Consider the following 144,179-nt stretch of genomic DNA (forward strand, 5'->3'; position numbering starts at 1 on the left):
TTTGGAGGATAGAGAACTTCTCCTTTTTACTTAGTACATGTTGGTATGTATAACATTGTCAAGAATGACCACATTACTTTAAAAGTGACGATGAAACGTGGTTTTCAAAAAGATGTGTGAGACTCAGACTGTGGAGTGTTGCTAAGTTGTTTCCACCAGCATTTCCTCTTTCTGCTGTTTAGCTGAAAGTTTCTGCTTAAAAACTCACTTCTGCTCAGTGCTCTCACCTAGTGTCTCTGTGGAGTGGACAGAGGTATCGTGACAGTGAAGACCAAGGACTCAACAGAGAAAATATTCTGCCACCAGCTCACACTCAGAGGGAACAAGGAGCGGTTTGCAGTTTTGACAACCAGAAGCCAGGCCATATTGTTAACGACAGAGGACAGACTGAATCCTATAGCTCTGATGCCCCAGTCAAATCTGCAAGGGCCCTGGAAGGACAGTGTGATATATATATATATACACCCCTAAAAAAAAATCTCAGCGGGTTACTTCAAATAAAGTGCAAACCAGAACACTGTGGATATTTAGAATATGGAAGACGAGAGATTTGAGCCAAAAAAATGTTTGCCTACACAATATTCTTCCTTTCATTGTCTGCCAGGAGAGTTACGTAAGCCTCGCCTCAGTCCCACCCAGAGCCCTCGGCATGAATCATGAAAAGACAAAGCTCCACGTGGAAATTCAGTTGTATTTATTTTTATTATACAGAATCAGAGAAGTAAAACCAGTACCAAACTCCAGGCAAAATGGTTTGATCTGATCGACTTGGCTGCGTACTTTCCATACACACAGCTAAGTTAAAAATAAACACATGTAGGTCATATTACAAAATGGAGAAGAAAGTTTTTACAAGTTAAAGTCTGAGCACATAAACGATGTAGTGTGTTAGGGAACCGGTCTCTGTCAATCGCCCATTTTCCCAATTAAATTAATCTACAATTTCCTTTTTTTAACAGCTTATTTTTTTCATGAAAGTTGTACTTTCAGAAGTTCCTTTCTATTACGTCATGAAAACACAGCATGTAACGAGCGACACTTCTACAGAGAGCTCTCCCACCAGGCACGGGTCACCAGCGCCCCAGCACACTCAGTTTTTCACTCTGCTTTATGTGCTTCTCGTATATGGTAGAATCAGTGAAAGCAATGGCCTTTCACAACCTAAAGATCATGGTGAAACACTAACAATTACTTAGATTTAATAGAATTGCAAATAGGTTTTGACAATGTATTTACTTCAAGAAAATGCATTTTATCAGGAAAAAAATAGCTTGAAAGAAAGAGCTCTGAAATTATTTTTCAATTTCAATTTTTCATATGCCTTTGCTGCAGCAAAATTATTGGATGAAATGTTGAAATTGATTCATTTAGGACTAAAAAGATGAGCTATCCTGGCAGTTGTTTTCTAATAAGAAACATAGTATAAATAGCACCTTATCATGACTTCTGGAGGGGTTTTAACACCTACAATAATAGGAAGTATCCTCTAAAGAGTTGTTCTTACTTTAAATTTCTAGCTTTAGTGTTCTTTAACAAAGACCATATTTTATGGCCTTAGAAACAAACAAAAATTATATCTGGTTTTATCTATTAGTAAACACATAGTCAGGGTCCATATTTAATTCTGAAAAAATATCTGTTATATTCATTAATAAATGTTCAAACTAATTTCACTAAAAATTCTAGTATTTTCTAATGCCACAAGCTTACTAGGAAATTACTTCTAAAAATCGATAATACAAATCACCGATGCTTTAACTACTTAAAAAAAAGAGGGGTATCTGTTTCTTTTATGTTTAATAACCTGAAAATGAGTCTATAAAAATATTTTTAAAAAATACAGTAACACTGCTCAGTTTTGTTAGGTCCCTTGTTGTTTCTTTTCTTTTTCCTTAGAAAGAATGTACAACTCTTTTTGCAATTATTGCGAACAAAAGAGAAAAAGAAATAGTGCTCCCTTCAATTTAGTAGCAACATAAACACCTACCCCCATCTCTCTCAGAGCACTTAGAGAGAGAAGGAATCAGAGGAACAGAAACCACGGGTCCTTCAGGAAAAAGAAATCGCTTCATTGTGCTGGAAGCAATGGCAGGTTCATGCTGTTGTCCGCCCGCCTGCTCAGCACCAGCACGGACAGAGCAGCATGTGCCCCGTCTCCCCCTCCCACCCCCTAATGTGCACCAAAGCTGCTTTTCTTCTACAACAGCCTTTCGCTATAAAGGTTGTAGGAGAAAATGGTTGCTTTGTTCTTTGGGGGCACCTCTCATCCTCCTGCTTGTCTTGCTTTTGGGGTTCTCTAACTTGTCTATTTCCATCTCACAACTCGTATCCTTTCCACTAGAGTCCATAACTTCGCTACTTCGCCTCTGACCTTTTCACGTGCCTCCTTTCCAACAAGATAAAATGTATTCTGCCCGTTTATATTCGGGTAGACCAAAAATGATCTTATTTAAGAGTCCGCCCCCCCTCGAAAAATAAGCCCCCTTGGGAATTGAAAGTTTCCTCTCAGAGACCTGAATTATTAATGTCTTTCAAAAAAAGATATTAAATTCATAGATTATAAATAATGTCAGTTTAAAATATTAAACAGTTGAGGACTTCATTGGCAATGCAGGCAGAGTGCGTGCCAGGGGAACCTGACCTCTCTCAGTCCTTAAAAGCTAAGAAAAAACGTTTTTGGTTACATAAGAGGTATTGAGTACATATTTCATGCCTTTTTATACCAACCATAGCAAACAGGGTTAGGATGATACACTTAGGAATCACTTTTACTGAATTCAGAAACATGTCTCCACCATACACCCTCAGAGGGCATTTTTTTACGTCAGTCAGAGATCTGCTTCATCCTTCACACAGTTTCATAGATAAGATTATTTTAAACACTTAAAATCTTGAAAGCGAAACGGACAAGGCTTCAGAATTTAAAAAGCAACAGCTTACTGTGTGTGCCATCTGGGTGAAAGCCATGTTGTCCTGATGTCTTCAGAACAGTTTCAAAAGACAGAAATACAGTTGCCACTGATGTATCAAAAACATTTGGCTGCCCTTTGCCATCAGCTACAAAATTATCGTGCTTTATAAAAGAAACATCAAATTCTAAGCTGCAATTTTTAAAAAATCCAACTTGCAATTTTAAAAAGTTTTGTTTAATAAATGCTCATAATTAATACCAAACTGGTCTCTTTCATAAGATCTGTAGTGTAGGAACTGTGTCTAAGGCTGCTGCCCCTCTCCTGCTGAAGGACTAGTTGTCTAGATGCTATGCAGTAAAACGATGAAGCGGAAACTACGATAGGACCGTGTGCCTTTCTAAACATAAAGTAACAAGAACCATCAGAACCAGCATGGATTCAAAATGACGTATTCCATACAGCAGAATGTTACTATCCATACAATGATTTTTAAAGCTCAAGTTAAATATTTTTTAAAGCATTTGGTACTACTGTCATCAATACAGTTTTTGAAACTGTAAATCAGGTCTAATTTTGTGTACATTTCCTGGACCGAGCCACCTGTCAGAAGCCACTGCCTGTGGTCAGCTTTTTATAGTTTATAATCAATCGATGTATAAATTTCAACACGCACAAAGCTTAGTCATGGGGCAGCAGAGAGAAAAAGGGAGAAGCAATTCTGCATAATCAGTTCTGCAGAAACAAATCTGCATAACCCATCACAGGAATGCAGGATTGCAGAAAATGAAAATAGAACATTTATTTGTGTTTAACTTAAGTTACTGTCAATCAAATCCAGGCAATGATTAAACTGGCCACATGGAAAGGAGGGAGCACGAGTCATGGAGGCAGAAAGTGGTGCATCTGCAACGGGCTCTGCTCGATCGCCTTTTCCAAGAGGCCCAGGAAATGTCAGGTCACGGCTGCATCCAAGTTACAATGGTACTGATTACAGCCAGGTTAGGAAGGGCTCGCTTTTGTTCAGAGCAGATTCTACATCATTGAAGAGGGGGATCAGATCTTCAGATTCCAAAGTTCCCAGGTCAACGTTTGTTCCCGGAAGACAGTCAAGAAAATCAGGGAAGCGGGTCTGCTGAGGGTTGATGTTCATGGGCGTCTGTCCTGCGTTTTCTCCTACAACAGAATGAAAGGAAACCATTTCAGTTCCTTTTTCGAAGCTCTTCAAAGAGGGACAGTTCAAGTGTTAACACAACTCTCATCTTCATTTCCACTTCGCCAGCATTTAAAAAGAAGATTAATATTTCATTTCTGTGCAAAATTTCAGCTACCACATGACTGAGACTGAGTTGGTGATGCTCACCCATAAAGAATGCAGAGATGCTGGGTGAATCTTTAATTGTCTGGGTAGATGTGGTCCAGAATGGACAGGTCCAGGAAGACAGGAAAGGAGCATGTGAAGGCACTGTGGATCTGACCTACAATCTGTGCCTTCCCGTGAAGCGGCAGGAACAGCTGTTTTGGGAAAGAGTGCAGAGGCCCTGCCTGTGATAAACACCTTATCACACAGCTATAATCTAAGGATTTAACTGTGAGCTTAGATTTACCCATATCTGCCCTCTTTATGTTCAAAGGGAGTAGTGAGGAATTTCTTTTAACCATGTTATTAAACAGCTGCCTCCACTGATGGTTCTAGGGATCATCTTCAAAATATTTTGTCAAGTGGCTTCTGCAGGTCATCCCCCTCCCTTCGCACCCCCCCACCCCCCCTACCGCAACAATCGACATTCTAACAATACGTATGAGCCGCAAGGCATGTGAGCACATTAAGGGTCTGAGAAGTCTTGTAGTGAAGGAATCTGTTTTATTTTGTTTAAACCACTATTACCTAAACCTATTTAATCATCTAATCCTATTTTGGCAGAATTTATACCTAAGAGAACTAGAGTCTGCAGAACATAATTGAGAACATGTTGTTCTGGAGGGAAGTCGTGTCTGGGATATGACATGAAGAATACACATTCTCTGTGAGTAACAGTACAGGAGACCATGTACTGACCTTTGTGCCAGGAGATGGAGTTTTTCAGCCGTGTGACCTTAGACACACTTAACTCGTCTGACCCTCAGTTTACCCATCTGAAATTGGGATTAGAGTACCTTCTTCACAAATTGGAGTAAACTGCCATATAACGTCTGCCACACATCCATGGCTCTGGACATCATTGAAACATACAAACTTACACAAATACAAAAATAAAATAAATGTTTGTTGATTGTGCTGAGAGAAAGAAAAGCCTAGGAACTCAATCACTGCAAATTACACGGGATCAGAACCACCTGTTCATTCGAATGGCCCCATCAATTGTCTAAAAGGGTGAAATACACCTCAAGACTGAGGGGCAGTGATAACCAAAGCCAGCTTCCACCACAGAATCATTTTTAAGAAACTTGTTAAATTAGCTTGTGTGTTACAAGTACAGCGGCCTTCCCGAAAAGCGTATGTAGAAATTTCACTATTCTGAGCAAAACTGGGGAAAATTCACTTTAACCATATGCATTTTTCAAGGAGACCATATGCATCTCTCCAAACAAGAGGAAAACATATCAAACTTGCATTTTGGTGACAGCAAAGCTTAGTGGCTTCTCTATAACATAAAATATCAATGACTCGGCAATATTTTATAGGATTTTCATTGCAAAAGGCAGCAATTTGAAAAATTAAACCAAGTTCAACAACATGCCCTCAATAGTGGTATACCAATACTGAAAACCCACATCAAAACACAAAAGAAAATCCAGAATAACTTTTTTCTACCCCCTAGAGTATAACAGATGGAAATGAGGCTTAAAAGAATTGTCTACCCTGAACAATTATCTGACCCTCGCGCTGGATCTTTTTCTTTCATCTCCAGTTAGAATCATTCATTTCTACTGATTTCCCATTTTAACCTTTTAAGAACTCAAGAATACATTTTTTAGCCAAATAAAATCTCTTTGTTTTAGAGAATTCCTCTTTGTCCTGTCTCCTCAGACACGGCAAGTATGAGGAGACTAGTTAAGGTTCTTCCTTAAGGTTAACAGCCTTAAAATATCTCTCTTTGGAGCAACTTTGCAATCTCAAAGTAATCTTTTTGGTTTTTGCAATTTTATCCATTTAAAAAGTGGAAGAGACAAAACCCAGGCAATTCTTAAAAGAGTGTGATTACTGCAGACTATTCCGGGAGGACGGATGACTTCCAGCCTTTGCTCTTGCTATTCCCCTTACTCTGTCCTCACACCACGTCCAGCTGTTGTTTCCACGTGAGTTTGGCAGAGGGAGCGCTCGGCTGGCTTGTTCCCCTTCAGCCTGTGGTCAGCAGGTCAAAGAGGCCTTGTGTGGCCACTCTCCAGCTCTGCCCACCCCAGCTCTTCCTCACCCTGTTACCGAATAAATGACATTTCTCATCTTGAGAGGGTCCACGCCCACTTCCTATAAAGAGTTCACAGACATGGCGCGAAACTCCATGGGCTGACACTCACTTAGCCAGGTTGACTCGGAACCCTAATGTTTATCAAGTCCAATTTGTGCGTTCACTCAGCCTTCTTAGGAGGCGGGAGGGAACCGTGCCCCAAGCTCCGTGATCTCCTGACTCCTCACACTCTGTGGAGTGAGCCTGCTTTGCAGGCGAGAAGTCTGAAGCCCCAGAACATACGTGCCTCCCCAAAGTCAGTACCAGTAAGTGGAGAAGCAAAGAGTCAGCTTAGGTGCCCGTCTGCATAGACTCTGTTCTTTTCAGGAGCCCACTTCATTCCACATTTTGGCTTCAAAACATTCCCTACTTACCCACTCGAGGTCATTTTAAAAAGCCGAAGAACAGAATATACATATTTTTTAAATGTCAGGCTTAGATTTAGATCTCCTGAGTCTCTTCTTATTTAACTTTTTATCTTTACTGGCTTCCCAGTGTTTCAAAGACGAAAGCAAACAATTATTAAACATAGGAAGGAGTCACTTATCAGGTTGTTCCAAAGAGGTCAAGATAAATCTCACACCACAAAAGAGAGAGATGAAGGAGGGAGAGGGAGGGAGGCAGGGAGGGAGGGGGAAATTGAAGCAATAAATTGAAGAAGAACAAAACAAACTTCCCAACTGGCCCTGGGCGACTCCTCCCCAGACAGCCTGTGGGGATCCTCCAGACCCTAGATGGTGGCCTGCAGGGAGCCCCCGGGGTGGCCCTCCACGCATACCTGACCGCACAACCCTGGCCAAGCCTGACTCCCGTCTGACCAATCATCTGGACTCAGAGCACGAAGGGCTCTGGAGCGCAGCAAACACAGGCACTACTGACAGTGGTGTTGGGGAAAGCCATTATTTTCACCACAGAACAATTAATTTTCAATGTCAGTGATGACGGAGGAGGAACTTGCATGAAAAACTCCCAAGAGTGGACACCTCAGCCATCATTTATTTTTGATTCTAGAATATCTTCTGGGAGATTAGGACTTTGATAATTAAGTCTAGATTTGGCAAATAAGGCCAAATTCAGTTTTTGCCATTGGAGGCCTCGCTCCTTGAGAAGAGGAGAAAAGGCGAGGCAGCTGGAAGCCAGCGGAGGCCGCGCCTGAAGGCGAAAGTCCCTCTGACTCGGCGTTCTAATCTGGAGGGAGGACGTTCTAATCTGGAGGGAGGACGTTGCTGCCACGGGGCACTTGGAGCCGACAATGCAGAATCAATCCTCTGAGCTGCCTAACTTTCCAAACGCCCACTGCCAACTGCTTCCTCAGCGCAGCGAATGGCACGAAAAAATCTGCACTTCGGCGGAACTATAACCCAGCACCGATTCTCAAGAGAAAGAGCGGCCTGAACATCATGACCGGAAGCCAGAAGCGTGTCAGCAGTCCACTGCGGAGAAGGGACAAAGTGGACAATGGCTCGTTGACGCAGCTGCGAGGTAGGGGCTCCAGAGCAAGAACAAGCAAAAAAGGGAAAAGAGCAGAATTTAGACTCTTGTGTCGATGGAAAACTATTTCTATAAACTATGGGGAAGGAACTAAAGTTCAGTAACCGTGCCCGGGGTTTGGGTGGCTTTTCAGGTGTCATTGTATGTTATTGTTGAGATTAAGCGTTTCTGGTTGGATTTCACACGGAGATGACTAAAGAGACGATTTAAAACTGCCAACACACCGCACATCCTCGCAGGCCGTGCTCCTACCTGTGTCCATCTCGTCCACGTTGCTGAGAAAGTCCTCCGGAGTCGTCGGCACGCTGTAGCATCCTAAGCCCAGGCCGCTGTCAGTGCTCTGCTCCCTCGAGTGATACGGGCCCCTGGAGAGCAAAGGGCGAACGCGCAGAGTGAGCCCGCGAAGGAGACGTGGGAAGGACAACAGTCACGCAAACCCTGAACCAGGGCCGCTCTCTCATTCTGCCCAACTTGGCAGGTAACGAAGAGGCAGACTTTGCCTCGCCTTTAATTGTGAAACATGCATCCCAATGTCAATGAGATTAATAAACTGTAAGCTAATAAAACTGGCCATTCACAGTAAATTGACATGGATTTCCTTTTCATCTCAAAATAATAATTTGAACACTCTTCTACACATAGAGTATAATACCATTTATGTAAATTTTAAAAACAGAAAACAACGCTGAATATTGCTTCTGGATACACACACTAACAGGCAAGGAGAGGTATAAAACCACATGTGATGGACACACGTCAATTTCTAACTAGTAGCTTCCACTGGGAGGGAAGAAGGGAAAGAAACGGATTTGAGTGGTGGCTGCGATGGGGTTAAATATTATTGTAATGCTTATTTTTTTAAAAAAATAAGATCAATGGAAATATGGCAAATCTGGGTGCTGGGTATATGGGTAAATCTTATGTTATTCTTTATAGTTTTCTGCATATTTGAAATACTTTTAAGTCAACAATTTAAAAACTCCTTTTCTTCATTACTTTGGTTACTGTTTTCATCTATTTTCAATAACTTCCATAATTGTATTTGTTTGTTTGCCAGAAGCCTCTCCAAGGGCAGGAAAGACACAGGAAACAGAGAATTTCCCTTTATTTGGGTTTAAAAGACTACAATGAAGGTTGACCACTTCTACTTATGAAGACGTTTCTGGCTAAATGATCTTTTCCTCTGCTCATGTGTCTCATATTTCAAAACATCATCTCTCTGTTTTAATTAATTTTTTATTATGAAATAATTTTAGACACACATAAAAGATGTCAAAGAGTCGAGTCCCCATGGGCCCTGCACCCAGCTTCCCCAGGGACACGTCACACAACCGCAGGACAATTATCAGCACCAGGAAATCGACACTGAATAACACCATTAACTGAGCTATAAACCTTATTCACATTTCAGCATAAACATCATCTCTTAATTGTCTTGTTCTCTACTTGCCACATGACATGCTTTTATTCCCCCTGTTGGCTACATAAAACCCCAAGGTTCTTTCAAATAATTGCTACATGGGGCCACCCCATTGAAATGATAAGTTCATTCTCATTTTCAAATTATCAACTAGAGGGTCACTCCGTATCACATCCTCAATATTTAAATTTGAGATTAAGAACCAAGAAAGGCAGATGACTTCCTCTGCTTTTCTTTTTTCTGCCACTTTCGTCCTCTTCCTCCCTCTATCCTCACCCCAATCCTCCAAGCTCCCCATCTTTTTCCAACATAAACAAAGACCCATGACACTCTAGACCACATACTAAAGAAAGCCAAAATAAGTGGCCTCCAAATGTTAACTTACCCATTGAGGAAAGGATCTGAGCTATTATTAGTGATGGATCTCATGTCCGGGGTCATGGCAGGCGGGTTGACAGCAGCCTGAACCGAGGCCAGAGTCTCGGCTTCCATGGGGAGCTGCCTACAGAGGGCGGCTTCCTACAGAAATGACAGCAGAGGGAGAGGCAGGAGTTCTTCATTCATTGTCAGACTGGAGCAAAGTATACTTGACATGAAAACTTATACAAAACACGAAACACTTTCCGTTTATTCCCAATAAGTCAAAATCATCAGGAAATCATTAGTGTTCTTTCTCGGAACAAAGTCTTACAGGCATAAGTCACCTTCTCAACATTCACAAAGTTAATGAGAAGCTCAGCTAACGTCCGCCCTCAGGGCAGTGACGCAGCCACTGTCCCACCCATCCAATTGTTTAAATACCCAAATCTGTAAAGGCCTCAAGACGCTTTCTCAGGGACAAGGCTATTTATACCCCAAGTGCTGCAGAGACCAAACCAAAGTCAATCAAAACAACTGGACTCTCCTGGACCAGCAGGTACATTCTGGTCTCTGCCACTTAGAGGCCAGTAAAGCTGTGGGACTACAGAGTTCAAGCCCGAAATTAAACCACATCTGGCAGTTTTATGTCAACAGCCAGGAGAGCAAAACAACCAGTTAAAATGTTTGTTAGTCAATCAGTTTTTCTATTTGACTAACTTTGTTGTTGACTGGAGTAAAATGGCTGAAGGTTGGGGACCACGCAGATAGAGTCCAAACCCACTGACAATAGACTGTTTGATAACATATGGATTTCATTAGCAAAAATTAGAACGCTAGCATTATTTTTTTTAAGCTAGAATTGCTTTGCCAGGAGGAGTCCATCCAAAAAGTTACGAATTTGCCTGCAATTACTTTCTCTAGGTATAGCCTCCAGAGAGCCTCTGCCACTTTGACAAACACAACCCAGCCGTCAAATTTCTTTCAAATTTGCTGTTGTTCCCAGAGAATACTTCTGTATGTTTGTACTTGCATCCCAAACCCACGCGAGGCCCATCCCATATTTATGCCTATCAGTTTCCCACTTTCCAGGCTGAAGTCATTGGTCTCACCATCCCTCAAACCCCAGAACCATGGCTACAATGGCAAACAGAACACTCAGGCCATCTAAGTTACAGTATCTTCGTTAGATCTCTTCCAGCCCTAACATGCTATGATTTTAGCGAGTAAGTGCTGTCTAGACAAGTCTAGTGAAGTCATCAGCCATAAAACTTGGGGTTACTAGAGTTCATTGCCCTGTTACTAGGAGTTATGGCAGCATGACTCTCATAAACAGTGAGAGGTCTGATCGATAAGAAACTACATTGTTAATTAGACTGAAATAAATGCCCTGTCTAGAAAGTGCTCCTGGTTCACTTCTGTTCATTCAGATTGCAAATAATCAGAAGACTTAATTAACATAAATAATTAACATAAATACCTAATTAACATACATTTTATTCAATAATCCATAAAAAGCAAACAAAAAGCTTTTAGTCCATAATCCCAATCTTGGAAGTATCTTCTGAATTAAATCTAGAAAAACTGAATTATTTCCTTATAGTTGTTTTTACATGGCAGGCAGCGAGCATTAGAATCTTATTCTCCGACCAAAGCTGACCTGAGGCCTCATACAGAACAGGAGTGAGCCCGCCACCCCTCGAGCACACACACACACAGGACTCACTAGATGAAAACATGTAGTCAGTGACATAATTTGCAGTTCTTTATCAACTGTCAATGCAAAAGTCCTTTGGGTAATAATCTTCATTATCCAAAAAATCAACTTCAATTAGAATATTCCATTCTCCAACCACTCTAAATAAATGGGGGGTTTACCCCTAAACACATAACCTCTTAAACATACAAGCTGAAGAAATTGCTTCATTTCTTCATACTTCACAAAATTTTACCACCATATGCCTTAAGAATGCTGGCTGAATTTGCAACAGCCAGGTGGCCTGAATTTAAATGTAATAAGAAACATTTCTGGAATTTCATGGGATAAAAAAATATATACATAACGCATATGAATTATTTGTCATCTATAATGACATGTAATATGAAAATAAAATGTTTAAATTATGATAAAAAGTATAAGAAACTAGACATAAAATATACAGTTCTAAACTTTCCTCCTCATTTAAATTATTCCTGGTATATTTCAAATAGATATGATATAAATTTTTAAAGGAATGCTTGTGTGTCACTAAATATATAAATAAAATTCAAAAGGACTACTTACAATAACCAAAGCTGAAACAACCTACACTATATCGGGGAAAACATTTCACTGGGCCATTTCACCTCTGTTCCCTCTATTTTTAATTAAAGATAACTGAAGTTCCCACTCTTCAGCCTCGAAGTCATTTCCCTCACTACTCTGAAGACTTGACCCCACGTCATCCTGGGAGGCGATGCTCTGTTCTGTGGGGCCTCACAGTATCATTTCCCACCTTCAAATGACTAACAAATGAGACAGAATATAGAAAGGGTGTGGGATGTACCTGAATAATAACTTTGAAATATAAATTAGGCTAGTCTGAGTTAGAAAGTTAATATAGGGGCAACACTTTCTCCAAGATTATTCTTGGGTCACAAGTCATTTCTCAAAGCAGCCACACGTTGGTGCCCTGCTCGAAATCCGCCTGCTCCCTCACCCCCTGGATGGAGCCTTGAGTGACAGCCCTTCTTCATCTCTGACATGCTCCCCTGCTCACTCCCTTCCCGCTGTTCCTCCCGTCCAGCCTCTGCACCAGCTGTGCCCTCTGCTTGGAACACGCTCCTCAGATCTTCCCCAAGTTCCCTCCTCATTTCACGTCTGTCGCCTACAAACGCCATCTCTCCAGAGACTAGAGGACATTTTCTTCACAGCAACGTCTGCATTTCTGGTCTGTCGTTCCCATCACGATGGAGCTCCAGGAGGCAAGAGATCCCACCTGTCATGTGCATTCCCAGAGTCCACCCAGCCCCTACGACAGTCTGTAAGTATTTGCTCAACGAATAAGTAAAAAATATGACTGCAGTTCAAATGGAAATATTTTAAATTTTGATTAGTAATAAAAGAAAAAATAAACTAAGAACATTCAATTCTCATCTTCAAGCACAAATGAGTGAAGTAACAGCCTACTGTATACATCCTAACTAGCCAGGTGCAAACTCCAAGCTCATGTAATGATACCACTGCACTCTTCCTGCTCCTGACACAGAAGATGAGCAGGAGGTCAGAGTGGTCAGGAGCAAGGATTTGGGGTGAATGCTTGGATCTGAACCTGGCCCTGCCACCTCCCAGCCAGTTATTTAACCCCTCTGTTCCTCATTTGTAGAGTGAGGATAATAACAGCATCTACCCGACAGAGCTGCTGTGATGATAAAGTGAGGGAATACATTCAAGGTGCTTAGAACAGTGCCTGGCACACAAGATCATTAAACACCTGTTAACTTTTATTATCTCATGTTCTGTATTCCAACCCCACAAAACAAAACCCAAAACAAAAATAAACAATCTTAAAAGTCACACTATCATGTGGAACCGATCCACTTTGAGCTGCGTCACACTTCTTCCCGGTCAACTGTCACCTCGGAAGGAGTAAACCAAAGTGTGAAATTCATCATGAGTCAGCAGGGGTAAGAAAACAAATTCTTTTTTTAACCAGGAGAGGTTTGTAAACCTTCTCATATAACATAAAATTCGTTTTTAACATAAAGGGAGAGTGGTGAGAAGTTTCATCTCAATTATATTTTATCATATAATTTTATAATATAATAGTTTCATATTTAGAATTTTTAAAAGACTAGCCTTTTTTTTTTTGAATGAAAATATTTTCCTATTTCCGCTTAGGAACTGAAAGGAGAAAAAAAGCAATACAAAATCCAAGGTTTGGAAATAAAAGAAGTAACCTCACTAACACATCCCCATGCAAACAAGGGAGGATTTTTTTTAAAAGACTAAATTTAGGTATAAAATTAATCCCCAGCCTCAGCATGATTTTGGCGGCCATGACATCCGCTGTCCTTGTACCGGCAGAAATTAAAGCCAGCACCTGGCCTTCGTCTGACGGAGCAGCAGCGGTGAAGAGTGACTGAGCTAAAACAGCTGGAGCAAAGACAGAAGATGGGGCACCGGACCAGGTAAACCAACCAGAAACAGGGGACAGCTGGCCAGGGCTGGGCCAGGGCAGGACTCAGGCCTCCAATCGGAGAGCTGGTGATGCAGCTGCCCTCGGCCCACACTCCATCCAGCTCCCCAGTCCAGGCAGGACAGCAAACGCCCAGCTGGAGGCACATCCGAGCCCCTTGGTCTGTCTCTCATACCCCAACTCTGCCCCTGTTCAACAGGTCTATTCACAGATCCCTTCCCAGTGTCCCCACCACCACCACCACCCACCCTGTCCTCCCAAACAAGTCTTCGGGTTCCTACACTCATCAGTACTTTGGGTCCCTCTTCATCTAGCCGTATCTCACCCACCCTTGGCAGGTCTGCTACAGCACCTCTTCCAGGATGCCTTCCCTGACCACCACAGCCGCAGCAAGCCACTACCCTTGCCCTCTTCCAGCCCTGAACTCCTAAAGAAATGTGTCCAGCTGGAGTCCGAGACCCCACATGTCACACTGCACTCCTCACCCAGCCCCAAAGCAGCCCTTCCTACTAACTTCAAGCTTTCTCTTACTGCCACCACCACCTCTCCTAGCTCAGAATGCGAGTCAGCTGACTCCCTCAGCCCCCCACAAGAAGTCAGTCATTCTAACCTGTGTGTGTTTTTTTTAAATACTACGGAGACTGCCGGGGGCAGGTACTGTTTTCGGGAGCAGGGATGCAGTGGTGAACAGCACAGTGCTCTGCCCCACGGAGGATGCTATAGGGGGAGGCAGACTGCAACAAATAATGACAGATAAGGGACACGCCTTGTGGGTTCCACCTGCCTGACATCTCCAGGGCTCCTTGCCATCTCAAGGAGCGGAGCAGCCTTGCTTCTCTGGTCATTCTAACCGACCTGCCTACCTCACTCAACCTCCGAGCGCAAGGCTCCAGCCAGGGCTCTGTTCACACTTTGCTGAGGTCTTTACAAAGAGTGACCAGAGGGGAAAAATCAGGATGCGAGGGGTCCGGGCGTCACGTCCTGTGAAGGAGCAGGGGACTGTTTAACCAAAGGGCCTTGAGGGGCATACCTTGGCTCTCAAACTATGAACAGACTATCGCACGGAAGAAGGAAGACCCCTCCTACCCAGGTCTGAGGCAGACACGCTGAAGGGCAGTCTGTTCAGCGGAACAACTGGGTCTTCTCCTTTCTCCAGGCTACTGGCCGCTGGAATTCCCAAGCAGTTGTGATGGTTCCACGCTATTAGACATGCCCAGGGACAGAAAAGGCAGTGTGGCACAGGACACAAAGTGTCCTTGGAAAGACGGCAGTTCAAATCCCCGCTCAGCCACTCCCTCGCTGCAACATCTCGGACTCAGTTCTTAACCTTTCGTGATAGTTTGTTCATCTGAAAAAAGACGGCTCATGAGACTCATCTTGCTGGGCTGTTAGAAGGATTAAAAGCATGTTTGTAAAGAACCTGGCACGGCGGGGCAGTCAGTAGAACGAGCTCCTGACAGTGTGAAATGCTGTAGAAGAGAGATGTTAGCTAATGCTTGCACGTGGCTTACTAGGCGTGAAACACTGTTCTGAGCACTTTCACGTATTATTTCATTTCATCCTCATGGCAACCCAACTGTCTCCATTTTACAGATGAGGAAACTGAGGCATGGAGAAGTTAAGCAACTTTCCCAGCATCAGGCTCCGGAGTCTGTTCCTGCAGCCACCACACAGGCTGTGGCAGAGAGAGGAAACCGAGGGCAGACGCAGGCAGACCTTAGATTTTTGGCCCTTCACCTACTGGCTGTGGGACTTGGGCAAGTTACTTCCCTTCTCTGAGCCTGTTTTCTCAGCGATAAAATGGAAGTACCAACCCCCTTCCTTTAGACGGTTTCGAGGAGAATTTAATGAAACGCCTGTTTAACTGTCCTGAACACAGTTTCCCTCCCGGAATTGGAAAACAGATTGAACTGGAAGCATTCTATGATCCTTTTCAACGTATGCGGGTGGAGCCACTGTCCTGGGAATTCACAACACATCGAGAAAAGTTATAAGTTCAGATTTTAAAGACGAGTTTCAGAAAGATCTGGAAGGCTGCCCCTGGTCACCCCACCCCGCCCCTCCTCCACCACCACTTTATTTTTCCGCTAGATCCAAGCTGGGGTGGAAAGGCTGTTGCAAAATAAGGGCTTGAGAATCTCTTTCCGAGCTTGTGGTCATCCATCCAGCTCCCTGAAACGAATAATTAGTGTGGGTTAAAAAAACACCCTCTCCTAGCAGCTGGGGGAGAGGTGGCGTGTCAAACAGCTGTGAGGGTGAGGGACGTGGAAGACAAATGCTGATCTGTGAGTTGAAGGTGGCCCTGGAAGCAAACCTCAACCCCCATTTCCTTCCAGCCCCCTCGGCCTGCAGCTTGCCCTCGGAATAAATCAACAGGGGAGGTGAGAAAGCAAACAGCAGTTACGAGCATCCTGCAGCCCGGCTGTCGGCCGGCTCCCGCCCTCAGTGGAATGTCCTTCCGAGGGAGACGAGATGAAGGACAGCATCCTCTTCTGAGGGTGCTCTGCTTGATGCAAGTGTGTGTGGCCAGGGCTTCTACCAAAAAATGGAAGATCGGATTGTTCTAATTATAAAGGGTGGGGTGAGTAGAAACAAATGAAAAAAATAAAGACAATATTTTGAAATCCTAACATTAAAACAGTTATTCTGGTACAGAGAGATTGTTCTCTCTGCCAAAACCCTGAGGGACTTTGGAGGCAGAATGCTGACTTATTTACCTTCTTTACAGAAAAAAAAAAACTTGAAAACATTCCCAATGTAAGTTTCTTTTTAACTCCGTGCCAAGGGATTCTAGAAATTCATTGTCCCATTTCCTGGAGCCTCCCCTTTTGAAATACTTCGTCACACAGGCTCAGCTGCCAGACTGTCGTTAAGAAGGAACAGTCAAAACTCTGACACTTCTGGGAAGACATTTGTTGAGTCCATAATTATTATGCATGGCTGCCTGTTGCTCTTTTAAATCAGGATGTACATAACAATCTTGTGTTTTTTCTATAATCTCTGCTGCCCCTTAGAATCACATTAAGGAAAACATCATAATTTAGATATTCTTCCCTCTTCACCTAAGAAAAGAAAATAGCCGAATGGATTTTGAAATGAAATATTTGTTTGTACCTTAGTGATGTTATTAAGAACAGAAATAAAAACCTGCTTTTCCTTTGTGCAGATTGGGTGAACTTCCATTTAAAAAATGTGTTCAATTTATAACACTTTTCCAAAGGGTCCTTGTAAAAAGGCTTGAATTGAAATTGTTCCTCGACAACATGGGAACACCAGGACATTTTAGAAAATGGGTTATTTCTGGGACTTGTAGGTAAATAAACAGTGATGGGGGCTGGAATGGAAGCCCGGTGAAGGCGGGGACCAGGTGGGTCTGCTCAGTGCCAAGAGCGTTTGCTGACCCAACGAGGGAATGAACTCAGAGCCGGCTCCCCCAGGGATTTCTACACCGGCTGGACACACGACGCTGATGTCCTAGTCCACCTGAAAGTGACCGTAATGATGTGCTTTTGTAAAAGCTGGACTGCAGCCCCCTGTTCTGCAGGAAAGACTCTTTATGAGCTGGCCACCATATGGCTTCTCGGGCTGCCGTGACACGACCCTTGCGAACCTCTCTCAGCTGCTCCTCATCGGGCAGGAAGCAGAGCTCTGAGCCTCCCCCGCCCCTCCCCCCACCCCGCCACCAACCCGGTTGTCCCGTCGCCCTGGCAACCAGAGGCCAGGCTTAGTCAGCACTTTCGCCGGACAACTGCGTGCCCCTGTCCCAGGGCAGGTTGGGGGCAACAGCAGTGCCCCAGCCACAGCCGAGCGCCCCACCGCACTTCAGACTGAAACCAGTGACACCCATGAAAAGAAATGCTCTCCTTGGATAAACACACAGGGCTGTTTTCAAGTCAAGGAATTGTTCCTTCCTTCAGATGAGCAAACAGCGCTGTTTGAGAAACAGAGGCCTGTTTCTCAATTTCTTACCAGTCACTAAAACTTTCCATTTCATGGGCAAAGCTGCAAACACGCCCTTTAGGATCCTGAGCAAACACTGTCGGCTTTCAAGCTGTAACAGAACACTCTATGGTCCTTGTGGGCCTGTGTGGCTCATGGTCTTGTAACATTTGCGTCCAGCCCGTCGTAGAAAGGGGTCCAGGCAGCTGGAAGAACCACGGCCAAGGTCAGTGCCGGGCTCCCAGGGCCGACGTGGGGTAGATCACGGACCTCCCAGCACATCAGGAGGGAGGGGCGCGCAACAGGCCGACGTAGGCTCCCAGTTTTGTTTTAAAACCCACAGTACGCACCGTGTCTTGTGAAACACTGGGAAGAAATTTCCCATCTTCAGAGGCACTCCCTTGAGGTAAGAATATGAGTGCTTATTATGTTCTTCTTGGTTTCTGAGTATTTTACACATATCCTACACTGAATGTGTTTTGTTTTTTTGTGCGATCATCTTACCTTATTATTATTTTAATTTACACAGAGAAAAATTCACTCTGTGGGGTACACTTCTGAGTTTTGACACACACACACAGTGCTGAAACAGCCACTCCAACCGACACAGCACAGCACCATCGTCCACCCAATTCCCAGTGCTGCCCCTCCCACCCCCGCCCCTGGCAACCACTTATGTGTTCTCTGTCCCTATAGTTTTGCCTTTTCCAGAATGTCGCATAAATGGAATCATACAGGATATAGCTTTTTGGGGTCTGTCTTCTTTCACTTGGCAAAAAGCTTTCTTTTACCTCAACCAGAAAAAAAAAAATCTAGTCAATTACATTTTTAAAAATTAAAAAGTTAATTCTTCTACTTAGAAAAAAATTATTGAGGCCGGCCCAATGGCGCAGCAGTTAAGTGTACACGTTCCGCTACTGCGGCTCGGGGTTCGCTGGTTTGGATCCGGGTGTGGACATGGCATCGCTCAGCAAGCCATGCTGTGGTAGGCGTCCCACATATAAAGCAGAGGAAGATGGGAACAGATGTTAGCTCAGGGCCAGTCTTCCTCAGCAAAAAGAGGAGGATTGGCAGCAGTTAGCTCAGGGCTAATCTTCCTTGAAAAAACAGAAAAAAATTCCCCAAGCTGAATTCTAATTTCTTTTTTAAAACTATGAAGATACCAGGAAGCACATCTTCAACTGAGGCTGCTCTCTTTTCGAGGGTCATCATTTCCCTTTTGAACCTGAAGCTGCTCCACAGACTTTTGGGAAATTTAGCAAAAATGAAACTCGCTCTCACGAACAGCAGAGAATGTCTTTCACAAACATTCCTTCTCACAAGGTCTGGGACATGTGCCTGTTGAGAGCAGAGAAAGATCCGATTCCCTAAGAAGGCTGTGCACTGCAGAGCCGGCCGCGAGCCCCTCGTGCTCACAGCGACGCCCTCCGCTTGGAGCACCTGCCGCATCCCGAGATAACTCATCCACGATCAGATACAAGCAGGTCAACTCTGCCGCTACAGCAGCCAATGCTAAACGGTAGGGACCAGTGTCAGCGAACCTCCTACTTCAGAAGATTCCTAATCAGAGGAGATACCAAGCCTCACTGGCCTTTTTGATTCTAATTCTGTAGCCGTTCAACTCGTCGGCCTGAAGGGCCACTGAAAAGAAATAAAGCAGCACCCTATGCTCACTTTCACAGATCTCTGAGCTGGGGTGTGTCTGGTCCCCACCTCGATAACGAAAGTTGAAGATGGCAGCACTGGGCCCCAGGACGTAGGGAACAGTTTGAATTTACCCTTCTGGCTACCAATTTGGATTAGATTTCATCATTTTGTCTCCTCTGCTAAAATTTACGTTCTCTGAGGGCAGCCACGTCCCATTTATCTTTTTATCATTTTCCACTATATAAATGTTGGCTGAATAAATGAATGAGGAGATAAAGGACAGAAGAAATGAAAAAAATAATTTTCCATCCTGAAATGAAGGTTCACCTTAGATCTGTAATCAATCCTCAAATCCAAGTGTTCATATCCTGGCATGATTTCAGTGACAATGAGTTGACACTTGAGCCCTTGGCATGGAGGGGCTGGAGGGGAGGTCAGACTGTGCAACAAGGACTGAGGAAGTGTTTTCTCCCCAGCGCAACAGCATCAGACTGCATGCCTGAGAAATAAGGGCATGGAAGAAGGAAGAAGAAATGAAACTGAATATTTCTGTAGTATGTAATTTATAAGGAGCTATCATCATATATCTATGAATGATAAAAAAAAATATACAGAGCAGTGATGAGTTCCCAAGAATCAGGGAATAAATTCATCTACTGACTCCTTCCTACGACAGAGAGAGCATAGGATGGGGCCCCTCCCAGAAATTCTCCCTCGGGCCGACCCAGTGGCACAGCGGTTAAGTTCGCACGTTCCACTTCTCGGAGGCCCGGGGTTCACCGGTTTGGATCCCGGGTGCAGACATGGCACTGCTTGGCACACCATGCTGTGGTAGGTGTCCCACATATAAAGTAGAGGAAGATGGGCACGGATGTTAGCTCAGGGCCAGTCTTCCACAGGAAAAAGAGGAGGATTGGCAGCAGATGTTAGCTCAGGGCTAATCTTCCTCAAAAAAAAGAAAAAGAAATTCTCCCTCGATAGAAGTGCAGGATGATCGAGGCCTGCTGCAAGGCAAGGACCCTGAGGAGACAGGCTGCACGACCAGGACCCTCGTGCAGGTGAGAGGAGAGCCAGGGGAACCACACACTGCCCAGAAAGCAGGGGACAGGCGGGCATCGTGGACTCTGCAGGACGTGGGGGTGGGACCAAACGAACAAACAGAAGTCAACAATCTCCAGACTCAGCAGGACCATCACTTTCTCCATCCATCAGGCGTCCGTACCAGAGGCCGGAAGGCAGCTGAACAGTTGAGCCAAATGTCACTTTTACTGCCAGCCCATTGCCCTGCCCCTGCCCTGGCTTACATGCACATAGTGAGGCAGAAAATCACCAGATGCAAGACGTGAAAACCCACCAAGGTGTACACATAATCCACAGCTGACAATCAGACCTCTTGGCAGACACCCCAGAAAAACATCAAGGAACGTTCCAACACCATTTATCAAATGGCCTTAAATAATCTCTGACACTGAGGAGCAGGCCGCTTCTGGCTAGGGAAAACAATCCTCCATGATTAAAAAGTCTCTTTAGACCTTTTTCCTGTATTCCATATAAAAAAACATCAGAACCATCCATGCTATCCCTTCTCTTCCTCCTAACTACAGACGCACCCGTGTGCACACAGTGTCAGAGCTGAAATGTGACCCTCTGTGAGCAAATCCGGACAGCATTTCTCCCTGTTGTCCTACACGGTGCAATCACACACTGTGAGGCAGCAAAATGCTCCCAGGTCCAGGCTTCTGGGGATCAGCCCCGAAGGAACTTGGTTGGCATTTCTCTAATATGAACCATCTATACTACACTCTGGTTCAAAGGCACCTACTGTTGGGATAAAGGAAACAATTTGGGGCTCTTACCCCCACCCCTTTGCAGAAATACTTTCCGTGGGAAAGAAGGAGGTGGAGCAAGACAAAGAGAAACACAGAAAGAGACAGAAACTAAGAAACAAGTCATTCTTTGCAGAATGGTCACAGCTTTGTGCAAAAAAACCCCCAAAACTCATTAAAGTTCATTAAATAAAAAACTAAGAGAAAACTTATAATGCTACCATAATGCTGTTTAATTTACCCTACATTATAAAATAGAAAAGTTATTCCAAATGGAATTACTAACCAAAGACAGAAAACAATAATACAATTATTTTCTGCTAAGAAACATGATACCGAATATCTAAAAACAGTATAAACAACTGTTACCCTGAAATAACCATGAAAGTTCAGATGCAAATCTTCAGGGTAAAAAGCACAAGTGTAGTTATACGATAAGGTTACAGGCCTCACATTTAGAGGGCAGTTCAACTCAACAAGAAAGCACAATTTACATTCACTTCCCTCATCTTCAAAGGCAACGTCTAAGAAACTACTGCAATTCATCATGTTTTTTAAACCTCACACAGGATAGATACTTTCTACCCTAGAATTTATTTGATGGGAAATACATTATTCATTTACAGAAGTCAACGTATATTTTTGAAAGTATCAGATCTAAGTAAAAGAAAAAAGTGTTTACCGTAACATCCCTAGCCACCTGCAAGGAAGTTCTCCAAAACAGTTAAAACTACTTATTTCCTTAAACTAGTGAAAGGAACCTACCCATGTATCATGCTTCATGTGAGTCATAAAGTCGCAAGAATTAGAACAATAAACCAAAGCTTTCCTCCCCAAAATGTAGCCAGCAAAATTTATGAGGCCTAAAACATGGGCGACGTTGGTTTAGCAACACAGAAGAAAGAGTTCTGCTCTTGCACAGACCAAGCCACTGAAGCAGGGAGAAACTGTGGCTTCCTTCCAGGATTCACCTTTACTCATTTTCTGAAGTGCACGCACCGAGCCTGACCCAGCGGACACATAGCAACATTCTGTCAACTGAACGAACAAATGAACGAATGAATGAATGAATGAATGGAGTATGGCGCAAAGGCCATCAGAGTCCATATGCAAACCATCTTCCTTTCTCTTTCTCCCTGAATTTCCCTCTTTTTCATGCCCCATGGTAGATCAAAGATCGTTGAAGATTCTCTGTAATTCCTTCCACGGACCATCCCCTCTGCTATCTGCTTTAATCTGGGGGGGCTCTGTGACTTCCTACCAAGAGAATATGGCAGAAGTGACTTGGTGACAGTTTCCAGAACCAGACCCTAAGACACTGGCAGCCATTTCCTGTCTCTTGGAACATTCGCTCAGAGAGACCTAAGCTGCTATGTCATATGTGCCACTACTCTGCGATTGCCATGCCAAAAATGCCATATGCAGATGCTCCGGGTTTTCGTCTAAGCTAAACCCAGCTATCCTCACCAAGGCGCCACACACTTGGGTAAAGCCATCCTGGACCCTCCAGACCAGCCCACCCAACAGCTGAATGCCACTAAGTGATCTCAGTCATACCATGTAGTACCGAAGAACAGCCCAGCTGATCTGCCCAAGCTCCTGACCCACAAAGTTGCGTGATATAATAAAACGGCTACTGTTTTCAGCCAGGAAGTTTTGGGATAACTTCTTACACAAACATAGATAATTGGAACATATTCTTCCTCTCCTTCTAAAGACCACCGGTGGAAGCCTAAGGGAGCCGTGCTGACATAGCTAGTCTTTGTTCTCATCAGCTTGGCTCTGAAGACAGTGCACACAGACGCTGGGAGAAGATACTGGATTCTACTCAGGAGGTTTGGAGCAGAACTCTGGGCCTTGAATGGTTCTAGAAAAAGGTTTACCCTGATGGCTAGCAGCTACCTACCCACCAGCCTCAGTACCAAAGGCCATGGAGCCTCCGCCAGCCAGGCCCCATGGAAGGCCATACCTGCCTCATGAGCTCCTCCTGGCGCATTCTAATCCTCTCTCTCTCCATCTGGATCCTCTGAAGCCGAAGTTTCTGCTGCTGCTGCTGCTGCGTGGTCAGTGCATTGGGCATGCTCAGGAGCCCCGCTGGCGGGTTCTGAGGCGGGTGGTTCTGCTGGCTCAGGGCACTGGGTGCCACCTGCTGCTGGTGTGGGTGAGTCATCACTGCAGGAGGGAAGAGCAGAGAGGAGATGCATGAGCAGGGCCCACATCACCTTATCAGAGAGACCATCAGAATGCCTGTGCCGTGGAGTATGGATGCCCAAGATTCCTTCCAGAGCACTTGCCTGTTAATCATTACTGTTGAAGTAATTATTACCTTAATTCAATTCACAGAGCTAGATACCAGCCCCACTCCTGACTCATCTACTCTTGGCTTTTGTGCCCTGTTAAAAATCTTATTTCACACCTTCCCTGTGTCTAGAGTACATTTTAAGCCTCTCAAAGAACACAGTGGCCAAAAGTAAATTCCACAAAGGTTACCACAACGTATAATTCACCAGATAATTCACCAGGACATCTGGGGTGTGTGCATGTTCTCAGACAACCTGTGTGTTCACGGCAGAGCTGGGGAGGGCGTGTGGCCACAGACATGGAGCGGGTACGTGATTTCTAGGGTGGATGTGTGAATGGACAAGCAGCACGTGAAACACAGCCCTGGATCCGGGACCTCCGCACAAGCAGGACCCCATCAACACTTCATCAAAAAGGGCGCCCCAAAGAGCATGAGCTTGGCTCAGGAACAAAGAACTGACTGAGAAAAAATGTGCGAGTTTCTGCAAAGGGAAAAATGAGTGAGGAACAAATTACATAAAAGTGCTGTGTTTGTGATTAAAGGCACCAGAAGTGTTTTAAACTTGTTAAGGATTTTCCTTTTATCTGCATTCACCAACATTTTAAATTTTAGCATATAGTACTTCATTTTAGAAAAAAACTGAAAAATCCTTTAATGAATTCTAAAAAAGTGCATTTTTAAAAGTGCTAATTTTTCTCAAAACGGTTTCCCAGTCAAATTTGCTTAACTTCTGCCTGGGCAATATCTTGTAATAATGAAAACCCTGCTTTTCAATCTATTTGTTCCTAGGTCAGGACCAAAGGCAACAACTTATAATTTTATATACTCACTTCATTTCTGAGAAAAAACTCTCAATTTTAGCTATATTTGGTATCATTACTGATAAAAGATAAAATTATTGTCATATTTTACTTGGTCTAAAAGTTAAATATTTTAGATCTTCAGTTTGCTATGGACATCACATGGCAACATGTTGATAACTAAATTTTCTTAAATGAATTTAAAGTAGCCTAATACCTATTAAATGTATATGTAGACCACACAGACACACACACACACACACTGGAAAGACACTACCAATACTAAAGATTTTCTATAGAAGAATTGGTTTCCTCAAGAAACAACTAATTCCATGGCAGGAACTTCCTCCGGATGGGAGTAGAGGTGGGGTAAAAACATTTTTTTAAATTTATTTATAACTCTCTGAAATCTTTATTGGCGTTCCCCCTGTGCGAGGCACTGGGTTTGTGGTTGGGTAACTGGCTCCTGCCCTCATGGAAACTATGAGGATGTGTGAAGGAATGAGATGGATTGTGCTCTGTGGCTACAATGTTAGGCTCTGTAGGATCCTTGGAGATTATCTAGTCCATGCCTTTCTTTTATGGAAGAGAGACTGGAACCCTGAGGGGGGCAGGGCATGCTCTGGTTATCGGCAGGCGGGACCAGGTCCAGAGTTGGGGCCTCCTGACTCCCGGCACACCTGCCCCTGGCCACCCTGCCATGCCTTCGACTGAAGGACAGGAAGGTGGCTGGGCCTGAGAGCAGCCCTAGAAACATAGTTTGCTTCTGACCACAAGGAAGGACCCACTTAACCAGCAGTCATCAAATCAGGGACCTGGGCCCAAAGGTTTCGAACAGGAAGGTTCAAGAAGGGTCTGCATAGACTGACGACTCGGCTCTGTACCAAGATGCTGAAGGGGAAGGAAGAACTCTGGGAGAATTCTGCCTGAACAATTCAGGCCCCGCTTCCTGAATTAAGACCCCCAAAAGGAACCGGCCCCATCCTGAAACACAGGGAAGCTCAGTGAACGATGAGAAGAATGGAGGAAACCAGCTCGGCGTTTCTGACGTTCTAAGTTTGAGAACGGGGGAAAAAGCACAGTTGTGCTGATGCCGAAACAACCGAAATGAGCGTTTCATTTCTGTGGCTTGTTCGAGCACAATTACAATCTCAATTTGAAGGTCTGGGTGGGAGGTCAGGGGTCGTGCACACGGTGTGACAGGGAAAAAGCTCTTTAAATACAGATTCAAGTAGACAAAGTCCAGATATCCAGAAAGGCTAACTTCATAAGACCTCTTCCAGGCCAGGAGAAGGAAGCTGAGATGGAAGAATAGTGAGTGTTTCCAGGCACAGCCACTTCTGAACCTCCTGAAAAAGTCGGCTCCTATTTTTCTGACGTAAACACTATAGACAAAAAAAGATGCCCAACTGTGTCTATAAGAGAAATGAGGAAATGGAATTTTTCTAATATCAGAAATCCCCACAGCAGGAAAAAGAAGCTTGAAAAGGTTAAATTTGGGGGGGTGGGGGGGGGAAGCAATTAAGAAGCTATTAACTTTATGTTTTTCTAAATCAGATACTTTGAAAAATTTGAAAACTGACTCCGGTCTGGTAACTTATTGACATGACAGAACTGGAGCAGGATGGCCTTCGGTGACTCGGGAGGAGTGTACCGGCCCTGCACTGGGTTTACCCACGGAGGACTCTGTTTCTCAAGCCCACACAGCACCCAGACGCTGCTCGGCGGACTTCCTTACTGTCTGCACCCTTATCTGGGGCAGTCTAAGACTTGGCAAGCTTGTCCCAACCACGCCCTGCTGGTCTTCAAAGCCCCAGCCCTGACAGAGACACCCACAGGGAGGCGTGGTGGGGCAGCTGCTTCCTTCCACTTAAGCTACATGGGACCATTCAGACTAAACATCTCCAGTTATTAACTGTAGAAACTGGAAAAAAGTGGAGCTCAGACAATGTCTTTGTTTTCAAAGTAAAGTACAACACCCCAGCAGAGAAGCCTGTGTGGGAATACATACTGTAGGATCGTCTGGAACAGCCAAAGACTAAAAACGATGCCCACCCGGGGGGAGATTATGATCCATCACTCAGAGGAATTCCATGTGACTACTGCAAAGAATGAGGGAGCTCTGTAGGTACCTACATGCAACAATCTCTAAGAAACACTGTTCAGAGGGAAAAAAATCGAAGGGACAGAATTATATGCATGAACATGTTACTATTTGTAGTCAAAAGTGGGGGGGGGCATGATACACACACAGCAAATCTCTCTAGAAAGATGCCTGAGGAACTGGTAAACAGTGGGTGCCTCTGGAGAGGAAACCAGGTTCAGGCGTGGGAGATGTTCCCTCCCCTCTTCTGCACTGTTTAAAGTTTTCCTACATGCATTTATTGCTTACGTAAAACATAAAAATATTAAAGTAAGAAAACATAAAATAAAACATGGTCATGTATGCATCAAACTCACTATTTTCTTGGTAGAGTGAAAGGAGGTAACCCCTAAATTATATGAAAAACAACATAATTGAGATGGTCCAAGCTGACGGCCCAGCTGGTGCATCCTCCTGTGGAGATGAGAAACCAAGACCCAGAGAGACAGTGCATGTGGTCATCAATGCTCGGGGGCCTAGAAGCCAGGTGTCCTGGTTCAACCCAGGTGCCCACGGTTCACCTACTCTGCTCCGTCTAGTCCTTTCATTTCCAACTGTTCCTGAACCTTCTCTGAGACTGGAGCTCACGAACTTCACTGATGGCTGAGGTTCTTTAAAACCATGGCTTCTGTTAGCCGCTCAGAGACAATGGGGGCAGAGGAGGCCCCAGACAGACATAAAGACAGAGGAAGTCCTCAGGAAAGCAAGGGAAGGCAAAACATCTAAATTTGTGATGAACAAAATACTCCTTGGGATACTATTCCAGAACATGTCAGAGAGAGAACAATAGTTCAGTTAAAAAAAAAAAACAACCAAAGCAGAGTATCCCAAATTCGGTATCTGAGGCCAAACCAGTCCAGGGCAGACTGCCACTAAATGCCTCGGACGGCTAAAGACCTCGTGAGTTCTAGACTTTCGCTCAGCCCCACAGAAAGGGATAACCCAAACAGAAGATTTCTCCGCTGAAGCAGGAATGCATCAAAACTAAAGCAGAGACATCTTCTTTTTTCCCCCTTCTAAGAGAGTTAGAAAACACCAAAAAAGACAAGCCCCCGGCACCTGAGGTCAGAACACCTTTTGGTGCAATGACTGCGTCCTTGGAGAAGGAAAGGGTCAACATGGGAATGGGACAGGGCAGGGTGCCCATCCACAATGGACACGACCCTCTGGTTACTGCTGCCCGGGACAGTGTACACTAAGGCACCTCTGGCACTTTCCAGCAAACGCACTTGGCTGCTCCTTCTGCAAAGCCCCCAGAGCAGGCTCAGGGCCAGGAAGGTTCTAAGCCTGTACACATTTGCTATTGAAGAAGCAAACATGCAAGAGGTAAGGTCTCCCCTCCTGAACGTTGGCCTTTCCCAGCACCAGGGAACAGAGAGCGACAGCTCAAAGGGAAAGGCTTCGGCAGCCTCCCCAAGCCAGGAGCTGCAGACACGAGGGGCCAGGGAACCAGAGGCTGCCCAGCGCGCCGCCTGGAATGTCTGACAAACGTCTTTTTGGCCTTGGAGAGGTTCAGTGGCTTGCTTTTCTGTGTCCTGGGCTTGCTTCCCTCATTTTTAAAATAGACTTTGGTTACTTACACTTACACACACACTCACACACACACACACACTGCCAAGTGAAGAAAACAAAACCGTAGGGTCAGGCTCAACTACAAAGCCATCACGGGCCTGCATGGGGCTGGCTCTGAGTGGATTATGGAAAGGACAACCAGTGCGCCAATGGCTGGAAGCCACACCTCAGCCCTAGAAAGACACAGAAAGTACTTTATTCCCTTCAAATCCTTCTCTCCCATTCACATGTGAATCTGGGGAGGGCAAAGCAGGACACCTGTAGCTGGTTACGAGTTTCTTGTCTCGTTCTCAGCCTCCTCCCTCCTTTGACAACAAACTTCTCAGCTGAGGTATCTCTACATCAGGCACCTTGAGCTGAACTTTTAAAAAGACGTGGTTTTTTTTTTTAACACGTCAGAGGCACAATTCCACGTGAGTGAGTGAGTGAGGCCTCCCCAGGCCCTCCATGGCTTTCCCTGCTCCCGCACCCATCCCCAGCGGTACTTCTGTTCTATCAGTAAGGGGGAAAGTCACGCATGTTGTTGACTAAGGTTCATCAGTTTAGTAAAAATATAACAGCCATGAGTTTTCAGTCATATAAACAAATGATTGAATGAATAAATAAGCGGGGGGAGAAGAGACAAATCTCCCGTACAGAATTCCAAATAATTTAATATCGATTCACTGCCCTCAAGGAAGGGGGGCAAAAACTCCCTCTCCTGAAGCGAGGACTGTGCAGTGACGTCCTCCCTTGAGGACAGCAGCGAATCGGTGAGGGATGGTAACTTTACAGGAGGGGTCTTGCTATCAGCCAGGTGATCAAGGTCAACATCAGCAGGGCTAAGTCATGGCGATAAGATGTGATGAAAACGGCACTTTGCCTCTATGATCTTCCTCCCAAAAACCCACCATCCCAGTCTAAGTGGAGAAAAACATCAAATTCCATTACAGAGGAATCCTACAAAATTCCTAAGCAGCACTCCTCAAAACTATCAAGGTCCTCAAAAACAGGAAAGTCTAAGAAACTGGCACAGCCAAGAAGAGCTGACGAGACGTGGCAGGAAAGGTAACACGGTATTCTGTAGGAGATCCGGGAACAGAAAAAGACATTAGGTCAAAACTAAGGAAATCTGAAGAAAGTACGGATTTTAGTCAACAATGGTGTATCAATATTGGTTCATTAATTATAACAAATGCAGAATACTAATGTAAGATATTAACATTACAGGAAATTGGGTGAGGGGGTATATGGGAACTCTATTCAATTTTTCTTAAAATCTAAAACTGTTCTAAAAAAACTGTGTGTGTGTGTGTGTATGTGTGTGTAACCATGTCTTCAACAAACACCAAGAACTGTGCCGGGTACTGTCTCTTCAACATTCACTATTAATTAGTTTTTATAGGGTATATAAAAAATGGGTAAATATTCAAAGAAAGCATGGTCTAAAATGTATTCCATGGGAGTAAATAGATATTAAGCTAAAACTTAAAAAAAAATAATAATAATAGCTGCTTCCAGAAGTGTTCCATGGTCAAATAAGATTGGGAAATTTGGGGCTAAACAGAGTTACAAGAATTTATTCTATTGCAGTATCTCTCAGAACCTTTAATATACTAACAGAGACTTTCCAAGAGGGAAATATACAATGCAGCACTTCCCAAATTCGGAAGAGGAGTGTTCTCCTGAGTCGGAATACTGGGAAATACTGGTTTACTGTAACTTAGCAGATGCCTTGGCAGTCCTGAATTATGAAGTGAACTGAAAATGAATTGATATTTTTAAGCTCCTACTATGTGCTAAGTAAACTCTTTTTAAAGAAGCAGCATGTAGGACGCAGAGCCAGAGAAGGGAACGTAACCACTCACTGATGTTGAACAAAGTGGTTTCATGTGCCTAGAATTACTCACTGCTGTTCAAGATACAAAGTAACAGAAAAACGCACCAAAACAAAACAGGGAAAGCAAGGCTCATGATAGACATTGCCCGAATAGCTGCTGAAATTCTCCATAAGCAAATGCTGACTGAACAGGAAAATAAATTTCAAAGATGGCTTAACTTGTGTATCAGTTTTGACAGATGGTGAACAGAACCTTGCCAAATTAACTTTCATTCTATGTATTCAGAATAACCTATCTTTTGGTTTAGTCTTGTTTACCTGCTTCTATCATAAAACAACATTAAATGTTCCCAAGTGTCCTAACATCATCCTGGGAGAGTGGGAAGAGCTTGGAAGAGGCTGACTTACTGTTTTGAAAACCTGTGTGCATTCAGACACACACTTGACTTGGGATCTGGGAAACGTCATTCTCCAGGATGGAACAGGTGTCTAACTCAGTTTGATGTTTGGGCTAATAAGTTTATACAAATTGCATCAGAAACACCTTCCAGAAACCTAAACACCCCATGAGATGGGTGCACAAGAGCCCCTGAATTGGGAACGGTCAGAAGTGAAAGCCGAGCGACCACCTTACTGTCTGTCCACTCTACAAAGGCTGAGACTGAGAGGCTGAGGTCCATCACAGAGGGCGACCACTCGTCTTCGTCTCCCGGGGCCTGAGGGGTTCCTGGGACCCTGGACTCCAGGGCTAGATCCGGGACAGCCCCAGGCAAACGGGGTGGTTGGTCCCCTGAGGCCTGTGCCCGTCCCAGGCCCCTGGGGCTAACTCAGGCAGGACCCGTTCCTACATCACCCTCGTGTGTGCCCTCACAAAGAGAAGCAGAGCCAGAATGAAACAATCACGTATATTCAAACCACAGCCGAGCTGCCTGATCAGCTCTTGGCGTGTCCTCCACAATTACAACCACCTGGGGGTCCTTTTGCACCCACAGTACTTGATAAGAGAGAGGGGATATTTCTCCTCCATCGCTCTGCAGCTTTTTGAGGAAGTCAAGCCCTGTTTCTGACACTGCAGCACTCGTAAACATGCATTGGTTTAAGTCTGAAAATCAGCAAGTCGTCCCTGCTGGATTCCTGGCTGAGCCGTCCACGCTCAGGAGCAGCGCTCTGCAGAAACACTGAACTGTCCCTCTCCCATGATTTGAACTCACTCCCCTCTTCCCGAGGGCTGGACTTGTGCTCCTTATAAATAAGATCCGGGAAGGAGCGAAGCCCCATTAACCCCCAGAACCGGCCCAACGATACGGCTCTTCCTCATGAACAGAACAAAAATAATCCAGTGCGTTTCACATCTGACTTGCAGATGCACAGGCTGGGCACTACACATCCCGTAAACTCAGCTTCAGGGTTTGTGGATCAGAAATCAGTAAAATGTCAGCATCATTTATGAGGAGATCATCGCCACAGACATTTTTTAATTTAAAAGAAACATAACAAAAAGGAAAAATCAGAACTGTGTCCCGCCCCCAGACACACAGACACAAGGCTTTCTCTTGAGGCCACATTTTCACCATCACTCCTGTAATTTTCTTTAAAGAGTGGCCCTGAGATAACATCTGTTGCCTATCTTCTTTTATTTTCCTTCTCCCCAAAGTCCCCCAGTACATAGTTGTATATTCTAGCTGCAGGTCCTTCTGGTTGTGCTGTGTGGGACGCTGCCTCAGCATAGCCTGATGAGCGGTGCCATGTCTGCAACCGGGATCCAAACTGGCAAAACCCTCCGCCCAAGCAGAGCGCACAAACTTAACCATTTGGCCATGGGGCTGGCCCCTACTCCCATAATTTTCCAAGTGGCTATTTAACAAATGCTAGATTTCTGGACTTTGCTTCAGCAGTAAGATCTTTCTCCAGAGCCCGACAGACGGCATGAAGCAGAGGCGACCCTCACGAAGCGGTTCATTTGAAGCAGACCTAGGTGTGGTGCCAGCGGGCGAGTGAGCACTTCTATGCGGCCCCTTGGCTGTCTGCTCTAAATTCCCTTGGCCTCGCATTCGCCGTGCTTTCCCCACAGGTGTTTTTCAACTCTTGTGTCAAAATATTAAACAAGTTTTTAAAATTTGTTGAACAGACACAGCTTTTTGAGACTGGATACTAACTGAGCCTAGCTTCAGCTCACATCCCCCTGAAATCCTGGCATGGGACCTTGGGACACAATTTAAAACCAATGATTTAGGCCAATTCTCTCATTTTAGAGATGGAGAAACTTGGAAGGTTATAGGACTCAGCACAAATCACGGGCATGGACTGTGACAAGTCTAGGAAGCCCAGGGAATATGCTAGAACGCCGTGGCTGTGCCAGCTGCACTGATCACCAGTCGCTGCCCTGTCCTGCCCACCCTAGGCCATCAAAATATAGTTACTAAGTTTGGTGACAAGGATAAGAAGTGTTTTGCATCCCCTATTGCATGACAAAGCTTAATGCAGACTAATTTAATTAACTTATTTACTACTATAAAACGATGAAATCCACATAAATCACATGTTATGATGACACCCTGTTTGTGTGATTTGGTTTTACAGAAAATGGCATAAGGCTTTCTTCTTCGGTCCCTAAAGAAAAGGACAAAATCAGATAACTTTGAAAAGTTACATTTCCTAATTCAGGGAGGTTTAAGCAAGAAGAGCTGGTCCTCAGGCCATACCAGACCTTCTGGCTACAGTGGCTTTCGGGCAGTAATGATATGCAACTGGAAGAAGCCAAAACATACAGGTGTAAATCGTTTCTGACATATGTGCAGACCCAGCCACACCGAGCTTCAAAATTACCCCGCGTCAAGAGTGTCTGGTGCAGCTGCGGGTCTCTCTTCCTCTGTTTATGGGCCGTCCATGGCTTAACTCATGTGCACTGGCCAATGTCAGGTGTCACGCAGGCCCGTCTGATGGAAAACACATGTCTAGGAGGTAGAAACAAAAACCCAGGCGCGGTCCAGCCTTGACTCAGTCACGACACAATGGAGGGAAAAAGGGCTGCAGACGCGTCTTCGCCCTTCTGTGTCTCTCTCAGCTCCTGCCAACAATGAGCCGCTTGTTTCTCTTATTTCCCAGAAACAGTATTAGCCGTCCAACAAGGTCAGCAAAAAAAAGCAGCTTTTCACTTCAGGGTGCATTTGGTTCCAAAAATCTGTAAAGTATTAAACCAAGAAGTTGCACTACCCCAACTTCACAGTGAGCCCTTTATTCCAATTCTGGGTGAGAAGAGCTGTAAGGAAATTTCTCAGCCGGTTCTGCTGATAAGGCCCAGGGCCTGGGATATATGTGGTTCAGCCACACTTTGCCGGTTTCACCGTTTCAAGCCTTAAAACCACTTCCAGGTGACCCAAAACCTGACAGGTGGACCTTCAGTTTCCCAGAGGCCCCCGGCTCTTCTGGTTTCAGACTTGTGACCCAAGCTGCATTTACTTCACAGGAAAACCTGAGTTGTTCACATCAGGAAATGCTTTTCCTACTTGCGACGCTGTCTGCCCATCCGAACAGGAACCTAGTAGGCACACCAGCACGCGAGTACCGGACAGCTCGGCTCTGTGTGCGGATGGAAACATCCGGAACACTGCTTCTTACATGTTCCTAGCAAATGCGCTACCTCCAATATGTATTTTATTGGCATTTAAAGGATTTAGACATCAGTTTTCATCATTAAAATATATGCAGAACAAGCTAGAAAAGAAATCACATCTGTCTGGCGTGTTGATTTCTATTGGATCCTTTTGCTGTAAAGAAATCACATTTCTCCCACCTAAAGCAGCACCAGGATGTGCTCCTCAGAGTCCACGTGATTTCTGGGATCTCTCAAGATTTATCAAAAGGGGCCTGTGGCAGGAAGCACATCTATGAAGCTAATGAGTTTAGGCAAATAATGACCTAAGTTGGGAAGAAGAGAAAATTGGCGCTTCACTGTGCTGCTCCACAAAGTTATCTTTGTGTCTTTGAATTTAATTCCATGGCCTGGCAATAGCAGCAAAACCAAACCTGCTTTATTATCTTCAGACAATAGGTAGACTTTCTTCCCAGCAGGAAATGGAAACTCTGATTCACGCATTTATTTTCGTTTCAGGAGAGAGTTTACTGTAGCTTTTTACTGGTTAGCTTTCCCGAGTGATTTTCAAACTCCTCCAGGTGCAAAGAGTGGCAACCCAGCCCTAAACAGAAAACGGGTCGACAGCTGCTCCCCAAGCACTGGAGAAACAGCGGCAGTGTGGGCCGCTGGTTTCTAATCTGTTTTCTTTTTATAATGTGCCATTTTAGTAAACATCTTTATTATTTAAAGAGCTCACACAACAGACACTCCAAGAGATAGTCAAAGGGCTTGAGCGATGTATGAAAGAGAACATCCCATTAGTAATCAACATGGGAAAATTGTCAGCTCCACAAGGAATCATAGAAATGCAAATTAAGAGCTATTTTTCAGCAATCAAATTAGCCAAGATAATAACATGATACAGCGTTTTGCCAGGACTTCTCAGGAAAAAAACGAAACAAGAATTTAACCAGGGCTGGCAGGATTAGGAAATCTGGTAAAAGCATATGTCAAATTTAGGGAATTTGTGTATATACGCATTTTGAGGATCGTTCCCTAGATCTTATAGGATTTCTAGTGCCCCCTAAAGGTTAATTACCTTTGAAATGAAAAAGTACGAAAATACTAATAGTGGTGTCTGGATGGTAGGACTGGATGAACTCTTTCCTGTGTTCAGTTCATTTAATCATTTGCTCATCAAACATCTGCTGAGCCCCATGGAGGCATAGGAGGTGCTGATTCTAGTGCTGGAGAGACTGATGAACAGGATGGAAAGGCCCTGGCCTCCGCGAGGTTACAGTCCAGTGGGGAGACAGACAATAGCAAATACACAGCATAATTCTAGGGACAAGGGCTTTGAACAAACAAATGTGGAATTCAGGCACGTGAGTTAAGGAAGGCCTCCCTGAGGAGGTGATGTGTGATCTAGAAAAATCCAAATGAAGGGCAGAAATCAGAGTGGGGCCACTCTGGGCTGAGAGACAGGAAGTGCGAAGATCCTAAGGTGGGAAGGATGACCTGTGGGTTCGGAGTCCCTGTGCAAACAGGGAGGCCGGCATGGCAGAGGAGCTGAGGTAGGGGGCAGCCTCGCGGCTGCGTGAGCACTGAGCTGGCCTCTAGCCAGGGTGACAGAAGTCTCCGTTCGGTTCACTGCTCATCCTATGTGGGAAACTGCCAGAGTGGTTCACACACTGTGTAAAGTAGAAATCCCGTAGAAATGCAGCGCTGGAGAAGGGCTGGGGTCCAGTCCTGGGCCCAGAGGCTCCGGGCCGTCGTCTCCCAGCCCAGGCTGGGAGGTGGGGACCACTGTGAGGCGGTTCAGGCTCATCTCGGGGAAGAAAAGAGCTCTGGGGAGGGGGTAAGGCGGGGCAGAAACCACAGCAGCTCCACTTTAAACACTTATGAAAGGAGACTCAGGTCCCAAACAAAACAAGGCAAAAACCTATACCTCCCAATTTTATTGGGGATGGTGTGCCAAGGGATTCTGTTCTTAAAAACAAACACAAAAGAAAACAGGCAACCACAACAGCAGCTACCATCTGGACTTTCTCTTTTACCCTGGAATCAGACTGGGTGCATGGTGAGCCCGTGCTCTGGCCCCGGTGATTCCAGGCTGTGCCGAGACGCTACACCCACCTAGCGAGCAGGGGCTGTAGGAAGCTCTCTCGAGCACCCCGGGCGTCACTGCGGGGAGATACTCTGAGGACTGTCCCCTAGATCACAGTGTCTAGATCATTTATGGGGAGTCGGAGGGAAACCCTCTCTTAGGCATCTATGCCTGGAAACACTATGTTTCTCCCCAGCACCAGGCGAGCCTCTGCCTCCGGGACACTCTGACTCCTGGGACTGAACGTGTTGTCCTCTTTGCAGGAGCCTCAAGTCTCAAAGCCAAATCTGCAGCCACCTCGAGCACCACACTGGGCCTGGGGTATGCATTTTTCTCCCTGGCTTTATTATTTTCTCAGCCACAGTCTCCCTTTACTCCAACTTAACTCAATTATTTATATGTCTCCTTTTGAATGATGTGTTTTATAAGACACAAGAGTACAGAATAAATGGAAGGAGGCATCGCAGGTTCATTGCAAAACTATATCTCTGTGTGTATAGCTAGATACGTTATTTGTCAGTTAAATGATGTTCTGTGAAGCCTAACTGAGCATGCTGGAAATGGCATTTGTGCGTCACCCCAAGGAGAAGGGTCTACGTGACCTGAGGACACACCTTGCAGAGACCTGCTGGACCAAAAAGCTTTTCCTCATGTCACATTGTCTTCATGCAACATACTCATTAGAGGAGCCAGCAGACCCAGGCACACTGTGCCCTCCACCCACTGTCCACAGACGCTCCCTCAGCCCTGAGAACAGAGCCACCATCACCCACTGGGACGAGGCGACATCACGAGCCTCCTGATGGGATGTGGTGAGAACACCATACCACTTCCGTGGTGTTGCTGCCAAAAATGTATAAGCCAGATTGAAATCACGAGGAAACCCAGACAAAGCCAAGTTAAACAACAATCTACACCACGACTGGCTGACACTCTTCGAAAACGTCAAGGTCCAGAAACACAGGGCTGAGGAATCGTTCCAGGTAAACAGAGACTAAGTGGACCGAACAACTAAATGCAATGGATGCTCCTCGACGGATCCTGGACCAGAAACCAAAAGAGCCATTGAGGTCATTATGCTGGCAGATGAAGAAATTTCAAATATGGGCTGTGGATTAGACAACAGTATGGTACCAATGTTAAATTTCCTGATTTGGGTACCTATACTGTGCTTATGGAAGAATATGTCCTTCTAGAAAATACAACCTGAAGTATTTAGGAGCAAAAGAGCATGATGTCTCCAACTCAGTCTCAAAGGGTTCAGAAAAAAAGAAAAAAAAATCTCTATACACATGCAAGGAAAGAGAGAGAAGCAGATGTGGTGAGTCAGAAACAATTAAGAAAGGCCAATCTGGGCAAAGGGTGCCTGGGAGGTCCCTGTCCTGTACTTGAAACTCTTCTGTAAGTTTAAGATTATTTCAAAATAAAAAGGGACACACACAAAAAACACAAAGGGAAAACTTGCCTATACACATGCTAAACTCCCTGAAGATTGAAAATTCTCAGTCTGGCAGGGTCCTGAGAAACTGCACCCCGCACGGGCCATTGTCCTGGGGCGTTACCTATCGTTGAGAACCACCCGACTGAACAATGGCTCTGAGAACTGACTGGGGTTTGGGGGCAGCATGATTCTGAGACCTCACACTCACCATTCTTCCCAGCCTCCCCCCTCCACCCCCTACCACAACTGTGATTTAGAAATAATTCTGGGTGAAGGGCGTCAAAAGGCACAAAATTCCAGTTATAAAATAAATAAACCATGGGGATGTAATGTACAGCGTGGTGACTATAGTTAACAATACTGTATTGCATATTTGAAGGTTGCTGAGAGAGTAGATTTTAAAAGTTCTCATCATAAGAAAAGAAAAGCTTTGTAACTATGCGTGGCAATGGAGGTTAGCTAGACTTATTGTGGGTGATCATTTCCCAATATATACAAATATGGAATCACTATGTTGTACACCTGAAACTAACATAAGGTTGTATGTCAATTATATCTCAATGTTTTTTAAAAAAAAAAAGAGAAAAAAACTCATTTTCAATAAATAGAGAGCCTGGGCAGACAGGACAAAGAGGGGCTCTATGAGCCTGGTTGGGGAGGTCTTTCAGAAGAAACAGTCTGGACAACTCATGACAAGACACTAGTCTACAAGAATTACAAGTTTTCTTGGAGGAACCTAGGCTCCAAGACAGTCAGTTGACTGTAAAGCTTGAGCCCCTGTGTCGAAAGGCCCCCACTCCCAGGGTCAGAGCCGCAGAAAGCGATCCACGTGGGCCTTCCTGACAGAAGGGAAAACAGACAGGCTAAGAGGGTAGAGTCAAGGCTGGAGAAGGAACTAGCAAATGCAAACAGAGGGAAGTCTGTTTCCAGAAGGAATGTCTCAGGCCAAAACCATGCAACTGTGATACAGTTTGGACCCTGGGATTCCCCTAAACTGCAGAGAAAAAGCTGCTGTGCTTGAAACACAGAAGACGACACACGAGCAAACGAGACCTGCGGACACGGAGACGTGGGGGCTGCACGGGACTATCCCTCGTTTGCAGTGTCTCAGGCAGCAGCAACAGAAAAACAACATTAACGATGGAGGCCAGCAGCCCAGAAACTTCCGTGTGCAGCTGCCCTGGGCGTTCAGTTTGCTAGACTCGGATGATCCAATTCCATCTGGGGAGGAATTAGAGTTCCATTCTAATTAATTCAAGCATTATGGTAGTTGACAAGGGTAGAAATATAATATTTTTCTTGATATTTAAAGTGTGAGTTTTGAAGCAGCTAAATGAAAGTCTTGAGAGCCAGGACTAAATCAGCCACGTTAAAAATTTTTTTTTTTTACTTTATTTTTTTCCAGCTCTGCAAATATTTATTTCTTGGCAAAAATGGAAACTCACAACTCAGTCTTCCCTCGTGTCTGAGAAATATAACACTGGAAGGGGAAAGGACGAAAATAATATGGAATAAACACATGCCACATACTGAGACGCAAAACAACTTCAAATGAAACTTCCATCCACGGCTTAGTCAAAAACATATGGAGATGCAGCTGAAAAGCAGGGCCAGTGGGAAAGCGCGGAGCCTGGTTAAGGACACTTTCTGTGGCAACGTTAAATCATTTCTTGTAAAGGAAAGTAGCACCCTAAACAAACCCCCCACCAACACACACAGTGGATCCGCAGACAATTACATGTTTAGTTTGATCAAGGCAAACCATGTCAAAATTGTGTTTTTTAAGGAATTCTTACACTTTACTAACAAACATTCCAAAGAACGTGGAAAAAAAGAGAGAATTAAGGAAGGTACAAAACTTTATGCACAAGAATATGTACTGCAACATCACTTATAATGATTTTTAAAAAACTCAACCTACATGTCTTTCAATCGAAGAACTGGTGAAATAAATTATGTTATAGTCACAGAATGGAATACTGTACAGCCATTAACATGGTGTAATGATGTATAAACAGAAATATGCCAAAGTCCATTCAGAACTTCAAAAAGTGTACAGATTAAACAATGAGATTCCAATCTGTATCTATCAGAATTATAAAGACTACAAAGCTTGATAATGGACTTTATTGACCAGAGTAGTAGAAAGAAGCACTTTGATACACTGCTGGTAGGAGTGTAAAGTGGTGTAAATCTTTGACCCAGGAATTCCACCGCTGCAAAATTATCCTGTACATAAACGGCATATGGAACGAGGATTTATGTACAGCTATGCACAACACAGCATCATTTAACAATAGCGAACAATCAGGAAAAAAGCCTAACTATCCAGCCTGGGGGATGGGTTAAATAAATTGTGGCGCATCGATAGAGTGGAACATTACATACTGCTGATGAAGATGAATCCATCTATACATACTAATTTAGAAAGCTCTGTAAGATATGTTAAGTTTAAAAAAGACATAAGCGCCCAAGCATGCATACGTCTGTAGAGTATTTCTGAACACTCAGGAAGGAGGTAGCAGTGGCTTCGCTGGGGAGAAGACAAGGGCCAGGGGTCCTGGTGCAGAGGGGACTGACTTCTCATGAATACTCTTTGGAACTGTGTGACTTTTTTGCCATGTTTGTGCTACTTTTCCAATAAAAGCAGCCAATCCAAAAATATTGTAAAAAAAACCCAAACATTTATTGAAATGGAAAGAGGCTCATGACATATTACATGAAAAAAGAAGGCTACAAAAAAGAATGTGGAGGATTTTTTCAAGCTTTTGTGTTTACGTTTGTATTGAAAGAAGACAAACACATGAGAAAATGTTAGTGTGACTTTGAATGTTCAGATTACAGTGTCTTTTTATTTTCTCATGTTTAGCTGATCAGCATTTTCTGCAAGGACCAAATAGTAATTATATCATATGAGGGAAAAGAACATTCTTGAATCTTGCTGCCTCAAATATGTTTAGGGCCTTATTTTTCCCTGCCTTTTTTTTTTTTTTTTCAACCAGGGAGGGGGTGATCTTTTTCCCTTCAGCATTTAATGAACAAAGACTATGGAGGCTTTTGTTTTCCTGGCTTCTCTGACGGCATTATTTTCCTGACTTCATCACAGAGAATTATTGAGTCAGGCATGGCAGAACAGCTGTCTCTGACCACCAGCAACTGCAGGACACCCAGGGAATAAATTTAGACTTCCAGAAAGGAAGAAGAAATTGATCTTCCAGCTGGTACCGGGCGGGGGAGGTGATGGTCACACAGAGGCCGGGACAACATCACCGGGGGCCCCAAAGAGATCCAAGAAAAGTGTCCAAATGTCACTCGGCACTTAGCAATTTGGAACAAGTGGCTGAATGACAAACCATCCCAGAATCCCTTTGCCTCAAACCTGAACTGGGTGAAATTCTCCCCAGTAAGGAAGTTCCTGACGGCGAACAATTAGGAAGTCAGCCAGGAGATAGGACTAAAACTGTCAAAATTATTTTTAAACTCTCACTAGAAGCCCACAGCTTGGTGAAGAGATTAAACTCCATTAAAAATAAATAAGTAAATGAAGGTAGTGCGCACAAAGAGGGGACTGAGGAAGAGCTTGACCTTGGCTGTGACCTCCTTCCTAAGAGCCTCCCTAAGAGGCTGTGCTCTTGATCAGGGTATGAGGCGCCCCTCTGGAATGTTCCATGGGTTTAGGCGTGCAGAGGCCAGACTCTCTGGCCAACTCTCCACAGGAGAGTTCAGGGTGGGCTCACACAGTGACCCTGTGAATCTAGATAATACAGTTCGACAATCTTGAGCCCAAAGTGCAACGTTTCCCCTCGTTTTTGAAGCTTACTCGGTATGACTTTTTCGCTGGGAAGTGGCTTCACGTACCCAGGGCTCGTGTGTACACTAACACCAAGTGCCAAAAGGACAAATGCCAATGCCACAATAGCTGTCTATTTCGGACAAAGAACCCAGTCAAAAAGTTGGCGAGCACACTCAGAGTTCTTCCCAGGCAACTCAAGTTAAAGACTGGATGTCTGAGTGGGTTTCTGCCGTTTGCCATAATGGCATCCTCCAATCACTGTGCTGAGACACACAAGTCTGTAGTGGCCCCTACACCCGGCAGATGACCAGAGTCACCACTTGAAAATGGTGCCCATTCCCAGGCCCGCCCTACATCACCTCAAGCAGGGTTTCCCAGCCGTGGGGCCTGGGCAGCATCCCTCCCAGCAGCAGCCCGTCACTGCCCTTTGGAGAGCAGCCAGGCTTTGGATTCTGAAGATGGACGCTCAGCAGATGCCCCCAAGGACCTGACTAGTGCTAGACCGGGACCCCCACCTGGAGAAACGCTGATCTTAGAGACTAGGGAACGACTCATTTGTCACACGCAACCTCAGTCAACTGCAGGAGTTGACGATTCATGGTTGTGTCTGTATTACACACAGGGCCTAGAGCCATCTTCCTAATGCCCATCCTCCTCTCCCATCATAAAAAGTTCAAGGCACCAAGCGGTTCTCCTTTCTTTTTCTTTTGGCTATTATAAAAGTGATATAGCCATATTACAGAGCAAAAAAAGGGGATCACCCTAATCCAAAAGCCTTATCATAATCATTATTAACATTTAAAAATACATAACCGATTTACTCAATACATTTACACTACAAAATGGTGCACCTGAGATGCATAATGCACTAGACTAGGGGCTAGAAATACACAGATGGAGAGCAAAGCCTGGTGGAAAAGAGAATCTACACGTCTTTTTGAAAAAACAAAATTATAATCACAGCATAACAATTTGCCTGCTTTATAAAATTAGACTGATAAATAAACAGTTTTCTATGTGCCACATAGTCCTTTTTCTTTTTCTTTTCCCCCCCCGAGGAAGATTCTCCCTGAGCTAACATCTGCTGCCAGTCTTCCTCTTTTTGTACGTGAGCCGCTGCCACAGCATGGCCACTGACAGACGAGAGGTGTAGGTCCACACCCAGGAACCAAACCCGGGCTGCCGAAGCAAAGTGAGCCAAATGCAACCACTAGGCCACTGGGGCTGGCCCCCACATGGTCCCTGTAACTATTATTTTAATGGCTACAAATAAATTTATTTCCACATTGCAGGCATTTAACTGGGGGGAAGCTATATTATAAATAATGCATCTTTGGGTACAAAGTTTTCCAAAGTGTTCATCTAGCATACTACTTAGGAAATTTATCTTGGAGAATATTTTCTTAGGAAAATTGTGGCATAAAACATTTTTTCATGTCTCTTGAGACTTCTTATCAAAGAGATTTTTCTACCTAAATTTCACATACTACAATCTACATCTCATCACCTAATCTTAATACATCCAGATAAATGACCACTGATCTAGATAAGAGATTCATCCACATTAGGATAAATGGGTTCCACTCTTTCTTCACATACTCTCACATCCCACTTTATTGCACAAGAGGAATTGAATCAGTTAATTTAATAATTTATTTTCAGTCCGATTTCACCTATTCTTTAAAGTCTTAAAAGAAATTAACGTAATGCATCTTCCTTTTGGAAAGCCCAAAGAAGAGTAGTCTTCAATAATGTTGATTAAATAAGAGTGAATTTTGACACCTTGCCCAAATCTAAGAAGAAAATAACACTGATTTTCTATGGTGTTTGGAAACTTGTTTCTTCTTTTTCTAATCAAGGAAAAAGAAAAAACAAAACATTTTTCTAATCAGAATCTCTTCCCCTTTCCCATGCCCCCCGGTCTTCCTTCCCTTCCACACACACCCACTGTCCACCACAGCAATCCTCCCAACGCCCCTGCCCTCCGCCCGCCCCATCGAGTGTGGGGATCTTCAGCGTCTCTGGGTTTGTGTGTGGATGTGCTGTCCACATTAGGCTAATTTATGCTGCAGAAACCACAAACTTCAAAAAGTAGTGAGAACATCAGAGTTGGAAAATCACAGTAGCCAGATATATCTGCCATGAACTCACCACATAAATCTGATTAGGGAAAAACCACTGGAAAAAGAAAAAAATAGCCTACGTATAATTCCAACTTTTAGCAAACTTTCAGGATACCTTTCTACATGCATTAAGCCACAGTGGGCTGAGGTGTCCCTTAGCTGTTTTATTTGCTTTTGATAAAATGTTTTTAAGTGTCTTTGTACACTTCCTAGAGGAAGAATGAGCCAATTTAGCAAGTGAGCACAGACAAGACCCTCCCTCTCGTCTTGAAAAGCATGCCTTGCAAAAGAGAACCCACATATGTGTTTATAATTTGAAGTACAGATCAAGACAGACCTGGAGGACTTTGGCCTGGTGGGTGGCACTTCTTCAAAGGGGGAAGTGTGTCTGTGTGAGAGAGATCTTTTAAAAATTCCTATAGCATTAAAAATACACTCTGGCTGCGCTTTACCAAAAGTTTCTGAACTGGCGAGGGCTGGCAGTCTGGTGAAACTGTTACACAGTCTTTATTTTTCCTGTCCTGTCTGGGAGGATGCTGGCAGCCCAGGTGGGGGCCTCCTTCCAACAAAGAGGTCCGTTAATGTGTGACAGGAGCCCGGCACACCATGGTTTACGATTGTCAGGATTCTCCCTAAACAGGCAAAATTGCCTGTCACTTTCTCTTGGCAAAAACATTTCAAAATATGAGGATGTTTCAAGTTGGCGCACGACTCCAGTACTGGTGTGCTGAGAAATGGGGAGTGCGTGATACTGTCACACCTGCAGAGGGAGCGACAGCCTTCATGTGGCACTGCCGGTGTGCCTGCCCCTCACAACCTCCCTCTGCGGAGGACCTGAGGGGGCTGCAGCCACTCAGCAGCTCTCCACCTCTCCCAGCTGCTGTCTGGGAGGGCTCGAGGCTATTTTCGCAGGGTGTAAGCAAAAGTGCCCGAAGGACAGAAGTTGCAGGCACAGCGGCTGGGGTTCTCTGAGGGAGGAGCACACCACGTGCCCTTCCTCCGAGCACAGAGGAGGGGCCAGACAAACGAGGGAAAGCCGAGCCACCAGCCAACAACAACAGTGACAACATTCATTTCTCTGGGGGCTTTGTCTACCAGGCCAGGTACCAAGGCTTGAACTACTGAAACACTCAGAACAACTCTCATGAGGCAGGTCCTACCAGTGTCACCATTTTATAGACATGGCAATGAGACTCAGAGAGGTGACAGACGAACACAACTGCAAGTGCCCAAGAGAAACCCAGCTCTGACGCCGAGTTCTTCCCAGTAACCACGCCTCGCAGAGGGCCCCTGCCCTTCCCCAGCCATCCCCATTCCCATCCTGACACCCTGGCTGATCCCCTGAGCAGGCGCATCTCTCCCCAAGCCCGTTGCTCTATGTGCCATAATAGGGCCTATGCAGAGTCTTTATTTTCTGTTTCACTTTTTTTCTTCCTTCAAAAAAATTTAGTCGGTATAAATAGTAATTAATCATACTAAGGACCCACTTAGAGATCTGAGGTCCTATCCAGGTTGCATTATGAAAAAAATCAACTTTGCCATGTACAGTAACCGTCCCCCTTCACGGCGTGACATAAAAGTGAGGATTCCAAAGAAGGTGTCAGCCCCATGTGATCTGGCTTCCACCAGGGGCAACCTCTCCTCTCTACTGTCTGAAGTCCTCTGCGGTCTCCCTTTCTGCTGTTCCCTGGGGAGTACGTCTGGGGACTCAGCCTCAAAGGTCACCAACCTGCTCAGACAGAGTCAAATTGGATAAAACCTAACAGAACCTCCTGCTTTGGCAACTACGAAAACGAAAATTTCAGTGAAAACTAGACCAACTTGGAAATGGTCATTCGAAATAAGGTACAAAAAAATGTGTTTTGCATTTTTGCCCTTCAGAGTCTATTTCATCTTCCTCGGGCATTTGGAAGTCAGCGAGTTTGGACACACGACACACCTGCCATCCTACAAGAGACGCCTTGTCTCTGGCTACTGATGCAGCTGACGAAAGCAGGCTCCGTGTCTACAAAGCCACTCACTCCAGGACGCCTTGAAGAGACGAGTCTCTTCTCTCCCGAGTAGACTATGGTTTGACTTACAAACCACATCTCGGGAACAGATCTACTGAAGAAACGCGATACACCCACTGATAGGAAGTTTCCTGGAGAAGGGGGAACTGAAACAGTTCCACCAGGGGGCGCTCTCCTCACTGACAGTAATAAGTAAGCACATCAAATTTAAAGCCCTTTGCACTCTAACCAGCCCAAAATGAATCTTTCTTTTTTCCTTTTGAGCTTTTATGATGAATAGAGAAACTACCTTCAAACCTAACATTCCATAATTAAATAAAATATAAAACTTTCCTTTCCACAAAGAGTAATGATGATAATAAGAATAAGCCCTTATTTATAGCTTATTATGCACCAGGAACAGATCTAAGCACTCTATCACATACACTCATATCATCTCCTCAGACTATAAAAATAACCCTCATTTTACATACAGGGAAACTGAGGCACACTGTAACTTAACAGGGTCACCAAGTCAGTAATGGGCAGAGCCAGGATTTAAATTCTGACCGTCTGACTCCCAAGTCCACGCCCCCAACCTTCAGGAAAACACAGCATCCAACAAAAGGAGATTTACTGCGGAATGGATTCAGCCACGTCACTGGTTACATCAGAGCTCTAGAAGCACAGCACATTAGCTTATAAAAGCCGCTGTCTGCAGCAATGCTATGAACTGTGTCTTGACATCATTTTCACGTGTACATGAATACCTCCCACTGAAGGGGACATATCACTGAAGTTCACCTATTTGTCACCTACACTCCACTGAAGGGACCAAAATTCTAGATTTAAAAAGGAGGAGGAGAAGCAGGATCTGTTCCGGTCAAAAGGTAAAAGGAAAAGAAAAAGCAGTTGATGTAAAACAGACATAGAAATTTTGAATGCCATTCAAACTATTGACTTGATATATACACACACATGTGTTTATATCTATGCTAATGTACACGACATTGGTCTAGTATATATAGTATACATAAAAACACTGATGTCTAAAATAATGAAAATAAAACGCCACATTCTGAATCTTTAAAAAGAAGAAGAAACAGGAGGAAGAGAAGGATCACAATAAAGAGCATAAACCACCGCAGAGCTATAGCTTCAAATAAAATATTCTGAGTAACTCATTTATTAGAGCCACAGTGAGACGCTCCACTATCCCCGGTCTTGGGAGCTCACTCTGCATTCCCCGTTCTATTTCCAGCCTTGGGACACATCTGTGATGCTCTATAGGCTAGCAACACACTTTGTAATGGGCACATACTCAAATATTGTTGGAAAAACCCCAGAATGCATGTCTTGAGAAATTTACTGCTCCAATTTGTTAGAAATCTGGAAAGTATTTTATTCAGCTACAGGTAAACTTGTTTCAGATATTCAGATTATAATTCCTTTAGATATACTTTAGCAGCAATTGGTTGTGTGTGTGTGTGTGTATGTACGCACACACACAGGCAGACTTATGTGTGCCTTCAGGATCAAGTTTCAAGCATTCAAGGCCCTTTTAATTTAGTTAGTCCACTTCCTACATGTTGCACAATGTTTAAGAATTAAGGTAAGTACATAAAAGAGCATAAGCAAGGATATTCACTCCAGTATTGTGTGTCCTAGCAACACACCAGTAACACCTGAATATCCATCAGATGGTGCTTGTTAAAGAAACCAATTATAGCACATCCATATGTCAGAGTGTTAGGCCATTTTTTAAAAGGATGAGACTGCTCTGTACATACAGCTATAGAAGTAGAAGAAACAAAGTACAGAACAGTGGGTGTCATACACAGGCACATGTGTGAACAAACACACACGTGTGAGTAGAAACACCGGCTGACTCCAGGCAACAAGCAAGAAGTGGAGGAATGGGGATGAGAGGAAGGCATACCTTGTGAACCCATCTGACAAGGTGACTGCATTTCTTTAACCAGGTCCATGAAAGCTTTCTTCCAATTATAATCGATTAGAAAGTTAATAGCTTAATAATCAGTTTTCAGAATTTTTAACGAAAATTAGATGGTTAAAGAAATCTTGAAACTCGTCTATGCTCCCTAATTTTTGGTTTCTTCACTGCACTAGCCTCTGCTTTCCTACACCGGGGACAGATGACTCATGGGGAGTTCTGGTTTACCACTGCTGCGACAAGCTCGGGTTCCATTTTCCTCCATCTGCCCTTTAGATAAGGAACACAACAGAGGTTATTCCAAATCATTTGCTTTGGGGATATATTTTGCAACTGCAAGCTTTCAAATGGTAGGTCCAGACTTCCTGGAAGGGCGGACAATCCATTTACTTGAAGCTGACTCGGATTTACCGGAGTTCATCCTCACTGAGGCTCAGCCACAGCACCAGGGAAGGGGGCATAGGAAGAACGCTTCCATTTTTATCCTGTTCATTCCTGAAAACCCAACAGGAGATTCTTCTCTCTCTCTAAAATTAACTGTTCTGTGTAGAAGCCGTAGGTGGACCTCTGATCTTAAATGGAAATGTCATCTGAAAACGGCACCATCTTTTATAAAACTTTAAAATTGGACCTCTTATTTTTAGCCTTTGGGGCTGGGGGAGAATGACTCCAACAAAAGCTGATTAGTGTATTAATTCACATCTGATTATCTCTACTGGGCAGAATTTTAGTTCTTTTGAAGTAAAGGCAATTAGCAGAAAACAATCTCAAGTCTAACATTACACTTATTCTAAATTAAGTGAAAAGTGGGCGGTGCCCTCGCGGGGCGGGGCGGGGGAAGCGGCGCCCCAAGGTGTCTCAAATCAGAGCCCCGCGCTCCCCTCCAGCTCCGCCGTCCAACAGCTCGGGACTTCGGGAAAGGTCCCGCATCTATGAAACTGGAATGCTTCATCGATTGTTGTGAGGACTTAATGAGGTAAGACAAGAACACACCTGGTCTGGTGTCAGTCACACATTGAGCCAAAAAATAAAAAAAAGCAGAAGAAGAAGAAGGAAGGGACTGGAGGCCAGAAGTGTACCCTTTGGCAGAGCTCAGGGACCAGTTTCACAGAAAGGGGCTCTGTGCCCGACCTGTCTCAGTCTGGATGAAGACAGGAGGCTAAGGGATCTTTCAAAGAACTTCAAGAAAGGCGGGTGGAGGGGACACCGCACCGCAGCGTGACCCCTAGGCAGCTGTGTGGTGAACTGCGGGCAAAGAGCCCAAGGAAAGAAGAATGTGGCAAAGGCCACGCAGCCTAGAGGGAGGAAAGACACTCCCTGGGTGCGTGAGGCGCCCCGGGGCCACCGGAGCTGCGCTGAGCTCCCGGCCCCTCGGCTGAGCACCGTGCGTTCCGCTCCGTCGGGCTTCGGGCTTACCGAGACTCGGCTGGGACACGGCCATGGACCGGGCGGGCGCAGGCGTGGAAGTGGCGGCAGGGTGGAGCGTCATGTGATTCAGCGGCTGATTCATCGCCTTCCTAGGGTCTTGCCACGTGGTGATTTTTTCTATGTGACTAAAAGAAGGAAAACAATTACCTTGTTAATTGTCAGCACCATCATCATGATCACTATCCCCAGTAATAGCACCACATTAAATGACGCTGGCTCTCCTTCCCCTAGGATCTGCTCGCAAGTGGCTGACACACTGTGTTTGCTCTCATCTCAGGTCAGGGATGCCCACTGACCCTCCACCAAGGTGGGCCACATGGGGGATTCTGCAGGGGGCTCTGTGAACACAAGCCCATGACTTAGCTGTGCCAGCTGCCCCTATGAGCAAAAACCCCCCTAAGGGTATTCTGCCTTACCAGGGACAGACAAGCCCCGGGTACCTCCCCACAGCCCAAAGGGCCCGGGTTCCTCGGCTCCTCAGGTGCGTCCCGCCCTCACCATCCCCGGGATCCCACAGCTCTCCCAGCAGCGGGGCTCCACCGCCCCCAGCCTCCCACACTCTCCCGACTCATGTAATTGACATAATGGGGACACCTCCGCCTGTGCTCTGCCAAAGACAGGGCCCTTGAAACCAGCCTCGTAAACATGACATTCCTGAGCTCTTACAAAGGGTCAGGCACCGTGAGGTCCACACAGGCAATACACAAACCCCCCAAGAAGCCTGTGCTCTACCGTGCAAGGTAACAACGGTGTAGCCGGAGGACAGAGTGGCAGGAAATGAGCGCAGGACGGCAGGCACGTGCCAGACCATGGAGAAACCCAGGTGCCCAGGCAGGAAGGTTTCTGAGGGAGAGGACGTGACTTTCGGTCATCTACAACTCCCAGTATTTGTTATCATGACAATCTCAGAGAAACCAGCACAACACAAGCTTCTGCCCAGAGTCTCCAGCGTGTCCCCAGGAAGATGAACCGGACCTCCAGCTTTGCCTGCCTCCTCCCGCCCCACATCTCAAGTCACTCCTGTGCCTTAGAGATCCTGTGCTGCTCCATAAGCTCTACCTTTTTTGAATTTGTTACATCTTTCTTTTAAAAAGGAGCATATTCATCTGGGGCCACAACTCTCTTTTACAAAGTGTATCTAGAGCTCTTCTACATTATCAAAGACGACAAACTCCGAGAGCAGAAACTGAACGTCAGTCCTTTGTTCTAGGCCTTGCAAGATGGGCTTCTCCCAAACCCACTGGCAATATCAACCCCCACACAGTAAGAACCCTCCTAGCTCCACAGGAAAAGGAGCAGGATTGCTCTTTCTGTTAAACACACCTCAATTTTGAATAACACTGGCCTCCTTTGAATCGTTAGTCTAGGAAACCACTATCACTATCATTAGGTTTGACCCTAAATCATGCAGCCCCTTCCGCTGGAGTCGTGTGTGTCTTGTCTTTTGCTTTTGTTTCCTCTTGTTCGAATGCTGCCACTGCTGCAATTCTTCAGATTTCTTCATCCCGATTGGAAGTTACTGCCATGAGGAACTCATCCATTGCCTTAAGTGAAAACTTGGATATCTTCCCAAGAAGGCCTCTAAAGGAGCGTGATTAAAAAAAAAAAAAAAGTCAGCCTCGGTAAAGGAGGCAAAATTAAATTTAACTGTTGAGTTTCAATACTGTAAGAGCCATCAGCAATCTTAAAAAACCATCAAATCTGAACTGGGAGGAATAAAAATCAAAGAACCAAGCCTGTCTTGTTAAGAAAAATGCAAACAGAGGAGGAAAAGACTGAACTAAGAGCTGAGAATCAATTACCTAAGCATGAAAATGAAAAAGAAAGAGACAATGGTCTTAGTTACACCTCCAGTTTAACAACTGTAATTCCGTTTAAAGCTTTCATGAAATCCTTTCTTCAACCTTCGGTCATGTGGAAACTCATAGCCAGCCTCAGGGGTTTGTCACAGGTCTGCAGAGTGAGGAGCCAATTGATGAGCATGTCAGAGTTACATAAACTCCCTTTAGCAAAGTAATTAGAGCCACGAAACCCTTTGACTAACCATTCCTCCAGGACTCATACTATTAAAACATGTTTCCCAGGGTAGACACATCCTGCATAAATAATTTCCACTAGAGGACCAGAAGCTGAGGAAGCCTGCTTTCTTTCAGGAGCTTTTCTGAGACCTTCTGACACCGTGGGTCTTGATGCTGTCCTAGCATCAGCATGAGCACAGCCCTGGGAGATGGGGTGATAGACATCCTACAGTGGAAGACATTTAAGGACATTGCTGTGGTCAGACACTCAGCCACCAGTCAGTGGTAGGAACAACACGGTAGGAACAAGTGGACTGTGGCAGAAAGCAGGGCAGAAAGGCTCGCAGCATCCGCAGTGGCTGATGAGCCCAGCTTGCCTAAGGACTGCCACCTGGGTGGCCGGCCTCCATCCCCTGGGACAGAGCGCAGAACTTTCTGGGCGACACTCTGGCCTTCATCCCGAGAGGTCTGACTCCGAAGATGTACAACTCAGCCGTGGCTTCAGGTCCCAGAACTGCCCCAGACCGTGGGAGCCTCTGCAGCCCACCCTTCCAACTCCACACCCAGCCACTGCTCTTAAAGGCATTTTGTTCCCAGCGGATTTGTTAATTAAAATGTCACTCACTGCATTCCCCAAAGACTCAAGGACAAGAGGGAGCCTTTCTTAAGTGAGCAGTTCTCATTGCCCTGAAACAACTCCAAGAAGAAAGCCACTCAAATTCCCAGCCTCTGGGGACCAGTGGAGCCAACGTCAGCTTTGCTCCAAGGCTGGGCTGCTGTGACGTCCAGGGTGGCTCCGAGTCTGAATGCCAAAAGCAAGGGCACTGCTCACAGGAACTTAATACATCGCTGGTGACTGGATCTGAAAACTCAATTCTCCTATTGTTGGGACCACTTAGCTCCCCTTCCCCAATCCCAAACTCAGGATAAACCGCCCGCTCTTCATGCTGCTGTCTCACCGTGGCTCCCTCTCAGAGTCCCTGAGTCATTTCCTTTCTCGGATTTCTCGGTGCAACCTTCCTGTCTGCCAGGACCCACAGTTACGCTGGATGAAGGCTCACTCCCTGTCTCCCAGCTCCTTCCTGACCTCACTCCCTTGCTGAGTCCACTTCAAGAAAATGTCTCTCTCCCATTTTTAAAAGCCACATTTCTCTTGAAAATTTATACATATATTTAATCTGCCTATACATGTGTATTCCATGAATTCTGCACAGTTTTTGCATTTGAAAATGGGGAAAAAGTTACCAAACTATTTATGGTGATATGTTCAAGTATAGTGCTTTTTTTTCCCCTTATCTAAACTCTTCTGTACTTTCCAGGTTTTTAATGAGACTATGTATTGTTTTCATAACCAGTAAAAACAAAAACACTCGTGAAAGGACAAAAAGGATAATGATGCGTGGACACGCGGGTCACAGGATACCGAGAAGATACTGAAGACGAACGGCAGATTTGCCTATTATCTTCGTGTAGCCAAAGAAAGAAGGGACATGGACTCAATGGGCCCCGTGTCATTTATAAAGGAATACACAAACCAATACTTAAGGGAAAGGAAAACTTTTCTTGACATCAAAACAATTTTTTTCTTGGACTGAAAAAAAAGGCCTGCAAGGTTTTCCCACGGAAGCCCTGGGTGGGGTGTGGAGGAAGAGGTGCTGTCCCAAAGGTAACCAGGGTGGTCTTTCCCCCTTCCTGTGTGGGTCCTTGCACCACGGCTCCCAGGACTGGCTGCTGCTTCCACCAGCTCCTCACCTCCTGCCCCCCGGGAGTCTGGCTCGGAGACCGCCTGCACCCCAGGACTGCAGTTGGCCCAGGCAAGGAAGGTCAGCACTCCTCTGAGGAGGTATTTGGCTGGAAATGGTAGCTTACGGAAAACTGTGCTGCGGGAAATAATTTTTCCTTCTTGGATTAATATGTTCTTTAACAAAGACGCAAATTTAGAAAACCACTTTATTTATTAAGGAAATTTGTCTTTGGGGTAAAAATGTCATTGAAATGAGGGGGAGGAGCATTACCACCCTCCCAGGCACCCGCCTCTGGGCCTGGCCCCTCCCATGAGCCTCCAGGGGATTGTTAATTTAGCTCCCAGTTCCTCCTCTCAAGCCACCCGCATGACCTTTCACCTTGATGAGCAAATGGCCTCCAGGCTTCCCTTCCTCCATCCCTTCCCCCACCCTCTCTGACAATCCGTCTCTATCCCACCTCCAGACTCTCATCCCAAGGACAGGTGGGATCTAAGTCACCCCGGGGCCCATGTAATAAAAGTACCACTCACAGAGGCATCTTCCAGACAGACAGCCTACTGTACTCGGGGAAAGACCACAGTTTTGGAGTCACACATAGCTGGTGTTAATGCGAGCTCTGACTGCCTGTGACCTAAGTGGACAGACCATTTCACCTTCCTGGTCTCAGACCCGTGTCCATGACAGGAGTAAAGAAGCTGCCAATCGCACCAGTTCCTTGTCGTGAGGGTAAAATAGGTCTGCTCTGGGAAACTGAGGACCACCAAGTCACCTGCAGATTTGGTGACAGGCCACCGGGCTTCCAAGCTCTCGTCCTCAGCAGTGAAGGCATGGAAGGCAGCTCCGGCCAAGGCTGGCAACGTTTGGCTCAAGTTTATTCAACAAGCATGGATTGTACGCCTATTGTGCACGATGCACAAGGTAGGCACAGAAATGAAAAGCATTTAGTAAATATAAAACCCTGCCTAGCAGCAGAACCATTTAAAGGCAAAGATAAAATCTTATCTGTAAAAATAGATTCCACCAGCTTCTGACAGCCCAGGAAAAGGCCTGGTGTTTTTGGATGAATTTACCCTCCAGTTCATGACCTATTACACTAACTTTGTGGAAGGAAGCCACACAACAAAGACTTTCTGAAATAGAGAAGGCCTATGTCATACGTTTTGTATTGCTGGAAGCATACAAAGATATAAAAATAGGAATGATTACAAGTGCTTAATTTTGAAAGAATTTAGAGTTCTTAGCAACGTAAGCTGCTTGCTTATTTCTATGCACAAAGATTTCATCTTCAGATCTAAAGGCTTTGCCTTTTACTCCCCTCTTCTCCGCCCTCGCTTCTTTAGTCTCTTAGAGCTTTCACGTCAGTGTCAGGCACAGCTCAGAGCTCCCTCCCACCAACGGAGCTGCCAGCACAGCCCAGAAGCAGGCTCCAGCCTGCCTCTGCTTTTCCACCAGGAGCTAGCTCGCAGTTAAAGAACCACACCAATGAGAAGGGAATTTAAAGGCAGCCTGGGGCCACAAAACCAAGGCCGACAGGTTCAAAACCCAATTCCCATTCAGGGCTATTTGGCTCCATCCTCCCCACCCCCCATTCAATCTCGGTTTCTCCTTAACCTCGCCCTTCATTCTCTCTTTTCTGAGGAGTGCTAATATTTCTCTTCCAATGAAACATAAACTTTTTTGATGACAGAAATTACCCTATGGGGCATAGCAAAGTGTTCTACACATAGTAGGCATTTAAAAAACAATACTCCTGCAACCTCCATAATATTCATAAGCCCAACTCAAGGCATAAGTAAATTGTCTTATTTTTTAAAATCAGACATTATAAACTTTCTTGATTTGCTAGGCCAATTCATCACCCTCTTAATGTTATAACACATGTATGTACACTGAAGATGATTTGCCTAAAAACTGCTAAATGAAATAGCTTTGCAACCTGCTTGTTGTGAACCCGTTCAATTAAACACATCAGTGCTAAAAATGGAAATTGACGCAGATTTGCATGAGGTTGATAATTTCCCAGGTAGGGCTTGCCAAGTAAATCTGACCCCTTGTCAGCAGACAATAAATGTTACCCAACATTTAATCCTGCACCAGATGGCAAGGAGACTTGCCCAAGACTCACATTAAAGTTTTGAGATTTTCTCCAATTAGGATTAAAATATAAATATGCAAAAGCTGGTTGACTTTTTTGTTGTATTTCAGGGATCAATGTTGCCTGTGTTTCAATTAGATTAAACGTGCTGGCAGTGTGTTCTAGTTTAAATTTCCAGATCTGGGAAATGACGCATGGTATCTTAGTCATATCTTGCATTTGGTGGAGTGGCGCCTTTTTGTTTGTTTTGCTCTGTTTGGTGCCAGTGGTACTTAGCTCTTCCGACTGACAGCAGAGGTGGGTCTTAACCACAAGAACAAAGACAGCTGGCATTCACACTGACTAATTCTCCCAGGCCCAGAAGCACACTCTTTCTCCAGATAGTTCCTCTGCTGTCACCTCGAGCAGAACGTGGTGGGAGCCACCATGGCCACGACAGCTCACAGCCCATCTAAACTGGCAACCCAACCAGATTCGTAGCCCCCCAGTAAATTGCTCCCCTCCGCCTCACCCGCTATGTCCAGCTGGGTAACAGGGAGTCAGCTTGTGAACACTGATTCACTGACAAAGGGAAATAACACCTGGCTGAACGGACACACAGCTAAGGTTTTATTTTATTTCTAAAGCCATCCATCTCCCTCCAAATTGTCATCCTTCCTATTGTCAATCCAATTGATGATTCTTTGTTCCAAAGCAGCTCTCATAACACTATAATTGGTCACAATTCTTTTGCTGTTCTGCCCAAATCCAAAACAGCACATCTCTGGCGAGTCCAATGCATTCGGATAAAGGACACAAAGAGGTCAACGTCAGGCTGCCAGTGTACAGAGCGGACACACCCATCGGCAAAACATTCATATCATTCATGGATTAAACCCCCAAGCTATAAAAACCAATTCTCTCCTGCCATACAATAAAGGTGACTGTTCACACAACAGAAGTGTGCTGGATGAGAAAGCTCACCCTTCTTTGAAACCACAAGGAATTTATAGTTAAAAGGTTCCGGTCAGATTTTCACTCAAATAGCTCATCAAACATAGCTGCAGTCGATGACACAGGGATAATAGCTCCTATATAAATAGGGAATTTTTTTTTAGGATCCTCTAATAAAAGATGATAGGAGACCAGAAGCTTTATTTTGTGCATGCTTCCGGTCTCTCCCATTCACTTGCCAATCCAAAAAATTTCAGAGTTCTCTGGAATTCGGAATGAATGGCAGGGCTTGTATTTTTAACTAGCAGGCTCTAATCCTTGACGTCCATCACAGCGTGCCAAGCAGCTCACTTGTTTAAATTAGCAGCATGAAGGTCAGCCTGCACTTCCGCCCGGCAGGCTGTGGGGCTCGAGCTGCTCCCTCCTTTCCAGCGAGCACCCCCTCTCCTCGGCAGACTCACTCCTGGACCCGCTCCGACAGGACAGGCGAAGCTGAGTCAAGCAGAGCTGCCGTCAGCCCACGTGAGCCTGTAACATCCGCAGCTCCTGCAGCGGGTTATCTGCCAGTGCTTTGTCCCTGGGACAGGAAAGAAGGGGACATTATGAATGGGTCACTTCTGGAGAAAACTGCCTTGGGCAGCTGCTGACTCATCCACACAGCCCCGAGGTGTGACTCACGTCAGAGGGCAAGCCACTGTGTTGTACGCTGGGGTCCCCGACGTCACCCAACACAGGCAAACTGAGCTAAACTCTTGCTTAGCCTCCTTCTTCCTATTCCCTAAGAAAGCAAGAAGAAAAAGGAAAGGACTGGGGTTTAGTTTGCTTGTTTGCCTTGGGCCCAGACCCCCATGAAAGAACTCTAGCTGTGTCACAGTTTGATTATCAACGCTCAGCATTTTTTTCTCTTCTCACGTTAGGATCAATAACGCCAAGAAAAGATTTATAAACCACGTTAAGCTTCCTGGGTTGAAACCAAACAACAATGTAAGAGTTTATTTCACTATGTTTTATTATTTCCAGATATCAAGTATAAAATATGTACTTGGTACATATTTTCCCACTTCCCCCATTTTCCACAAACTGAAACACGGGAAGGGAATGAGGAGAAGCAGAGAGAAGATGGGGCTCTTTATGAATGCCGAATTCTAGAATTATCTATAGGAAGTGGAATGCTATGCCTCCATTTTTTCACTCAACAAGCATTGACAGCGGGGCTGTATCTTCATGGGGATTCAGTCCCAAAATCAGTTTTGGCGAACGTGGAGGGGGGTGAAAATTACCACCGGAAACCCTTTCAGTGGCCCATACTGTACAGTCTAGTAGGCTTTGCGTATATTATCCTGTCTTCCGATGAGTCCAGCACAGCCAGTTCCTTCCAGGGTGAAGACGAGGCACTATTTCTATGGCTGAGACCCAGATGGAGTGACTCCGTCCCCAAGTACTTAGGTTGGGATTTGCCAGGTGAGTAGAGTTGACTTCATGCCACTTAAACAGGTATATGGTCCTGAGTGATTATGGCGTCTTCCTCTCCGGGGTGGACGTAACAGAAGATGACCTGACATGGGCCTGAGGAGATGGCAAACAAATTGGTGGGGAGGTGGTGGCAATGAAATAATGAGTGGTGCGGAAGTGAAAAGAGCACAGATCCTATTTTCATTGTTATATAAATGGTCCAAGCCTGACATTCTCCCTCGATGGCTGCATGTTAGATATGCTCCCCGTATCAGCCGCCTCTGACATCTGGGAAGCAGCTTTAATCTCGCAATGGCTTTTTAGAAGTTTGTTTTTAAGCCACCAAGCTACTCTAAATGCTAAAATACTTTGAAATTTGTTTTTCCAGGCTCTCTGTACCCAACACATGTTTCAGTGTGTTGTTTTCCCAGTTGTTCTTAAATGGGACACTGACACACGGCTTGCCTGCTCGTAAGCCACTCCAATGTGAAATATCTCATAGCTAAAACTGTGGCTGCCCTCTTCTTCCTAACGGGGCCAAATGACTGAAATGTCACTTGACTCAAAAAGGAGGACACAGCCTCCTGAAAACCAAAAATTCTTTTGGGTTAATCTAGCTTCTTTGTTATTCATGTGAAGAGATTCAATTCCTTTTTGTTGGTTTACGGTTTTTTTAAAAATGCTGGGAAGAGGATGAGCCACCCTGGGCTCTGGTCATCAGTCACCTTCTGCACATGTTTGAAAGACATGACACAACTGGAACTAGAGAAAAGGCTGGCACGAACCCCAGCCCCAGCCTGGAGAAAGACCAGAGATGGTTTTCAGAGCCAGGGTCCCGTTTCGCAAGACGTGAGTGATTTAGAGGATCGAAGACAAAAACTGAGGCATTAAAAGGGATGGAGGGCCAGCCCCGGTGGCCTAGTGGTTAAGTTCAGCGTGTTCTGTTTTAGCGGCCTGGGTTCGGTTCCTGGGCGTCAATCTACACCACACTGTTAGCAGCCACACTGTGCTAGCAGCCCATGTACTGAAAAATAGAGGCAGACTGGCATGGATGTTAGCTCAAGGCAAAGCTTCCTCAGCAAAAAAAAAGGTCGGGGGGGAATGGAGTTACAGTTCCGATTCAGGGAGAGGAGCGGGACAGTAGGGACCTTGAAGATAATCTCCAGGCAACACTGCTTATGTTTCGTGTTTTAACTCAGCCCACGTCTCTTTACCGGTATTCCTTGGCACCTTTGGTTGAAAGAATCACCCAAATGAGGCAGAGTGGTGCCGGCCTGGACCTTTGCCTCTGCTAGGAACCAGTTAAGAGACCACAGTAACTTCACTTAGCATCTCCGAGCCTCAGTGTCCTCCACTGTACAACAGGCATAAGAACACTGTTGCAGGAGGCTGTTCTGAATGTTTCCTGCAGCGACAAAAGTAAAGCTCGTGCACAGCAGCAGACACACATGCCTCTACGCAGTGACTCCTTCCTTTCCCCATGAAAATCTCTCCCAACTGTTCGAAAGGATCTGAGGAATCCAAATGCAAAAAGACAGCAAAAACCCTACGGTACAATGAACCCGGGAAAACAACAGTGGACATCAATTCACTGGAAAAACTACAGATGTCTTTGATTTCACACAGTCAGAGTGGCTAAGTAATAATTAATCTGGAGACTAAAACATTCTCAAAACACAAGAGCCAGCTAACCACCGGCCTCAGGTGGCTCCTCCACCCCCTTTTTTTTCATCCTAATAATAATAACTCTCAGATCCAGAGAAGAAAGGGCCGAGGCTGCGATCCCCTTAGTGCCCCTGTCAGCGCCTTTGGTGGCGAGGAGCATCCGTGTCAGCACACGACTCAGCCTCATGTCGAAGCAGAAAGGGATTCCAGCTTGAAGAGAAAAGCAGGGTAAGACTGAATACCAGACAAAGAGCATCTCACGGCTTTCCATTTTTCCTACAGCAGTGCTCAAAAAGTTTAGGCTAATTTAGTTTTTTCATCATTTATGAGGTGACGAGTTCAGCCCCACAGTTCACCCCAAAATGTAGCAGTACAGATCAAGTACCGAAATGCTAGAAGACTCGAAGCTTCTGTGACTCAACGAATGGAAAAACAAATTTAGCCTAAAAAGTACCATAGTTTTATACAAGGTTTTGTGCAAACTCCAAATAGTTAGCTTTGTATCCACAGGTGGATGTTAATAAACAATGTACTACTGCTTTAATCTACTTTATTTAACAAAGAACAGAAATATGTATCTGTTTCAATTTTTTATGACTTATTTCCCCATCCAAACCCCACTGTTCTTCGCTAAAGTGGCTGGTGTTAATTCTCATATAAAAGAAACATCTTACGTGGACGTAACTCTTAATTTTGATATGATTTTAAACTCACAGGAATATACAAGTTACTCCCATCTACTGATTCACCAACTGTCGTATTTTTTTCAAAGTTAGTTCTGACTAAAAAGCGGCACTGGCAGAATCCTTGGTTTTTATGTGATTCCCTGGGTGACAGTCAAACTTGGGCAGATGGCTCTTCAAACTGAAGAGAAGTGCATTTTATCCTATAACATATGCAAGATAAAGAAGGACCAAAAAAAGGGTAAGATAACCCATCTGAATAACCAAACTGAGAAAAACAATGACGCCAAATGTGTTACGGACCAAATAAGCAATAAAAATCCAGGACTAACAATGACCCTTGATATCCTTTCACAGATGAAAACAGGCCCCACCCAAGAGGAGGAAAGCCCAGGCAGCCGATTCCTGTATCTCTGGAGCTGCTGATGGCCACGCCACGGCCTAACAGAAATCAAGCACTTATAGCTAAACACCGCCTCGGGCAGAGCACCGTCTTCACTGTGCCTTTTACTTAAGGAGGGAGCCACCTTAGTTTCCTTAGTTTATTAATTCAACCTCCAAATAAGTTTTCTTGGAAGTGGAGGAAATATGTGTGAATGACATTTAAATTCTCAGGTAAATGTCCTTCCAATATGTGGAATGAACGCTCTTCTGTACAGACATAGATTCTGAAGGAAAAAGTCTAAATGTATCAAAAATCCCCACGTCACCCCTGCAGAATGTTTGATTTAAGCAGAAGAAAAAAGACAGCTTTAAAAATGCCCAAGAAGTGCTCACAAAAGAACCCACAGCCTTACTAAGGGTCACTCACGTGTCACTAGATTTAATTTGGTTAAGTACCATCTTTTTGGAGGGTAGTTTGTCAACACAAAATCCTTGAAAGAGCTTTGATCCAGCACCTCTGCTTCCAGGAAACTTATACCAAGGCAACAATTAGATACACATGGCAGAGATGGCTGGCCGCCTCTGAATCTCTCTCCCCTTCTTCTAGATGTAGGTGTGGCCAAGAGACCAAGTTCTATAGACAATAAACAGAAGACCTATGTGGGATTCTGCGGAGGTTCTTTAAATAGAAAGGATACACAGACTTTTCTGCTTTCCGCCCTTCTTCTTTCCTCTAGGATGGAATGTGGACATGATGGCTAGAGCTACAGCAGCCCTCTTGAATCATGAGGGATGGAAGCCACTCATTGAGAACAACAATGTAGGAAAAAAGTGCATGTGGAGCCATCAAACCAGCCCTTGACTGCCTTACTTCAGATTTCTTTACTGTTAGAGATAATTAAACAATCTCATTTCATGTCTGTTAATCAAAAACATAATTCCAAACCAACACATCAAGTACACAAAACGTATGTGCAGAGATGTCCACTGCAGTTTTGTTTATACCTTAAATGTGTTAAAGGGTTAAATAAATTAGCTCAGTCAGACATGGAGGACGGAACAAACATTATAAACGACACAGATCTGTATTTGTTAAGATGGAGAGATGCTCACAATATATTGCTAAGTGAACATAACCCCATTTTGGTTAATATACATATATATGAATGAGAGGAAAGTAGACTTTATTCATATCTTTAGATTTCTTTGTACTTTCTTCATTTTGTACAATAAGCATTATTTTTCCAATCAGAAAAAAAGAACAAGAAAAGCTATCCTCCCCACAAATGAACTCACTTCCTGCTTAAAAATATAATGCCACATTCCACATTTGAACCTGTACCTGCTAATTACAGCCTCTGAGAATAATCCCACAGCTAGCGTGGAGGGCTGAAAATCTCATCCATCCCCTAACTGTGAGTTGGAAAAGGCGCCGTTGTAATACTCACGAGGGGGCTCAAAACGGGGGGGAAGCAGCAGAAGGAAGGGATGAAGGGGATCAAGGGAAATTCTGCCATTAAGCAGTATCTTGGGGCTGCCTCTGGCAGCTGCTTGAGTGAGGCGGGGACTGAGTGAGGCATCAAGAGACGGGAGCAGCTCTCTCCTCGGGCAGATCAAGAGGGCCCATGGTCCCGCACACTGTCTACACTTCACAGGACAATCGGGGCATCTCAGACCCAGCACCTGTCAGCTCCGGGGGCTCCCAGCTGCAGAGCTGTTATTGCTGTCATCTGCCTAATCCAGAAGGGAGAGGCATTCATTGTATCTAGAAAGGTCGGGAGGAACCTATCTTTGATTGTTCTTATGAAAGAGAATGCATGCCTCGTAGCTGTGTTTGTGTTCTCCTCGTTCCTCCTTTTTTCTTTCTTTATTAAAGAAACCCACCCTTGCAGCTGTATTTTTCATGTTTAACCCCCACGTTAATTATATATTCACTCCAAATAACGGTTTAAATTTAGTCTGATGACCAGCCGCAAGGCTCCTTCTCATCCCACTCTGAGGCACATCCTGCCTTCGGTGCCTTTACGCAATTCCCATTGACTCGGAGAGGAACTCAGTGCAGGAATGAAGCAGGACATAGATCATAATAATTGTCCGAGGAAATGGTATTTTCTTTACAGGATGCATTTAAATTTTTCCTTTCCACGAGACTTTTTAAAGTGGTGTTGAAATTGAAGGAGACTTTAAATAATCTTCAACTTCTCGGGAGAAGGCTCGACATGCAGCAGACATGCAAAATCTACTCATGAAATAAATGATTTAAAAAAGGAACCAATAAATGAATATATTTAATGGGTTTCCTTTAGCAAATAATTTTGCTCCTCAGTGTCTGTGTTAAATGAATCTCATGCATATCCCACATATCTTTATCTATAAAGTACTCAAAAAACTCAGCCAGAAAGATCTGTTATTTACTGGCCCCCAAAGGACATGAATGCAAGAGAACGCAGCAACATCCTCTAAAACACATGAAAACATTATCAGTTCGTTCCTGTTCAATTCAGCAAACTGGTCAACTGAGCCTTTCCCAGGTGCCACCTACCACGGGCCATGAAAGTACCCCACCTCAGACACACAGGAGACACTCAGTAAGTGTTTGTTGAGTGAATGAAGGAACGAATTGGTACTAACATTCATTAATAATATAATAATGATTTATATTAGTCATCATAATATTCACAATAACGATAGTAATAATAATGTCTGATAGTAACAGTCGACATTTATATAGCATTTTATAGCTTCAAAAATTTTCTTAATTTGATCCTCACGTAACAGATTTATTAATCTCCTTTTATAACATCCAGACACTGAGTCGGGAGAAGTTAAAAGACTTAACAGACGGCTTGAAGTTTCATGTGACACAGCAGAGAGGCCGATCTTGTTCTCACTGTCGGGTCTGGGGCTTTTGCCGTGACCTGATGCTGCCTTGTGAACCCAAATGGGCGGACGTGCATGACCAGGACCGTCAGGAAGGAAGGAAAAGAAGGTGTGGACGGTCGGTGCTGCGGACGGCCTGACTGTCCTGGAACAGCATCTCCTGCAGGCTCCGGCGTTCGGATGAAGGGGCCTACGAGAGGAATTCTGCCCCCTCTCGCTTCAATAACACACCAGCATCCCTCCTCATCCCCCCTGCAGCCCTGGAGTCACGTAGCATGTACGCTTTCCTGAGAAGCTGACATTCTAAGCGCCTGGTTTTAATCAGGCTCATCCTGTCAAGAAAAGGGGCGCTCAGGACAGTAAAACAAATCAGCTCCCTGCGGTCCTGTAGCTGATGCTCAGGAGAAAAGAGGGGAGAAATACAAATACTACTTTAAAACAGAAACCAACTACAAAGCAGAAGCCAAACTCTCTGCTATGACCTAAAAGGAAGAGGCACAAGGACTCTGAAGATGCCTGGAGATGCAAAGCTGACGACTGGACGTGCCTGTCCCAGCACTGCTGGAAAGCTGAGCCAGGGCGGCGGGCGTGACTTTGCAGACCCCACCTCCTGGGAAGGCTGCTCCTTCGGAAATGTCCCCAAAATAACAGCTTCAGCCTGACTTGACTTTAGTTTTTATTAATGCTAATTACTGGAAAAAATATTCGAATAGGGTTGATGCTCCATAAAGTAAATGTGTTCATTCTATAATCTGTTAGGTTTCTAGCCTTTATTGTTGACCATAACTACAATTACTTACCTGAAATTCAACATGGACATTAATCTTTCTTAATTTTTTCAAAGAAAAAAAGCATTAAAGTTAATTCCAATTTTCCTAAGCTACCACCTTTTAGCTCTTTATAATAACATTTTACATTTTTAACATTTACACAAAGCACATTTTTGTGATGCACCCTGAAATAAAAAGTTACATTAGAAGAAACAGTTCATTCGGGGTTAGGATTCGCAGTCATTTTGAATGACTTTCTGAGAAAAGGCTCATGTTTGCAATACTCAGACACATAGTAAACACAATGTTAACACAAAAGGGCAGGAAAATGTACAAATGTTAGTTATCATGTTGCCTGATGTGAGAATAGGGTAGAAGCCTATTATTACATTGAAATGAAATCAACAGGAAAATATCAGAAACTTGACTTTAGATGGCTATCTAAATGGACCATCTGTATTTTCTTAGTTTCCTCCAAAATGGTCCTTGAACGTTAAATTTTTGTCAACATGGTTCTATAAAAAAGAGGGCTAAGATAAGCCATGTAATTGTGCTTTAGTCTGGAAAATTCCCGTAATACTAACAACTATTTTGCCAAAAAGATGAAAATGAAAGTGTGCGCTACGGTGAGGGCCTGGGGGGTAATCAATATGATGTCACTGTGGGGTGATCAGTGGGAAGGACACTTCTGAAGCTGACAATCGCATCCCTGCATAGATGGCCCTCATCTGGCGTTTCAACCCCAAATCTACTTCTCAGGTAACAAGGGCTTTTGGACTCAGTCACACTGCCTGCAAGGAGGTACAGCCACAGGTGGGACAACCTCAGGTCTGTTCTACAGGACATCCGTCCAGAAGACAATACCCCCAGCCGCACACCCAAAACAGTTTTGTTATGAAAGAAGTCTGGGAAACACTGAATGTTATATTTCCCTCCTAAAATTGATACAATACGTGTGCATTATTATAAAAGTCTCTGGATTTAAATTAGCTTAGCCCATTATTTCTCTAATTTATTTTGGGTGTGATTGTTTTTTCACTTATGAATATGCCATAGGATACATTTCAGGAGTTAGAACAGACCGTCTGTGGTATTTATTCCAAGCATCGCTTCAGATTCAATTCAGCAGCATCGTCTCAACACACAACATGCTGCAGACGTTACGGCAAGATTTTTACACCCAACGGACCGGAACCAAAAGCTGCAGGCGGCTCCTCTCGAGAGTCACCGGGTGAATGCCGAGTGAGTAAGATTTGTATACTTTTCTACAAAAAGCAGACTTCATTTTTAAAATGTATGTGTTTAACGCATACATTAAACACAAGCTTAACTTCAAGCTTTTTTATGTATATGTGTGTCTATATATTTCCATATATGAAAGGTTGCAATTAAACCTGTGTTTTTAAAAAGTGAACTGGGCTGTCTGCACCCAGAAGCTTTAAACCTTCCTCCTTCCTGGAAAATCGGGAGCTGTGGGCGTCCATTCTTAGTGTGCTCAGTAGCTTCCCTCGGCTCAGGGTCACAGCTGCTGCAAAGCACTCTGGGTGGTTCCTCTCCATCCCCCGGAAACAAGTGGTGGGAACCGCGCACCAGGCCATCAACCCAGCTGTTCAACTGCACTTTCTAACTTTAGCAAGTCACTTTGAAACTCATGTCACCAGGGCATGCCACTTTGAAAACCACACCAGTGACCGTCGATTCCCGTCCCCAATAAGACGCTCCCGGCACACAGGGTGGTCCCACTCAGGTGCCTACTGCAATGTCACCCAGATGCAGAATGCAGGACCCACATGCCCTTACACGAGGAGCGTCCCAGTGATGGAGGACGGCTTCACCAGACACCACAAACCAGCAGGTAGCCGTCTCTCCCCTCAGGTTAGCCTGGCAGAAAGTTACCTATTAGCAGCCGCAGAGCCCAGCAGCCTCATGTCCAGAAGACGGTGAACGCCGCACCTTGGTCCAGAGACTGGCACATGCGGTGCCATCTGGCGGCTTTCTTACTAGGAGGCAGGATGCACGCTCTTCCACACTGTTAATGTGCCATAAAACTGTCACGAGGCCCTCAAGGTAATTACTTGCATTTAATTAGTTGTCCATGCCCCCATGCTAGTTGTCTTTCTTTCTTTTTTTTTTTTTTAACTGCATGCTCATTGTAATTACTTGTCCCAAAGCCAGGAGATTTCAGAATTATTTGACTGTTTATTATCCTTTGAAAGTTACTAATTAAAATAATTTCCCTCAGTGAAAAGAGCTGCTCTTTTCCTGAATTCGCCTCGACACTGCTCCCCACGGAGGGGAACTCTAGGAATGCCTTGCTAAGCTCCCCTATAATTGACTGCCTCCATTGTTAACATATGCGTGGACTTAAAAAACATTAAACGACTTATACAAATGGAAACAAAATGCCCTTTGAGTTCTATTGATAACTTAACCTTTAGCGTTTTGGATGAAATCCCACTTCTCGGGGAAGCAGGAGGAGCCAGTGAATGAAACCATTATGTAAAACATTGTTGTGGGAATGATTTTGTGTGAAAATGTATACAGTATATCATTTAAAATGTCTTTGATTGAAGGTGGGCTTTCGTAATTCGCCCACTAAAATATACATATCTTTTATGGCTTCACTAATTTGTGCTCCCTCTTTTAGGGAAACAGAAGTAATTTTGAGCAGGCAACCGAATCCATGACACCAGCCATCAGGAGAGTGTCGCCTGGGGGGCACGAGGGTCTGAGAAGGGGCAGGCGTGAACTTGGAAGGCTGCTCGTGTGGGTGTGTTCAATTTGCAAAAATTCATCAAGCAGTAACGTAAGATTTGTATACTTTTGTACAAAAATTATACTTCATTTTTAAAAGTAACTAAGAGAACTTATTTCAATTTTTAGAAGTAATTTCTATAAAAGAAAAAGGGATGTAGGTGCCATCTGGCAGAAGCAGAATTAACCTAAAGCGTTTACAAGGAATAGAATTAAGACTGTAGTTTATTTTTCTACTCTTTTTTTTTTTAAATGGTGCACAATATTTGGTTTGAACAAACCAATGTAAAAAAACACATCCAGGACAATTGGGAAAATTTGAATATGTACTGAGTATTCGAGGATATTAAGAAATTATTGTTTGGATCTTTTTTTTTGGTGAGGAGGAATATTGTCACTGAGCTAACACCTGTGCCAATCTTCCTCTATTTTACATAGGATGCTGCACCAGTGTGGCTTGACAAGCAGTGTTAGGTCTGCACCCAGCATCCGAACCTGCAAAAACCCCAGGACACCTAAGCGAAGCACCCAAACAACCACTATGCCAGCGGGCCGGCCCCTATTGTTTGTCTCTCGATGTGGTGCAATCAGAAATTCACAACATGATTTGTTGTATTTTTGTCAAATTTTTAACCTAATTTAATCATAAGGAACCCATGTGGGGTATTGGTCTAAAATCTTAAAAAAAAAAAAAAAGTTAACGTTGTGAAAAAGAAACTAAATACTAAGGGGGAGAAGGGCATTGTTTTGGATCAAAAGGGGGACATAACAACTAAAGACAATATGTGAATCCTGACTGGATCCTGGACACACACACACACACACACACACACTCAGCTACAAACGGTGGTTCAGCATGGAGAGAGTTTGAAGAGCTGCATATTAGGTTCTATGACTTCACTAAGGTTAACCTTCTTGGGTGTGATCACGGCATTTGTTATTGTGCACAAGAATGTCCGTATTCTTAGGAGACGCATGCGCAAGTGTTCAGGGCGAAATCTCATGCTGCCTGTAACTTGTTTTCAAATGGTTTAGTAAAAGAAGAAAAGAATACACACAGAGAGAAATAGGGCAAAATGCTAAGAATTAGTGAATCTAGATGAAGAAAAGTACACTTTTTCAATGCTACTTCAGGTTTTAAAATGTTCAAAATGAAGAGAAAAAATTATTTTTAAAGGTGTCAGGTAAGAAAATGGTAACTTTGTTATGTAGGAAAACATCCTTATGTTTTAGAGAGATCTACTGAAGAAGACATTTAGTGTTAAGATATCAAAGGTACTATTTGCTTGAAATACTTCCTTTAAAAACATATATGAAACAAACACCGCAAATGCTCGCCATCCTTCAGCCCAGCGGAGGGGTACATGGTGGGCCATTACACTGTTTTCTCTGCTTGCATGTTTGAAATTGTGTGTCCTAAAATGTCAAAAATAGCAACTTTTGTGACACTTCTTCTCTCTTTCACAATAAAATCCTTCCCAAGTCTTTTTGGTCTCAAGTTATCAAATGAAATTTCAGCAGAATTCCTTCCCAATTAATTTTCAAAGTTCTCCATAAATCGGTAGGGCACGGGGAGACTCCCTCAGCTTAGCGGACCTAGAATTCGGATTCTGTGTAAACAAAGTCACATGGCACACTTCCCTCTCCGCTTCAGTTGGAACAAGGCTTATCGGAGTGGATGGTGAGAGTCCCAAGAGAAAGACAGGTCTCTTCGGAAACCTGCAACTTGCTAGGATGTTTCCACAGCCATCCCATTCCTGCCCTGCTCGCTCACACGCCGCCACTCTAACAACAGCCTTCAGGAGTTCCTTTTGTTCTTCCGGGTCTTTCTCCACTGGGGAATTGGCTCTGGCACTTCTAATGCCCCTGCTGGACCCCACACAAGCCCTGGCACCACAGGTCTCCAGGAGAAGCATCTGGAACCTGCTGCCAGCTCAGAGCACCGATTAACTTAGAAAAGGAACGCCCACTTCTCTGTGGCTCTCTCACCTCGGGAAGCAAGAAATTGTGGATTTTAAGACACAAGGCAACAGCTCAAGTGCAGTGGGCCTTTGAGGGGGACCTGCCCCTAGCATGCATTTTCTCGGCTGTTATGACAGCAGGGGCAAAAGCCCTCAGCGCAGCCCCTGGTCCCATAGCCTCGGACTCCGGGCCATCTGCACAGCGGGCCAAAGTGCGGGCAGCAGAGTCAGAACGAACCTGGCGTGAAGGCCAGCTCTGCCCATTACGAGCTGGGTGACCCTGCACAAGTCACTCAGCCTCTCTCTTTCTCAGCTTCTTCATCTGTAAAATGGAGACATGGAACAGTGATTAAGAGGCCTGGAGGGGTGAGGGGTGGGGGAAATGGGTGAAGGGGGTCAAAAGGTACAAACTTCCAGTTCAGAGGTACACAAGTCCTGGGATGTCATGCACAGCGTGGTGCCTGTAGTTAACAGTGCTGTCCTGTGTATGTGAAAGCTGCTACGAGAGCAAATCTGAAAAGTTCTCATCACAAGAAAAAACAAGTGTAACTATGTGAGGTGACAACATTAACTAAACTTTTGCAATCACTACGGATATTAAATCATTATATTGTGCACCTTAAACTCATACAATGTTATATAGCAACTATATCTCAATAAAACTGGAAAAAAATTTTAACGAAAAAAGTTTTTTGGGGTGCCAGCCCCATGAATGAGTGGTTAAGTTCACACACTACGTTTCAGCAACCTGGGGTCCAGCAGTTTGGATGCTGGGCGTGGACCTACGCTTCGCTCATCAAGCCATGCTGCAGCAGTGTCCCACAGGAAAACTAGAAGGACTTACAACTAGCATATACAACTATGTACTGGGGCTTTGGGGAAGAAAAAAAAATTTTTTTTAATGTTATTTAAAAAAAAAAAAAAAAGCGGTCTGGAGCCAGACCATGTTCCAAGGCCAGCTCTAGACTTACCACTTGTATTAACTTGGGCAAGTTTCTTAATCTCTCTGTGTCTCAGTTTCCCACCAATACCCACGACATACAAAGCGTGGCGGGCAGAAAGCCATCGATAAGCATTAGCTACCATTATCATTATTAGGACAAAAGTATCGCCCCATAAAGTTATCTTGAAATTACAGTTACTAAGGCCTGTAAAGCTCTTAGCATAGGGCCTGGCACATCATAGCTGTTTATAAGCGTTTGCGATTATTGCTGGGCTTCACAATAACTGTTAGGTAAGCAATGCCAGAAGTAGTATTTTACTGATGAGGAAACAGAAGATCAAAAAGACTCAGGGACTTTCCCTCTGTTTTATGCTGACAATATGACTTCTGTCTCCATGCTGCTTCCTAAAATCATCCACGCCTCCAGGATCCACCACGAAGGAGGGCGCACAACTAAAACAGCACCTGAAGATGAGCTCTGAACATGAGCTTAAGCATTCTGAAGCTCAGTTTAAAATAGCAAATAGTAAGTGATGGGAACGACGGAGGACCGGCTCGAGAAGGCCACATGTAAGGAAAAAGGCCGTCCAGCTCAGACACTGCGCACTGCACTCTGGGCCACTCAAAGTTTATGCTGAAACCCTTTTTCGTTTGGTTTGTTTTCAGCACATTTCAAATACACAGAAAGAGGCCCCTCTGAAGAAAAATTTGGTTGCAAATCTTTTTGAGAAGTGAGTGATTATTTTTCCGAAATAAGCCCCCTCCCTTTATCAATGTTATCGCACATACAGATTTTTTGCATCTGTTTGAAAATAACCAGCATCTGTATTCAAGGGCGTGTGCGCCTTCAGGTGGGTGGAGCTGGTCCATCTCAGGTAGAGTGATGGTCATCCCTGACCACGCGACAGTGCCTGACAAAGCCATAAAGGCAAGTTCTCGCAATGGATGCTTCCTACCATCTCTGTTTCTCAGACGCGGAGCTAACAGCGCAAAATCAGAGCACAATGCCAAAGTCAAGATATAACAGAGGGCGCCTCCCTGAAGCTGTGAGTACTAGCTACCCACCAGCTGCTGGTCTCCAAAGGGATCTCAAGAATTCTACTTGCATCATTATCTCATTTAATACTCACACTAATCCTGCAAAGGGAAATTACTATCTTCATTTTATGAATGAGGAAATGGAGGTTCAAAAAGTTTAAGAGACTTGCCTGAAGCCCCATAGCTTATAAATAGTATAGGAATTCGGACTCCAGTCTGCCTGGCAAGCTAAGCACTCCTGAAATGTTCTTTAATCTTGTTGTTAGTGTCCCTTGGAAGAAAAAAGAAGACAGTACTCAGAATCTTAAGAATCTGAGTCTAAAATTAAAAGAAAATAAATATTTTAAAGAATTAAGCCCAGTCAAGTTCAAGAATTCCCCGTGGGCTCTGTGCAGAGCAAGACATCACTTTCTAAACAGACACAGGCCGCCAGGTCCCTAGCTCCCGTGGCCGGCTTACTGTGCATGTCACCTCCTGCTTGGTTCACAGCGGCCACCACGATGGGGACCACGGGCTCTGATCTCCTACTGGCTGTCCTGGGCCGGCTCACTACCTGGTTCAATCACACCTGGGGAGGTTGAGGAGGTATTAAGACAGAGACAGAGAGAGACAGGGGAGGGGGGAGACATGAGGGCAGCACTCCCCTCTCCCTGAGGAATGAGATTCCACTGCTGAGGTTCAAAGGGGAGAAAAGCAGTTGAAGTGGAGCTTCAGTTCAAGAAAAGCAATCTGTGCTTTTAGCTCGGGTCTCGGTGCTACACAGCTGAATTTCTAAAGCCTGCATTTAGAGAAATTTGCGTTTTCCACATTTTGTTCTCTTTCACCTCCCAACTGGCACGCTTTCTTCCCAGATCTCTTCAAGGAGATAAAACTCAACTGAAATGGGAAAACTGCTAGGAGAAGAATCATCCAGGAATTGTTTTTAGCAAAATAAACAGAAGTGGTGTTTTTAAGCTCCGTGCCCTGCAGGGGCAGGGGAACCTCTCAGTGAGGGGGTGGGAGGGGTGAGGCTTCGTGACACCTTTGCCTGTTCTGTCCCCAGAGTTTCGTACATACAAGAAGCTGGCTCACTAAACAAAAATGAATAAACTGTTAATCAATTTCTCAACATTTTAGTGACACTTATGAGTATCAAAGCTAAGGGTCTTAACCTTTTTATATTTAACTTTTGAGCTCTTGAGGGAAAAAACACATTTAAACAGACTTTTCTATAAGGACTAACAGTTACACTTCTAAATGCAGACCATAGTGTTATCATTTTCAAGAACAGATCAGCCCGCCCCTCCCCCACCAAGCTTTGTGTCACTGAGTAAATATACCGATAATTAAAATATCCATATTCTTTAATACTCACCCAAATATGTCTAGCAATGGTCTAGTCATTGACTACCAAGACCACAAATCCTACAGCATCTACTACAATATGGAGGTAACTTTTCCCAATAGAACTCCTGTGTTCCTGGAGCTGCCGGTGTGACATAAAGCCCTCAGGTAGCCTAGAGAATAGACTAGATTAGCAGGTATCTTCAGGGCAGGCTTGCTCCACTGAATAAATATTTTCATCATCAATAGCATCCAGTAACATTCACTTAACACAAAGGCAGTGCTTCTGAAAAGCTGTTAGCAGACACAACTTCTCAAATCAAAGCACCTTTTTTTTCTTTCACGTGCCTTACAATCAAAGAGCTTATTCCTAGGAGACAAAAATGCATATATCGTCCCATGCACACCTGGGATGGTAAGAAATGGAAAAAACCTTAGACATCATCTAATCTAACTTCCTTGCTAATCTGTCTTCTGCTTCACTGTGCCACATTCCTAAGCGACAGCAAGAAGCACGAGACTCACACCTCACAGACCATCTCAACCCACCCAAGAAGCAGAAAGAAATGACCCGGGCATGGGTACTGTTCTTCTGGGTACCAGCCCAGTGGGTCTCTCCAGTCTTCCATTATTAGAGGGCTTTGTTCCCCCTTTTATTTTTTTTTTTAAGTATCTTCTGTAGATGATCTTTTTTTTTTAGAAAGATTTTTATTTTTTTTTCCTTTTTCTCCCCAAAGCCCCCCAGTGCATAGTTGTATATTCTTCGTTGTGGGTCCTTCTAGTTGTGGCATGTGGGACGCTGCCTCAGCGTGGTTTGATGAGCAGTGCCATGTCCGCGCCCAGGATTCGAACCAACGAAACACTGGGCCGCCTGCAGCGGAGCGCGCGAACTTAACCACTCGGCCACGGGGCCAGCCCCCTTTGTTCCCCTTTTTGAGGACAGCCACCATCAATAGTCAAACAGTGGCAGCCACCAAGTTTGATCTTTTGCTTATTTTTACAGGGTGAAAAATGACCACCTTACTATTGAGAATAAGTCATTAACGTATGGGCTTTAAAAATTATTATCTGTGCATAAGAGCAATTTAATGATATTTGCACTACAAAATTATCTTTAACCAACCAATTTTTAATCCTACTCCCCTATATTTCACTCCTGCCATGTTTGGATTACATCGGTCTATAAGGTAAGGATTCCAAAAGTGCAGTGACAACAGTCTGCCACGGGAACCTGGTTCCGAAATTACCATCACTCTGCACAGTACTGACTTGGAGATTAGTAGCTGGATTGTGGAAGGAAGATTTGATGCGTGCAAGTTAACAGGCTGGGGAAAACAATAGGTCTAACTGGCAAATGGATTATTCTTGGACCCTTTGCTAGTTTCAAAAAGATAAGCTTATTGGTTCCCATGGCAGAAAATGCAGAACAAATAACCAGGTTAATCACTGAAGTTCAAAAAAAAGTTGGCCGGTAATGGTCGTCAAGGGCTCTGTGCCCAGGAAATCCCGCCAGACAGGCACTGTTTGCAAATGGCTGGGAAATATGGTCAACTGCCATCAAAAACAGATGAAAAGCAGGATTTGGTTTAAAAAAGTGAGTCTTTGCCCAAGCAAAACCTTTCCAAAGTAAAGAAACAGTATATGCTGGCTGCCAACTGACCTCGGCTGCAAAGAGGGGACAGCCCCGCTCTGGTGCTCATCATACTCAACCGCAACACTGTTCCACGGTATCGAGTGGAAATGAGACTCGACTGCGGGAAGAGCCCAACTCTGACAGTGCTCATATCCCAAACTAAAACACTCGGATTCTTGTTTAATCAGATTGTCTTTAACTTAAAAGTAAAATACACCAAGATAACATCTACTCTAGTGTTAAGAGAAACTACAATAATATGAGGTATGTGTTCAAAAACATCAAAATTCCAAGAATTTTCAGAATATCTTTAGAATATCTTTAAATAGCAACAAGGTATATTTTCTACAGAGTAATAAAACAGGGCAAGGGATCATTAACAACCATCTCCTCAAAAGGTCAGGTCACTATCAAGACTCAGTATCAGTGCTCTAAGTAAGATTCTACCTGTAACACAGTCTCCTATGGGAAAACAACCGAGCTACTATGTGTCAAGTGCCTGGGACACAGTAAGCGCTAGGTAAGTATCAGCTGGGCTACTAAAGTCACAGGGCCAAGAGGGAAAAGAGAAGCCTGCCAACTTCCTCACCCAACCCTAAGGCACGTGTGCCCTCCTCACCCCTCCAAGAAGCTCAAGCTGGGATCCAGTCCTCGGTCCCTGACACTCCACTCGCCTGAACGGGAAGAGTAACGCTCACCCTATAACAAGCATTGACTATACCTCACGGACTTGGCACCTTCTTTTACTCCTTGGTAAGAATAAGGCCACCTTCCCCAAGACAGGAGCCACCCTGGGGGCACCCATTTGATACATTAAATGAAGTTCAAATAAAGTGTTTCCGTAAGTCATGAAATTGCCTATCTAAAATTCACACTATCAACTGCTTGACCAAGAGAATATGGTGCCAGTTCCCAGGTTCAAAGGTTAAGAAAGTCACAGCTTCCACTTTCCGTCTCTTGGAAAATGGTCATTCTTGAAACCCAGCCACCATGGGATGAGGAAGCTCGAGCAGTCAGCAGGAAGACCCACAAGGAAAGAAGCTGAGGCCCAGCTGACAGCCAACACCAACGCGCTGGCAATGGGAGTGCGCTGCCTTGAAAAGGGCTTCCTAGCCACCCGTCAAGCCACTCCAACTGACACTCAGCAGAGCAAAGGGAAGCTGTCCCTGCCAAGCTCCGTCCAAACTGCAGATATGGGAGCAAAACAAATAATTGATGTTTTAAGCCAAAAAAAAAAAAAATCATATTATTTCAGTAAAACACAGCCATGCTCAGGTTCTAATCAATCAACATTTCTGAACTCCAAAATACATAAATTTTAAGGGGTGGGTGCATATTTCAAAAGAAGCAACCAAAAAAAGTGACCAGGCATGACTATTTCTCCTTTTCTTGAAACTGTAAGGTCAGTCTTCCCCTGAAAACTTTTCCATAGTTTATACCCAATACTTTTCTAGTTAACAACCAGCCAAATACCCCCAAACCCACACATGTCCCAAGTCTTCATCCTATAACGTCACTATAAACAAAGCAGTATGACCTAAGAGATGAAAAAACTTTTTGTAGATTTTTTTTTTTTTTTACAAGATCCTGTTCCCTGCACACCTTTTAAGGATCCTCTAGTCTCCTTGAGAAATAAGATGTGCATGTTTGTAACACCCAGCAAATAGTCCCAAAGGCAGGAGAGCGAGTAAGCAGCCACGATCCACATGGTGTGGAGCGGCCGCCTCCCTACAGAAGGGATTAGATGGAGGCACGACGTCAGACGGGGGGCATTATGCTCGCAATTACATTTATCCACAGAGATTTACACTAGTGGTTGTGGTAGGTCTTATTTCTGTCAGATTTTAAACTCCTTTTGAGCCTGGACCACATCTAATCTTCACATTCACCACTAACAACCACAAACCAGGTCCAACCAGAAAAACTATCAATATGTATTTGGAGGCACTCAAATAGTGCTGGGGGGAGGAGGAGAGATGAGGAAAAAATAAAGTTTTCCCACAGGAGAAAAATGTATCTATGTAAGGTTCAGAAAGGTTCAGAAGGAACGTGAGGAAAAGTCAAAGTAAAGTTCAGTTCGAATTTTTCATCCCCAAAGTCACCCCTAAAAGGATACTTTTAAACCTTTTATACTCTTGAATGAGCATTCGCATATACTTTTGCTCACAACGACTTTGGAAGGAGCTGAGGATCTGGAGCAAAGGATGTGAACAGAGGCAGCCCGACGTGGGAGGACGGCTGGCGGCCGCATTGCTCCCTCCCTCTCTCCCCCTGAGCCCTCAGCAGCTCGGAATCCAGCAGCCACGGGGCCTAGATGCTGAGGACATCCCGACCCAGTCTCAGACCTCCCAGGTATAAAGCACAAGATCACAACAGGAACCCAGACGCCAGTGGCTGATGTCACCAGGACACACTTTTAAATGGTCGCTAAACCGCTTAGATAGCTCACATTTTCATCCTTGTATAAACTGGCCATGCTGATGCTCAAACAACTTATGAGAAAGCCTACTTTTAAAGCCTAGTAATAATTAATAATAATAATAACCAGGCTTCATCCAACTCTAGGCTTCAACTGTAGGAATCTATTTTCAAACTGCAAAAAATACTAACTTTGGGCAAGAATTCTTCAAATCTGACAAGAAGAGACTCTGAGGTAACAATGTGGTTCCTCTCACTTGGAGGAGCCAGTGTCCCTGGTGACCCCCCTCTGGTCCCCACCGCCCCGGCCTCACAAATTGCCCTCATCACCGCCGCGCTCTGGCTTTCCACCAAGTCCTCAAGAAACGATTTACTAAGTTCAGTCAAGTAACCAGATTCTATGAAAAAATGAAAGGAAGATGGAGTTCATGACTGAAGTCGAGCTGGGTGGAGACATAAAGGGTCTTTTGTTAATACCCGCACAAGGGAATGCAAATGAAGACAGGCCTCACAAGGAATTCTGACATCTTAATGAAGATTTATGAAGAATTTTTGGCATATAAACCTCCATGCAAGGGGAAATGGCCACATGAGATACTGTTTCATGATTTCTTTAGCTTAAAAACAATTCAAAGGACAGTTCCTTCATAACAATCCTAATAATTGAATTGTGAAGGGTTTTTTTCCTGTTCTCTACTCTAATTACGTTCCCCATCCCCCATCCCACTGGCCCGGCTGTTCCTCCTGTGGGTCACTCCGAAGTGGTGGGGCTCATCGCCTCCCCAAAGCTGTGAACTGCCCACTGATGAAATCAGGAGAGGGATTAGATTTCTCTCTGCCACACAGAAAGTTTTGTGTTACACAATTTTCTTTGTTCATGTTCTTAGCAATGCCGAAAATCAACTGACATTTTCTCCTAATAATGATTGGATTATGAGATAATGTCACCAGAAAAAAAAAAATGCTGTGACGGTAAAATGCTTTACTGGTGCTATGTAAATGTCACCCCAAAAAACAGCATGCGAACAGCACAGATCTGAGTAAGGAACACATTTCCCGAGTCCGAGGTCAGCGGCGGTGCTTTTCCACAATCGAGGATTTTATGTTGCGTTCATGATACACGGGGAGAATTAGAACGTCTGTGAATTCATGAAATATATGCAAAGGGCAGAAATTCTTTAAACTTCATAAGCAGTAATAGTAATTTCCTACTAGTGATAGTACTATGAACAAGTAGCGCATGCAAAGTGTTTTCACGTTTCATAATATACAAACCCTTTTTGATTTTGATTCTCCTAACATTTATTTCAGGCTCTAGCCCTGGAAGATAAGTATTAGCAGCCCCACTTTATAGGTGAAGAAACAGAGGGTTGGAAGTTTACATGATTTGCCTAAAATCATGCTGCTAGTCAGTGGCTGAGACCCGGCCCTGGGATGGACCCTCATCAGGGCTCCGCATGCAAGGCCAGGGCACCCTGGGGAGGCGCTGGCCCCGGGGCTTTGCAAGAGCACCAGAGTCGGCTTCCATCTCTACTCATCATCCAGAGGAGCTCCTGAGCAAAAAGAGAGGCCAGGCTAGGAAACCGTGCCTGAAGCCTGCTTTACTCCCGGCTTCGGTCTCCTCGACGTTTAGCAGCAATTCAGAAAATGCAGGAAGCGAAGGAAGGAGGCCAGAGAAAGAGCCCTGGGCCTTCCAGGAGGGCCAGGTGCTCCCTGTGTCACAGCTGCTGCCACAAGGGCTGCCTTAATCCCGAAGCTCGAGCCCAGCCCCATTCCTCCCAGCCCACACACTGCCAGCTGCTCGGTGCTTCTGCGCAGGGCGTGCAGGGGGCAGGTGTCAGGCCAGCCCAGGGCGCCCGGCCCTCCATGCGCTGCCTTCCTGCGGAGGCTTTGCTGACCCACCCCCACCCACTCCCCAGTCTCCCAGATCAGATGCACTGGCAGGCCAGAAGGCAGGTGCCAGGACAGGTGCCAGGAGAACCTGGCACTGGGTGAGGCCCACGCAGAAACTGAGGCCCTAAGTTCTACATTCTCACCCACCAAGCAAAGAGGGGGAAACGTTAGAGAAGACTTGAGTTGCGGAGGTTCGAAGTCACCTTATTCCAGGATTTCGGGGTACTGAGGTTCACGGAAAGGCTTCCAGGCCTGTGCATGGGAGGAGGAAAGGATCACTAACTGAAGGGACAAGTAATTCAGACAGAGGGAACAGCACTGCGAAGGTCCAGAGGCTGGACAAAGTACAGTATGTAGGAGGAACTGTAAGAAATCCAACATGGCTGGAAGCAGGGGCTAGGTCACGAGGGCCTGGAAAGCTCAGTCAAGGCATTTAAACTTTACCCTAAAGCCAGATGAGAAGCTTTAGAGCAGATGGCAGGATATCGACATTTGTCTTTTAAGAAAATCACTCTGGCCTCAGCATGACAAGGAATCAGAGGAGAGTAAGGCGGTGGATGCGGAGGGCAACCTGCGAGAAGACGCCTGTAGGAGGTGGAGCAAGAGACAATGGTGACCTGGCCTAAGGGACAGGGAGGGGAAATTCATGTGGTGGGACTGAGGGGACTCGGAGAGGGACTGGATGCAATGGGGGGGGGGGGCAGAAATGACGGGTGAGGTTCCAGGTTGAGCGACATTTCCGAGTTCCAAGACAGTGGAAGAGAAGCACAGTTGGGAGTGAGATAATGAACTCACTCTGGACAGGAAGGCTTTGCAGTGACGGTGGCACACACGAGTGCACATGTCTAGTGGGCAAATGGCTATAAGGGTCTGGAACCAAAAAGAGAGATTTAAGCTGGAGGTTCGGACTGAGGACCTGTCTGCGTACAGTTGCTGAAATCTTTGCTCTAGTTACTACAATGTGGCCAGGCCTCAGAGACCCTCTGAAGTCCCAGCCACTCCACAAAGCTGCTTTCTTATCCCCAGTTCCTGTTCTGAGCTCCTCTCCTGAACTTAACAGCCTGTACAATATCACTGGGATATCAGGGAGAAAAGATGAGACATGCAGACAGGCAGACGGACACTGTCACTGGCTGCACACCAATTATTTCAGGCATATGTATTTTCCTGTCTTGCCCAACTTTAAGCTGCTTAAAGAGAAAGCGGTGCCTGGTATGTGCCCTCGTTTTTCCAAGGCAGTCCTGGTTCCAAATATTCTGGCCCTATGCATTCTTGTGCCATTAAATTTTCTAAAAAATCCAACAATTCCTCACACAGTAATTGAACAAATCTTGTCAGTAAATATTGTAATTAAATATATAAGTCATGAAAGATCAAGGCCCAAAAAAGACACAGAGACGCACGAGAGGAGGAAACATCATGATTTCTCACTAAATCACATGAGTAGCTGACATCGATAATTCTCTAACTGAAGCGCCCAGGCGAGAGGCAGGCTCTGGGGTCTCACAACCCTGGGCTGGCACCCCAGCTCCACCACAGACAGGAGTGGAACCTTGGGCAAGCTACTTAACCACTCTGTGCCTCAAAAGCCTCCTTTGCGACGGGAGGATGGACCCAGATAACTGAGTCCATTCATACGAAGTGCTGAGATAGAGGACAGGCAACACAGACTCCACCTTCATGCAGCTTACCCTGAGATTATGACATAAATCATCAATTACAGCTGCTCTGAAGAAGGGCAGGATGCTACAGGGCGGATGACAAGGGGAGCCTTCTGTCCCCAGGGAGGCCGGGTAATGCTTCAGTGAAGAGGGGACCTTTCAAGGTGAGATTTATCAGGAGTTAACCAGGTGGTTGGGTTGGCAGGGGGAGATCCCAAGGAGCAGTGAATGAAGGCGTGACAGGTCTGAGGCCAGATGTAACTTTATGTTATCGGAAAAGCTGAATGGTGACCACTCTGACCAGAACGGAGCAGAGGCGCGTGGTCTGCAGGGGACAGACGGGGGCACCAGCCCTCACTATCGCTGGGTTACGTATCACTGCCATTGTTAGAACACTATTATTATAAAGTCCAAGCATGCCAGCCTCTTATAATGGGTACTGATGAGGATTTGCAGGGGCTTTTCTTCACCCCTAATTTTGGTTAGTAGTCACTGAATAATGCATGTAGACTATGCACAGGCATTCAACACCAGCATCAATCCGTTATCACTGCTCAGAAGGCTGACGGTCTGGCCTAATGTGAGCGTCGCCTGGGAACCTGACACAGTAATTTTCTAAAGGACCCATGTGGCTGACCGTCCTTAAAGTTTTAAGCTGTTTGAAGAGCTTTCCAAAGTAGCTAATATAACTTTAAAAAGTGAGTCCATTCTCTGTCGGGGAGGAATCAGGGTTATCGTCAGTGATTAACAACTTTGGGAAACTAGGAGAGTCAACAAAGACCTGTGTGACTACAAAATTTCCTCTGATCACTCAAAACCATGACTCAGAGATTTGCCGAGAGATAACTGGAACGAAAAACACGAAAAACAAGTAGTGAGTAAGCAAACCTCTTGTGAAAAGTACAAATAAAACCACCCCCATTACCTTCAACAAAAGATTTCCATTAGAACATAAGCTTGATATTCGAAAAAAAGAAAAAAAAATGTTTTTAAAAGAATGGAAGCTCTCTTTGGTCCTCGATGCCTAGACCAGTACACAGTAGGTGCTGAATAAATGTGTGTTGCCTGAATGAGTAGCTGAGGAACTACAGTAACAGTGCAAATATTGACAGCTGATATTCTTGCTGAATTCTGAATTATTCATATAATTTTATTATTTTTAATAAATATACTTTAAATGTATAATTACCCACTATATTGTTTTTATAACTATAAGAAAGACTATTTCTCTATCCTCACGATATAGAAAAAATTTTCATTTGCAACACTGAAATGCACATTTTTGTATTCTGACTACCTCACCATTCCCCTCCAGACACACACACACCACCACCACCAAGCCTTGCACAGTAAAGAGCATTTTCGTTTCTCAATAAACATCTAAATAACTTTTAGGAAGGTAGATTGCAAGAATTATCATCAGAAAAAGAACTGAAGCAAAGTGGTCAAGGTGTCTAAAGTGTTAGGATCTCCATGAAGCATTCAGAGTTATCTCCTCCGACGCCATCATACAGCAGACGGGTAACCAGGGTCCACATGCCGCTCGACTTTGTATTAACGGGGCAAGGACAAGAACATGAGACTCCTGAGGAGTCATCCACACTCCACTGGGGATTTTCTTCACAAGTTTGCATTAATTAATCTAAATCATGATCTACTAAAACGTACTGAATATGCAATGTGTTCACCGTTACACCCTCCCTCCTCCAAGAAAAATATCATACTAATTTTGCTGGGGGTCAGCAAATCACGGCCTGCAGCCAACTGCCATCCACTATGGTACGTCAGCAAGCTAAGAATGGTTTTTACATTGTTAAATAATTGAAACAGATTAAAAGAATAACATTTTGTGACATATGAAAATTCAAAGTTGTGTCCATAAATAAAGTTTTATTGGAACACGGCCACGCTCATTTGTTTATGGATTGTCTGTGGCTGCTTTCGTGCCCCAACGGCAGAGCTGAGTAGTGACAGGGACTGCACGGCTCGCAAAGTCTAAAACATTTATTATCTAGCCCCTTACAGAAAATGTCCCCGACCCTGCACCAGGAGACACTTACTGTGGTTTTGGTCAATTCCACCTTCCCTGAGAGCCAGGCCTGTGCCTGCCAACCAGCTGCAGTCACCCACATGCTATTTCCTCTTCTTTGATTATTGAAACTCCACAGCAAACTATTGTTTTTACCAGTCACTCAGAAAACAAAGATAAAAGTTTCCACAGAGGAAATAATAACCCTCCTTTTCCAAGGTCCTCATCTGCCTCGCTTCCAGTGAAATTGAAAGCAAGGCTTCACTCACAAGTCTGTCCGTATCATTTTCCCCAACCGAATGCAGAGGACCCCCACAGCCTATTTCTCCCAGGAGGGGCTCGGGCAGACGAAAACCAAATAGCTAGGTTAGCAACTGAATGCGCCCTAAGAAACAGAAAGAACATTATTACCTAAAACTGAAAGCATGCTTCTCTTCCTTTGAGATGCTATTCTTCTAATATCAGAACGTGAAAAACGTCCTTATATACTACACATCTTCTAAAAATTGAAAATCACAACATCCACACTAAAATTTTAACTTGCCGGTTTTCCAGATGAAAACAAAAGTACCAGATTTATATCTGCTCAGTGTTGCAGAATGATCTTCCAGATGTAATGAAGTTTTTTGTTTGATTTTGTTTCATATTACTTTCCTCCACCAGCATATAAAGTACTGCTTTGTAACGCATAACCTAGGAAAAATGCCGTTCCCGGGGCCTCTGGAAATAACTGTAAGGGTGTCTGTGTTCACTTACATCATGACCCCAGCTGTTATGCTCCCGAAGTTACAAATGGCCACTCTTCATTTTAATAGCACATTTAAAGAAACCTAATGTTAGTTCAACACGGGTAAACAGTCTCCAACACTATATAAATAAAGAATTCTTTGAGTTGTAAATAGTAGTTGCTCAAAGTAGTGGAAAGCTGGCTGAGAAAAACAGAGACGAGATGGACATAAAGCTGGGAGAGCCTCTCCCCTCCCTTTCCATCAGACCAGGGAGAGGGGACAGGACACCAGAAGTCTGGAAGGACTAAGCCATCCACAAGGACACTAAGGTTGCCAATGCCTAAAACCAACTGCCAGCCAGTCACTGTTCACTCATGCTGAATGTCGACTGAACACTCTCCCACCCATACAACATCCAGGGCATCCCAAAGAGTGAAAACGCCTGCCTCTGCCCTGAAGAAGGCTACTAACATGCAGGTAAGGAAAAATGTGTGCAGGACTAATAAAGCTACATAGTGGACAATGACATCTGCCAGGGGTGGCTGGCTAGAGCCTGCAGGCCAAATCCAGCTGGCAGCTTGTTTTTTGTAAATAAAGTTTTATTGGAATACAGCCATGCCCACTCATTTATGTATTGTCTATGAATGCTCTCGTGCTACCATGGCAGAGTGAGTAGACGCAACAGAGACCATGTAGCCTGCAAAGCCAAAATATTTACTACCTGACCCTTTCCAGAAAAAGTTTGCCAACCCCCGAATATGCCAGAGATTGCATCCTGCTGGGGTAATGAGAAAAGACGACAAGAAAGAGCTGGTTATTTGGTTTGAACCTTGAGGAATATGGAGAGTTTCAAATAAATGGGAAAAGAACATTGTAAGGGACAAAAATGGGCAAGATGAGAAGAGTCTGAGCAATGAGAGGACCAAGTTTTGTTTTTTTTTAAGACTGGCACCTGAGCTAACATCTGTTGCCAATCTTCTTTTTTCTCTTCTTCTCCCCAAAGCCCCCCCAGTACATAGTTGTATATTCCAGTCGTAGGTCCTTCTGGTTGTGGCATGTGGGATGCCGCCTGAGCATGGCCTGATGAGCGGTGCCATGTCTGCACCCAGGATCCGAACCGGCGAAACCCTGGGCCACCGAAGCAGAGAGCGTGAACTTAACCACTCAGCCACGGGGCCAGCCCCGTGAAAGGACCAAATTTGAATGGGGTGCAGAATACAAGAAAGGGAGTTGTGGCAAAGCAGCCAACAACACTGATTTAGACACTACGGTTTAACTGCTAATAACACAGTCCCACAGTGTTTGCTAACTTACTGGCAAGTTAGTCCTTTTCCTCTAGCTCCCTTGAATTTCTGGCAAACCTCATTGGGACCTAGCAAAAGCCAGGGTGCATTAAGAGAGCTCAAAAAACGTCTGTCTACGACTGATTCGTATGTTCAATCATAAATTTGCATGTGAGTTTAATTTCAAAAACGCTTATTTACATTATTGCCTAGACTTGCACTGAATCCTCAATCATGGCAGATATTATTAATTCCATTTTGCAAAAGAGGAAAACTTGAAGACTTACCCTATGTCCCATAAGGAGTCAGGGTCCATGAGACTGGCCTGGAATGCTGCATTCTCCACCCCACCCGATGACTTACCCTAGGAAGAAACTCAGATTGGAGGGGCTCCCGCATGGACCACCCTGAAGACTAGAAGTTCCGACAATCCAACACCAAATAATCAACCAGAAATGCTTTCTTTGGACACATCTTTGCCAAACCTGAACTGTGGCCTGAGGGCTGCATTAGCTAAAGCTGATGCTCCTCAAACACCAGATCAAAGACCAAGAGCTTGGGGTAAGTGCATTCTGTGCTTCCACGAGTGCGCGTCAATAGACACCAGGGAAATGTTCGCACGGATTAACCTGAATCCACGACAGACGGAAACAGGACCCACCTACCAATACGCATCTTGGCAGTTGGATCCTCCTTACTCTGCACTGGATCCATAAGAGAAAGGCATTTTCAATCACTAATTCCTGTCCCTCTGTACTGGCAGGTACACAGTAAATGTGGTTTGAATGAGTCCCTTAGAAACCCCATGGGCCTGCCAACTGAGTAATATCTTCTTTTCAGGGAAGTGCCATAAAAGAGATTCTGATACCTTGGGTCGCTAAATATTTCCTATGCAAGAGGATATGAGGCTGCAGCACTGAATTCCCCATCAGCAGGATATTCAGAGTGATGAGTAAATTAGCATGGAAAGCAGGAGTTACTCCCACGGTTTGTCATTCCAGAGGTTCCACAATCACCAGGTTTGTACAAATGGCTTCTTGAACCCTGGACGCCGTCTCCTGTCAACCCCTCCCCGTGTGTCTCCACTCACATCCCACCTCCAGGATCCCTCAAAACACCTCTTCCTGCACAATTCTTATCGTTTTATTCCTTTAACTGCTTGCCTTACACAAGCCTGTCTAGAGGTCTCTAATTAAATTATTTCCATTATGGTTAACTTCAGAACAGACATGGTTCCATAGCAGATCTGAAAACTATCTTGAAAAATGTTGTAAGTCTTCCTTCAAAGTAGAGGCGGGGAGGCTGCAGCAGAGCAGAGAGGTCTTGTCAAGCTTTCAGGATGGGAAGAGGGACCAGCTCTGCTCTCTGAGGTCCCTGTCCCAGTCATTCTGCTAACGTCCTGTCTCCCAGCATCTCCCATCTCCTGGCCTTTCCCAATACCCATCTCTTGAAGCCAGGGCAGCCTCAGAAAGCAAATCAGGACATGTAAAGGCAGAGCACAGGACAGAAGCAAGTGTGAGACCTCAGCACAGCTGAGGGGACAGGCCTGGGAAGTATGGTCAGTGGTCCTCTCACGCGGCCTAATGAGATGATGCCTAAAGGGGAGCATCACTCCCCACCACCAGTAAGGAAACACAGGCGAGAGTCAGGGACCAAGGAAAGGGGTGAAGAGAAACAGCAAGACTAAGAGTAGAAACTTTTAGTTAAGTGGCAGTATCTGCTTCCCCTGCCATCCTCACCCCAACACAGCCAGCCTCTCCTCCCTGCATGCCTTCATTTGTTTTGGTAATTTACATTCTTTTAGTCCTTTTTTAACAACCAAATAATCTAGGCTCATGGTGGAAAAAAAACTGTTAAATACAGATACACAAAAATGAGAGAGAAAGACGGATGGATGGAAAAAAAAAAAGAGAAGAAAATCCATAATTTCCCCACCCAGAGAACCATGGCTAACATTTCAGTATTGCCTTCCAAACTTGTTCCTGCTGACACGTTTTTTTGAGGAGGTCTTTCTTAAACTGCTATCAAACATCTGATTTTACTTTTATTCCACCTGGAAAAAATCAGTTCTTCTGAGAGTTATCACTGCCATACTACTCAAAGGCAACAGCATTGATGACTAAGGATTTCTTTCCATTTAGTGTAAATAAATATTTGGTTCTATACCTTTTTCCCAATGTGACCTTTTAAAACAACATGAACATCTTTCAAAAGGAGACATCAGAGTGACAGCCCAGGTGATGGGTCTGGAGTTCACTATGCTATGCTACTCTGCTAGTGTCGAGGCATGTCTAACATCGTCCACTAGAAAAAATGCTTGGCACATGCATCCAAGTGCTGTTTTATGTGCAGACCAACAGGTGCAGAATCCACTGAATGAAACAAACAATACTTTGTACTTTCAAAGTGCCACTCTTCAATAAAATATTTGCAGACATCTCCTGATTTAGTGCAGAAATACCTAGAACTCGGCAATGAAAATTGGGCTTAAGACATTGGTTTCTACCATTTTTAAAGTTTCTTCTTTGGCCCACTGATTTCTCAGACTCTTATAAACTACACACAAAGTTATATGCTATCTGGAATTTGCTTTAAAATAATTTAGCTAGCAATTAATCATTACAAATTTTAAAACATTTTTAAAAGAGGGAGCGGATTGATGAACAAGAAAGACAGAACGCTGGTAACTGCTGAAGCGGGGTGATGAGGACCACACAGGAGTTTATCACACTATTCTCTCTACTTTTACGTATATTTGAACATTTTCATAAAGCAAAGTCTTTTAAAATCCCTGTGAATATATTGCTCCTGTCATGAACAAAGCTTTCATACCCAGGATAAAGATCATGAAGCCTTATTGGAGTGGCTGCTCTGTGCCCAGCACTGTTCCTGGCACTTTATACTCTTCTGTTCCTCATGACACGCCTGCTCGTAGGTGTTCTGGGTCCTGACATGATATCCGAAGAAACTGAGACCCAAAGAAACAAGCAACTTGGCCAAGGACCGAAGGCAGTGGATATGGGGGAGGGAGAAAGCCACACCATGGAGGTGTCAGCTGCTCACACTGTTTGGTCCCTTTGTAAATATTATTGTACGTGAGCATGTCTGTTTCATTGTCACTTGCAGTATTTTAGTGCATCCTGTTTTTCTAGAAAAATGAATCAGCCTCTCTCTGTTTATCCAAGATAACAAAACAAAAAAAAGGCCCGAGAACAATATTGGTCTGATGGAAGCCATCCTGACTGCAAAAGGAAACGCCTCTGAGTCAGTATCCTCACCGAGAGACATCCCTTCATAAAACAAACCAGGAATATTCCAGCAGGGTGCAAGGAAGCACAAAGACCCACCCTGCTCAGTGCAAGCTCCTCTGCGCTCACCAACTACAGTTCTGAGCACTGTGTAGGCTTTTCCTGTCCCATCTCAGATTCATTCCATGAACTCTATTCCCTCAAATGGCTCCAGCTTTATAGCTTCCATAAAGGTCACTTATTTTTCCCCTTAACTGAGATGCCCTCTCCTGGCCCCTCTTTTCTGTCTATCAAAACTCTACCCACAAAAATCCAGCTCAGGGAGCACCCTCCTCTGTGATCCCTGTCCCCTGGCTGGAACAAGTTTCTTCCCCTGTACTTTCCTAATAAAGCAGCTATCACCTCCTTTAATAAATTCCCTTCAATTGCCATGTATTATGATGTCATTCTCATATTTCTCTCTAAAACTCAACATCGATTATTTAGAACAAAGGCCGTGTATTGATCATTATTACATCCCACAGTCCCAGCACACAGTAGAAGCTCAGTGTGGAAGGAGAAGGAGGAAGGGAGGAAACACACAGGCCAGAGAGGAGTCTAATAAAGGGGTTAGGCTCTCAAGCCACCAAGTAAAGGCAAAAGTGATGCAGGAAAGTTGCTCTCAAAAATCTAACTATTAAGTTTTCTGTGCCATTTTTAGACATTCTATCTCTTAATAAAACCAGCACACCCAGTTTTCCCCCCAGTTAGACAGACAGCTGGGAAGATAACTGGCTTGCACTAAGGCACCATATTGTGGTCACCCCCTGAGGGTCTCCTTGGAATGGAGATGAGCAGAAGGAAAAACAGACTCATACCTCATTTCACACTCCCTCCCGGAGTACCCTCCTAGAGCCAGAGTGGAGCATTATGCAAGCCGTCTTCACTTCCTCTCTGGCCCCTCTCTCCAGGCTCATGCAGTTGCATGTGGGAGCATCCAACGCACACAACGCAACTCCACGGTGCTTCCTCAGGGCCACAACGACTAGAGGCCGTGGCTTTCCATGACTTAGCTGTTCTCAGTATTTCTAGCTGGCCTCAGTCTAACACAGGATTTATTTGGAGCCCTTCAAAATTCCATAAATCATATCAAGATTATTCATAAACTTTAAAAACGTCTCCCATGAATACAAAAATAAAATGTAGAATATTCCAGCACTGGATAAAAGAAAATAACTTACTATAGTACATACACACAGAAAAACGTGGAAGGATATAGACCACAGCGGAGAGTGGATATTCAAATGGTAGATTAGGGGAGTTTTTCCCTCCTTATTTAACAAAGAACTATGGTTACTTTCGAAATAATTTTTAAGTTACTTTTTAAAGGCTACTATCAAGTTCTTAGGGATGGACTAAAACAAGAGACTCCAGTCTGTGCCTCTGCAGGCACGTTCTTTCATACGCTGAAGAACGGTATGAGGGGCTCCCCAAGCCAACAGGCTGCCTGCCTGAGTTGGCCACAAGCCTGGGGCTACAATGTCATGCAGCCAAAAGATATGCCTGGGCGTGCTGGTGGGGTCGGCAGACATCGAGGCGCTAGCACTAAGCTGGGGTGGGTGGACCAACATCTCTGAGCATCCATCTGTGCCAGTCTTGGGCCAGAGGCCCCACACATGCTTATCTCTAATCCTCACGACGACACCCAAGGCAGGCAAGCTAGACAACTTGCCCAAGGTCACACACGGCCAGAAAATGGCAGAGCCAGGGTTTGAAGCCAGGTAAATCAGGCTCCAGAAAGTGCTGTGAGCCAATGAAATACAAAGATGTGGTCCCCACACATCTAGAGCTTACACACCAGTGGAGAAAAAAGCGAGAGATCCATAACATCAGGGGTGAGGAATACCAGTGAAGAGTAAGGACGGGAGATTCAGGAACGTAGAGCAGGGAAACCTTATAAAGGACAGAGGTGGGATTTGAACCTAGTTCCATCTGGACCTAAAGTCTTTGTGCTTTGGACCATATTAGGCTGCCTCTCCAAGCTGCAGGAGCCTGGAAAGGCAGAGGCAGCGCCAACTCAGAAGACAGTGACCTGACAAGTGCGAACCTGTCCTGTCCCCTCCGCTCTCCCTTCCCCCCAAGTACCACCTGGGCTCCAATAAGAGGCAATGCAGGAGCCGACCGACACCACCTCCAGCCATGGACATCTGCGTGAACCCAGAGACATCCCACCCAGAGATGTTTAGGCTTCTGGCCAAACAAGGAAATCCAAGATAAACCTGCCATTCTGTCATGACCTCATCCTGCCGGGAGACAGACAGAAACAATGGCCAAGGGGACCAGCCCTGCTGTGTTTTCATGGCACCTTTCAGGAAGAGATGAAATCCACAGTCAGTCACACCTCTCTGGTGGGGAGCAGGGACTCTCCTGAAGGTAACCTATGCGCCCCCTGCAACTTCTCGAAGAATGAAAAATAGCACTGCTTCCCCTCAAACTCTTCACACTGACTGACAGGAGTTCCCATGAGGCGCTGTTTGTCAGTACTATTGTTAAAAAAGAAATCCGGTCTATAGCACTGGCTGATGATTTCTTCTATCCCACACTCTCTTTATTGGAGCACAACAAAGCTACTTTTATTCAAGCTTATTACCTGGGCTTGGAGTGACTGTGAAAGGGAGGCCCCGAGTTTACTGTTACTGCTACAGATGGGATGGTCCAGCAACACCGCCTGCTTGGGTTGCTGGTTAATCCTAAAAACAGGCTGAACCTGAGGATCATATTACACCAAGGGTCTGGCTCTCTCAGGATCTCGGAGCTGATGTCTAAATTTTGTTTTCCAAATTGGTGGCCCTTTGGAAGCATCAAGGATTCCACCATGACACCTTCCTTTAGGTGCCCCATTAGGGACTTGACTCCATTTAACATCTACACACTTTGATTTTTAAAAGTTTTCTGGTCCTGGGCTCCATCATCTGGCACTCTTGAGCACTTACCTAAGTACTTTACATAAACTGGCTCTCTTAATCCTGGAAGCAGCCTTGTTGAATAGGTGCTTTTGTTATCATCTCTGTTTAGAGATGAAGAAACTGAGGGACAGAAGAATTGATGTGCCCAGGGTCACACTGTTCCTGAGGGGCTGAGTCGAGAACTGACCCCACACATTCTGACTCTAGAACCTGTGTTCTCAACCACTGCACTAGACTGCGTCCTCCACAGAGGGTTTAGGGTGACCTGGTTTCTTCCTGCTTTAAATAAGGTACTCACGAATGGAAGCATGGCACGTGCAGCATAAACAGAGGCACGAGGTCATTCATGGACACCCTGACCTCAGTGGTAAGAGTCCCAAGGATATAAGTGAGTCTTCTATGAGCCTCAAATTGAAGCAACAGAATTCACCTTCCAAGATGATAGTAAGTCCAGCCACAGAGCCCAGCTGGACTGACAAGTCTGGATGAAGGAGAGTATTCAGCATCAGCTGCCTTCAGTTCCAAGTGCCTTAAAGAAGACCCTCTGGGCAGGTGGATCTCAAGCAACCACATATCATGTTCTCCTGCATACTTCCTGTCCCACACACACACACGCACACACACACACACCCCGACTCTACCTTTGTCAAAGACTTCTTTTAGACAACACAGAGTAACTTAGCTACTCAACGTGACACAGAACGCTTCTACAGGAACAGAAACAAATGTCCACCTCCTTGTTATCCAGATCTTATCTATCTACACCTCACGTTCCAGCTCAAGTCCCATCTGTCTAATTCGACTAACAGCGTTTCCAATGCGAAATGGTACAACCATGTCTGCCCTGTACACACCCAGAATGCATCGCACCTCCAGGCTGTGGAGACCACACAGTGCCCTTTACACAAGAACCTCAGCTTTTTCCTTCAGTGCCTCCTGATGGTCCCTTTACTCAGAGCGACACAAGCAGAGAGATGCACAGAAACCGCCAGAAACCTGGAGCGTCCTGAAACAGCCCACGTCACCCTCAATAGACACAGTTCTGTCCTGGGACTAATTCTGCTGAATGAACCACAGATCTCTGAAAACTAACTTGCTGCCACACTCACTTAATGGTCCTGAAAATGACGCAGAATGACACGCTTTTCTACCCTGGCTTTCGCCTCGCTTGAACTGTTCTGAGGTATACTAAATATGGCATTTTAAAGGGCAAAAAACACTACCCAAACAGCTTCTAGGCTTCTCTAATGAAGAAACAGTCCTTGTTTTTAAACTTTTCAAGCTTCTTAAATTTGCTTCTTCGCTGTCTTCTTTTAAAAATTCCAGACGGTAATTCCAATCACAGCGGTCTTTGTGAAACTACATTTCCGTGATTTTTTTTTTTTTTTAAATCAAGTAATGTTATTGGAAGGAAGCAGAAAACCACAGCGCCCAAACAGAAGTGACTAATGCTGGTAGCGAGTGCTGGAAGAAAAGGCCCCACAGAGAAAGAGACCGCGGCCCCACAGCAGCCCATTGTATGTGACCAAGGCCAGGATTATCTGGAGACTGGCGACCAGGTTTTCCAGCCCCTGGATGTGTTAACCAAAGTAACCAGGTGCAACTCCTTTCACTGGCAATGTTTTGCTAAGGATGATAGAAAGAAAAAATATAAGAGGAACAAAAACTAAGGAGGAGAGAAAGAAATTCAAATAAACACTCAGTTCAGTAGAAGACAGAAGTCATACCGTACAGCCTATCCCCAGTTACGTTCCAGATTTATTTTTAAAGAACTACATATCTTCTATTGTCTGATGTTATGCACTGCAGGTGTTCCTCAAAAAGTTTTACGTGCAAGATAGACCAGTGACCTAATATTAAACTCACTGAATTCCTCTATTATCATTTCACCATGCTGTTGGCACAGTTGCAAAACTGGTATGAGGTTTTTCTTTGGTGCTGTAAGGATGCGTGCTCTGGGTCCCAAAGAGTCAAAACGTCTTACTCATTTAACTTTCCTTACCTTTATTCTTTCAACTTGCACTCACTCACCTTTATCTAAAAAGCATTTTGGTAGAAAGCACGAACCCACATGCCACACCCTTCCCCTGCAAAAATAATAACCCTATCTGCTACTACTCACTGCCCCCCATGTTATGACATAGTCAGTAATAACTACTTCTTCATGAATGCAAAATCATTCATCTCAAAAACAGCAAGGGGCTTGTTTTAGCCCAGTCTTTCAATGAGATGTCTCCCTGACAACAATGTTTTAGTTACAGCCAGGTTGGTTAAAGCAAATCTGAGATGTTGTTATTATTTTCCCAGAGGCTAGTGTTTCTTCTATCAGGTTATTATTTGAATAACAGATTTACTTTTCAAAAAGCATCAAAATATAACCAATTGTCAATTTATTAGGGACATTAATTAATGAAATTTTACTCATAATGTAATATAAAACATAAATAATATATGATGATAACAGTCTCTTGGTATTTACTACCAAATTCTATTTTTCCACACAGTAAAGGAAAATAAAGAATTAATATACTTGACTCAATAACCAACTAAAACGGTTTTCTTTCCCCTCTATCCCCATTAAAACCCATGGCAATGATAACCTTGGATCCAACAATTGCATTTCTAAGAATTAATTCTAATGAAGCAATCACAGATGTATCTTAAAAATCTATAATGTTTATCACATGGCCCATTTAAAGTGTGAAAACAGGAAACAATCTAAATAAGCAGTAAGAGGGCTAAGTGAATACATGAAAGTACACCCATAAAATGGAAGGTTGCAAAACCACTAAAAGTCATGCTGTGACGCCAATAGTTGTGAAAGGTATCCTAAAATCATTTAAGTTTGCAAAATATGTGGTCTTTCTTTTTTATGAATTAAAGCCTAAATCCATTGAATAACACCACTTTCATGAACTTGCATTCTGACATCTTACTTGAACAGGAGAGAAATAACTTCTACGGGGAAGTGTAGATCTGTATAAATAGAAATGTAATTGCTTTCAGGATTAATCACCAACTACGTGTCCATAGAGAAAAGAGGTGAAAAATTCTGATGAACAAACTGGAGGGCTACATACGGAAAGCAGCACACAATGCTAAAATTTTACAGTTCTCTCTGAAGGACCTCAGTTCACACTGATCACACTTAACTCTGCATCTCCTCATTACCTCTACATAGTTTGGGCAATGCCTCGCTCTCCCCCACGTATGCTTGTTATCTCTCCAGTCGGCCTACATGTTCATCGTAGGTAGGGTCTCCGTCTCCCACAGTACTGAAGGTATGTGATTATGGTCTGCCTGGCATCTCTTCCCCTCTTCTGGCCACAGAACCTCCCACCCCACCACGACCATGACCGCTTCCATTGAGCAGCTGCTCTTTCCCCTTTCCAACTATGTGTTTCTTGGGTGGTGACCAACCCAGTGTCCTGCTTTGGTGGGCTCAGAGGGGGGCAGTTAAGCAGACCTTGGCATACAGTGAAGCTGGAGGTAGAAGGAAGCCCTCTCATCCCTTTGAGGCTGCTCACCTGGGACATGGGAAGCCCAGATCTGCCTGAGGCCACACTCCTGCCACCAGGAGATGTGGCCAAGGGGAAGAGAGATGCCAAGGAAGCAGAGAGGAGTCCAAATGATACTGATGTCGTCCCTGGATCTGGAGTCAACCTTGGCTTTAGTTGGTACATGCCCCAGCTAGGGAGTTGGACACCTGCCACTTGCAGCTGGAACAGTCCTGAAAGGTTCAATCTTACTCACACAAGCCAGAGACAAGACTCTACATTCTGTGCTGTATTCATAGCCAAAAGGACCAACCTCTGCTCTCCCAGCCCTCCAGGTAACTGGGTTATCACCTGGGAGGCGTGGGTCACACAAGATCCAGTTTGTTGCATCCTTCTAAAATACCAGTGCTGGGGCTGGCCCCGCGGCCGAGTGGTTAAGTTCCTGCGCTCTGCTGCAGGCGGCCCAGTGTTTCATTGGTTCGAATCCTGGGCACGGACAAGGCACTGCTCATCAAACCACGCTGAGGCAGCATCCCACATGCCACAACTAGAAGGACCCACAATGAAGAATATACAACTATGTACTTGGGGGCTTTGGGGAGAAAAAGGGGGGGAAAAACGACTAAAATACCAGTGCTTGTGCTACGGAGAAGGAACTGGTTCATTCTGTTTCTTAGGAAATTGAGAAAAATAAATCCTAATCACTCAATCTTCACAGGAGGTCTCTTCTCAGGAAAAGTTGCTGTTAGTGAAATAGACTGCTCTGCCCTTTTTCATCTCTGCCTCCTGTGACAGAGTTACAGTGACTCAGTTTTTCTGTTTGTTTTTAATGAAGCAGAAATTAGGACCACGTGCAAACAAGTGTTTTCTCATAAGGAAGACACGAGTTGTTGTAAGCACAGCACTAAAAGCCCTGACTCAAACCAAACGCCACCTCCTTAACCACTAACACACCTCCATGGAGCACCCTGAGGTTCCCATTTAAGGAACTACCGAGTCCCTCCCTGCCTAGATGCGTGACACCCAGTCAAGCTCAGAGATGAAGGTGACACTCATAAACCATTCCTAGCAATGAATGCACTGCAACCACACAGTGATGACTGCAAAGTAATCGTCACTCATGATAAATGAGTTTTCCTGTCGGGCCCAAGAAATAAAAACATCACAGATGGTGTCCTGAGTCAAACCAAGGTACAAGGACGGTCTTAAACCGAGGAAATCGTGCAGGTAAAGATTTCAGTAGGAAACACTTGTAAACAAATTGTAAACAAATTAATCCCACTCTGTCAATCCTCTACCTTCATTACTGGAATCTACTCATTAACAACAGAGCCTCCAAAAAGGGGGCCCAAAACCACAGCAGACAGTCAGTGATGCCACATCCAGGGGCAGACCAGGCTGGGTAAGCATCCTCTATGCCTCGTGATATTTCCTACAGCTCTTTTTCTCTCCTAAAATCCAACCGGTGGAAATCAGTCACTATGCAAAACAAAGATAATAACTTCCCTTGTTTGAACCAGAATTTAAAGAGAATATTTGTATACAATCATATATGTCCTGTAGTATGTTAAAAAAAAAAAAAAACCACTGACCAGAACCACTGTGATGTTCAGCATACAAATGAAAATAATTTTTACCTTATTTAAATAATTCACATTAAAAAGCCAAAAGCAGACTCAGGATTACCGGTTAGGGATGACATTCTACTCCTCTCTTTCCAAAATTCAAGAGAGGGTACTTGAGGTGTTTGCCCATGAAGACTTCAAAAGGGCATCAGTTGGAAAGCAGCCCACACTGAACGGGTGCGTAGACGGGGTGACGACACATAGACCACAGGGGTGCATCCAAGAATAGTATCAAAAACAAGATGTTGCCCAACTTTGGCATATAGTGAACAGGTAGTTGAACACCTACGCTGTCCTGAGGCCTCCAAGCAGCTGCTTGGGCAATAGTTTATTTATGTCCTGCCCTGCCCTCGCTGAGCTCACACGAGCACAACGCCCTGCCACTGCGCCACTCCCGACGCCTCTCCACAGCACGGAAACCCTAGGCCAGGCAAGCTAGAGGCCAAGAAAAAACGTGCAGTGAGACATGAGAAGTATCTCAGGGACTTAGGTTGCCAGAGGCAGCACATAAAAATGCAAGCTACCCAGTTAAATCTGCATTTTAGATAAACAACAAATCATTTCAGTATAGTACATTTCATGCAGTATTTGGGATATGCTCATACTAAAAATTTATCTGAAATTCAAATTTAACTGGACATTTGCATTTTATCTGTCAGCCCTACTTAGGGTAAACATCGGTTGTTGAACCCGCATCATCTATTCCCAGTTCTTTCCTGACCAAAAGCCAAATTTCCTGGGAAACAGGGGCCCCCATTTTCAGCCAAGTGGGGTGTCATGTAGGGTAGTCATGACAGAAATTTAAGCTGAGCAATGAAATGCAACATGCAGTGCAACACCACGTTTTGATGGGAAGAGACTACACTTTATTGTCTTAGGGGTGAGGAAGCTTGAGAGAAAGGAAGGTATGACAGCTGCCTTCATCCAAGCCCTTCCCTGGCCCCCTTTGAAATGCCGGAGAAGCCACGAAGGAGGGCTGGGCGGTGACAGCTGAGAGAGTGTGCTGTGCCTACAATGGGCATCCCCAAACCAAAGTGGTCAAAATCTGCCCCAAGCCAACCAGAGACATCCACGCCGTACGGTCCACGAAACCCCCAGGTTCTTTACCCATTGATGAGGTGTACACTGCTCTCTAAAGGGTAGGTCTTACCCTTTCTTTATATACTAGTGTGGCCTAAAGCGTCTTTTTTTTGTTTTGTTTTAAGAAAGTATTGTTTTAAAAACAAGTCTAAAGGCATAAAAAGTTCTCATTATTAAGCCAGTTTGGGCACGTTGCTTTGCAACAGGGAAACCCAAACGAACAAACACTATTCTAACAATAGCTCTGCTGAAGTCCACCTGTGGGTCTGGGTACTGTCCACTGCTTTGTATGATGGGCTGACTCCCCCACAGGAGTCTGTTTCCACACGACGGCGCATGCACCCCCGCCGACAGGAACTACAAGGGGCGCTCCGCGAGGTTGGGAAAAACGACCGTCTAGATCCAGTCCAACCATTTCAGACTTTAGCACAACGAAAAACTCGAATCCGACGATAGCAGTTGTACAGATCATTCTTGTAGCATTAATCTGTGCCAAGTATGTTAAGGAAAGATTAAAAGAAAAACATTTTTCCTTAACTGTGCAGCACAGGTTTTAAATGAAAAAACCTCTTCAACTCCCGCAGCACTTTCAAGCCTGAGGCCGGGAGGGCCTTAGCCTCCCTATCTGAAGAAACAACGCCGTCTGTAAAAAACTATTTCACTCCTTTCTCAATCAACCTAAAATATTTGTCTTGGATCTTACAGCAGAGTCCCCCGGGCTCACAAAAGTGCTCATGTTTGTACTTCTTGCCTATTTATTTAGGATATTTATACCCTTATAGAGAAGGATGTCAGAGATCATCTAAGAACCAGTTCAATATTTCTTAGGATAGGGACGCGTTAAGCCAAGCTAAGCCCAACTTCCAAAGACTCCGTCCACTGGACCCTGCGGTCTCCCCAGCATCGCCCCCGTGCTTCCTCGTTTCTGAATCTGAAGAAAACAGTCTCTCTCTTCTATTTTCCAAATACCAGAGCTTGTTGTCCAGCATCTTGGTAAGAGAGGTCTGACACAAAGCCATGAAGACATCTTCTCTACCACAATAATCTTTGATAAATAGCTTTTGTTTTCGACATAACTGACCCTAAATAATGTATTAGAAGTCCCCATGAGTTTTAAATTGGGTAACAGCACATATTAGAGGAATTTTTTTAAAAAAACCTTCCAAGTCAGCCAACCCATCTGCTCTGGAATATTTGATTATGAAAGCATTTAGCAATATGAAAAGCATATATAGAAGCACAGAGGAAAAAAATGTAAAGTTCTTAGGGTGATGAGGATTCTCCACAAGGCTTTCTTTTTAAAAAATTTCTAATTATCATTATAAATTATTTTTGCAATAAGTAATATTTAAGTGAACCATAATTACGAGTGGTGGTCCCATAATAACTTGTATAAAATGAAAGTCTTTAATTTTGCTTCTGCCTCCAGGTCTAACATGAACAAGAAGAGACAGAAAAAAGGTTTTTCACACAAGACACAAGAAAACCAGCAACTTATCTCAAACCAATAGCCAAAGATCTATAAATTTCAGAGGTCCTGTACTGTCTCCACACTCCTTTCTGCCCACCCCAGAGACAGGATGCGCCTCCATTTGGAGACAGATGAGCAGGATTTCTTCTTGCTCATCCTCCAGAAGCTCAGGCCTGCTCAGTGCACTATTTTCCAGGCAGCCATGAGCCAGAAATACAGAGCCAAGGCTCCCGCTTCCTGTGAGGCCCCAGTCACATGCCCACGTCCTTCCGTGCTCCTGGGGCTGGCGAACGGGAGGAGTCTGCACCTAAGTGGGGGAACCTCAGCCCTAGGACCAACATGAAACACAGTCAAACTCCCGAAGGCAATGGAAAAGGCTCATAACGCAGACGTTTAAACTCTCCTCTTCTAGGGTCATGGTGTAGACCACAAGGCTGTGAAGCGACCCCAGAAATGATGTCCATTCTCACCTCATCCATTTGCTTTTGCACAGTTGCATTTGAATGCAGCAAATCAAATTTCCTTTATTTAATCCTTCCTTGTTGCTAAGCTCTACTTAATTCTAAAGAGTCAATCTAATGATGGAAAGGTCAGACTTAATGGGAAAAAAGGCGTGTCAGTCCCCCAAAAACCACCATTCTTTTGTCAGGATCTCCCACACAAGATCTGGCCACTGTGTCCGCCTGGAAATGTTGACCTGCTCACCACTGCTGGGCATGGTTCAGACTCATGGGGAGGATGCCACAAGACCTGTCCCCACTCACCTGGGGCCAGAGCAGAAGATGGGGAGGGAAGATGCATACAGCCCGACCATCGAGTTCCTCCACCCCCAACAAGTTCACAGGGGCAGAAGCCACCGCTGAATGAGGAAAATGACTTACTGTCCATTCTCTCAAAAGACCTGCTGTCGTGAGTGTAAGAGCTGTATGTTTCTAAAATCTACTTACTGTAAATAATAAAAATATTTTTGTTATTCTAGCTGTGGAGGCAGACCTTTCCTAAAATCCAAAGCTGTAGGGTTCCTTGATTCTCACTAACAATGCTAGCCAAATCAGTGTTACTGTTATGAAGACTCCCTCCATATAAAGTTTGGATCATATTAACATTTCACTCTTATTCACCCAGTTACCAAAAAAGGCATTGTCAGTCTTCATACACAACCCTAAATAGAAGGGCCAACGTGTTTAATAACCATTATCACAGCTACACCCTCACAACAATCTTTAGGGAAAGCCTCCACAGGAAGCACGCCACCTTCCTTGCCCATCCCCACAAATTCACTCCTTCTGTAACTTCTTCTCAAAGAGGGAAAAAATATCTCACCCACTGTAGTCATTCTTCTCACATGGCCGGATGGAGTATCGACCAGAGCACAAGTCTACACCCAAGAGCAAGAAAGACCATTAAGATATGCAAGGAGAGGCGTTTAACTGCCCCAGCAAGACTAAGCAGGTCCACCCTGGCAACTGCAACTGGGATGATGGCCCCAGCTCCACGCTTGGCAGGGAGGCTGCGAGACACTGCATGCAGCTACTAGAACTGACAACCGTAAGTACTTATTCTTTGTAACCTTTATTTTTACTTATTTATTTTTGTCACCATAATCAGGTCCCTGTGCACTGGCTGATCTGCCCCGGGCTCCACACCCTTTCTAGCATGACCCTGACTCTAAGGAAGCAGGCAAGGTAGTTCCCATTTAACAAACGAGGAAACCGGGGCTGCTGAAGTTACGCAAGCTCGGTAAGTGGCAGAGACGTGATTCAAACCAGAATGTCTGACTACAGAGTTCACAAGTACTCCCAACGACAGCTTCCTGCCCCGTGACCAAGTCCCAAGCACCCATCCATCCACACTGCACAGACACAGCCATCAGGCCCAGATTCCCACCGCCACAGAGGGAAACTGCTGGTGGCAACTGTAGAAACCACAGCAGGGAAGGCCATTTTCCCCTCAAAAATACATGTAAGTAGCCAAAAGGTGGAAACAAGTCAAAGGTCCACCAACAGATGAATGGATAAATAAAATGTATGTACATGCAATGGAATATTACTCAGGCATAAAAAGGAATAGAGTACTGATATACGCCACAACACGGATGAACCTTGCAAGCACTAAGCCAATTAAAAGAAACCAGCCACAAAGGCCCATACAATATGTGACGCCTTTTATTTGAAATATCCATGGGCCGGCCCCATGGCCAAGTGGTTAAGTTCATGTGCTCCACTTCAGCGGCCCAGGGTTTTGCCAGTTCAGATTCTGGGCACGGACCTCGCACTGCTCATCCAAGCCATGCTGAGGCAGTGTCCCACATGCCACAACTAGAAGGACCCACAACTAAAATATACAACTATGTACTGGGGGGCTTTGGGGAGAAGGAAAAATAAAAAATAAATAAAATCTTTGAAATGTCCAGAATAGGCAAACCTAGAGACATAAAGTGGGTTAGTGCTTGCTGAAGGCTGGGGAGGATGGGGTTATGGGGGAGAGGGGTGATAGCTAACAGCTACCTAGCTAGTAAAGGATTCTCTTTGTGGTGATGAAAATGTTCTAAAATTGTGGTGATGGTTGTACACACCCGTGACTATACTAAAAACCATCGAATCGTACACTTTAAATGGGTGAAATGTACGGTATATAAAATACATCTCAATAAAGCTATTTAGAAAAATAAGTGTCATCAGTTAAGCAAATTAAGAGACCCTGGCTATTATCTCCTTCAAATTCCTCTTTTAAAGGTGAGGAAACCCAGCAACAAGCTCCACATTAGGGTCTAAATCAGTGTCCCAAGGTGCCTACTAGTACCACTCAACATCCCCTGGGTGCAAGCCCCACACCAGGCCACGGATAATGGGGGGCCCTCATCCCGGCCCCAAACGGTGTACAGGTCATTGGGCTTTTTCAGCTTGAAACAATGACGTCCTACCCAACGGCCTGCAGCCCTGGGCTCAGAGCAGTGAAGAGGTAGGAGGTGAGGAGCCAGGCAGGAGGTGAGGCCTGAGATGGGCCCTCAGGGTGGGATGCACTGGGCAGAGGGCCAGGAAGAGTGCTGAGGTCACTCCTGGGAAGGGAGACAGGTGGTGCCAAGTGTGACTTCAGCTTATACAGGTCTTCAGATGAGGTCTCAATAAGAGCAGCCCCGCTCCCAGGAGAACGGGTAGAGAGGCGGGAGGGCGGCCTGCCAGGCCAGGGTCCCGGGGCAGTTCTGACACGGCAAGGACAGGATGAGAGGGGTCCTCACAGAAGACCAGCCTGGCTACGGGGACCAAGGTCAGAGGCCAGCATGTTGTAATCTGCAATGAAGTTTCAAGACACACACTAGGGTCGGGGAGAACAGGGATGGCGAGAAAGGAAGGAAGAGAGATCACGAAGGAGAAAAACCACCAGACCAACCACGTCAAGACCTGTGCGAGGGCACAGAGGGACACCCAGGGCCCAGAGTGCCCAGGCTGAGATCCTCACTAGCCACGTGACTTTGGTCAAGTTACTTAAATGCTCTGTGCCTCAGTTTCCCAAGTAAAGTGGGGATAAAAATAGCATTTCTGTCAAACAGTTGTTGGGAGAATTAAATGTGGAGGGTGCTTAGGACAATGCCCGGCTCTGAGGAAGCGCTTATGCGCTGTTGGTTAAATAGATGTATGTACACGCAACTTCACTGGCTGTGGCCCCACTTCTGAAGACAGGAGCAGTGAGGAGGAAAAGCCCCCTTATCCCCCATCAAGCTCCCTGGTTCACTCTTTCACCATTCATTCACCTCTAGTTCTAGGAAGAGTGGCTCCCTGCCCTTGAGGGTGGGCCTTCCGGGAAAAGAGACAAGAAGAACAACGAATATTCTCACCAAGACCCTTGGTGAGCAGCCAGAGAAGTGAGTGAAAGACCCAGGACCAGACAGGTGTGTCCTGCGGGCAGGCAGCACCTGCGGCGACACCCGGCGGGTCTGTACCCTTCCACCCAACACTGCCCTTTCCAGGCGCTGCCTCAGACTCGGGAACCACTGGGTGTCCTCTCTGCCCTGCTCATCCTCTGGGCCCGTCCCCTCACAACTCAAATCAGAGACTCTGAGGCCCAGCCCTGTATCGACAATGCTGGCCAGAAGGCTCTGGGCAGAGCGTGTAGACCAGAGGAGAGGAGGGATCCCGAGTGGGATGGAGGAACCCACCGTGAGATCTTGACCAAATTGCCCCAGAGCATCAGGAATGAGGAGGGCGGGCTCTGCTCTAGCCTCTCCTTCAGGAGGCTGCGATGCTGTCGGGGTCTCCTCTGCCCCAGCCCAGCATCGTGCATACACACAAGACTGCTGGGGTACAGTGCCCACCTTTAAAAGAAGTTTAGAGGGATGACCCAGAGGCATAGTGGTTAAGTTTGCGCCCTCCGCCTTGGCGGGCCAGGGTTCATGGGTTCGGATCCCAGGCACGGACCTGCACACCGCTCATCAAGCCATGCTGTGGCGGCATCCCACATACAAAATAGAGGAAGACTGGCACGGATGTTAGCTCAGGGCCAATCTTCCTCGCCAAAAAATAAGTAAATAAATAAAGGTTAAGAGGGAAAATGTGGAGGGAAAAAAAAAGTTTAAATTACCACACAGATGCAAGGTATATTTAGTAACTGGACTTGAGTCTCATATCTTTGGATAATTACTAAAAATTTCCCATCAAAATGATGAAAAACTCAAATGGAGAGAGAAGTCAGTTTATACCATGTCTTGATGATGAGGTTTCAATAACGTTACAGTCCCATTATTAGGAGAACGAGAAAATAGACGGTAGCACAGCCAATCGATGGAATAATATATTAACACAGATCTCGAGCTACTGTTATGGAAAAACATGCTTTTAAGAGGAAAAAAAAGACATTAAAGTATAACATGTAAAAAAAAATCTGAACCACAGGTTTCCACATGCACACGTCTGTCTGTCTGAGGGACAGACTGACCTGAGAAGGGGCTCAGCCTCTGGGGAGGAGCAGGATTTGTGGCTCTGAGTCAAGAGACTGTCGCCAGCTGGATTTCTTAAAACAAAATGCATTCATGTGTAACCTGAGCAGTTTTTAAAAATAAAAAAATACTGTTGCATTTAAATATATGACCGACCATCTATGAGTAAAGTAAACCTGGTTTATAACTTTAAATTCTTCTTCCCTTTATTCTGGCCAGAAGGGGGTTCATCTCCACTCTTTGAAGGTCTGAAAAGATGATAACAAGAAATCCTGGTTCTGAGTGACCTTAGCGGACATGTAAAGAATAATAAAAGAGTCCAAACCAAAATTTAAAATAAAGATATAATCATGGATGTAAGATTTAGAATGTGATGTTCCCAGGAGAATCATTTCTCCTGGGTTTATCTGGCTAAACTTCCTTTCAAGTTTGTTTGTGGATGATGGTGACACCACTGAGAATGAACTTGAGGCTGTGTTTAACTACTTGTCACCAACGAGCTCCTGTGACATCTCTGGACTCGCTATTGACACAGTTAATCTCCTTAATTACAGTTTTGTTGATATCTCAAATTCCTCGTACTTACTTTGCATCCTGAAAAGTCCTTTGAAACCCAAACAGTCTACTATCTCTCCAGCTCCATTTGGAAAACTTACAATCTTAAGGCTCACGAGTCGCGGGAGAGTGGGGCTGCTGTATTTCCAGTGGCCTGGAATGTGGAAATAATGTGGGAACAGATGAATATATTAGATTATTCCCACCAACTTTTCCTCTCTTGCATCATTGTTGTTCTGCTTGAGAAAGTGATTTCTTAGAATTTATAGTCAGACTAATAACTAATTACAAATAAGAAAATATATTCTCAAGTGTAATACCCTTCATGGTCCCACTATGCTAAGTGCAGTACCAGTACCTGCACACAGTGTGTGCTCAGTAAGCATCTCCTGGCTTCTCGCACAGGAAAGCAGCACCAGACGATCTTAATAATGGGGAACTAAGAAACCATTTCTATTTCTTTCAGCAAATATTAACTGAACTCCTACCACGAGTGCCAGGCACCAGGTTGGGCACTGAGAGGTACAAGAGGGCTAAGCTTTGGGTTTTGTCCTTCAGAGTTCACAGTATTAAGAGTGAAAATAAAGCACAAGCACTCTCCATCAGAGCAAATAATCAAGGGTTGTCTATTATTTCTAACACTCAACTTCAAATCAAATCTCTTGTACTATTACATCTAATCTAAAAGCATCCTTTTCTGCCTCTGACCACCCGGTGACATTTGGATTAATGCAACAGTGTGTTCAACATCAGCACTGATCTCCACAAATATTCCCTGGCACCCATAGGTATCAGGCATGAAAGACAACACAAACAACACCAGGTCCATATTCTAAGAGCCGACGAGTCAGGAAATGAAATAAACCCATTCATTCAACAACAAGCCTTACACGACATTTTAATGGACAGCAGGAAAGATTCATTGCCAAATTACCCGGACAGATCAAATTACTGTGGGATGTGGAGCAGGAGGAGGTCCCTTCTAGCTGGTTGGTCCAACAAGGCGTTAGAGAGGAGACGGGGTTGGCTGCGAGCTAACAGGCTCAGGAGAGATGGAGGACATTCCAGGACAGTGAGGGAAATGACACGCTCCCCCTAATCAGGAGCCCAAAGCGAGCCACTCTGTACAGAATGTGCAGAGGCCGTGAGCATAACACGGAGAGAAAACTGGAAAGGGAGGCACCTTCACCACCATGACGGGCTCCCTTCAGGCCTGTTTACCAACACGTTCCCAAAAAATGACTGCACTGTTACATATCCACAGGCCTTGAGACCGACTGGAAGAGGATGCAAGCCCCAAAGTCGGCTGGCATCCCCGACATTTGTATTTTTAGAGTTCCTGTGAAGGGGGATGACATGGGCATCACACTGGCTCCGGACTTTGGGTTTCTAACCAAATGTTAAAAATGACTCGTTCTCTCTTGTCTCTGTGTGCTCCCCTCCCTCTCTTGGCCTTTCCCTTCTCTCTCCCTTTATTGTTCCTCTCCACCCATCTCTGTGTAAGTTAAAAAAAAAAAAAAAAAAATCAATGCCACAGCTTCTTATGTTTAAATTCAGCCCACATGACATTTCCTTCGAGTTTAATTGCTTCCATACAATTTATATCCACTAGTCACGCTAGACCCCGGAGTATTACCCAGACGCTCTTACAGAGCAGCTCTTGTCCTACAATAACCCCCACAATCAAAGTGCAGGAACTATGGATAAGGCCCAGCCAGAGGACGGCGAAACAAACAGGTTTTTAAATTCACCCAAAGCAGGCTTCGGGCGGAAGCAAATCAAAGCTGGGCACTCTACCATCAGGCTTGAGAGCAGGGACACTGGAGCGCTAGCTGGGACGGAGATCGGGTCATCTCGGCACACCCAGCAGGGCTGAAGGAGGTCAGATACTTGTCTCTGGGCTGCTGTATAAATCCACCACCCGGTGTCGCTTAAAGGTTACATTCTGCTTTCAAGACAGCCCATTCCAACACGTGCTCGCGGTGGTCTTCAGAGGCTGCGCTTTCAAGTGAACACCTCCCCCTTCTTTGTCATTCCAAGCAGACAGAAGTTACCTCTTCTATCTTCCTCTAAACAACTCAGGGAACACTTCTGGCCTTGTCCTATAGCAAAGGACATCTACAAACATCTCAAGGTCTTTTATAAACCCTTCCCTTTCTGGACACTCATTAAACTTCTCCCATTATCTTCCCTGCCTCCCAACAAACCCCCTCCCCAAAAGCCCACCTTTGAAATCTTGTAACTGCAGGAGGCACTAACCGGACTCCTCGGATCTCCCTTTTGCAGGTTTTGGAACCGCCCGTTTTGCACAAGAACTGTGCCTACCCTTCTTACAAAATCCCTTTATGCAACATTTTTGGTCCTCCCCACTGTATTCAGATAGGTGCTTCTCTACCAGGATCAGAATTTTTAAAAAAGAAAAACAATTTTTAATTCCATGCAAACTCTCCTCCCATTCAAAACCCATTCAGAGCACGAGCAAAACAACCTGAACGACTCATCAGACACCACTCTCACCCCTCGAAGGACCTGGCAAATGTTCCCATGGCTTGCCTCTTGGCCTAGGTTCCCTCGTTGATTTTCACAGACCAACAACTTTGTCTGTGGATCAAGGTTAGAACCCAATGCAGTCTGGATCAGGTACGTTATTCTAGTCTTAGAAACTGACAGATGAAAACGCTTTGCTTATTGCCAATGAGCCACTTCTGACCTATTATAATAAAAAACAATTTCTACACTATCACTAAAACATGTGAGGTTGATTTACCTTTTACATGCTCTGCGGATATGTCATTTATTGCAGTAGTCCAGGTCTGGACACATTCAGAGGCATCATCACTTTATGCGTCACGTCCCTGGACCGACCAATCAAAGCAAAATCAGATTTTTTAAAACATTTATTTAGAAGCTCATATTTACACGTTAGAAAAGAAATCTTATATTTTAATGGTATTAGATATTACTTATCATGCAGTGTCCTTTCATCTTGTTCCATAATATAACTTTTTTTGTTTCACTCTTGGCAGACGACTCCCATGGTACAAAACAGACATTGTTTTAAAAACCCATCTGTAATAGGCGTCAGTAACTATGATCTCTCAGTTCAGCAAAGGCAATTCCAAGGCATCATTTGTGCCTCCACGCTCCCGTGGAAGTCTGTCATACTCTTTTTCAGAGGCTCTCAAAACTGGACTCCAAAGAGATATATCGCAGTCACCAAGACGTGGACCAGGCTCTGCAGGACCTGCCAAGAACTCTTAAAACTTAACTTGTCACTGATGCTCTGCTCTCCGGGGAGTGTGGACAACGCCACTCAATCAGCAAGGCTGTGGGCCCGCCATTCACACACACAAGGCAAGCTGGACATTCCAACGCATGTGCACATGGGAAATCTGAGCCCTTTAATGGTTTTCAATCAATTACCTAGGGCTGGCCAATTATTAGGTTAAATGAAAAGCACTGTGGGAAAACTTGACTCACTTCACGATGGCTAATAATTAAAAAAGGCCGTGCTGGTCCATCTCACGCTCGACTCACCTGCCAGTTTCACGCGAAAGCTTTGACTCGGCTGCATCTAACCTCTAAAAGCATTTCTTTAGTGTTGACACTCCAAATGGTGCCGCATGACCCTGCGCTGACGCTGCTCCTACTGTTCGACACCTGTTAATAATCACCAGCCACTCAATAGTTATTAAAATGTAAGCAACAGACAATACGAAGAAGAACGGCTACCCTGTGCACCAGGTGCGTGACAGCCCTGGACCTGCCCTTGAGAACGCAGCTTCCCAAAGCCCCAAGCCCAGCCCTTGCCGTCTCAGAAATGCAAGATCAATAAACTCGAGTTTAACTTTTTTCAGTCCATAGATAAGATAACTAAACTTTTTTAAAAGCCTGAGGAAAAAAGAGATTATATTTTAAAAACACACTTGGGTACAGTTGATCTTTTCTTCATTCCTGTCTTTCCTTCCTTCAAGGTTTTCTACTATATTTATGTATATTATGGTTGGATTTTATGTTAAAACGTACAAACAGCCAAATAAATGTTGGAGGATATAATCATGTAAGAATCCATGATTGCCAAAAGTTCTATATGCATAGGTTTCTATTTCACATAGTACTTAAGACAAAGAACCATAAAAGTGGGGACAACGGCACTGGAAAGTGCGTCTTGGGGAACATAAGTAATTGCATAAACATCACCGACGTTTACTGCTTCTTTTAGGATTCTTCATCCCTCCTACTAAATTCACATGTTGATACAACCCCAAACCAGGTGCTCTCAAACTAGCAAAATGCAGCAGAAGGGCCTTTGAACTACAATACCAGCTGTAACTACAAAATGGATCCAAACTCAAACCAGTTTGATAGGACCAAGCACATTTTATTTACCTTACATTGTGAAAGGGTGAATTGGCCTGGGGCCTCTACGTGCATTAATTTCTGAATCCCCTTTGCTGGGTGATCAAAATCAGTTCCAGCAAATGGAGAAACACAGGGGCCGGCCCGGTGGTGCAGTGGTTAAGTGCACACGTTCTGCTTCGGCAGCCCAGGATTCACCGGTTCGGATCCCAGGTGCAGACACGGCACTGCTTGGCAAGCCATGCAGTGGTAGGCATCCCACATATAAAGTAGAGGAAGATGGGCACAGATGTTAGCTCGTGCCCAGTCTTCCTCAGCAAAAAAAGAAAGAAAAAAAAAAAGAGGAGGATTGGCAGCAGATGTTAGCTCAGGGCTAATCTTCCTCAAAAAAAAAAAGGAGAAACAGAAAAGATAAATGTTTACCTGAAACTACAGTTACATAATATTCTGAACCATAAATTTTTAACTGATACTCTCCAAACATAATCTGCTATTTTTATGGCTGCAATTAAGTGTGACGCATCCCAGCAATAACAGTCCTGTCAGCTACAAACCGTGACAAGGGTTTTACCACAGCGAGGAATGGAGACTGCAATTTTCCTCACAGCAAGTGACTGTCATATCAATTAGTCATATTTTTACCCAAGTCTTATAACTTGTCTCAGTTATAAGATTTCAGTCCTCATTTTAACAGGATGTTTAAATGAGCAAGTGTGTGGTCCTGTTACAGGGCAATGGGTCCACATAGTGTGAGGCCTGGGCTCCTTGGCAGAAACACCACAGAGTATATGGGAATTCATGGGACATCCCTTATCCAGTTCCGATGCTTATTTTCTTCATTCTCCCTCTTGAAAAGCTAGATTATATGAATGAGTACCCCAGGCCCCTGCCCTTGACCTACCCTGGGGAAAGAAAGTGGGCTCAGTGGAAAAGCCATTCCCTGGACATTTCTCAGTGCTCATCTTCCCTGACCTCTGAGAAACATGCCACAGAAGCAATCACTCGTCCTTCTTGAAAACGCTTCCTGCCCTGGATTTCACGCACTGCTTTCTGGATTTCTTCCTGTATCTCTGGCTGTTTCTTCTCCACCTCCTTTACAGAGTCTATTGGGACTTAACTCCCTTCTCCTCGCTCTGTCTATAACCTCTCTCTAAGGTATGTCATCCACACCTGGATTTGAATAATCATATATTTATGATTATTATAGTTATATAGGGATACATACAGTTAGATATAGATATAGTTGTCTGGAATACATATATATCTCCCTTGGATATCTTTTTTTTTTTTTTTTTTTTGCTGAGGAAGATTTTCCCTAAGCTATCATTGGTAGCCAATCTTCCTCTATTTTTGTTTTCTTTTATGTGAGCTGCTGCCATAGCATGGCTGCTAACAGACGAGTGGCGTAGGTCCAAACTGGGATCTGAACCCCAGGCCACCAAAGCAGAGTGGACCAAACTTAACCACTAGGCCACTGGGGCTGGCCCATCCCTTGGATATCTTTTGAGGATATCGCCTCAAACTCAACATGTTAAAAAAGTTCTCAACCTCTTCTCAGCCGCCCAGTACTGCTTGTTACATTAGAGCCACCACCATTCATGCATTACACAGCCAGCAACCTGCAATCTGCCTTTTCACCTCTTTTCCTCACTGCCCTTTTCTAACCCGTCACAAACTCCTGTCAAATCCACCTCCTTAATACCCCTTCAGTGATTCCACCCCCCTCACTTGATTTCCTCTCTTCCCTTCCCCAGCCCCACCACAGCCACTTCCTGCAGTTAAATCACTCTGACCAGCTTCATTCCAGAAAGGCAGAACAGTCAAGTCACGGCTTGTGCATCTTGCAACTGCAGTTAAACTTTCTACCCTGCCTCGTCCCGTGCGGCCCACATCACACGGTCCTTGAGGCCCAGGTCAGTTTTGGAGCACCAAGGACATCCATTTCCTGAGCCACAGAGCCAAATCCTCGCCTCGGAACCACAGCTACCCCGACAAAGCTTTTCACGCCCAGAGGTCCCCACCAGGTGACATCTAGTTCTCCATAATTTAATCCCTATCTGTGCTCTACTCAGTCCTGAGGCGGTGTGAGCGTCAGCCAGAAACAAGCATCATCTGGGCTGTGGTTCCCACGATGCCAACACAACGCATGACGCCGCCATAAATCAAGTCACAGGGACACAAAACACACGCCAGGGAGACACAAGCAACCGTGAACAGCGGTCACTCTGAGGAGCAGACCGGAGGGTGCAGGACTTGCACTTTTCACTCTATATCCGTCAGTTCTGCTTTAATTTTTTGATAGAGTATGTTAAAAAGTCAGCTTTCAAAAATAAACCCAAAAGTAAAATCAAGTCAGTAAAAGTTAGGTCTGTTCATCTTAATTATGTGTACCATTTGCTGACACTTTCTACTTTTTGATGGATTATCACACGTGCTTCCTCAACCTTTGAAAACCTAGGCCAAAAAACGTTTTTCATAGACAAATTGGGAGCAAGACAATTGTTCAGTATATTACTATTTGCAGAAAAGCCACCACAAAGGACTATATATTTTTAATAAACAATCTAGCATGCATATTTTTCTCCAGGCACCATGTTTTGATTCCTGAGTCTATAGCTGGCAATGCTGGAAGCTGGATTAGCCACAAAAAGCCCCAGAAGCTGGATTTATCTACAGTGTTCAGAACTGAAGGGTGCCAAAGCATACTTTTAAAACAATGAGTTCATGAGGGGCCACAAAGACATAAAATATACTATGTAATGGAAAATAGATTATACACAACCTTTGTGCCACAGAATTTGTTTCCATATTGAAACTTACTATTCAACGTCTTAGACTGATTATTCTAAGTGAATGAGACGCGAATGGCTGACTGATTGGTTGGTTGATACACAAAAGATAGTTACAAGGAAGGATGGAAAAACAAAATGATAGGTAGGTAAATGGATGGATGAATAGGCAGACGGGTAGAGATGACAGACAGAACTAAGAGAGAGAGAAAAATGGACAGGTCAGAGCTTCTCAAACTCTCTGTGGTAAAGGACCAGTGTTCTCATTTTCATCTGTCCAGAGCAGTACCTGGTCCTCCTGTGGATGGCTTGTATGTAGCTCGGGCCACATGTGACTCACCACACGAGTCTGACACACACAAACTGCCCTGTTCCATGAGACAGTCCCACTGATCATGCACTTAGATGTCACAGCAATGCCATTTTGCTCTAAAAGTTTCTAAACCCTCTGATTCCAGGTCCTCGTGGGCCAGTTACACTTGCACGCTGGCGTCAGTCCACAGGCCACACCTTGAGTACCACTAAGATACAGGATCAGCTACTTCACACTGGTATACCACTCATTCTGATAGGCTGAGCATCCATCTACCTGGCCAGCGCAGTTGCCAGACCATGTATCACCCTTGTATAAGAAGGGTGGGAATAGAGATTAATAGGAAGAACAGTAGATGATAGACAAATTAGATAACAGACAAGCTAGACTGACAATAAATTAGATAGGAGCCAGACAGCTGCTCTTTGTGCAAAGAATATCTCTGGATAAAGTATTAACAATGGTTCACTCCAAATAGGCATCCAGGGAGGATCAGAAGATTTTATTTTCCATTTCCCTCTCTCCAGTAGTGTTTGAGCACATATTGTTGTCATAATTACAAAGAGAAAGTCAGAAACAATCTAAATGTCCATCAGTTTGGACAAATTGGAGATGAGTTAAATAATTTTAGAGTCCATCCACACAATGGAATAGTATATTGTCCTTAAAGAAATAAAGCAGATATTTATGTACAGAAGAGGAATGAACACCAAGATACGCTAAGTGAAAACAGGCAGGCGCAGAAGAGCGGGGACCATGTGTACTGTAGTGAAAACGGTCCAGGCGGGCAGACATTTAACTTACATACACAGGCATGCTTGGACACACACAGAGTGTCTCTGGAAAGACAAAAGAGGGGATCAGAGGACCAGGGGAGGGTGAAAGCGAGACTTCTCATAGCATATGCTTTGGTACTATTTGAATTTTTTGTCATCTACATGTACGTATTACTTATTCAAAAAAAAAATTTTTTTTTTAATTAAAGAAGTCTTCTGAAAACATTAACATGTGATTCAACATTGTGACTTAGTGCGAAAAGGCTCTCAATGGGCTTCACTGAAAGTCTAGAAAGTCTGAGAAACTCCCTGAGGAGGGGGCCACCGGCTGCTCGGGCCGGGCATCCTCAGGGGACAGGGCCCAGGTGGGCCCTGGTGGGATAAGTGTGGTCCCAGAATCTCAGTTCCGTCTGTGCCCAGTTGATCAGCCTCAGAGCAACTGAGAAACCATCCGAAACCACAAGAGAGTATTCTGGGAACAACCAGACCCACAAGCTGTTCCTTCACAAGCAGAAATGGCGGGTGCAGTGGGGGTGGGTCTGAGCCAAGGGCAGTCTCGTATCCTACCAACGGAGAAAGTGAAGACCACCCACTCTCGTGGAGCTACATGTGCTAAACTACATGTATAACACATGGGTGGATTGACGGACGGAGGAGTTGCTGTGAGAGGCTCTAACATTTCAGAATCTTAAGTTAGTGTAAAATGCTTACTTCCCTAAACAACTAGCAAGATCTCAACATAGGGGACAATGGTGGGGTCTTATGCTACATGCAGATAAAGCTAAGACTGGTCTGTCTCAAAGTTAAGGGGTGAGGAACATGACGTTTGCTAGCGAAAGGTCAGCATGCCCATCCTAGCTGAGGTTCCGAAACCTCCATGGGACACACACTCATCCACCAACCAACACTCACCTTTTAACCCAAGTCCGGCTGGGTCCTTCTTGGCCTCTAAAACACACCGCCAGCATTTCTGCCTCTGTACTTCTCTTCCTCGCCCCTTTCCTCGAAGCCCTCTTTGCTCACCTCCCCACGTTCTTCCCTTTGTCACAACTCCATTTATGTCCGACCACCTCACAGAGACTTCTTGGAACACCCACCCTTCATCCATCTTCCTGCCCACCGCCTTCAGTCGTGGAGCCAAGATCCTAACTCAGTGTGAGGGGCACAGACATGACGGATTACATTTCCAACCACAGCAGAGTCCCATGAGGAACTCCAGTCCATGAGCTTGTGAGGCAAACAGGTGAAAGGAAAGATGACAGGATTCCTTCCTTATCAGGCACCACTGTGTGCCAGGTAGGACAAGCAAGACCAGCGTCAGTCCTGCCCTCATGGAGGTTACAGTAGAGGGCGAAGGAGAAAACTTCAACAGAAGGAGGCAGCAGTGCTCGCTGGGCCCACAGAGAGGCCAGGGGAGAGCCCAGCAGGGGCATCTGAGCCGGGTCGGGGCTGGGGGTGAGGGAAGCCTTCCTGCGGGGTTGGCATTACCCTGATGCCTGAAGGGACAAAGCAGAGAAATCATGGCACTGCCCTGCAGCCTAGTGGTTAAGTTGGGGGCCCTCCGCTTCGGTGACCCGGTTCCATTCCCAGTGTGGACCTACACTACTCACGGGCTGCCGTGCTGTGGCTGCAACCCACATACAAAGTAGAGGAAGACTGGACAGATGTTAGCTCAGGGCGAATCTCCCTCAAACAAAAAGAGGAAGATTGGCAACAGATGTTAGCTCAGGGCAAATCTTCTTCAGCAAAACAAATAAAAAATAAAAAGTAGAGAAATCATGATTTGGGCCTGGTAACAGCTTGTGCCAAGTTCCCGAGGCCAGAAGGAGCAGAGCCAACAGTTCCAGGTGCCCCCACCCCGTAGACCTCACTGGAGCCTCTGAGCCTGCTGTGCGGTGGGCAGGCTCGCTGGTCCAGCTGCTCTTCTGGTCCCTGGCCACACAGCCACTCAGGGCGGACACCTTCAGCACGCTCCTCCCCCACGCCAGGGCCAGCTCCCCGGAGGAGCCCAGTGCCTCACAGCTGTAAATGTAAGAACAGCTACAGATCCTTTAGGTGGCACGAAGCAGGGCCCTGGGAGCTCTCGGCCCCCTCGCCGTCTCCACCAGGAATAATATCAGCAAACAACAAACACTCCGCGGTGCCCACTGTGCCAGACGCAGCCCTAGCCCTCGGCACACAGCATGCCCTCATTTCACCTCCTCAACCTCGCAGAACAGGGCGCACGATTTTCCCTTTCTTACTTGTCATCCGCTGCGCCCAGACGGAACGTTAAATAAAGCCACAAGCCCAGGAAGGAGCAGGCACATGAAGAACAAGTGGAGGAAATCCCTATGGCCGAAGATTTGCCAGAGCCTGCTTCTCACGCTGAGGCGGCTTGTACGGAGAGCTCTTGGTTAAGGTTTTAGCAATTACTGTGCAGGTCGTTCCTAAAGAAAATAACCCAGAACAAGAAAAGTACGAGCAGCTCCCAAAGGGCATCCCTTTAGTAACGTGAGCTCCAGGCTTCAGTTACGAGCTGCGGCGAAGAGCTGCCCCCCGCCCCCACGCCCACCCAAACCCAGCACCCATCTCCGCTGGCTTCTTTGCCTTCCTTCTCCTGCGGTTTTTACAACTCCCCACCACCACCACATTTTAAAATACATGTATGTTTACTGTAGGACATTTGGAACATACAGAAGGCAGAAAGTAGACAAGAAAAATCATCTATAATCCCAGAAACGACCATGTACCCTCTCTCTCACACACACACACACTTTTTAAAATAAAATCAGGATTATGATAGTACCACCCTGTACTGTAATTGTTGAATTTCTTGTGTTATATCCCACTTGTCTGATATTTAGGGCCATTCCTTCGCTCTAATCATTGGCAAATGACTATTAAATCAAGAAATATAAATGAAAATATAACATATACACAAAGCACACTGAAAAGAAAAACTATAACTCAATGCAAACATGAAACTCTCAACTCTAAGGATAACAGGTCACAAAAAGGTTTCCCAGAGCGTGGTCCACAGAACACTCCTGAGTGGATATTACGTAATACATGATACATGGAATAAAAATGTTCAAAAACCATTTGTGAAATACTGGCTTAAACAAAAATAAACTAGTTTTTTTAATAAGTCATTTTGGAGTGTTTAATGTATATCGTGAAATTCCAAGGAAGACAGAGCGTACAACATAGCCCAAACCTATTGGTCCAGGAACCCTTTGTTCACAAAGCATCTGAATGGACTAGGGTTCCAAAGAATACACTTTGGGAAACACTGCTCTACTGATCTCTCAATGCACTGAAGCACTCTCGGCGCCCACAGACCAGCGGAAGGACCGTCCCCGCAGAACGGGCCCCGACAGGAAGTTAATTATACTTTAGTCCTTGGTCTTCCAAATCACCCTTTAAAAGAAAAACTGGGGGCCAGCCCCGTGGCGCAGCAGTTAAGTTCACATGTTCCGCTTCTCCGCGGCCCGGGGTTCGCCAGTTTGGATCCCGGGTGCGGACACGGCCCCGCTTGGCAAAAAAGCCATGCTGTGGTAGGCATCCCACATATAAAGTAGAGGAAGATGGGCACGGATGTTAGCTCAGGGCCAGGCTTCCTCAGCAAAAAGAGGAGGATTGGCAGATGTTAGCTCAGGGCTAATCTTCCTCAAAAAAAAAAAATAAGAAAAAAGAAAAGAAAAACTGTCCTTTGGATTGGTTGATCCTTTTACTTGCACCATGCTCTCCTGTGGTTAGCTATTTAACTGAGAGAGGGAGGAAAGGAGGGGGTGACATATAAGGCTGTAATTCCTACAAGTCTTAACTGGTCAAAAACAAAAACTGAGACTCAATGCTGTCTTCAACCTCTAAGCAATTTATTTCTAATCAATTTCCACAATTATAAAGGCAACGGGAAGCAACTTGGCTCTTTTCCCTCTAAACTACTTGACTAATGTTATCTAATTAACCCTCTCAACAAGTCCTCAGCAACGTCCCCAATCCTGACATAAACTAGGTCACCCGCCCTCCAGGCCACATCTGTGTGCCCTGTAAAATGGCATGGATTTCTTAACAGTGGGCATCTCCATGAGAGGATCATACACACTAGCAGCCTCCCCACGCCTGTTTGTTTCTCTGTCGCATCCTCTCGCTCTCCAGCACAGAGAGCTCCAAATGTGCTCTCCCAGCCTGAGTTCAGAAGCACACTCTAATGCTCCATCCGCCACTCCAGAGTTATCTGGTCACCAAGGATACCTAATTACAGGGCCTAATTACGGGCACATAATTGGCATGAGGCAGCACGCGCAAGGGCAGGAGCAAAGGTTTCAGAATCACACCATCCTGATCCCATCCCTGCCACTCACCTGCGATGTGACCCTCGGCCATTTACTCAACCTCATGGGGCCTCAGTTTCCTCAACAGGAAAACGAGATAATAACATGTACCTGTTCACAGGGGCACTGTGAGGGTTCTAACAAAGACTCTGTGTGAAAGCATCTAGGTATGGGAGAAGCTTCCGTACACAAGTGTCGGGAGCGTGCTCCCGTGATTCTGGTGCCGTGTCTCCGGGAATCCCGGCCTCAGCTCCCTGCCTCATCTGGCATAGAGCAGCTCATCACGAATGCCGACTACTCACCTCTCCCCATTTCTCAATCCCATCTCCCCTCCAACCCCCACCCCACACACAAAATCAGCCCCACCAGTAGCTACAAGCCAGATTCCAAAAAACGAAAGACAGACCCTCCTCAGAACAGGCTGGGTATCCTCTGCCCAAGACGCTGAAAGGAAAGGGCACCCATGGGGGCATCCTATTTAGGTGTTTTAACAGGAAAATTGACTCTCGGTCCCTATTTTAAATTTTAAAAACTGGCTTTCAACTCAAGATCTAGGTTGTCACTCGGAGCCATACCTATAACGGAGAGTCAAAAGCAGCTTATCCTTCTGCCAGGGTTTCTGTATCTGTTTTCAGCCAGGTAGATGTGTGTGGAGACAGGCAAGGGAAGGCAAGAACAAACTTGTACAGAAAGTCCACATGTGCCAGATACTTCAAATATGTTATCAGATCTAACCTTTCAAAATACCATGAAATAGGTATTACTATCCTCGTTTGACAGACCAGGAAACTGAGGCAGCAAGCACTATTTTTTGAAAGACAAAAGACTCTTCATGAAAACAACTACATTGTATTGTAAACAGAAAAAATAAGCCGGGAAAAATAAAATCTTTAAAAAAATTTTAAAAATAAGTCAGAGTCATTTTTTTAAGAAAATTTATTTGGGGCCAGGCCCATGGCCGAGTGGTTAAGTTCATGTGCTCTGCTTCAGCAGCCCAGGGTTTCACCAGTTCAAATCCTGGGCACAGATATGGCACTGCTCATCAAGCCATGCTGAGGTAGTGTCCCACATACCACAACTAGAAGGACCCACAACTAAAAATACACAACTATGTACCAGGGTGCTTTGGGAGAAAAAGGAAAAATAAAATCTTTAAAAAGAAAAAAGAAAGAAAATATATTTAAAACTTTTAAAATAAATATTTTCAAATTGAAAAGGAATTGAAAAATTTAGCTCCCACAAACATTTCTTAAGAAGTTACTCAAGCATGTATTCCAGCAAAACAAGGGCATAAACGAAAAAAGAGGAAGACATGGGAAAAAGAAACAGCACTTCCAGGTATGGAAAGAAGTAAAGAGAAGTCCCAAGACCACAGCTCTGTTGTAGGCCTAGAGAGCAATCAGAATCCAGAATGGCACAGAAAGATGGAGGGATCTGGGCATAAATGCTCAGGGAAAGGAGACTTGATAGAACCATGGGATTAAGAGCCTAGAAAATTCTGAAATCATAATAAAAGCAAGTAATGTGTAAACATATAAAAAAGCAATTAGAAATACTAGAAGAAAATATTTTAAAAAGTCAAGGTCCAAATATGAAGAAACTAAAAGGTGACACAAATTTCAACAACCGATGAGAGTAAAAAGAATCCGTTTTGACTTCAGTTTAGGACAAGGAGTCCCGACACCAGGCCCAGAGGACAAGTCTAAAATCCAATCTCAATGCACAAGGCAATGAACCATATTTACAGAATTGTAACCAATGTAAATGCTGCCTACAGATTTTCAACTTTAAGAATAATTTATGAATAAAAAGGTCAATTTGGGGGCAAAGCACAAAACCTTTACCGGCTATAGGTTCAGAGCTTTGGAACGTTAAGTTGCCGTTGACAAAAATCAAATTACAGAAGTGGTAGGCCCCAAAGCTCCTGGACTCACGACATGGAGCGTCAAGAGATATTGTCAATGTCGACCAAAAATCACACAGGTGGCCGAACAGACAAAGTAAAAATAACATCAATATCGAATTGGGGAGAGGAAGGAAAAAAACTGTTTAAGGAGTGACATTCTCACTTTCATATGGGGAGGTAAAAAGTTGATAAGTCAAAAAATAGCGGTAAAAGCATATTACATAGGGTCACGGAGGAGCCAATCTAATAATTAAACACAGAAACAGTTAAAAACAATTAAAAGGTTCCCACTGTCAGCCTTGACCAGGTAAAGGAAACCATCGTTTTTCAACAAAAGTCCTTCTGTACTATTGGATTTGTTACCAAGTATATAGATAACTCTGACAAAAATAATTTTCCACCACACATTTCAGAAAAGGCAAAACACTACATTATTACTAAAAATTGGGAGTGGCAGGCAAATGTTATAACCAGAATTGTATTTAAGAGTGGGGATAAAATTTTTTTTCTTATAGAATATGTCAAATAAAATTTGTCTACAAGAAAGGAAAATTCTAATGAAGCCAGATCATTTTCTTCTTTACAGTTCTCTGTTTTCTGGTTTAAGAAACACGTATTCCATTTATAACCAGAAATTCTTTTAAATTTTAACGTGATCCATGTTGAAAGTCAGCATACCAGGTTGCCAAGAGGGCAACAGCGACACAGCCCTGCCCGACCGACGAGCAGCTCTGCAGGCGGGCAGGAACCAGGTCACGGTCCTCAGGGGCCCTGTTTCCCAATCAACCCCATCCTCCATTGTTACACGCTACCCTGAAGGACCGCCAACACCACCGCCAACACCAGCGAAGGTGTGGACGCTCAGGGAAGGTGACCTTCGCGAGGCACCAGAAAGTGATTACCTCATACAGCCAGGAACAATCTTACCCAGGACAATGACAAAAAGCTTTTAAAGCTTCTTAGACGCCCAGGCTTTGTTTCCCATAAAGCTCATTGTTCAGCTGGGGGAGTGACAAGGGGATAAAGGTGGGAGTGGTGACAACGGAAAACTGTTCCTTAAGTAGATGGCGACAGATTCAAGCTGCCATCCAGGGCCCACCCTTAAATAACCACATGACGTTCCCAGAGTCACATCGTCGTCACCCTTCCCTGCCTCAGTCGGCTAGCCAAAAAAAGGAAACAAAAAAACCCTGACACTTGTCAATTCTAAAATACTTTGATTTCCGATTTATAAAACCCCCAACTCCTGACAGAATCAAGAATAGGATTCTACTGCTAGCCCGATTTCACAGATGACGGAGCAAAGCAATGGGCAGATTTTATGAAAATTAATTCAGGGTCAGTTGCCATCATTTTTCAAGCATCTACTTAATCCACCAAAATACAACGCCTTGTGAGGCTTTGTGACACAGTGTGACATACAACAACTGCCTTATCCCAACTTTAAAGGAAGCTCCAAAAGAAACTCAGAGGAGAGAGGCAGATTGTTTATCTTGAAAGACAATAGCCACGATGACTTAATTTCTTAAATTCCCTTAGCTACTTAGTCAAAAAGTTTCCAGAGACAGCATCACATCAGGCTAGCCTAGTACCTACACGTTTTTCCAGCTTCCTCTTCGCTGAGGATCCCACACAAGATGCAGATGCGCTCGCCTTTGGGTTGGGGAGTGTCTGTGGCGGGGGATGCGCAGATGGCTCAGAGCAACGTTCTCGAAACCCCAAGGCTAACTTCCATTTTTGCCCTACTTCCAGGAACTTAGTTCTGAGCTCCTCCAATCATTCAAAACATGGGCATAAAAGGGAATTTTTTTGTTTTGCTTTTGCTTGGGGCTCTTTTCTCCTAGCTTTCCTCGGATGTTAGACAAGTCTAGCTCTTATTTCATACTTTTAATAACCACAGTATCCTGATCAAATACGTATATATTTGTGTGTGTATATTCATAAACACAATTCAAGAATCATTTGGGACCAAAAAAGATCCCCCCCAAATTATTGTAAACTACTGGGTCTTTTTCTATTTGTGTTTATTACTAAGTCCATTTCTATAAAAGCCACAAGAAAATATTCAAAATTGTATTTACCTAAGTAAACAATACAAGATGCTAGCTGTTTTGGACCTTTATGTACTATAGAAACTAATGTCATCCTTTAAAACAATATCATCACATTTAGGAAAATCTCATGTTATTACATCACATACTTGAGTTCCACCAGCCATCTGGAAGTCAAAGCACCGAGTACGCGTCCACACTATCGCTCCATAACCGAGAGAAGACCAGTCGTGGAATAAAATGACCATCGAGTCTGTTTCAGGACACGAGCTTCCCAGCATGGCACCAACCCCAGAAACAAGATACAGAACTCCTTCTTGCACGAGATGTCAACAGCTTTGGGATGGGGAAGGAGTCATTGGTCAGCAGCATGTGTCAAAGAGCTGGCTATCATAAACATCGTCCACCGCTGTGTACTCATCATTAGGGCCCCTCAGAGCAATCAACGTATCAAATACTAGTGCCAAAGAAAGCCTGGATTACGTTTCAAAAATAGCACAGAACTTCTTAACACAACTTCTAAACTAAGGCTACTCCATCCAAGAAATATGGGCTTTAACATAAATTCTAAGGCAGCTGCTGAGGAGAGGAGCTTCCCTGTGTGGCGGCCAACGGTCAGCTCTGGCAATCCTGAACCCTGTGGTCCAGCGGGCACAACTTCCATCTAGGCCATCAACAGCCTGACCCTCGTGACCTCACTGGTCACATTTCAAGTTCCGGCTTGGTTTCTCCTCCGGAATATAATTATCTTAGGGTACCACAACTGAAACAATCTTCTTTATGTCTGTGAAGGTATTTTCCCATACCGTCCAATTCAAATCTAATGTAAAACTCGTTAAATCAAAAAGCCAGAACACACGCAAAGAGAAGAATGACCAGCAGGCTCCTGATCCCACGGAAGTTCAGGTTACCAAGTGAGACATCATAGAACTCCTGACCCAATTTCCACACAATTATTTGTCCAGCCCACAACCTCACCACGCAGTTGCTAATTACATCACTGCTCGTGTGGCCATCGCGTCACCCAGCGGGAGCAGTAAGGCCTACAGGCAGGGTTCAGTTTTCCAGCTTGCTTTTCCCAAGAACAGAGAGGCTGCGGACCACCTACATTACCAAGAGTCACTCTCCTCCCAGGCCTCGGAACTCTGCTTTCATTTGTCTCGGCGTCACATCCCAATGGGCCAGGCTCTGGGGTATCAGGCTTAGAGCGGGCTCGGCAGGGAGAGGGTTTTTTGCCTAGGAACAGGGCAGGGCGAGGATTTTTTGCCCAGGAGTCTGTATCCATACTCCAGACTCAGGGTAAAGTCACCTATGCGTTTCATAAGAATCCTCCAGAAACTTTTTTTTCCTCCTACCTCTAGGAGTTTCCACATCCCCTGCAAGAACCTCCTCAGACTCTCTGCTTCTGATCCCTTACAATTCCAACACCCAGAGACTCACTCCCAGCTCCCAGATCTTTGGGAAAGAACCGAGAAAAGACACACACCATCTCACTCACACACACGCGCACCCACAGGAACCAGCGCGCGCGCCCTGGGCATGGTCACTCTGCGCCCCCCGGGGTCCGGGCTGACTTACTTGAGGAAGTACCTCTGGCCAGTGGCCGTGAAGGTCATCTCCCAGCCCGGGGGCAGCGGCAGCTCGTCGGTCACGTCGTAGGACTGCTGGCGGAGGTGCGCGTGCTGCTGCGCGGGGCTGGCCGCCGCGCCCGCGCCGGTGCCCAACTGCAGGGACGCGGGCGACGAGTGCGAGCGGACGTGCTGGGCGCCGCCGGCCAGCCGGGGTCCCGGGTGGCCCCCGGACGAGTCGGTGCTCGACTGGCGCGAGTGCGAGCCGGAGTCAGGCTCCTTGAAGAAGGACTCGGGCAGGATCTTCTTGCGCCACGAGCTGGGCTTGGGGTTCATGACCGAGTTGAAGAGGGCTTCGAGGTCCGTGTCGAGGTCCTGCGTGACGTGGATCACTTGCTGCCCGGGCGGCGGGAGCGGCGGGGGCGCCGAGGCCGGATTCATCTTCTGCAAGGAGAAAGGAGGTCGGGTCGGCCTTTTACTTAAAGTCGAAGGAGGGGTCCAGGGGGAGACGAGAGAGAAAAGAAAAAGAGGAGACGGATAGGTGTGCGCCTGGGGATCGCAGACGCTCAGCAGTCAGACCAGGCGGATGGGGGAGGGGTCCCTCCTGGCCTCGAGAATTATGCAACTTTCTTGAAGCCAAGGAGTTACGGGGGGGGGGGGGGCGGGGAGGAAGGGAGGAGGGGAGGGGGTAACTGTACTCGCGACGTTGCTGAACTGCTGGTGGCAAAGGACAGGTCGCAACTTTCCACGGCAGGCAGCCCCCCAAAGAAGTCGCCACCCGAGCCCGTCCGCGACCCCTCGCGTCCGGAGGCCCGAGGCCGGGCGCCCGGGGGGGGGGGGAGCGCGCCCCGCCGGCGGGCACTACCTGGGCGCGCAGCGAAGCCGAGTCGGGGCGTGCGGCGGCCGCGTCCCGCCCGAACTCGCCGTCGGGCCTGGGTCGCTCGGGCGCGTGCGAGCGCGCAGGGCTGGAGCCGCGGCCCGGCTGGCAGATCCCGAGCCGACGCGGTGCCAGGCAGCCGAGGGGCTTCGGCTCTCACATCCCCCGGCCCGGCCCCGGGCGTTCGCGCTCCGCGGGAAGGAGGCGGAGGAGAAGCAGACAGCGCGGCCGCCGCGGCTCCCGACTGTCCCATAAACAAAGTTTGGAGCAAACTCCCACTCCCAGGAAAGAGGCGGGCCCGAAAGCCGAGCTGTTGAATTATGCATGACCTCCGAGTCCCGGGCCTGCCCGCCCCCGCTCGCCCCTCCCCTTCACCTCCTCCTGGCGCCCCCCCCCCCCCCGCCCCCGTCTCTCCTGGTCCCCCTGTCCCCGGCCGGGCTGCAGAAGCCCCTCAGCATGCTGGCCACTTGGCGGGGTCGCAGGAGGCAGGAACCCCCACCCTCTCCGGGGCGCGCGGAGCTCTCCCGCGGAGCCCCGGACCCGCATTCCTTTGGGTTTACCACGGACTCGGGGCGGGGTCAAAGGGAAAGTGGCCCGAGCCAGTTTAATCAAGGGCTTGTGGACCGAAACCAAGGCTGGGGGCGGCGGAGGGCGCGCGGCGCGGCCCCGGCGAGGAACGGCCGCTCGTGGGCGCCGCGCCCTCCGTGGGGCCGGGAGCGTCCGGAGCCCCGCGCTGCTCCGCCGTGCTGCCCGAGGGCGGGCCCGGGGCGCCCCGCGCGGGAGACCCCGCCGGGGCCGGCCTTGCCGCGGGAGGCTGCTGAGCGCTTGTGACCATATTTGGTCTGGCGAGGAGGCATCTTGGCTGTTTGGCTTTCAATTGTCTGCTGGAGCGCAGACGGTGCCCAGAAAGTGCCTCTGTCGCCTGCGATGCGGCTTCGCCGCCTGGTGCGCTGTAAACACACTACCTTCAAACCGTTCGTAAATCCTGAGTTTCCTCTCGGGGGTGACTCAGGTCACCAGGGACTGAGCAGAAACCTGGTCAAAGCTGGTGCTGGAAAGGGAGAGCAACCGCGCTCCCCCTCCCCCGCGACATCCGCGCGGGTAGTGGGAGGATTGGAATGTCCCTCACGCCCTCCAGAGAGCCTGGAGCCGGGATGGAGCCCAAGCAGGTGGCTGGGAGTAGAGAGGGTGCGCCAGTGACCCGGAAAAAACCGCCCCCCTCCCACCGACTGGATCTAGGCAGGGGTGGAGACCCCCTGCCCCTAGATGTAGCCTGGAAAGACAGCTGCGGGAAGTAGGAGGCGGCCTTGCCCTCCGGAGCAGCTCGGTTCCTTCTTTCCCTTGTCCCCCAGTGGCGGGGGAACAAGAGATAGTGGCAGCGAGGTAAGTCAGGCTTCAGAAAGCCCCTAGCCCACCCCATTTGATTCAAATAGAAGTTTATGAAGTAAGGCAAATGAGGCCATGTATGCAAAGCACTTGGAACGGCCTACATAGCTGTTTGTTAGATAAAATAGAATTGTAGCAAGTGCAGGTATTATGCCTCAACATTTTTATGAGGGTGAAAGAAAGTCAAAGGTAAAATCTGGAGTTGCCTTGAATGAGAAAAGTTTACAGGAGCGACAAGGCCACCCCATAGTTTTGCCTTGGAAAAGATGGGAGTCTTAGGGGGCGACTCCCTGAATGGCTGCATCCCTGTCACTGCCCAAAATAGAGCAGAGCCCCCCAAAGTGAGACTACCACCCCCACATCGTCTACTTGAGGATGGGCTCTGCCCACAGGAAGCCAGGGCTGCCTTAGAGGAAGACAGCCACACAGACCACCTTCAAAGGTGAGCAGACCGAGCGGGGCTCCTTCCAGATGACTCTGGAGCCGGAGTTTCCCATGCAGCAAGTCCTCTGCCCACAGGACCTGCAGCGGGAGGGGGAAGCTACCACAGGTCACTGCACATGAAATAGCATCTTTGCAAGCTGTCATCAGAAGCCACCACAGTTGCGACAATGGGGAAATTAGCTATGGAACTAGAGGAAGTGACGGGGACCAAATGGTTAGTAATTCAGAAGCCACAAGGCTGACGTGATGATTGAAGGATGGAAACTTGAGGCCAGCCACAGGCCAGGAAGGTCCTCACCCAAGGAGGAAGGTGCTGCTTTGTAAAGAGTACCTCGCTGCTACAAGAGAAGAAAAGGCTGAGGGAACCGTGGTGCTAAGCAGCCAATGAGGGTCAGGGCTGGGATTGGCTGGGCAAGGATGCCATCTTCATTCCTTGTCAAGCTTCAAGAAATGATCGTGGAGGACACAGGAATTGATACCTGAAATGGAAATTGCCCTGATCATGGGATAACTCAAAGGGAAAACCCACAGTTCCCAACCAGCCTGTAAGATGTGGTAGTGGACGATTGAAGAGATTTGCTTCCATCCTTCGAACAATAGCTTCAGATTCAATGACATTCGAGGTGCCTGTGTGGATCGGGTGCTGCTCATAGAGGCAGCATGGTGTAGTGGGCAGGGGATAGTGTCTGGGGCAAAACGCCGGAGTCACCTGAGGCAAGACTTAGACTCTATTCCTGGGTTCCTCTTTTGTAAATTAATAACAGTACAGTAACAGTACCCAGCTCCCAGGATTCTAGGTTAAAACGCTGTACAGATTTTCTCTGTTGACCCATGATTTAGAACGCAGCCTTCAAAGTGCCTAGCTCTACTCTGGACACTGGGCAAGTAACCTGGCCTCCCCAAACCACAGATTATTCATTTACAAACAGGAGACGATATATGGTGGTCTGTGAGACTGCTGCCCTTCGATGGACCACCCTTCCGTTAGTCGAACCCTTATGGAGTCCCTTCCGCTTAAATCTAGACTGGGCAACCGGCTTTCCTTGGCCAGGAGCATGCAGGGGTGGAGCTGTGCCCGTTCCCCCACTTAACTCCTAAGAAAGTGTGGAAGCTTCTGCTTTTGTACTTTTGGGAGATCTGAGCCACTAGGAAAGAAGTCCAACCACAGGGTTGGAGAAACCACATAGAGAGGGACAAGTCTAGTCCCCAGCTGGACTGCCCCCTGGCTGCAGACACATCAGTGGCCACCATAAAGACCAGTAGGACCACAGAGCCTAGTCCGGCCTCCACCGTTTGCACTGTGAGCAACTGAAGTGAATATTGTTTTAAGCCACTAAATTTTGGAACTTTTTAAATGCAGAATGGGCATTCTAATGATTAAATAAGAAAATGCAAATAAAGTTCTTAACACAAATCCCGTTACATACTAAAGTACTCAACAAATAATGGCTGTGGTTGAAGCCTTGTGGAGACTGAAAGAATAGATAATACCTTCTATATTCCCATTTTACAGATAAGGAAACTGGCCCAATGAGTTTTAAAGTATTTTCTCCAGCTATATGCAGTGAATTGGTGAAAAAACCTGGATTCAGCCCAGGGTTTGTAATCCGAAGTCCCAGTGCTTTTTCCACTCTCTCATCCTGTGTGAACCAAGAGTTGCTCCCTGGTCCTGTGCGGTCATTGTGGATCAGTGTGCTACCTCCTGCCTGCCTATCTCATAGAGAAACTCCACGGTTGTCATAAGATAGTCAATTGAGAGTACACTCCTGCCGATAAAGAAATCTTTCCACTCGCGAGGACTTTCCACTGGAAGTTGATGGCCTGCTCCCAAGTCCTCCCCTCAGCACACTTCCTACTGAAGACTTCCCTGAGTCGTCAGCTGCTCCTCCCTCTCTGTCCACATCCAACGAGTGGCAAGTGCTGCCGACTGATTCTTCCGTCGGGTGTCCCTTGCACCCATCCATCCTTTCCACTCCCACAACGGGACCTTATCTCAAAATGCTGGCAGTGGCCTCCTCACTGGTTTCTCCACCCCCAGTCACTTGTTTCTGGTCTCCTCTTTTCATGATGTCATTCGTTGGCTCACAGGCTTTTAACAACTGCCCACGAGACTAAAGGTCAGAGCTGTCAATCTGGCACCCAAGGACTCCCAACCACCCGCCATCTTCATAGCTTTCTGACCTTGAGTCCTGCACAGATGCGTCCTTCATCCACTCCAGCCAGGCTCTGACCCAAGCAGATTTGGCCTGCTCCTTCACTATAGCTCTTTCTTGGATCCTTGCTCCGAACTCCCCTCCATACTCCATTGTCAAGCGTTCATTAATCTCGCCCTCTTTCCGCTTAATTCCGGTTGTTCTTGTCTTTTTTCACTCCTTCGACACATAATCATACATAACACTGTGTTATATTACATTTTGACTTTTCCCTCAGTCTCTCTTGCCTCCCCCGTTGGGTTGCGAACAGCTGCAGGGCAGAAGCCTCTTTCGTTCCGCTATGGAATTGCTCCTCTGCGGCCGTAATTCTCTGTTAAGGGCACAATGACCCTGATAGGATTTTGCCCGTCCCTCTTCCAGCACCCACTGGTGTCCTCTCCACAGTTTATGAGGTATCCTCCCACCATTCACTACAATTTTGGCACCACGTATGGAGTCGAATCCTGAGCAGGACTGCAAGCTCGTTGAGGACAAGTCTAAAAGGACTTCATTTTCTTTTTGTTTTTCCCGTGCCAAACAAGGTGTTCTCCACACAGGAGTGTCTAGTACATGTGGTCACCTAGCCCAGTGGTTGTGGCCCCAACTATGTCATCTGCCATTTTTGCCTCAGGGAAGCCACAAGCTGCTTTTCGCAGCCCTGTCCCTTCGAATTGCTGACTTGGCCTGAGTGACTGATGCAGCTAAGGAGAATGGTTGGAAACTTGGCTGGGCAGGTAAATGGTAGAGGACTGTGGCCCAGAAGCCCCTCGGGCAGAACCTGCCTGGACTTGTTGAACCAGTATGGAGAAAATTCCCAGGGCAGGGTCACCATTAACAACTGAAGAGGAGCAAAACAGACAAGGACCTTGAACAGATAAGGGTTGAATGATAAAGAGTCCAGAAAACTGCTGAGTAACATTCATCTCGATTCCACAGAAGGGTAGGAGCTGACCAGTTCCTTGACCAATCAAACATGATACTTGCGTACTCGGAATTCCCCACATCAAAGCGTCTAGCACGGTGTCCAGCGTGGAGCAGGTTCACAAATGCTTAAAGCAAATCGGAGCTGCCACCCATTTTGGCATTTACTCTCCTCAGGTGCAGGTCTCACTATGAGGCTTCTCTTTGGTGTTCCTAATAAGAGCATCACCGGCATGGTCATAGGAAGGTGACTTTGGTAATGGTGATGGTGGATGGGGCTGTGTCTGCCTGGTGTTTATCTGTTGCTTCAGCAATGTACTTGGACCAGAGGACAAATGAATTTCTGAGATTTGGTGTTTACTGGAGTACTGTGAGCAAGTTGTTTATCCTTTAATATTTTCACTATTTTTTTTTTGACTGTGGAAAATATTTTCAAATGGAAATAGATAATATTTTCTTAGAAAAGTACACTTTTGAAAATGCTTAACAACATAAGTGTGGTCTAGAGGTTAACCATCAGGCTGTATGGCAGAGTTGCCAAGCGCAGCATAATCTGTAATAGGGGAAGGTTACAAATTCCCTAAAATTTAACATGAGATTGGCTACCTATATCTGACCGCTTAATATAGCCAATGGAGTTTTCGGTAGCTAGCTGAAATAGTATTTATGAAGACAGTGTACCAATTTGAAAAATATATTTTTTATAATTGTTGATGAAAAAAATCCAGAAACAAATGTCTATGAGCAGCATAATTACCACTTTGTTCAAAAACATAGCGGAAAAAAGTGAATGAAAAGTAAGACGCTAAAATAATACGAAAAAAGTAAAATACCTACGTAAAAATAAAAAAGGTAAATGTTTCTCTTTACGCACTTAGTTCTATGTAAATCTATAAATGTGTAACATGATGGAGAAATTGACTCTTCACCATCAGAAGCCCAAATTGTATTATTATTATCATTTTGGGTGTGATGAGAGAACTAACCAGCAGTGTTTTTGCGAAAATTTCAAGGTGCTTGGTAGTGTCCATACATTCAAGAACTATATACATAGGGGCCGGCCAGTTGGCGCAGTGGTTAAATTTGTGCACTCCCCTTTGGTGGCCTGGGGTATGCCACCGTGATCCCAGGCATGGACCTACCCACCGCATATCAAGCCATGCCGTGGCAGGTGTCCCACATATAAAGTAGAGGAAGATGGGCACGGATGTTAGCTGAGGGCCGGTCTTCCTCAGCAAGAAGAAAAAAAAGAGGAAGACTGGCAGCAGATGTTAGCTCAGGGTTAATCTTCCTCAAAAAAAAAAAAAAGCCACAGCAATAAAAAGAACATTTAAAAAAAAAAAACAACTATATATATATTTTTTGAGTGGCCCCCGTGTGCAAGGCCAGAAGTTTCAAGCTGAGCTTGGAAGAGGTTGCCACCTGATAGGACATTCACTGGCTGACATGTCATCCAGCTCCTCCCTCTCCCCAAGTAAGTCCCAGATCTGGTTACACCAGCTGTTCAAGCCACTGCTCTTCCCGTCTTATTTGTCACGTTGACAGGAGTCAAGCGTATGCAAGCTCTACTATTCTCGCTCTGTCTCAGCATTGTCCGGGCTCAAGTGAGGCCACTTTTCCTGCCTGGTCAGGAAAGGTCAATTCGTGGTTTGGAGCCCAGGAGAAGAGAAGAGGACCAGCCGAATCTAGAGAGGGTGGAGAGAGAGCCCAGGACTCGAATTCTGCTGCACAGGAGAGCTGACGCTCTGGGCGGGAGTTCAACTTACATGGGCTTAAAAACAACAAAAGTTTCCTTTAAAAGTAGGTATTCGTAGATAATCTCAGATAAGAGGGTGAACGTCTCATGTAGTGTCTGCCTCACAAAAAATCCTAATTGGACCATGTGACTGTAGCCATTTTCACCTAGTCATAGTAATTAAAAGTTGTTAGTATTTCAATTGTCACAGTAATAGTAAATAACATTTACATAATGTTTTACAGACTACAAAACAATGTCACATGTGTAATCACACAGACTCACAGTACGTCTGTGAGAACTCGAGGGCAAGCCTTACCAGAACTCCCATTTCACAGATAAGAAAACAAAGGTTAGGGGAAGTTTGTGCCCGGTCAAAGGTCATCCACTTGTAACAAAAGAACCAGAACTCAAACCCTCTAGTGCCTCCAGGCTTTCAAATTACGTTTTTCTTACAACTTCTTAACTGAGTCAGAGTCTTAATTGCTTCCTCCTTTGTGAGCATACAGAATCCTGTCTCTTCCTCAGAAAAAAAAAAGAGAGAGGAAGGATGCTGGTTATTTTTTCTCCGCTGACTTACAGTAACATTTCACAAATGCTTCGTCATCTAATGGCCATTCAACGCACTGATGCTCCTAAAATTTAAATTGAAGTTTAGTTGTCTCCTCCCTCTCATTAAATACGTGAAAACTCAAATGTGTTGGAGGTACTTAAAATGCAGTGAAACCCTGATTAGTGGAGTACTTGTGTGTATTAAAGAACCCATCTGTGATGGCAATCGCTACTAATTAATATGGAACGGCAATCCCTATTTTTTTTTTAAGGGTTGTCTTCCTAAAGTTATTGGTCATTTGGAACTCAGAATGTGTTTTGTTATAGAAAAAATATATTACAAATAATGGCTGGGCACCCCAGCCTACCCATCTAACTAGGGGCTCTAACAGCCCCAGATCCTTTGGAGCCCCAAAACCTCAGTCTGTCCTGATCCTCAGCTTGAGTCTTTGGAGACCCTCCGAGGACTGGTGTGGGGAAGGAGAGTGCAGAAAGCAGGCAGATTTCTTCCACAATCACAGCAAGAGGAGGTTCCTGCAGGATCAAAGTGTTTGCTGTGAACCTGGGACTACCTGAGTGGGAAATTCACATTTTCTTTCTTTATTCATTTTAATAGGCAAACTTTTTTTTTTTTTTCGGTGAGGAAGATTGGCCCTGAGCTAACATCTGTTGCCAATCTTCCTCTTTTTTTCTTTTTTCTTCTCCCCAAAGCCCCAGTACATAGTTGTATATCCTAGTTTTAGGTCCTTCTAGTTCTTCTACATGGGATGCCACCACAGCATGGCTTGATGAGCAGTGCATTGGTCCACATCCAGGATCCAAACTGGTGAACCCCAGGCTGCCAAAGCAAAGTGTGTGAACTAAACCACTCGGCCATGGGGCTGGCCCTGGGAAATTCACATTTTCTGTATCAGACATTCTTGAGGAGTAGGAGGAAGAGGAGTTAAGACTCCTCTTGGCTGCAAATAAAAAGTTATGTTCACTTAGGCGGGAGGAGCAGTTCCAAGGACACCCCATGGAACCCAAGGAAGTCTCCACTCCTGTCTCTCTCACACTTTTCTCTGCTTCTCTCTGCTATCTACTTCATTCTTCTGTCTGGATCCAGCTTTTTCTGCTCTTCAATCCTCGTGGCACATGGTCGTCTACACCTTACAATCTCACGTATTATATGTAGTTCCTCTTAAAAGAGAAAGGACTTTGCCTCAGGTCTAAATTCCCAGGCAGAGGTCTCCGATTGGTTTAGCTTGACTTGGGCGTTCACCTTTGGACCAACCACCTTTATGATGGGAGAAGAGGGAGAGCCCGGTCCAGGATAAGCTCACTGAGCGGGACCCTGAAGGGAGGGCGGGAAGCTTCGGGAAAGAGGGCCCAGTCAGGGAACCCAGAGATGGAGGAGCTACTGGTGTTCGTGTGCTTGGCGTTTCTTTGCATGGACACAAGTCTTTTAGCCATTTGCCTTTTAGAAATAGATCATTAACAAACTACTTGGAGGCGTCACCTGATGCTGTTGTTGCAATCATAGGACTCCAAGGGCCCTGACTGAGGGGCTGCCCGTCGTTGTTCTCCTACAGCATCAGCTCCTATTTTTAGGGCAAAGATTTCAGGCAAGAGACATTTTATTGTTCATTCTGTGTATTTCCTCCCACCTGACATCATTTTTGTATTTCACAGGAGGGAAAAGAATCTGAAGATATTTGAAAAGAGACTTAAAACTAAAATGCCAAAGGAAAAGTGAATGAGAAGATTCCTGAGATGTAGCTTACCATCTTACTAAAAAATTACTAAAAATACTGTAACTAGTGTCTATGAAAGTGTCGGTCAAGGCTCTTCCTGGTACAGATGGCACGGCCAGGAGTTCAGCGTCGGAGATGATCATATAATTCAGTCTGGCTAGTTGGCATTGCGTCTATAAAAATAAAACTAGTTAATGGTTTCAAGGAAAAACGCTTCTCGAGTTTTAGTCGCTCACTTCTCTTGTAACTGTTGAAAGACTGCCTTATTCAAAAAAAAAAAAAAAACCAGACTGCCTTATTCAATTAAATATGGCGTCTTGTTCCTTTCAGTGAGGAAGGACAGAGTTCTCTGATGCTGATTTAAATACCCCTGGGTGAGAAATCTCTCTTCTCTCTGCCCTGCGGACGGGTGCACTGAAGTGCGCAAGGGCTGGTGCTCGTTGCTTCACGTCACAAGCCTGCGTCTCAGTTAGAAGTGATGGATCCCGTGCTTCGAACAGTTATCACCAACAGAGGGGGAACTGTCTGATGAATTCTCTGACAACTCTGGAGCAATAGTTACATCGATTCCTCCACATAAGTTCTCTTAGACGCTCTGCTCACAAAAAACCTCACATGGGTTTCAAAGCTTTTTGTGTGAGTGTTTGAACACCCCCACAAAGAGACTTCCGAGAAAGAAGCCTCAGTCTGTTTAGCTGGAAGGACCGACGTAATCTGGCGGTAAGTCTCATCCTTGCTAATGGATCCTCCCTTAGACTCTCTGGGCAGCTTGGCCAAAGGCGTTTGGAAGCCGAACTTCACAGCCTCCACCGCAGGCCGCTGGCACGCGAGAGACCCAGCCCGCTCTTCCTCCCGTCAGCGAAGGCCTTTGCACAGTCTCCGGTTTTACCTTCACTCAGCCTTTTCTATTTCCCCACAGCCTGAAGCGGGGGGAGGTTTGTAGGAGAGTCAATAAGAACCCCACATGTCGGTGTTTTCCTACCCAGACTTATTTGCTTGCAAGGGAACCTCCCCAGTGGCCACCACATCCCCCCGAGGAAGATGCCCACTCAGTTTACTCCTGTGCTCCATGAAGCTGCAGCTTGGGCCGCATCATGAGCGGGTCTGGGAACAAGACTGCTCTTTCTGTCCGTTGTCACACATCCGTCTGAACTCAAAAGGGCCTCCCTTAAACCAGGAATTTCTATTCTTCTGGAAACGTCTTTCTTTTGCATTTGCAGTGCTGTGGTTTAAAGGTGACAAACAGAGTGCCTACCACTAAAGTCCAGCTGGCAGGCGGGAGGGACCCAGAGAGGAAGGCCTGGAAAACTTGGAAGGTGAGCCTGTGCTTCTGCAAACACACAGACTGGAGCTCTGTTTCCTTGGTACAAGTTCTAGAAGACACAGACACATCCTGTAACTCCTCTGCAGAGCTGAATTACAGTAAATGGGCCAGCACAGGTACCTGTACTTATGAGGTAGGTGTCTGTTTAACCTTCCGTGTTCAAACTCTCCATCAAGAAAAAGAAAAATTAAGAAAGAAGACGGTTACTTGGAAAAGAACTAGCAAGCATGGTTCGTGGGTCAGTTCAGATCCACCAGGAAGCAGAGGCCACCGAGATGGAATTAGGTGAGCAGGAGATGTACTGAAGGAAATGCCTGTACAGAATAGAGGGCAGAGAGAAGAGGAGGCCGGGAGAGTCTTCGCATTGCAGTGCTGGTGTGAGCCCTGGGCAAGGAGGATGGGGTAGGAAGAGCCTCCGAGAGCGGGGCGGCTCTGAGACAGTCCTGGCCAGCCTGATGGGGAAGTCCACGGCAGTCGCTGACGGACAGAGGTGTCCTGGGAGGGGCGAGGATGGCTCAGCTTTCGCAGCCAGCTCTGCGCCATCCCTGGTGGCCTTCCGTGTGAAGTGTGCAGTAGCTCCCAGACACAGCACCTGCGGCCGCCAGCCCACTGCTCTCCTCACGGTGGGTTCATTCCTGGAGGGAGCCCTAAGCATGAACCCACATGGTTCCCACCGCAGTCTACACAGACTGCAGCACGGAGACTGACTTCTCCATCCCTTTTCAGGGTGTGGTTCTTCCAGGCTTCCAGTGGACTTCTCCTCCTGAGGGGGACCTTAGAAGAGGAAGGTGAGGAACACAAACCACAGCCCCTGTTGCTGCAGTTGGTCTTGAGGCCACAACTTGTGTTTATCTTCTCTCTCCTCCACTATCCACTCTTGAGTCTCCACATGCGATGCTGTCACCGTGCAGGTGTGGACGGCTTGCTTCCCTGGTGGTGCATCTCAGCTTCATTCCAGAGGGGCCCAGGCCCTTGGAATCATACCCTTCAGACTGGGGCTGCTGTGTATGTCCATCCACAGTTAGAACTGGGAGAGAGAATCCCCGGAGGTACGGAGGGGATCGCCTGGACGTGCACATTTCCTCCCTGCCTGCCTGCCCTGCTTGTGCAAGAGCAGCCTTAGCTCCTCCCGCTGCTCAGGGTCGCTGATTCCAGCCAGAACGATGACGACTCGTCTCGCCTGTTGGTCCCTGGACACAGGAGTCTGGAGTGCCTACTCAGCATTCATAGATTATACTTCAGTGGTACTGTTGTATGTCCCCTAGCAAAAGTGCACTCCCTTTGGGCACCTGAACTTCTACCCCTGCAAAGCCCAAAGTTGTAAGGTTGGGAAGCACAAAGATCCCCCATGAGTCACTGCGAGTGATGTTAAGTGGGCCCACTCTTGTTTCCACCCCTTTGTTCTTGGACCCGTGCATTCTTCCTATGAGTGACATAACATCTGAAGGTCTCTGATTTGGTGTATACACTGTACCCTGAAGGATGGCGCCCCATCCCTGCTGAGTATTGCTTACAAGCTGGCGTGTCAGCTGTGCCTTCTCTCTATCAGTTTAGCTAATGTTAGATATTGTAGTACATAGTACAACCAGTGGATCCTATAGCCAAGGGGTCATTTCTGCACCTCCCTCACTGCACAGTGGGTTCGCTGACCGGATGCTGTGTTGTATGGGATTTCATGCCTACAGATCAGGCATTCTGTAAGTTTCCAGATAGTGGGGCTGACTGAGGCTCGGTGGGCAGGAAAGGCAAACCCATATCCAGGATAGGTATCTATTCCTGTGCAGACAAAGTGGACAGAAGGGGCCACTGTGGTCACCTTGCCAAGTGGCTAATTGGACTCTTCTAGGAATAGAGCTGTATTGGAGGCTCAGTTTCTGTTGTTGGCACATTGGACATTTAGAGCAGCAGGAGCTAGATGAGCTTTGATAAATGGGAGTCCATGCTACTGGGCCCACGCATAGCCTCTGCCTCTGTCCCTGTCCCCTTCCATTTGTCCGTTGTGTCAGTTCTCGGGTGGTTGACGGCAAAGACTGGCTAACATAAACTAGCCAAGCCTCTTTTGTCTACTTGGTTTTCTAGTGCCTCCTCAAGGCTGAATGCTTTTGGGTGGGCATTAATATGTAACAAAATCTTCATGCTTCTCGCCCACTCCCGTATATCCATCCACATGCCTCTGCTTCTTACTCCTTTGTCTCCAGTCTTCCAGTCCCTTCCCTTTGAGGGTCACTGCACAGGAAAGTGTATATATTTACCTCTCAAGCAGTCACCTCTCCTTCCACACAAAGTGAATGACCTTGCAAAGCCTGAGGGTCTATGCACTGGGAAGTTTCTGAGCCAGTGTCTGTTTTTGTCTTGCACTCACAAGCTGAGCAAACCTATCCATAAACCACGCTTGGGCTTTTCACTCTCCCTTCAGCTGGTTGGGTCCCTACAGAGAGTGAAGGAAGTGGGTGAATCCGTGGTGGGTCCCATGGGGGTCTGGGGTACCTGCTTGTGCAGCTTATGCCTCTGCTCCTGCTCAGGCTCAATCCAGGATGTACCATTTCCATTTTATGATGGACTGCTCTGGGCTTGTCCAACTTTATGACTTGGAGGATCCAACAGAACCTAGCTCATAATAGGCAATTCTAGAGGTAAGCTCACTTGGTCCCCCATGGCCAAGGGTTCCATCTCCACCAGGGCCTGCTAACGCACCAGGAGCTGTCTCCCAGAGATGTTTAACTCTCTGCCACAGACGGCATGGCCCTGCTCCTGAAGTCCCGGGCCCTGAACTGTGAGCCTCCCGCTGGGGCTTGCTGTAAATCCCATACTGCATCTCTTCCCACCTCCAACACCGTAGGCCGTGCCAGGTAGTGCGCTCAGGTAACAGGGCTGCTTGCGCCACAATCTGTCGTTGCTGTAGAGACCTTTTGTGGTCTAGGCCTCACTCCAAGACAGCAGCCTTCCATGTCACCTGGGATGGTGATGTAACATTCCTGGGTATGGAATATGTTGCCTCCAGTGCCCGAACAGGTCACTAGGCATTGTGTTCCCCTCTTTGTAGCAGGAGATGCAAGCAGCAGCACTTTGTATTTTACTTCGGAGCGGTTGTCCCGGCAAAGCCCTGATTATGGAGGCGGCGATCCCTGAATCTTCAGAGGGTTTGTCTCCCCTCCTCTGGTGTGCATGTCTGCTACCAAGGTTTCCCACACACTAGCCACATCTTGCGCATCCTGCCTGACCGGCACAGGGCCATCGATGTAATGGATCGGTGTGATGTTCTCTGGGACGTTTAGATGGTCCAGATCTATATCTGAACTATATATAACAGAGGACAGGAGAGTTAACACATCCCTGGGGCAAAACTATAAATAAATATTGTCCATTCCACACAAATGCAAACTGCTTCTGATCCTCTCTTCTAGTTGGAATGGAAAATAACTCATTTGCCAAATCAACCACCTCATACCATGTACCTGAGGCCTTATTAATTTTGCTCTAGCAAGAACAACATGGCTGGCACAGAAGCTGCCATCATGGCTACTACTTGGTTGGGCTCCCAGGAGCCCACAGTCACTTTCTTTGTTCCAGGTTGGTGAATTAAACAGGGATAAGTTAGGGGCCACAAATGCCCTGCATCCTTTAGATCTCCAGTGGTGGCACTAATCCCTACCACCCCCACTCACACCCTCCCCCCAGGATGCAATATTGGTTTAGACTTGCTATCTTGCTGGGGGCAGGCAGTTTGGCAGGTTGCCATTTCAGAGGCTTCTACTTGACCTTCCGCACTGTGAGAATTCTTACCCAACAGACCAAGGGCCGATGGAGGGGCTAGGCCAACTGCCAAGTGGGTCAATCCCAATTATATACCCAGAAACTGAGGAAATGGCCACCAGATGGGTCTGCAGACTCAGGGAAGCCACTGCAAGTCAGACTTTAGCCAGAACTCCATTTTATCTGGTCCCCATATCCCCCACTCTAACTGTGGGGAAAGGTGCATGACAATGCTTCAGGTTTCCAGATGTCTGTGTCAACTCAGGAGCTGTATCCAATAGTCCTTGAAATGTCTGCGTATTCTCCTTTCTCCAGCGTACAGTCGCCCAAGAAAATAGCCACAGATTTCTTTGGAAATGACTGAGAATCCCGACAGCATTACTTGCCACGGTGTTCCAGGGTCCCGCTCCTGAGGACCTGGCCACCCCTTCAGTCAAGGGCTTCCTGACTGATAATCGGCTCGGACCCAGGAACTGAGTGAGGGATCGTGACTTTTTGTTGGAGTGACCAGTCTCAGCCCCGCTCCTTCATTCCTGCCTTATTCTGATTGTAGATGTTGACCAGCGCCCTTCCGGTTAGGAAGAACACCGAGAATGGGAAGAAGGCTATGGAGTATTTTAAATGCTATCGTTAAATGTCAAAGCTGACTCACTTAAAAGGCAATCTTACTTAATAGCCCAAAATATTTAAAGCCACGAACTCCCACTTATAGGTACAAACCAAACAGAAATGTTCACACATGTTGACCCGAAGAAACGTGCTAGAATATTCATAGTTTATAGCAGTAAAACCTCCAAATTGCAAGCACCCAAATCCCCTCAGAGTGTAGACTGAATAAATAAACAATGAGGCACCTTACCACACCAGAATGTAGAATGAACAAACGACAACCACAAACACAGTAGGGACAAATCTTACAGGTAGAACATTGAGCAAAAGAAGAGAAACACTCAGGAGTGTACGCTGTATAATCACACTCATAGGAGTTACAAAAACAGGAAAAGCGAAGTCAAGATGGTCCTCACCCTCGGCAGGAGACCAGTGACTGGGAGGGACTCCAGGAAGGGTGCTTCTGGGTCCTGGAGATGTTTTCCTTCTTGATCTGGGTCCTGGTTCCATAAGTGTGCTCAGCCTGCGAAAATTCATCACATTGCACACTCCTGTAGGTTTTCTGTATGTATTTTATGTTTCGACAAAAAGTTCAAAACGCATATTTAAAGCCACTAACTACCCACGGAGAACTTCTGAATGCAACTTTTGGGATTTTTATGTGAATCAGAAGTTCCCAAACTTTTCGAAGCATCACAATCACCCTTCCGCTGAAGGGTCTCGGGGTAGAGACGGTGGTGGAAGCGCGTCAGGAGCACGGGGAGGCCGCCTCGCTGGTTCCTACCTTCATAGCAGAATAGGGTCAGAGAAGCATTCGGGGGTTCCTTAGCCTCCTACACCCTGACCACTTCTGGACGTTTCCCAGACTATGGAGGATACGAAAAGTTCTAGCCACCTGCCCAGTCCTTACTCCCAGGGGGGGCATCTGCCCCTAGTCTCAGTCCCTGTCCAATCCTGGCCAAAGTCGCTGGACAGTTCTAATGGACATTTCATGTTTTAGTTGGTCCTGTACATTTCCCCCCTCTTTATGATCACAGAGCACTTCTGTGCCTACGAGGGACCAATCCCAAGTGGTTTGGGTGAGACCGGTGGTGACCTTCTGCCTGGCCCTCCAGCCTTAGGAGTAGGACTATGACTCAAGCCTGGCCGATCAGAGTCCTGCCTCGGCCTTTTTACCTGCAATGACTAGTGCCTCAGCCTTTTCACACTGAGCTGCAAGCAAGGAGGTACAAGTCTAGCCACTGAGGCCGAAATCATGTTCACCACACGCAAGAAGCCTGAGTGTAGAATAAAGACAATTAGAGACAAGTGGACAGCAAGGACAGAAGAAGAGATAAATCCCCAAAGATATTGTTTGAGCTACTGGATGTAACCATGCCTGAAGTCCACAGCTAAACAGTTACAAGACCAATAAGTTCCTATTATGTGAACTGCTTTGAGTGCATTTATGTTACTTGAAATTGAACTGATGACTAATACCTAGAATAAAACAAAAAAAAACCCATGAATGTCTCTTTTACCCCCTTTACTTGGGCTTAGAAAAAGCTATAAATATACCTGTTTCCCCTATTTTGGGCCCACCATGGTCCTTTAGTCCTTCTGTGACACAGATTGATTCCACTGAGGCCCTGCACACTCAAGCAAGTACTGTTTAATGTAAGAACTCCAAGCACATGGCCACACAGCTGCTATCAGTCCACGGACGGTATCATCCTTGCACTCCACTCCTCCACGATCTAGAAGTCCACACTGAAATAACAGAAGGGAATGATCAAGGCGGACGGCTGTGCCCCAGGTGGCCACTGTCCCCTGTGCTCTGCATGTGTTGTTCTGGCTACAAGTTTTCTTTTTCACCTTCATCCTGTTTGACATTTCAGTGATGGCTCGTTTCCTCCAGCTCTGGATCTTCTCTCCAGTGCTGGTCCTTCAAATTTACAACGTCCCCTACCTGGAGCAAAATGCTCCAAGAACAGAGCACAGTCTAACGAGTCGAAGTCTTGGCCTCTATCTAGAGGCCAGGCTTGGGAAGTGGCGAGAAGCTTCCCCAGCACAGCCAGCGGTAAGAGAGGCCAACAACACCCCCTGAGGGCTCGGCTGCCTTTCACGCCAGAGGAGCTTAGGCCCATCCTCTTAGGACTCTCTCTTGATGGAGAGGGACCTCAGTGGCACTAACCAGGCTCCTGTCATCTTGATATCATTTGAGTGTGTGTGAGGAAGATTAGCCCTGAGCTAACATCTGTGCCAATCTTCCTCCACTTTGTGTGTGGGTCACTTCCACAGCATGGCTCATGAGTGAAGTAGGATCCAAACCGCAAACCTGGGCTGCCGAGTTGGAGTGCCCGGAACTTTAACCACTTGGCACAGGGCCGGCCCCCTTGATATCATCTTGAGAGCTTCATGGGAGTGAGTATCTGGATGTTTCAGGAAATGAAGACCCACTTCTTGGCCTTCTCCTCACCACGCTGAGGGTCCTCAGGGTTGGGCAGCAGCCCTAGGCACAGGAACTATGGAATGCTTATGCTTGCAGGGCTACCACTGTAAAGCACTAGTACATTAGAAGTATTTAAAAGGCCAAGTAGGGGCCAGGCCAGTGGCGCAGCGGTTAAGTTCACACATTCCGCTTCGGCGGCCCTGGGTTTGCCGGCTTGGATCCCGGGTGCAGACACAGCACCCCGTGGCAAGCCGTGCTGTGGTAGGCATCCCACATATAAAGTAGAGGAAGATGGGCATGGATATTAGCTCAGGGCCAATCTTCCTCAGTTAAAAAAAAAAATAGGAGGATTGGCAGCAGATGTTAGCTCAGGGCTAATCTTCCTCAAAAAATAAATTAATTAATTAAATTAAATAAAAGACCAAGTGCAGGGGCTAGCCCCGTGGCCAAGTGGTTAAGTTCCTGTGCTCTGCTTCGGTGGCCCAGGGTTTTACCAGTTCAGATCCTGAGTGGACATGGCACTGCTCATCAGGCCATGCTGAGGTGGCGTCCCACATAGCACGGCCAGAGGCACTCACAACTAGGATATACAACTATATAATGGGGGGCTTTGGGGAGAAGAAGAAGAAAGAAAGGAAAAAAAACAAAGACGACTGGCAACAGATATTAGTTCAGGTGCCAATCTTTAAAAAAATAAAAAGGCCAAGTACATTAAAGTAAGTGTTTCAGACACCTATTGCTGCAAAAGAAGCCTCCCCAAGCTTAGTGGAGTAAAGGACAAAAATAATTTGTTATCGTTATCTCTCAGGGTGCTGGGGCTTGACTGAGCTCAGCAGGTGGTTGTCTCAAGGTGTCTCATGTAGCTGGTGTCAGCTGGCGGCTGGGGCTGGAGTAGCTCAATGCTGCCTCACTCATATGTCTGGTGACTGATTCTGGCCGTTGTCTGAGACCTTAACTGAGACTGTCGACTGGAACACCCACAGGTGGCCTCTCCATGTGACCTGGGTTTCTTCACACTGTGGTAGCAGCGTTCCAGGAGAGCTGTCCTGAGAGAGAGGGCCAGGCAGATGCTTGTCACCCTTTATGATCTAGCCTCTGAAATCACACAGAGTCACTTCCAACACATTCTGCTGGCAGAGAGGCCACAGAAGTCCACCCAGCTTCAATGGGAGGGATATAGATGCCACCTCCTGATGAGAGAGGTGCAAGGTCACATGGTAAAATGAGCATGTGGGACGAGAAATATTGTTACAGCCATCTTTGGACAATATTATCTGCCACAGTAAGCTTCTGTCAATAATGTTGAATAGTTGCTGGCTGAGCAAATACAGGGTATCTTTGTTATCTGGGTATTAATTATCAGGAGCTCCACTGAAACACTGATAGAGGAAAGCAAAAGTCACCATATAGTGAAAATATTCCTCAACATGCACTTAAGCATCTCTACCCACTTAACCCTGAGAGTGTCTCTGATTGTTGCAAGTTGTAAATTTCCATTCACACAAGGCAAAATGAAAAGGTAAGTCTTGCAAAAGATAAAAAATTTCATTAAGTCAATTATTTTTAGAGAATATTTGGAATCTCACGTAATTGGTAGACCAGTTAACAATGGAAGAAGAAAAAAATTAATAAGTATTAATAATCATGTGTTAGTGGAATTATCTGAAAACCCAAAGACTAAGGAAGGCATTAGGGAAAATCACTGAAACCCTTTGAGTATTTCTGCGTGTTAAGTGAAGGGTGTCCTGTGTGTTGTTAAATTTGTTGGAAAAATGATGTGCCCTCCAAAAAAAAAAAGCAATACTTGATTCAGCCTTTGTACATTTCAAAGACCAGCCCATAGTTTCTATAATAACCTAAATTCTGTTACATATAAGATAAAATTATTTTTATAATTTTTAGTTTCAATATTCAGATATCGTTCAAGTCAAATTCTTCCTATGAAATTTTGATCCCTTTTTGAGCGGATTTACTTCAGTGGCCTTTTTTCCACTGCTTTTGAGTAAAGGCCCTTCTGTAATCCGCTCAAGCTTTCATCCTTCTCCAGAGAGTTAAGTGTGAGCAACACCAATTTAAATGACTTCAGTGACAGTATTTTCACAGCTTTCTTAGAAAGCCTGTTATATCAAGTGAAATTAAACCTGAGATCTTTACAAGATCTTTTACAAGAGCGTTAGTTTTGGCCTCTGATATTAGGGCAAGATGCCTCTGTAGTTATCTGCCAGACACCGTTTCATCAAACATTTATCGAGCATCTGCTTTGTGCAAGGTGGTGTGCTGCAGTACCGGGGGAATCAAAAAGAGGAACGGACTCTGTGATGAAGGCATTCATACGTGTGTTTTCATCAAGGTCACTGTGGAGTTTACACCACCAGATCCACCAGCTCCATCACCTCCACCGCCACCATCACCTCCACCACTGCCAGCAGCAGCCACATAGATCCAACAGCTTAAAACACATTGACCATGAAAACTGGAATCAAAGAACTTTACCCTAAAGGTATTTGGCAGACAGCATCTCTCACGCATTTAATTCACTTGTACTTCTCTTGGTGTGTATTGCAGATTACCAAATTACATACATCAATATGCTGAAGTTTTCAGAGCAGTTTTTCAGCATTTTGACATGCTAAGAAGAAATTTTAAGTGTGAGGGAATCATAGAAATTACTTATTCCAATTGCCTCATTTTTGAGGTGAGAAAAATGAGCCTCAGAGAAGTGAAGTGACTTGTCTAGGGTCACATGAGTAGACAAGGACAGATCAAAATAAGCACTCGACCCTCTTGATTTGCTCACTGCCCAGGTCCTCCTCGCTGCAGGAGCACCACGTGAGGACTCTCAGTCCAGCCCGAGAAAAAAGTGATCACACCTCTCAGGCAATAGAAACTCTGAAGAAAAGGAGAAAGTGCCAATCCTCTGCCAGGAGGCCCTCATTAGCTCGGTTTGTGGCTGGTTTTGTAACTGAGGAGGCCGCGCAGGAGAATGGGGTCACGAGGTTTCCGGGGATTAAGCGTGATAATGCTGTGTGCCCTGGAAAGAAAACGATACTTTGCACTTGTATAATACCTTCTTCCATCCAACAATAATAAATAAGACTTTGTACTTTCAGCCAAATATTGCAAAATACTTAACAAATGTTTAACTCACGAATTCTCAGAACAATCAAGTAAGAAAAACTTTTGAAAGGAAGAAAGAAAGCAGCTCTCATCCTCGTGATTCAGTGGGGAATCTAAGGTCAGGAGAAACGAGGCTACACCTAGCTGGCACACCAGCTGAGCTACACCCACGTGCAAAGACACTCCTGCATTTGAACACTGTCTAAGCAGAGACTTTCAGCATGTCCCCTGAAAGAATTTTTTAAACCACGTATCCCTTCACAAAATTTTTAGTTGATGTCTATAATATTTCATATGCTTAAATAATTGCAAAGGTTGTAATTTCCAGCATATTATTAATATAGATATTTTTAAAATAAACTATTGCAATGCTCTTTTTAAAATACCCAATTGAGTCTAAAATCCGAGCAATTTGATGCCTATCATCACCCATATAAAAATATATCTAGGGGCCGGCCCCGTCGCCAAGTGGTTAAGTACACGCGCTCTGCTTTGCGGCCCAGGGTTTTACTGGTTCGGATCCTGGGTGCCAGCACGGCACCGCTCATCAAGCCATGCTGAGGCGGCGTCCCACACAGCACAACCAGAAGGACCTGCAACTAGAATACACAACTATGTACTGGGGGGCTTTGGGGAGAAGAAGAAAAAAAAGATTGGCAACAGATGTTAGGTCAGGGCCAATCTTAAGAAAACATATATATATAAGCGAGTTGTTCTCTGGCAGCCAGAGACTGTACGTCACTCCCTCTTCTCTTTAAACTCATGTTATTATCCCATTTCTCCTACATACTTTTATCCTAACAGACATATTATTATGCTCAGAGGTCTTCTTATTCATTGTTACACTTCTCCACAATAAAAATGTTTGTAAATTAAATTTTTAAACTTTCTGTACTTTTTTTTTTTTGAGGAAGATCAGCCCTGAGCTAACTACTGCCAATCCTCCTCTTTTTGCTGGGGAAGACTGGCCCTGAGTGAACATCCATGCCCATCTTCCTCTACTTTATATATGGGACTCCTGCCACAGCATGGCTTTTGCCAAGTGGTGCCATGTCTGCACCCAGAATCTGAACCAGTGAACCCCAGGCTGCCGAGAAGTGGAACATGCGAACTTAACCGCTGCGCCACTGGGCCGACCCCGCCAATCTTCCACTTTTTTTTTTCTCCTCAAAGCCCCAGTACATAGTTGTATATCCTAGTTGTAGGTCATTCTAGTTCTTTTATGTGGGACGCCACCTCAACATGGCTTGATGAGCAGTGTATATGCCTGCGCCTAGGATCCGAACTGGTGAACCCCAGGCCACTGAAGAGGAGTGTACAAATTTAACCACTTGGCCACAGGGCCAGCCGCAGTATAGGTTATTTTAAATGGAAGGTGAAAATAAAATATTCGCATTAAACTTAAAGCTAGTTTTCCAAAAGAACACTTGAAAATCTGGAAATTGATTCTCTTAAAAAAGAATCCACGTGTGTACACCCCCAGGGAGAGTTGCTTCACTCGGTTTGCAGATTGCTCTGTGGGGAGATTTCTGTAGATCGTGCCTTTGGTTAGATAAAATAAATATTTAAGTGAGACCACACATCTGTGTTTTCTAGTCCAGCTTAAAGTGAATATTCTTCGTGCCTGCCTCGGACATTCCAAGCTCCCTGGGCCTTCCAACTCTTACGTTCTATGATTAGAAGATTGTACGGAAAGTGTGAATGTTTTTCTGAAGGTCAGGGAGAGTCAACAGCAAAATGGCTCAGTGGCAAAGCAGTCTCCGGAAGATGAATCTGGCAACACTGTGCACGGTGGGCTGAGGGAAAGAATGCCGGGAGACCAGTCAGGGAGCTATTCCACTGTCCCCAGGGGTTACAAGGGCTTGGACCAAGGCGGTAGGGGGAAACTAGAATGACACACCTTCCTTCTTCTTCTTTCCTCCTCTTTTCTTGTTAGTAGAACTCTGATCTTCTTGGAGTATCCACGCCTCAGGGGAGATGACCCTATGCCTGGCTCAGGGGTGTATCCTGATCAGTCTAAGCCAATCATGATAATCCTATACTGCTTGCCCGTGATTGTTTTCAAAATGAGCACGTGACTGAGTTTTGGTCGATGAGATGTCAAGAGGAGGTTGGTAAGGCACTTGTCGGAAAGATTTCTTCATTCTTACCAGACATACCCGAGGAGTTGCCCTCTGCTTTCTCTGTACATTGGGGTGTCTAGTTGTGATGCCTAGATCTCTGGCAGCCATATTGTAACGAGAAGGGCAGCACCCTGGAAATTATGCTAAGCGAAATAAGCCAGACTGAGAAAGACAAACACCAGATGATTCCACTCACATGTGGACTATGAACAAACACAGGGACAAAGAAAACAGTTCAGTGGTTACCAGGGGAAGGGGGGTGGGGAGTGGGCACAGAGGTTGAAGGGGAGCACTTATGTGGTGACGGACAAGAAATAATGCACAACTGAAATTCACAATGATGTAAACTATTATGAACTCAATAAAAAAAAAAAAACGAAAAAAAAAGAAGGGCAGCTGGCCTGAAGATGGGGGAACAAGACAAGAACAACTGGGGTCCTTGATCATGTGGTTCGGCCCCCCACCCTCCTGACTTTTGAGCTTGTGGGAGAATAAAGAGACTGATGAGAAAAATGAGGAAAGCCAGAGGAGAGAAAGGATTGGGAGTAAGACAATGAAACTCTCAGTCTTCACATGTTGAATGCGAAGAATAGTGGCGTTTCTAGGTGGAAATGGGTAGCACCTAGTTAGAGGCATGGAAATAGAGCCCAGGGGGATCTCAGGGCCCGGATGCCAATGCGGAAGCTGTCTGTAGAAACAGGTAAGGAGGGCCCCTGCGCTGTCCTAATGTCCTGAACCTAACTCCTCTGAGGGGAATCTACCATCAGACGAAAAAATAATGAATTACCATCTTCTTAAAGAAAAAAAAGAAAGAGATACCCCTGGCAACCTATTCTTAAGACAAAGAACTATTTATATTCCAGAACAGGAATTCTCTTCCCCCAAAAAGAAAAAAGAAAAAAAATTTTTCAACATTGCTTCTTCATCAGCAATTTTTTTTTTTTTTTTGCTGAGGACGACTTACCCTGAGCTAACATCTGTTGTCAATCTTCCTC

At 45.5% G+C, this 144,179-nt stretch overlaps 1 protein-coding gene and 2 long non-coding RNA genes across 3 annotated transcripts; 2 read left to right on the forward strand and 1 right to left on the reverse strand.

The window, feature by feature from the left end:
* Positions 1-683: 683 nt before the first annotated feature.
* On the reverse strand, positions 684-121,220 carry WWTR1 (WW domain containing transcription regulator 1). The gene is made up of 7 exons (XM_070576312.1): positions 120,853-121,220; positions 119,998-120,431; positions 48,252-48,388; positions 23,186-23,388; positions 9,655-9,788; positions 8,102-8,214; positions 684-4,085 (listed from the first exon to the last, which is right to left on the reverse strand). The coding sequence occupies exons 2-7, from the start codon at positions 120,426-120,428 to the stop codon at positions 3,901-3,903; spliced, it is 1,203 nt and encodes a 400-aa protein (XP_070432413.1). The 5' UTR covers positions 120,429-120,431; positions 120,853-121,220; the 3' UTR covers positions 684-3,900.
* On the forward strand, positions 56,237-63,877 carry LOC139076021 (uncharacterized). Its single transcript, XR_011527222.1, has 2 exons — positions 56,237-56,515; positions 62,046-63,877. It is a non-coding gene; the product is annotated as an uncharacterized lncRNA (long non-coding RNA).
* An 8,770-nt stretch (positions 121,221-129,990) lies between the features above and the next one.
* On the forward strand, positions 129,991-131,338 carry LOC139076022 (uncharacterized). Its single transcript, XR_011527223.1, has 2 exons — positions 129,991-130,547; positions 131,048-131,338. It is a non-coding gene; the product is annotated as an uncharacterized lncRNA (long non-coding RNA).
* Positions 131,339-144,179: the final 12,841 nt, after the last annotated feature.

This window comes from Equus przewalskii, chromosome 15, assembly GCF_037783145.1.
Source record: "Equus przewalskii isolate Varuska chromosome 15, EquPr2, whole genome shotgun sequence".
Taxonomy (NCBI): domain Eukaryota; kingdom Metazoa; phylum Chordata; class Mammalia; order Perissodactyla; family Equidae; genus Equus; species Equus przewalskii.

What these genes read in the sequence shown, in the direction of transcription:
- WWTR1 (XM_070576312.1), bottom strand. Translation starts at nt 120,428, where the DNA reads ATGAATCCGGCCTCGGCGCCCCCGCCGCTCCCGCCGCCCGGGCAGCAA. An exon ending in TCAGATCCTTTCCTCAATGG is followed by an intron (nt 8,215 to 9,654) that starts GTAAGTTAACAT and finishes TTTGCTCTCCAG; the next exon opens with GGGCCCGTATCACTCGAGGG. An exon ending in CGTGGACGAGATGGACACAG is followed by an intron (nt 4,086 to 8,101) that starts GTAGGAGCACGG and finishes ATTCTGTTGTAG; the next exon opens with GAGAAAACGCAGGACAGACG.